Source organism: Hyperolius riggenbachi, chromosome 2 (assembly GCF_040937935.1).
Source record: "Hyperolius riggenbachi isolate aHypRig1 chromosome 2, aHypRig1.pri, whole genome shotgun sequence".
In the NCBI taxonomy this organism is placed as follows: Eukaryota; Metazoa; Chordata; class Amphibia; order Anura; family Hyperoliidae; genus Hyperolius; species Hyperolius riggenbachi.
In genome coordinates, this window is record NC_090647.1 from 293,220,244 (window position 1) to 293,360,781 (window position 140,538).

The 140,538-nt window shown below is 45.5% G+C and overlaps 1 protein-coding gene, 1 long non-coding RNA gene and 5 other non-coding genes across 9 annotated transcripts; all 7 read right to left on the reverse strand.

Moving 5' to 3' along the window:
• Positions 1-22,400: 22,400 nt before the first annotated feature.
• Positions 22,401-33,804, reverse strand: LOC137546455 (uncharacterized). Of its 2 annotated transcripts, none has more exons than XR_011026260.1 (6): positions 33,686-33,804; positions 32,714-32,757; positions 27,131-27,235; positions 25,883-25,904; positions 22,782-22,812; positions 22,401-22,599 (listed from the first exon to the last, which is right to left on the reverse strand). It is a non-coding gene; the product is annotated as an uncharacterized lncRNA (long non-coding RNA). The 2 variants fall into 2 exon arrangements; XR_011026259.1 differs by having other exon boundaries at positions 27,131-27,250; positions 33,686-33,802.
• LOC137555132 (small nucleolar RNA SNORD99) lies at positions 22,668-22,740 on the reverse strand. Its single transcript, XR_011027831.1, has one exon. It is a non-coding gene; the product is annotated as a small nucleolar RNA SNORD99 (small nucleolar RNA).
• LOC137555102 (small nucleolar RNA SNORD49) lies at positions 25,751-25,823 on the reverse strand. Its single transcript, XR_011027801.1, has one exon. It is a non-coding gene; the product is annotated as a small nucleolar RNA SNORD49 (small nucleolar RNA).
• Positions 25,986-26,057, reverse strand: LOC137555131 (small nucleolar RNA SNORD65). Its single transcript, XR_011027830.1, has one exon. It is a non-coding gene; the product is annotated as a small nucleolar RNA SNORD65 (small nucleolar RNA).
• LOC137555112 (small nucleolar RNA SNORA44) lies at positions 27,290-27,424 on the reverse strand. The gene has a single exon (XR_011027811.1). It is a non-coding gene; the product is annotated as a small nucleolar RNA SNORA44 (small nucleolar RNA).
• Positions 33,504-33,643, reverse strand: LOC137555098 (small nucleolar RNA SNORA16B/SNORA16A family). The gene has a single exon (XR_011027797.1). It is a non-coding gene; the product is annotated as a small nucleolar RNA SNORA16B/SNORA16A family (small nucleolar RNA).
• A 20,839-nt stretch (positions 33,805-54,643) lies between the features above and the next one.
• Positions 54,644-111,559, reverse strand: KDM1A (lysine demethylase 1A). Of its 2 annotated transcripts, none has more exons than XM_068268949.1 (19): positions 111,049-111,559; positions 94,975-95,140; positions 92,157-92,290; positions 91,971-92,049; positions 91,771-91,863; positions 87,362-87,468; positions 85,844-85,925; positions 81,015-81,109; positions 76,168-76,310; positions 75,068-75,158; positions 74,071-74,205; positions 73,913-73,986; positions 69,843-69,954; positions 69,608-69,740; positions 66,188-66,375; positions 65,570-65,684; positions 61,982-62,109; positions 60,049-60,195; positions 54,644-55,410 (listed from the first exon to the last, which is right to left on the reverse strand). In XM_068268949.1, exons 1-19 carry the CDS (start codon positions 111,343-111,345, stop codon positions 55,234-55,236), a joined length of 2,496 nt encoding a protein of 831 aa, XP_068125050.1. In that variant the 5' UTR covers positions 111,346-111,559; the 3' UTR covers positions 54,644-55,233. The 2 variants fall into 2 exon arrangements, with proteins under 2 accessions (XP_068125050.1, XP_068125048.1); XM_068268947.1 differs by having other exon boundaries at positions 80,994-81,109; positions 111,049-111,558.
• Between the last annotated feature and the right edge of the window lie 28,979 nt (positions 111,560-140,538).

The following is a 140,538-nucleotide window of genomic DNA, read 5'->3' on the forward strand; positions in this document are numbered from 1 at the left end:
TTTTGCAATGACATTCGACCACACCATCGAAACCCGATCGGACATTTTGGATTTAATCGATCAATTGAATTCAATCTGATCGATTCGCAAAAAAAAAAAAAATCATGTAGATGGGGCAAAATGTAAAATCTAACAGAAAATGGTATGTTGAGTACCTAGCATTACCCTCTTTCCCTGAAATAAAGACATCCCCTGAAAGTAAGCCCTAGCAGGAGTTTCGAGCATGCTTAAAGCGGAATATAACCCAGCATTTCAACTTTGCTCTAAAACATTATTTACAGCATATTATATGCAACCAGCATTTTTTTTTTACTAGACCAGCATTCGAAGGGTTACACACAGAGTTTTAAAGTTCCATGGAGAGATATGCAGACGCATCCGAAGTTCAGATAGATACATTTTACTAAACAGAATGTATCAAGTGGTGAATGTTACACTCTTTGGCTGTCCTCCAGCTCCTGCACAATCAGAGAGAGTGAGTCACATTCCACACTTAGATACATTTAAGTAAACAAAATGTATATGTTACGGCCAGAACCCAAAGTGTGGCCACTTCGCGCTCCTGCCAGCCACTTCGGGTTCTGGCCGGCCAATGTGCGAAGTGGCTGCAGCGCAGCGGCCAATGTTAGAAATGTAATGTTTACACAGTCTCGCTGTGGCCAAATTGATGACAACTTGCTTAAAGTGAAACTCCAGACTAAAAATTGACTCAGCAGCACTGGAAAGGCCTGGTGTTTCTTTAACTGTTGTACAGCATCAGAACTTTTTTTTCTCTTATACAAGCCTCATTTTTAGCTGCACAGAAAAAACTGCCCGGGCATTTTTCCCCTAATGCTGTGCAAAGCATGATGGGATTTCTGATGTTGTTGTTCTCGTTCTGCTGTTTTGGTGCAATTTTTTTTTTTTTTACATTTTGAATTTGACATTTGAAGCCTAGCGTGTGCAGCTGGGAGGGGTTATCAGGACACAGGACAGTTGGAACTGTGTCTTCTGCTCCTTGTCACCTCCTTTCAACCAAAAAGATGGCTGCCCCCATGAATCACAAACATTTGCCTGTTCTTTTAAAACGGGGTGGGTAAGAGATTATATTACCTATCTATTCTAATTAACATAACTAATGTAACTTAACCACTTTACCCCCACGCGTACGGATTTCTCCGCCCCTTTTTCCATCCTTTCACCCCCAGGGACGGAGAAATCCGTACTTTGCGCACTCCCGCCGCTGTCCGCGCCGCCGCTAGTAAACACGCCGCCCGCCACTAGTAAACATGCCGCCGCCCGCTCACCCAGAGATCAACGAATGGGAAAATCCATTCCCGTTCGTTGATCTAAGCCCCGCAATGATCTGCTGCCGCTCGGCTGAACAGCGCGATCATTGTGAAAAAATAACAAAGTCCCAGCCTCTTTCTACTTCCTGCAAGCGTCCGGAAGGACGCTTGCAGGTCGCATGAAACAAATTGGTAATGTTGCCATCTTGTGGCCAAATAGTAAAACTACACCCTAACCATTTTTTTTTTTTTTTTTTTTTTTTTTTTTTTTTTTTTTTTACACACAAATAAACTTGTTTTACACAAAAAATTAACTCCTTACCTCCCACACTCCCCAATTTTTTTTTTTTTGTAATTAAAAAATAAATAAAAAATTTACAATAAAAAAAAAACATAAATAGTTACCTTAGGGACTGAACTTTTTAAATATTTATGTCAAGAGGGTATAACACTGTTACTTTATAAACTATGGGCTTGTAATTAGGGATGGACGCAAAACTGAAAAAAATGCACCTTTATTTCCAACTAAAATATTGGCGGCAAACATTGTGATAGGGACATAATTTAAACGGTTTTATAACCGGGATAAATAGGCATATACATTTAATGTGTTTTAATTACAGTAGCATGCATTATTTAAAAACTATAAAGGCAGAAAACTGAAAAATAATTTTTTTCCCACATTTTTTCCTATTTTCCCATTAAAACACATTTAGAATAAAATTATTCTTGGCATAATGTCCCACCTAAAGAAAGCCTAATTGGTGGCGAAAAAAACAAGATATAGTTCATTTCATTGTGATAAGTAATGATAAAATTATAGACGAATGAATGGAAGGAGCGCTGAAAGGTGAAAATTGCTCTGGTGGTCAGGGGGTAAAACCCCTCAGTGGTGAAGTGGTTAATGACAGTAAGTTTGTTTAGGCTGAAGTTCCCCTTTAATTTAATGAAATATAGCCGGCGGCGATGCAATAGATGAAGCCGCCGGCTTTCGCACTGCCTCTCTCCTCTCCCCCCTCCCTCTCTCTCTCCTCTCCCCGCCTCCCATACAATATACGTAGCAGCCGGGGACATGCAGCCGGAGAGTCGTTCGTCGCAGCAGGGCAGCAGAGTGGGGAGGCTGCAGACATTGCTTCTGCCAGCACCCGCTCTGCAGGAACGGCAGGATTCCCCTGTCGCGACGAACGACTCTCGGGACAGGCGTGTCCCCGCCGGCTGCTACTTATTGTATGAGAGGCGGGGGGGGGGGAAGAGTAGAGAGGCAGTGCAAAAGCCGGCGGCTTCATCCATTACATTGCCGCCGGCTATATTTCATTACATTAAGCAAGTTGTCATCAATTTGGCCGCAGCGAGACGGCGTAAACATTACATTTCTAACATTGGCCGCTGCGCTGCGGCCACTTCGCACATTGGCCAACCAGAACCCGAAGTGGCCGGCCAGAACTAGAAGTGGCCACACTTCGGGTTCTGGCCGTAACATATATATCTGAACTTCGGATGCATAGTTACAGTTATTTTGGTTGAAAAAAGACACCATGTCCATCGAGTACAACCAGCACAAAGCACAACACCAGCCTGCTCCCTCACATATCCCTGTTGATCCAGAGGAAGGCGAAAAAACCCTTACAAGGCATGGTCCAATTAGCCCCTAAAGGGAAAAATTCCTTCCCGACTCCAGATGGCAATCAGATAAAATCCCTGGATCAACATCATTAGGCATTACCTAGTAATTGTAGCCATCGATGTCTTTCAATGCAAGGAAAGCATCTAAGCCCCCTTTAAATGCAGGTATAAAGTTTGCCATAACGATTTCCTGTGGCAATGCATTCCACATCTTAAAGGGACTCCGAGCAGTGTAGTAACTATGGAAAGATGCATATCATTTTAAAGCTCTCTTTCTCCTCTTTCCAATGATATATAAACCATCACCCTGCGCCTTTTAGTTTTCGCTATTTTCACGATTGAAATTGCCGCGGCTGCGATTTCGATCGCGAAAATAGAGAAAACTAAAAGGCGTAGGGCGACGATTTAGGGGTCGTCAGAAAGAGGAGAAAGAGAGCTTTAAAATGATATCCATCTTTCCATAGTTACTTGTATTACACAGGACGACACTTTCCCCAGTGTCAGCAGCTCCATTCAGCAGAATGCAGCTGCTACCTTTGAGAAAAAGTCGCCCTGTGTAATACAATGTAACTATGGAAAGATGGATATCATTTTAAAGCTCTCTTTCTCCTCTTTATGACGACCCCTAAATCGTCGCCCTACGCCTTTTAGTTTTCTAAAACTATCGCGAAAATAGCGAAAACTAAAAGGCGTAGGGCGGTGGTTTATATATCATTGGAAAGAGGAGAAAGAGATCTTTAAAATGATATGCATCTTTCCATAGTTTCTGCACTGCTCGGAGTCCCTTTAATCACTCTTTCTGTAAAGAACCCTTTCCTAAATAAATGGCTAAAACGTTTTTCCTCCATGCGCAGATCATGTCCTCTAGTCCTTTGAGAAGGCCTAGGGACAAAAAGCTCATCCGCCAAGCTATTATATTGCCCTCTGATGTATTTATACATGTTAATTAGATCCCCTCTAAGGCGTCTTCTCTAGACTAAATAAACCCAGTTTAACTAACCTTTGTTGATAAGTGAGACCTTCCATCCCACGTATCAATTTTGTTGCTCATCTCTGCACCCGCTTTAAAACTGCAATATCTTTTTTGTAATGTGGTGCCCAGAACTGAATTCCATATTCCAGATGTGGCCTTACTAGAGAGTTAACCAGGGGCAATATTATGCTAGCATATCGAGTTTTTATTTCCCTTTTAATGCATCCCAAAATTTTGTTAGCTTTAGCTGCAGCTGCTTGGCATTGAGTACGATTATTTAACTTGTTGTCGATGAGTATTCCTAAGTCCTTCTCCAAGTTTGATGTCCCCAACTGTATCCCATTTATTTTGTATGGTGCTAGACCATTAGTACGTCTAAAATGCATGACTTTACATTTGTCAACATTGAATTTCATCTGCCATGTGCCCATATAGCCATCCTATCCAGATCCTGTTGCAATATGACACTATCTTCCTGAGAGTTGATGATTCTGCACAATTTTGGATCATCTGCAAAAATAGCAACATTGCTCACTACTGCATCTACTAGGTCATTAATAAATAAATTGAAGAGCACTGGACCCAGAACAGACCCCTGTGGGACCCCACTGCTAAGTCTCCCATTTTGAGTACGATCTATTGACCACAACTCTTTGTTTTCTGTCCATTAGCCAGTTCCCTATCCATGCACACAGACTCTTCCCCAGTCCTTGCATCCTCAACTTTTGCACCAGACTTTTGTGGGGAACAGTGTCAAAGGCCTTTGCAAAGTCCAAGTATATCACATCTACAGCATTCCCAATATCCATATTAGCATTCACTACCTCATAAAAGCTGAGCATGTTAATCAAACAGGACCTGTCTTTAGTAAACCCATGTTGATGCTGAGAAATAAGATTATTTTCTACTATGAAGTCATGTATAGTATCTCTTAGTAACCCCTCAAATAGTTTGCATACAACTGATGTTAAGCTTACAGGTCTATAATTTCCTGGATCAGATTTTTTGCCCTTCTTAAATAATGGGAAACCGTGGGCTGTACGCCAATCCACTGGGACTCTGCCAGTTGAAAGAGAGTCACAAAAGATAAGATAAAGGGGTTTATCTATAACTGAACTTAATTCCCTTAGGACCCAAGGATGCATGCCATCCAGGCCAGGTGCCTTGTCTATTTTTAATTTATTTAGTCTTGCCTTCACTTCTTCCTGCGTTAAGTATTTAATATTACAGTTAGAAGATTGAGACTCTTCCACCTCTGTAATTTGCAACAGTGCTGTTTCTTTTGTGAAGACAGAAGCAAAGAAAGCATTTAATAACTCTGCCTTACCTTGGTCATCCACCATTGAGTTCCCACCCTCATCCTTTAGGAGTCCTATACAGTCAACCTTTTTTTTTTAGAGTTAATGTACTTGTAAAACTTTTTTGGGTTAGATTTGATATCCCTAGCGATTTGTTTTTCAGCTTCAATCTTTGCCTGCCTAATTTATTTTTTACAATTTTATTGCACTCCTTATAATTGCTTAGTGCAGCCTCGGTCCCCTCCTGTTTTAAGACCTTATAGGCATTCTTTTTCCTCTTCATTTTATCTTTAACCTTTCTATTCATCCATAGAGGCATTTTTTTATTCCTAGATATTTTGCTTCCATATGGGATATACATACTACAGTATTGATTGAGTATAAGTTTAAAAGCTTGCCATTTCCCTTCAGTGTCTTCCCCTTCCCCCAGTTCACCAAACTTAGTGCCTGCCTAATTTGATTGAACTTTACTTTTCTAAAATTCATAGTTTTAGTGGTCCCGCTACCCCATGGCCTATCAGTCACCAGATCAAACATTATCATGTTGTGATCACTATTTCCCAAATGTTTTTGAACCTGCACATTTGATACATTATCTGGTCTATTAGAAATGATCAGATCCAGTAACACATTCCCCCTAGTTGGTTCAGTTACCATTTGAGTCAAGTAATTGTCCTGTAGTGCTGCCAGAAATATGCAGGAACTTTAAAGCTTTGTGTGTAACCCTTCGAATGCTGGTCTAGTAAAAAAAAAAAAAAAAGCTGGTTGCATATAATATACTGTAAATAATGTTTTAGAGCAAAGTTGAAATGCAGGGTTATATTCCGCTTTAAAATATAAGCCCTACCCCAAAAGTAAGCCCTAGCTGTAGTAAGGAGGAAAAGTATGACAGCATGTGTATTTACTGGAGCCAATGGTCTTGCCAGCAGGACCAAGGCTCTGTCATTGGGCAAATCACTGCACTCACTGCCACTCAGCAAGTGCAGCGATCAGCCCAATAACAGAGCCATGGTCCTGCCTACAAGATCATAAGCTCCAGTAGAAACACAAGTTGCCATACTTCTTCCCCATAGGCTGAAGCTTGGAGACACAGCAGCAATGGAGATGAGGGGGGGGGGGGGAGAAGAGGGGTTAGGGGGACATCACAGGACAGCATGACATGAAGTTAGGGGTAAGAGAAGGATTCAGAGGACAGAGGGGACACCAGGATGACATAGGGTTACATGGGACACAGGCGTTTAGGGGACACGTGTACAGTGGGAGACACTAAAGGTCCAAGCAGGACACTGCTACACAAAAGGTGGATCCAGCAGAGGAAAAAGAAGATGGGAGGACACACCACAGGAATGTTTGTGTTCATAGAAATATAAGACATCCACTGAAAATAAGCCCTAGCACAACATTTGGAGCAAAAAAAAAAAAAAAAAATATATAAGACTTATTTTCAGGGAAACAATAGAAGTACCTACCTATACAATTGAATCTAATCAGGGACAGATCTATTGCCTGCCCACACACTGCAGACAAATCTACTGGAAATTGTCAAAGCACCACTGCCTCCCTCAATCTCCTGGCCTGTGGTGAGTGTTGAAAGCTCATGTCACGCCAGCACAAATCGCCTCCTCTGCTGCCTTTTTCAAAGGTCACAAGCGCCTGTCCACCTGACTAAGGCGCTTATAGTAGCCACACGAGGAGTCTGTTGGCCATTGGGAGAGCAACAAATGTTACCACCACTCTCCCTATCCAGCCGTTATGGAAATTTCCAACATGCACAACTGATCCTTTTGATTGATATTAGACAGCAAGCGATCAAAAAGATGCCCATTTTGTCATTGACATCAGCCATATTTGAGCATTGTGATTGAATTGGACAGACAAAAATGCTGAAAATCATTTATGAGCACCCTAAGAATTCGATAAAGTTTGATTTTCCTGTTAACTCAACCAAAATAATGGAATCAAATGAAAGTAGATTTTTCAGTCAACACATATAAAATAACTTGCTATGTTGGAAAAAAAAAATCTTTATATTTAACAAAATGGGGGGGGGGGGAAAAATATATATAAATTTGTACCATGTATGGGCACTTTTAGGGCCCTTTTCCACTGGCTGCAATTCAATAAGCAGATTGCAGCCATTTTTCTTATCGCTAGAGCACTGCGATAACATGTTAAATAAGGATGCTCATTTTCCACTATGGCACTTCGATCGCAGTTTTTTATGCGATCACAATTCTCATTGCAATCAAGTTAATTCCTGACAGCAATACAGCAGAACGGGGACAGTGGGAAAAGAAGCTTGCATGATTGCAAGTGCAGGTGATTTGCACTTGCTAGTGGAAAAGGGCCCTAAGTAACGACTCATTCACACTTGCATTTGCAAAACTCAACCATTACAGCCAGCGTTTTGCAGGAGTGATTTCTCAGGGGCAAGAAAAAAAAAAATGAACATTGCGGCAATTTTTCCACCATCATGTTTAGCGCTTCTATAGCACTGAAATGCGATCGCTGGGAAATCACCTAAAAATGCTGCAGGTGACATTTGCAGGCTATTTACGCAAATCGCCCACGTAAGAACATGCTCATAGGGTTATTACACTAGCGCTTTTAAAAAGTGCTAATGCTTGAGTGTTTTGCCAAAATCGCAGCAAAACGCTCTAGCGTGAATGGGCCCTAAGATCAAATGACAAGTCTTTCTCCCCCTTCATACCATCACTGGGTGGTGACTCTTCATTAGCTTCTGTATCAGGACTAGATGAAGAGAATGGTCAGGAGGAAGGGAGGAGTGATAACGGAGTAGTTTTACTGTCACTGCTACAGTCATCTTCCTGCATATTTTACACATCAATTTTTACCATGGAAATGGGTCACACACATACACTTTAAAGAGGAACTCTAGTGGGGAAAAAAAGTGCTTAATTTTTACAATAATTATGTATAATGATTTAGTCAGTGTTTGCCCATTGTAAAATCTTTTAAATCCCCGATCTATATTCTATACCGCTGTTGTGGGAAGAGGAGATTAGATCCACTGATGCCTGTGCCCGGAGCCCACAAGCGTCGTGCGGGGGGTGCGACCCGCACCAGGTGGGGTGACCCCAGCCGCCCTAGAACAGGTGCGCTGCATGGAGGGGAGAGCAGTGTGTGCATCAGCGTATGCAGAGAGCAGAGGACCAGCGGCGATGGGAACACAGGGAGGTGATTCGTTTAGTACAGGCTCTCCTGCGCATTGCTATATGTCAAGTCTGGTGGGGGGGGGAGCACGGAGGGCAGCCCTGGGAGAGGGAGGGAGAGGTCAGGCTGCCCTCCCCGCAGCTCTACCCTCCATTAGGGGGGGGGGACACCTACCTATCTAACCTATACTGGGGGGCCAGAGGCGTAGCTAGGGTTTTCAGCGCCCGGGGACAAAGACTATTAATGCGCCCCCCAAAGTCAAGGTTGCGCGCCGCGCCACAAAGGGGCGTGGTCACATAATAAATGTGGGCGTGGTTATGGGTGGAGCCAAATGTATATGGAGGTTAGCAGGCTCACGCTCACCCACCCTCCCTCAGTATGTACCTTCCAGCATGTTCCAAGACAAATTCAGCAATCATGAGCCCCCCCCCCCCCCATCAAGACAAATTCAGCAATCATGAGACCCCCAACATAACCAACTCAGCAATCATGAGGCCCCCAACAAGACAAATTTAGCAATCATGAGGCCCCCAACAAGACAAATTCAGCAATCATGAGGCCCCCAACAAGACAAATTCAGCGATCTTGAGGCCCCCAACAAATCATGAGGCCCCCAACAAGACAAATTCAGTAACCATGAGGCCCCCAACAAGACAAATTCAGCAGTCATGAGTCACATAAATAGACAGCATTTCACATAAATAGGTAGAATGCCCCCTTAATATGGTAGACACCTCTCACCTGGCAGCAGTTCTCCAAAATACACTCAATCTGACGTGGTTCCCCAAAAATAGGTAGCCCCAGGTCTATAGTTGTTCCCAGAATAGGTGGCCAGCAGTATAGATGTCCCCAGAATAGGTGGCCAGCGGTATAGATGTCCCCAGAATAGGTGGCCAGCGGTATAGATGTCCCCAGAACAGGTAGCCAGGGGTAGAGATGTCCACAGAACAGGTAGCCAGGGGTATATGTGCCCAGTATATGTAGGCAGGGATATGTGTGCCCAGTATATGTAGCCAGAGGTATATGTGCCCAGTATATGTAGCCAGGGGTATATATGCCCAGTATATGTAGCCAGGAGAATAATATGTGCCCAGTATATATAGTCAGGCGTATATGTGCCCAGTATATGTAGCCAGGGGTATATATGCCCAGTCCATGTAGCCAGGGGGTATATATGCCCAGTATATGTAGCCAGGGGGTATATATGCCCAGTATATGTAGCCAGGGGGTATATATGCCCAGTATATGTAGCCAGGGGGTATATATGCCCAGAGTAGGTAGCCAGGGGTATATATGCCCAGTATATGTAGCCAGGGGGTATATATGCCCAGTCCATGTAGCCAGGGGGTATATATGCCCAGTCCATGTAGCCAGGGGTATATATGCCCAGTATATGTAGCCAGGGGGTATATATGCCCAGTATATGTAGCCAGGGGGTATATATGCCCAGTATATGTAGCCAGGGGTATATATGCCCAGTATATGTAGCCAGGGGGTATATATGCCCAGTCCATGTAGCCAGGGGGTATATATGCCCAGTCCATGTAGCCAGGGGGTATATATGCCCAGTATATGTAGCCAGGGGGTATATATGCCCAGTATATGTAGCCAGGGGGTATATATGCCCAGTATATGTAGCCAGGGGTATATATGCCCAGTATATGTAGCCAGGGGGTATATATGCCCAGTCCATGTAGCCAGGGGGTATATATGCCCAGTCCATGTAGCCAGGGGGTATATATGCCCAGTCCATGTAGCCAGGGGGTATATATGCCCAGTCCATGTAGCCAGGGGGTATATATGCCCAGTCCATGTAGCCAGGGGGTATATATGCCCAGTCCATGTAGCCAGGGGATATATATGCCCAGTCCATGTAGCCAGGGGGTATATATGCCCAGTCCATGTAGCCAGGGGGTATATATGCCCAGTCCATGTAGCCAGGGGGTATATATGCCCAGTCCATGTAGCCAGGGGTAAATATGCCCAGAGTAGGTAGCCAGGGGTATATATGCCCAGTCGATGTAGCCAGGGGGTATATATGCCCAGTCGATGTAGCCAGGGGGTATATATGCCCAGTCGATGTAGCCAGGGGGTATATATGCCCAGTCGATGTAGCCAGGGGGTATATATGCCCAGTCGATGTAGCCAGGGGGTATATATGCCCAGTCGATGTAGCCAGGGGGTATATATGCCCAGTCGATGTAGCCAGGGGGTATATATGCCCAGTCGATGTAGCCAGGGGGTATATATGCCCAGTCGATGTAGCCAGGGGGTATATATGCCCAGTCGATGTAGCCAGGGGGTATATATGCCCAGTCGATGTAGCCAGGGGTATATATGCCCAGTAGATGTAGCCAAGGGGTATATGTGCCCAGTAGATGTAGCCAGGGGTATATGTGCCCAGTAGATGTAGCCAAGGGGTATATATGCCCAGTAGATGTAGCCAAGGGGTATATATGCCCAGTAGATGTAGCCAAGGGGTATATATGCCCAGTAGATGTAGCCAAGGGGTATATATGCCCAGTAGATGTAGCCAAGGGGTATATATGCCCAGTAGATGTAGCCAGGGGTATATGTGCCCAGTAGATGTAGCCAGGGGTATATGTGCCCAGTAGATGTAGCCAGGGGTATATGTGCCCAGTAGATGTAGCCAGGGGGTATATATGCCCAGTAGATGTAGCCAGGGGGTATATATGCCCAGTAGATGTAGCCAGGGGGTATATATGCCCAGTAGATGTAGCCAGGGGGTATATATGCCCAGTAGATGTAGCCAGGGGTATATATGCCCAGTAGATGTAGCCAGGGGTATATATGCCCAGTAGATGTAGCCAGGGGTATATATGCCCAGTAGATGTAGCCAGGGGGTATATATGCCCAGTAGATGTAGCCAGGGGGTATATATGCCCAGTAGATGTAGCCAGGGGGTATATATGCCCAGTAGATGTAGCCAGGGGGTATATATGCCCAGAGTAGGTAGCCAGGTGTCCCCCTCCCTGCCTCCCCAGCAGGAGGGGTGCAGCGCAGAGAAGAGGGAGAGCTGCTCTCTCTCCCTCGGCCTCGCTGTCCCCTCCATTAATGTCCGGGTGCTGGCAGCGGCGGGCGGAACTTACCTCCGTCTCGTCGCAGCGCGGATGGATCTGCCGCTACTCTGGTCTAGTCCAGAACAGAGCAGCGGCTGCGGGATCCGAACTTCCGGCCGGCGCTGGAGCGAGACGGAGGTGAGTCCCGCCCGCTGCGCCAGCACCTGGACAATAACGGAGGGGACAGCGATGGAGGGAGGGAGAGCCCTAAGGTGAGAGAAGGGGGGGGGGGGGGGGGAGATGTTCTCCACCGTCCGCATAGCTCTCCCTCTTCTCTGCGCTGCTCCCCTCCGCAGAAAAAAAAAAATCAGCTCAGCTGGGCGCCCTTAGGGACCCGGCGCCCGGGGGCACTTGACCTACCCCGACCCCCCCTAGCTCCGCGCCTGTGGGGGGCACCTACCTAATTAACCTATACTGGGGGGCACCTACCTATCTACCTAGCTAGCCTATACTGGTGGCAACTATACTGGCTACCTATATTGGAGGCACCTACCTAACTAACCTATACTGGGGGCAACTATTCTGGCTACCTATATTAGCCCACTGCCTTACAGTTACCCCACCCATGTCATGTCCACACCCATTTCTTTGCCGCTGCGTGCATCACTTTTTTTTGGGGGGGGGGGGGGGGGGGGTTGGTGAATTATCCGCACCGGGTGTCAAACACCCTAGCTATGCCACTGCCAGAGCCCTCATCACCACCGCCACCCGGATCCCCTATCACCGCCGCTGCCTGCAGAGGAAGCCCACCGAAGAGGGCACCTGCAACGCCGCTGCCGTCCGGATCGCCTGTCACCGCCGCTGCCTGCAGAGGAAGCCCATCGCCGCTTCTGCCCGGATCGAGAAGAGGATCGCCGCTTCCGTCAGGAGAGGTAAATCTACCATCTTGGCCCCTGCCTCTCTCTGCACTCTTCCTACACCTGCTGGAGCTGCAGCAGCATAATGGGGGGACCACACTTATCCTGGGGAGGGGGAACAATGCACTGGAAACTGGCTACACTTATCCCAGGGGGGGGGGGGGGGGGGGGAGAAGCAGGAGTGCATGCTGTGCTATGGAGAGGGGAGGGAGAAGCAGGAATGCGTGCTGTGCTATGGAGAGGGGAGGGAGAAGCAGCGGGTGCTGTGTTACGGAGAGGGGAGGGAGAAGCAGCAGGGCGTGCTGTGCTATGGAGAGGGGAGGGAGACGCAGCAGGGCATGCTGTGCTATGGAGAGGGGAGGGAGAAGCAGCACGGCGTGCTGTGCTATGGAGAGGGGAGGGAGACGCAGCAGGGCATGCTGTGCTATGGAGAGGGGAGGGAGAAGCAGGAGTGTGTGCTGTGCTATGGAGAAGGGAGGGAGAAGCAGCAGCGCGTGCTGTGCTATGGAGAGGAGAGGGAGAAGCAGCAGCGCGTGCTGTGCTATGGAGAGGGGAGGGAGAAGCAGCAGCGCGTGCTGTGCTATGGAGAGGGGAGGGAGAAGCAGCAGCGCGTGCTATGGAGAGGGGAGGGAGAAGCAGGAGTGTGTGCTGTGCTATGGAGAGGGTAGGAAGACGCAGCAGCCTGTGCTGTGCTATGGAGAGGGGAGGAAGACGCAGCAGCCTGTGCTGTGCTATGGAGAGGGGAGGGAGAAGCAGGAGTTTTTTTTTTTATAAGCAGCACTGAAGATGAGCTCCTGATTCTATACAACTTATACCTTGTAATGAGCAAATTGAAGGACATCACAAAAGCAAGGAACAGACATACAGACAGAATGGAAAACTAAAGACATGGACTAAACAATTTTAAACAAGGACATCCAGACAAAATAAAAGAAACAAGCTTATGGAATAACAACAAGCAGACTGCTGAAGAGACCCCTGCCCTGCCCTCAGAGAGATAACAGAGATCCAGAGGAACAGAACACAAGCCCTCTCCAAGGTAAGGGCTTTCTGCCATACAGCTGCATAAACTTGTCAATACATTATAATAGAAAGACAAAGATATAAAATAAGAAAAGTACTGTGATAATGGAAAGGCAAAGCAGCATAGACAAGACTGAAGCCTCAGAGACAGAAGGCAGAGCCAGCAGGAGGTCAGGAATCCTAAGGATAACATATCCACAAGGAACAAACAAAGATCAAAGGAAGGCAATTAAGAGGTCCATACTGAAAGCCAATACAGAAACTCTATGTGCAGATTATAACAAACTAGGGAGCATAACTAATTTAATATTATATACAGAACATATCCTCGCATGGCACAAGGCAATATGTGAACACTACAAAGATATTACAATTGTGGACATCAACCAGGATGGGGACACAGGCAGGCAAATCAGAACTCAGGATGAGGACTCCCCCCAGCAGACAGCATTAACCATCAGTTTTTATAACAGTGGAACCATCTTGATCCAAGGTGCTAAATGCAGACTGGAGGAATTTGAGGAGCTATTTCCCCATATCAGAGAGAAAGCAGAAAACTATAAAACCATAAATAACCCTGCTACACAAAAATGTGAGGATCAAACTACAAAACAGGGAGAAAAACTGCCCCCCAGAGACTCTCAATCACACCCCTCCCTGGAGACCCTCAGAGATTGTTTGTCTAATCTAGAGATAGACTTCACCCTCTTCAGAGAACAATATCAAAGAAGCCAAGGTGTGAAAAATGCAAATGACCAAGTGAGAGAAGAACTAGCCAGGCTGAAATCTGAGCACACTGCAGCCCTGTGTGAAATCAAAGCATCTCTTCAACAACTGCAGGAGGAGAACTCACAGCTTAAGGAGGAGATCCGGAAAATACAGATATTAAATCAGTCAAAAGAAGAGGTGACAACAAAATGTACAAGGGTTCCCACAAGTCCTGCGCTGATTGAGGACTGCACTGTACACCACACACAAGAAACAGTAAACACCAAAGACCACCACAGCCAGCTGGACCCCTCCCCAAATGCTACCAACACATGCCCACCCAACACCCCAGAGCCCAGCCACTGCCAGCCAGACCCCTCCCCAAATGCTGCCAAGACTGCCCCACCCAACACTCCAGAGCTTAAGCCTAAACACCAAGCAAATGGCTCCTATAGACCTCGCAGCCCTGACATTGTGCTGATTATAGACTCTAATGGGACATACCTGGACATAAAGAGACTCTTTCCAGGGAAGAATGTCATTAAAATCACCTGCTCAACTATTGAACAAGTAGCAGGGGTCATTAATGAGCCTCATTTCACTGACCCAAAACATCTCATCCTGCACACTGGGACCAATGACATTAAACAAAACACCATAGACCAAGAAAACACTACAGACAAACTGTCACAAATTGCAAAAAGGGCACAGCTGAAATTCCCCAATACAAAGATTATCCTCTCTTCCCTGCTCCCAAGAAAAGATATCTCTCACCAGACAATCCAACAAATCAATGCAAAGCTGGCCTCCAATCTCAGATCCTCACCAGGCATACAACTGGCACAGCACCCTACAATCTCAGCTCACCATCTGTACAACAACAAGCACCTTAGCAAACAAGGAGTCAGCCTCCTTGCAAAGGAGTTTAAGGATATGGTACTTAATAGACCTCGGACACCCCAAGAAAGACCTAATCCAACACACAGATGGCAAACTCCAATAAAGCGTTACCAAAGAGAGCCCCCACAAACACAACAAATGCGGAGGAAACCGCCTGACCCACAATGGCAACACGGAGGAAGGGAGGACAGAAACACGGCGGAAATCAGGACTTTGTGTAGCACCTTATATAGTATACTGATGCGACACCCCGAAAATATTGAGTCCTATGACAATCCGTGCTCATTACAAGGTATACAGACCCAAAATGACATCACTCATTATCAGTAGCTGGAACATTCAAGGGCTGAATGCCTCAGCTTTTGGATGCAAAACAAATGATCCAGACTTTAAAAAGAGACTTGAAAACATTGATATTCAAATCCTCCTGGAGACATGGACCCGGGCAGAGGATGAATCTCTTGCACCCATGGGATACAGGGAATTCTCTGTATCTTCACAGAAAAACAAGAACATTAAACAGGGTCGTCGTTCAGGAGGCATACTAATCTGGTACAAGGAGGAGCTTACAGAGCATATTAAAGCTATCAAACGAGGAGACAGCCACATCTGGATCAAAATAAACAGCTCCATCCTCACCTCTCAGTCTGACATGTACCTCTGTGCAGCATACATCCCCCCAACAGAGTCCCCCTACTACAAACCTGATATTTATGAGGTCCTACAAAGAGAAGCCAGCCACTTCCAGTCTCAGGGCAGAGTACTCATCTATGGAGACCTTAATGCGAGAACAGGCACAGAGAAGGACTATCTGACCTCTGAGGGAAACACATACATACTTGGAGGAGAGAGCTACTACCAGGAACCAATGCAGACAGTAAGAAACAGCTATGACAAGACAGTAAACAAAAGCGGGAAAGCCCTGTTGAACCTGTGTCGGAGCCTCGGTCTATACATAATGAATGGGCGAACCAGGGGTGACTCTCTTGGGAGATTCACTATGAACTCACACGTAGGCAGCAGTGTGGTAGATTATGCTGTCACAGACACAGATCCCATAAACATCAATGCCCTCATAGTCACCCCTGAAACACACCTGTCAGACCACAGCCAAATCCTACTGTACCTGAAATCCACCGACAAACCAACCACACAGCAGCCTCATCAGACCGGTCTCTACAAGCTGCCACCACCCCTCAAATGGCCCAAACAGTCTGCCACCGAATACACCAACATGACCAAAACTGCCAAAATCCAAGAACTGCTGACAAACTTTTATAACAACCCATATGAACCAAACCAACAAGGTGTCAGCCATGCAGTGAAGGACTTCAGTAACATCCTACATACCATGGCAGTACAAGCAGGCCTCAAGCAGACCAACTTCAAGAGATCCACAAATAAACAGTCCCAAAAATGGTTTGACAGTGAATGCAAGGCTCTACGTAATTCGCTAAGGGCAGCCTCTAACCAAAAACACAGAGACCCCAACAACCGAGACCTAAGGGAAACCCATGACCACCTACAGAGACAATACAAAGACACCCTCAGGCAGAAAAAACAGAGCCACATCTCCCACAAACTCCAACAGCTGGAGGACTCCCTCCAAGACAACTCATTCTGGGAGACCTGGAACCATATCGGTGCAAAGCCTAAAAAAAGCCCTCTTCATATCCAAAATGGCCACATCTGGCTCCACTACTTCAGGAACCTCTACAAAGACATCCCAGAAAATGCCCAAACCCTGGAGCAGAAACAAATAGCCGCAAAACTGAAGGACATGGAGGAGACAATCAAGGACTTTCAAAACCCTCTGGATACATTAATCACGGTGCTGGAAATAAGAGAAAGAACAAAGCTGATAAAATGTAAGAAGGCTAGCGGTACCGATGGCATCCTGCCAGAGATGATCAAATACAGCCCCCAGGAAATACATGAGGCACTCGCAAGACTATTCAACCTTATCCTGAGGGCGGGCTACTTTCCTCAGGCCTGGAGTGAAGGCCTCATAACACCCATCTACAAGAATGGAGACAGATATGATCCAGCAAACTACAGAGGAATATGTGTCAGCAGTACACTGGGGAAACTGTTTAACAGCATCATCAATAAGAGGATCCTCTCCTTCCTCACACAGCAGGACGTACTCAGCAAAAGCCAAGCTGGGTTCATGCCAAACCACCGCACAACCGACCACATCTACACACTGCACAGCCTCATCAAGACCCATGTCCACAGCTCACGTGGCAAAATACACGCTTGCTTTGTTGATTTTAAGAAGGCGTTTGACTCAGTGTGGCACCCAGGCCTTTTCCTAAAACTCCTAGAGAGTGGAATAGGAGGAAAAACCTATGATGTCATCAAGAGTTCATATACTGGGAACCAATGCAGTGTGAAAGTAGATGGGAAGAGAAGTGCGTTCTTCAAGCAGGGTCGAGGAGTCAGGCAGGGCTGCAGTCTGAGCCCAACACTCTTTAACATATACATTAACCAACTGGCTGTAGCCCTGGAATCCTCCCCAGCTCCAGGCCTCCTCCTGCATGACCGTGAGGTGAAGTTCCTGCTGTATGCAGATGACCTTGTGCTGCTCTCCCCAACAGAGAAAGGACTACAGGACAGCCTGTCAGTATTGGAGAGTTTCTGTACCACATGGGCACTGCCCATCAACCCAAAGAAGACAAAAGTGATGGTGTTCCAGAGGAAGAATGGAAATAAAATCCCCACCTCCTCATTTATATTAAATGGCTCCCCACTGGTGTCCACTAACAGCTACACCTACCTGGGGCTGGAGATCAACCAATCAGGAAGCTTTAAACCAGCAGTACAGGCCCTGAAAGACAAAGCCTGCAGAACATTTTATGCCATCAGAAGACAGCTTTACCACCTAAAACCACCGGTGAGAGTGTGGGCAAAGATATTCGACAGCATCATCACCCCAATCCTGCTCTATAGCAGTGAGGTATGGGGCCCGGTCACCTACCCTGACCAATCAAAATGGGACTCCAGCCCAACAGAAATCTTCCATCTAGAGTTCTGCAAGTATCTCCTCCATGTCCATCGAAGCACTTCAAACTCAGCTTGCCGGGCAGAGCTAGGCAGGTTCCCACTATGGCTTACTATCCAGCAGAGGGCACTCTCATACTGGGCGCATATACAGAGCAGCAAACCCAGCACTTACCACCATAAAGCCTCACTGAGCCAGGGGGGCGAGGCCATACCACATGCTCTCAAGCAAAGCATCAGCAGCCAGCCCAGGCCACGGCCACCAACACAGGCTGACAAAAGCCCAAATAAACAGACTATAGAAAGCTGCAAGGAACGATACATAGAGGAATGGAGAAGTGATATAAAGAATTCCAAGAAACTCGCTGTCTATCAATCACTACAGAGGGAGTACACAATGGCTCAATATCTGGGGAGGCTACATCACCACAAAGACAGACAGGTCTTGAGTTTGTACCGTCTGAGTGCCCACAGCTTGGAGATAGAGACAGGGCGGCACAGACAGACATGGAAGCCCCGGGAGGAGAGACTGTGCAGACAATGCGACCAGGAGGTCTTGGAGGATGAGGCCCACTTCCTGCTACACTGCAGCAAATATGCACCTGTGAGGACCGCCCACTTCCAGAGACTCTCCGCCCACATCCAGGATTTTACCTCCACAGATGAGGAGAGGAAACTCTACATCCTACTGGGGGAGGAGGAAACAACCGTGCAAATGGCTGCCCGATATGTCACAGCCTGCCACCAACTGAGGGGAACATGATACCACATGGACTGTATTCCCCCCCCCCCCCCCCCCAATACCCCCCTATGGACTGTATATCCCAGTCCCCCATGCTGTCCCTTACATCCTCCACACACCTATGGACTATATACCCTAACCCCCTTTATCCTTTCCTTATTCCCACAATTCCCCCCCATGTTAATGTTTTGCTTTGGCAATGCTAAATGTATTTGGTCCTGCCAATAAAGCTTTTTTGGATTTGGTGTGTGCTATGGAGAGGGGAGGGAGACGCAGCAGAGCATACTGTGCTATGGAGAGGGGAGGGAGACGCAGGAGGCTGTGCTATGCAGAGGGGAGGGAGAAGCACTGACACACTCGCTCTCACACACACCTACACTCACACCCTCTTAGGCAGCTTTCACATTAAGACATTACAGGCGCACGCTAGTGCGGCCTGTAACACAGCCTAACTCACAGCAATGAAAACTAAATGGGATGTTCACAGTGCCCATGTTGCGTTACATTGTAACGCAGTACGAAGGTGCTGCATGCTATATGTTATACGCGGTTAAGCCACGTTAGACTGTTTGCACATGCGCAGTAATGTTGGAGGAGGTCTCCCCTTTGATGGGTTAATCACAAAAACAATGTACAATACCACTGAGCTTGTACCATGTGTGGCGTGAACAAAGATTCAATAAGATTTTAGTTCTGTTCTCAAAACGCCATCAAGATTACCATTCTTTCATTAGCATTGTTTCCAGGAGTAGAGAGCACACACATACTTCCTGAAGGGACAGCTAAAATCTAATATCTGAAGTGTGCTCTGAAATCACCCTGCTTTTGTGATGTAAACACAGCTGTACTGAGTCGCACAATGATGACATAAGCCAGTTCACTTCCTAGTATACACCTCAGTGGGAGTGTCTAAAGACTCTGGGAGGAGGGCAGGTAATGAATATACAATGAGCAAGAGAAGGGAGGGAGGAAAACAGTCAGGGAGGATATTATGTCAGCTTGGCAAAATGGCCACTGCCTGGAATAGGATTTTCTGCTCCTCATTTATAAAATTCTCAGGAATCATAACGTGGACAGTGCAATACATCTGATATATAAGTTGAACTAGTATTTATCTACTTAAATATGTGTTTTTTATTTTTAGGTTAGCATGGGTGTCACTTCCTCTTTAAAAAGAACCCGAGGTGTGTTTAAAGAATGTTATCTGCATACAGAGGCTGGATCTGCCTATACAACCCAGCCTCTGTGTCTATCCCAAACCCCCCTAAGGTCCCCCTTCACTCTGCAATCCCTCATAAATCACAGCCGTGCTGTGAGGCTGTTTACATCTGTAGTGTCAGTCTAAGCTGCTCCCCACCTCCTGCATAGCTCCGGTCCCTGCCCCCGTCCCTTCCCTCCAATCAGCAGGGAGGGAAGGGATGCAGGGAGGGAAGGGATGCAGGTGGGGACTGAGGTTCTGCAGGAGGCAGGGAGAGCAGCTGACTGACACTATAGAGATAAACACAACCAGCTCTGACAAGCTGTTTGTCAGCAGTGTGGCTGAGATTTATGAGGGATTGCAGAGTGCAGAGGGACCTTGGGATAGCAACAGAGGCTGGCCTGTATAGGCAGATCCAGCCTCTGTATGCAGATAATATTCTTCAAACCCACCTCGGGTTCTCTTTAAAGTGGATCCGAGGTGAACTTTTACTCATTGCATAATTGTGTTCCTTTCCTATTGTTTATAGGGCATTCCTCAAGCCAAATACTTTGTTTTAACACTCCAATTACCTATAAAAACTAAACAAGCCCTGCCCAGTTTTTCAGAGAGCCTTGGCCGTAGCAAGGGCTCATGGGAGCTGTCTAGGCAGGAGGCATTTCTAGCCAGAGATTCCAGAGGCAGAGGGGAGGAGGGATGATTAGGTTTCAGTCTGAGTGCTGATGGTGCAGATAAGCCTGCCTGTGTAATGTTTATAAACATGGCTGCTATCACTGTATCACAGGAATAATCATTCTCTGTTTGCAGCTAGATTTGCTGCTTAATCTAAATTTTACTAAAGATATATAGACAAGTTACTTGTTATAGTTTTTTATCTTGGATCCGCTTTAACCATTCTTTACAGAACTGTTCAACCTTAGTCAAATTGGATCGTGAATGTTCCTGGACTGCACTCAAGTCATTCCACAGGGTTTAAAGTGATGCACAAACACCTGCCAATTTTACTGTTTAATGTTGGAAGAGCATCACCCATTAAACCAATGGCACCCATGATGTGCATTCTGCCATGTCACCATACAATGCACACATTAACTGGGTAATGCACCTGCCTCTATTAGGTGGCACTCCATTAGGAAAAGTGGAATTGCTGTACATGGCAATCTTACAGCTAGCTGGCATGCCAGCAGGTACAGTGCTGGCCAAAAGTTGACTGACAAAAATATTAATTTTCACAGAGTTTGCTGCTTAACTGCTTTTAGATCTTTGTGATGTACTGAATTATAAGCACTTCACACATTTCAAAGGCTTTTATTGACCATTACATGAGATTTATGCAGAGTCAGTATTTACAGTGTTGGCCCTTTTTCAGAACCTCTGCAATTTGATTGGGCATGCTCTCAACTTCTGGGCCAAATCCTGACTGATAGCAACCCATTCTTTCATAATCACTTGAGTTTCTCAGAATTAGTTGGTTTTTGTTTGTCCACCCACCTCTTGAAGAATGACTACAAGTTCTCAATGGGATTAAGATCTGGGGAGTTTCCAGGCCATGGTCCCAAAATTTCAATGTTTTGGTCCCTGAGCCACTTAGTTATCACTTTTGCCTTATGACAGTGCTCCATCATGCTGGAAAATGCATTGTTCTTCAAACTGTTGGAAGAAGTTGCTGTTGGAGGGTGTTTTGGTACTATTTATTCATGGCTGTGTTTTTTTGGCAAAATTGGACTCCGGGGTAAAATGTAATTTTGCTGCCAGCTACTGCTGGCAGCCAAGTTATACTTGTTCATAGTAATTTGGTCTTTTGACAACACCCAAAATTACTGTCTGAGCGCTGCTATAGCAATAATTCACATCACAGCATATGGCGGCGCACCCAAATCCGAGCCCTTTTTGGCCATCCCAGGAGATGACCCTACACCACTTTAGGGATAGTCAATGGGAGGGGGGAGCACAAAATTCCAAGTTTATGCAAATGTCTATTCTAGGCAACATTTGCGCTGACTGAAGATAGATGCAGCTTTGATTGGTTAATATCCAAGCTGCATACATCTCATTGACCACATCTACTGACCTAAGAAATAGTGGAAACCTTATGAGCTTGCAGCTTGACAAAGCAGCATTTAAAACAGCAGGCTATAACTGTCCAAGCCAAGTGTTCTCCCCAGGCTCTTTTAGCCGGGTGCTCCACCCGGCTAGATTTGGCGACGACCCGGCTGTCATCAGCTCACCTCCTATGCTGAGTTACCCTGCATTTTCATCTCGACCCACCCGGCTACTTTTTCATGCCGCCCGGCTACTATTCCATGCCACCCGGCTGGAAAAAAAATTCTGGGGAGAACACTGAAGCCCATTTTTGGCATGTGATTTTAATGTGTCTGAATAAAGAGATATTTCTTTGAGAGTGGTGCTACTGATCTTGGTTTCTTTCATAGTGGAAACCTCCAAATATATTTTTGCTACAAGGTCACTTTAATGCTGCAGCGCATAAAACACATTTAACTAAGCTTTGAGACAATAGTTTTGACATGTGCAAAAATGATACTATGCACTAGCTGGGATATACATTTTATTCATTTACATACAAAAAGTATACATGACTTGTCCAACTGCTCTGATAGACAGACCACAAGATGGCATACCTAAATAAAGCCATCATCTACTATTAGATATGCATTCTATAAGAAAAAAATTTTCATGTTCTTTTAAATTGTACACAAGTGCATTGAGCCTGTCGACATACATCTTGTCCTTCCTGCAAGAGAAGAGAAAAGGTTCTGATGTCATAGCAATCAAAAAAGCATTTTCCAGAGTATGGATTCAAACTGGCCTCAGTCCCATATCCGCAACTTTCATCCTAACTGTCCACAGATTTATGAACTCATCACAGACCATCAGCAGGCTATGCTGTATAAATACAAGCTCATCACAACTCACCTCACTGAGCCAAACTGGAGCACCCACATATCTGCAACAAAAAAAAAAACAAACATTGCATTACAAAGAAAGCTCCAGAAATTCTAGCATGTGCCATTTCTATGCCAAACACTAACACAAATTCTCAATTATCGCATGCAAAATGTTCAACAAATATTCACAGATTCACTCATCCAGGCACCACTGTTATCCCTACAGCCAAGTTTAAAGGGAATGTCCAAGCAAAATAAAAAAAAAAAATGAGTTTCACTTACCTGGGGCTTCTACCAGCCCCATGCAGCCATCCTGTGCCCTCGTAGTCACTCACTGCTGCTCCAGTCCCCCACTGGCAGCTTACCGACCTCGGAGGTCGGCGGGCTGCATTGCATACATTTTTATGCATTCCCGCTAGTGCAGGAACATTTAACACACATAAAACTTTACGCATTAAACCAGTAACGCGTAAAAATGTGTTGATGTTCCTGCACTAGCGGGAATGCGTAAAAATGTACGCAATGCGTCCCGCCGACCTCCGAGGTCGGCAAGCTGCCAGCGGGGGACTGGAGCAGCAGTGAGTGACTACGAGGGCACAGGATGGCTGCATGGGGCTGGGAGAAGCCCCAGGTAAGTGAAACTCATTTTTTTATTTTGCTTGGACATTCCCTTTAACCTGCTGGGCGGTCTGGACGAGCTCAGCTCGTCCAGTACCGCCGATGGCTGCCGCTCAGGCCCTGCTGGGCCGATTTGGCTGAAATAAAAAGCAGCACACGCAGCCGGCACTTTGCCAGCCGCGTGTGCTGCCTGATCGCCGCCGCTCTGCGGCGATCCGCCGTGAGCAGCGGCGAAAGAGGGTCCCCCCCAGCCGCCTGAGCCCAGCGTAGCCGGAACAAAAAGTTCCGGCCAGCGCTAAGGGCTGGATCGGAGGCGGCTGACGTCAGGACGTTGGCTGACGTCGATGACGTCACTCCGCTCGTCGCTATGGCGACGATGTAAGCAAAACAAGGAAGGCCGCTCATTGCGGCCTTCCTTGTTTATTCTGGGCGCCGGAGGCGATCGGAAGAACGCCTCCGGAGCGCCCTCTAGTGGGCTTTCATGCAGCCAACTTTCAGTTGGCTGCATGAAATAGTTTTTTTATTAAAAAACCCTCCCGCAGCCTGCCTGGCGATCTTAATAGAACGCCAGGCAGGTTAAAGATGGGGTCTTAGTTCAACAAAGGAATGCATTATTTTGCTTAGTCACCTACACTGCACAGAAGTACCCAGGTAAATGTAGGTGTCCTAACTGTGGCCCTGTAACATGCATTGTGCAGACATTGTCTCAAACCTATCTAGGGATTAGGAGCACACATCCTGATGGCCTCTCATGGGACAGAGTGCATACCAATCGCACAAGGGAACTAATGTAATGTATCCATGTGCACAATGCCATTACACCAGCATAAGCTGTGTGCATGCTGACAAAAAACAAACAGGGGAAGGAGGGAGTGCACTAGATTAAGACCCTGGATTTTAACTTCGCTGTAGAGATAACAGTGGTGCCTGGATGAGTGAATCTGTGAATGCATTGGTTTGAACATTTGCATGCGAGAGTGCGAAGGGTTACTGATTTTGCAATTTTTCTGGCCACACCCCCTTTAGCACCACCCTTTCCTTAAATTACTTATTTAAATGTCCTAACTAGAAGCGATTTGCCTGGATTTATATGGTTTCCAAATTCTCAATTAGGTCTTGCATCAAGTTAATTATTACACAAAACTCGACAGATTTAGAATTTGTGTTGCATTCAGAGGATTTCTGTAAATGCCCATTCTCACTTACAAACGCAAACCTATAGCAATCATGGCATTGAGATCACTGACATTAGCGAATATCACACTATTGTTTTAAAAAGCACTGGTAATTGCCCCAGTGTGAATGGGCTTTAAGAGTACAGTACTAACAGCTAGAGCTCAGTGTGTATGCTAAACCTACATGAAGGACACTACAGAAAGTCAATGAGAGGCAAGTTGCAGAAGCATTTCATTGGTCTGTTTGAGTCAGTGAATTTATGCAGCATGAAGGATTTGCAACTCACTGAGCACCTCTATCCCACACACACACACACACCTATCAGTGCTGAAGAGTCACCACACATGTGCAGTACAGATGTTGAACAGCAAGACCTAGGCATACAGAACAATGCTTCATTGCCACTTTGAGCCCATGTTGCCCAGCAAGAGTGTAAACTACAGGGGAGCAGCCACTGAAATAGCAGGGGGCCTAGAGCTGCAAAGGGCTCCAACTACTAATCTTCATGTCCTCTGATAAAGGGGTCAATCCTTCAGATCAAATGTTTGTGGCTACTGTTATGGGTGTGAAGATTGTGTCCACACTTTTGACCCTTGCAAGATGGCCCCCCAGGCTTCGAGACAAGGGTAGGAACATTCTCTCTTGTCTCCTGGTCAACTCTGCCCATATTCGTTCTAGTGTATGGGCACGAACTATACAGTTCTAGTGCTTCAGGCTGACAATTCCAAGCAAAAACTCCAGGCACACATTGGGCATTTGTTAATAATCCGAACATTTGTATAGCGCTTTTCTCCTGTCGGACTCAAAGCGCTCAAGAGCTGCAGCCACTGGGACGCGCTCAAGAGCTGCAGCCACTGGGACGCGCTCAAGAGCTGCAGCCACTGGGACGCGCTCAAGAGGCCACCCTGCAGTGTTAGGGTGTCTTGCCTTGAACTCCTGGTTTCGAACCCTGGTCTCCCATGTCAAAGGCAGAGCCCTTAACCAGCAGGGGGCCTAGAGCTGCGAGGGGCTCCAACTACTAATCTTCATGCCCTCTGATAAAGGGGTCAATGCTGGGCAACATGGGCTCTGAAAGTGGCAATGAAGCATTGTTCTGTATGCCTAGGTCTTGCTGTACAACATCTGTACTGCACATGTGTGGTGACTCATCAGCACTGATTGTACTGTGACAGGAGCCTAATTGTTAAACAATGAAAGACTGCAGATCAGAGTGGAATGTTGTATCATCAGTTATCGCATCTGACGGCACTTCCTATTCCAGAATCTCATCATAACAGTCTTACTGGAAAAGCAGTCAATACTGGACAATGTAACTGGTAAAGTGTAGATACTTACATCAAAAGCATGGACGTTTCTCCTGCAAGAGATGAAGGTTAAGGATCATTAAAATTGCCAAGCACGCCAGTACAATTTATTTACAAATGTATTGCTGTGATGTTGTCAGAAAACACTTCTCAACAAGAAACTTCTGCCGGTAATTCCAGCTATTTTAAGTTTGTTTTCATCATGAACATCACTAGTGCTTTAGGTAAAAAAAAAAAAAAAAAATTTAAGATTTCAGAGGTCAAAGTAGTCCCTCAATACCATTTGGTTATAGGATTGAGCACAAGAGGTCCAAAGATTGCAACTGCATAAAATCACATTGTGACAATGTAAACATGTGAGCAATTTCTGTTCTCCAGAGTGACTGTCTCCGGCTATTCAGTTTATGAGAAGGTGGGACCAAAGAATGGGTTTGGAGCAGACTCCAGAGATCCAGTCTGAAAAGGAGCGGACTAATGGTCCACTCCAAGTATAAGGGAGCCCTGAATTTGGAGGCACCTTGTAGGGGAGAAGGGGTGAAGCATTAGGTGCAGACAGTTGTGCACATATATACAGACATTCAGAACAGTTCCATGTGGAAGAAGTGTCTCAAAATAAGACCATCTTGATGTGACAGATCACCATAATAAAAAAGGGACATAAAGTACTTAGATAGTGAGTTAGCCAGCCTTTCAATCACACTGAATTAGAATGTTCAGGAGGGCAGGACTGAAATCTAGACAGAGAAGCCTCTGAACAGCCCAGAAGCTTCTAGTGTGTACTCCAACACCTGTTGCTGTTCATGGACACTAAACATACCTGACAAGAGCTTGTTGGATATGTTCTTGTGGCTAAGCTCCTTGTCATGTAGGAGCAAAGACATACAACGTTAGAATGGCCACAACTGTGTAAAATGTTGAAGTCACTTGTCAACAACCAGCTCCATGTTACTGCACTGGTGCAGTATGGCCATGTTCACACATGAAGGGATGCAAGTCCCAGCCAGTGGTGACGTTAAGGAAGATTTGGGAAACCTTTGAAAGATCGAGGCTTCCCTGTTAGGCAAGTATCTTTTTAGACACCTCAGGTTTGCATTAATGTGCAATTCAGACTAGATAGTCGTGGGTTGAATTATTTGTGCTCATGAAAATTATACCTATCCTACCAGATAAAAACTTCAGAATTAAAAAAAAAAAAAATTAAAAGTCTATACAAAATTGAAGCATTTCATTTTTCCGTAAAAAATGGCTCATGTCTTATCAGACTAGGCACCTCCCATACCTCATGCTTAATCTTGCAACAAGATGCCACTGCCTCCTTTCTGGAGAAGAGTCTAGAATGGAGCTTCAGTCTACCATTAACCGTGTGTTAGCCATCATCTGTATGCTGTGGAACAAACAGCTGTTAGAAGAAGAAAAAACAAAAACTGATGAAGACAAGGGCTGTGAGAGGGTTGAGTGACAGCTTATGGAACCATTTGAAAGACCCAAGTTGTCAAAGCCCCTCAGTTATTTTTGCATGCTGTTGGAGATCCTGCTGCTACAGAACAAGCTGCAGCCCTCGGTTTACATGCTGGATCACCTAGTTCATGTCAGGAGTATAGACCGGTTGTTCCCAACCTTATTGAAGGTGACATCATGCCAAACACTCAGATCTCTGACATCACATGTCTAGTTAGTATAGCTGCCCCAGCGTAGGTTAGGGTGGTCAGCCTGCTCGCTTCACTCCCCCCCCCCCCCTCATTCCCACAGAGGCTGCTATTGCATCCTGAGCTGGTGGCCTCTGCCTGTTCCCACCTCCTCTCCTGCATCACAGGCATCTTCTCTGCTTCTCCCCACCTCCTCTCCCTCTGTAGTTAGCTACAAGAAAATGGTCACATTTGTGGACATTGGCAGCCATTTTCTTGTACCGCTGCTTTACAGACGGAGCCGGAAGAGTGGGGCGGTGACGCATACCTGATGCTGACATGGGAAAAAGACCATTGTCATCCATTACTATCACATGATCAGTAGAGAAATAGTCTAACACGGTGTGAATAGCATTCTTAAAGTTAAGACTTTGCCGTTTTAACTTGTACTTTGAGACCCCCCCCCCCCCCCCCCCCCCCCCTGTGAAGCGACTTGCCCCACCTCCTTGCAACCAGTGCTGTGGCACTGAATCTCCAATAGTGTCACTGCATGTGGCTACAAGGGGTAAGGGCTAAGCATCAGGAGTTGCCCCACAGGGGATCTGAGGAAGTTCTATTAAAAATACCAGTCATAATTTTAGGTGAATGCCATGCACACTATGTGCATTTTAGACTTCATAGTCCCTTTTAACCACTTCCGGATTCTCGGTACGTATATACACGCCCCTGAATCCAGAAGTGTATACCATGGAAACGGCCGCTCGTATGAGCGGCCGTTCCATGTCAGCTCACGGAGGGTGTCTCCGTGAACACCCTGCGAGCCGATCGGCGGCTCGCAGGGTAAATGTAAACACACGGGGAAGATCTTCCCCGGTGTTTACATGTATACGGCGCTGCTGCGCAGCAGCGCCGTAGAGGAGATCGGCGATCCCCGGCCTCTGATTGGCCGGGGATCACCAGCATCTGATAGGCTAAAGCCTATCCCATCAGGCGCAGGACGGATTTCCGTCCTGCGCCGCTCACAGGGGGAGGGAGAGGGAGGGAAGGGGAAGGAGGCCAGGAAGCGCTGCGGAGGGGGGCTTTGAAGAGCCCCCCCCCGCAAGCGCAAGCAGCCGGCGGCGATCAGACCCCCCCAGCAGGACATCCCCCTAGTGGGGAAAAAAGGGGGGGGGGGGGGGAAGTCTGATCGCCCTGGCTGCTAGCTGATCTGTCCTGTGGGCTGGAGAGCCCACGCAGCACAGATCAGCATAAAATGTCATGGTGTGGAAGTGGTTAAATCATGGAAATTGTAGCATGAACTCACACCCATTGCCTAATACCAAGCTATAGTGCAAACATAACCAAACAATAAAATGTACGTACAAGCTGTAGTCACAAAGATGCCAATCCTGATTTGCCCTAGCCTCTTGGCTATGGAATAGTTTAATGGTCAGACGACACCATAAACCCTTAGGCTGGATTCAGCGTGGTCAGTTGCATGAAACATTAAAATGTTTGAACAGCTTAGACATTATGTAGTTCAAAACCTGCATGCAGAGTTATAATGCAGTCTATTACATTGCTATATTGTGAACAGGCCAATACAATTGTATGGGCAGAGTTTATGTGCAGAATTATTCTGCAACGCTACTGAGCACTGAACTAGACCTTAGGCTAAAGCTTGTACACACTTTCAATTATGATTGGCCAACCACTGACCAATATTTCCATGTAGTGTAATGAGTCAAATGACAGGCCTGTAGGTTGCACCCTCAAACTCAGGCAGTTAACTTGTCTTTTGTACTAAGGATATCCTTTGTACAAAACATTCAGTAAATCTGGACTGCATTTGACCTGGGTCACATTGGCCAACAAGGGCTGCTGAACAGGCAGAGTACACAGGATAGAGACAGACAGCCATTAACCATTTTACCCCCGCGGTACGGATTTCTCCGTCCCTTTTTCCACCCTGTCACCACCAAGGGACGGAGAAATCCGTACCAGACACCGCTCCCGCCGCTGTCCATGCGCCCACGCCCTCCGGGAGATCAATGAACGGAAAAACCTTTCCCGTTCGTTGATCTTTGCCCCCCCGCAATGATCAGCTGCTTCTACGAGAAGGAGTGCGATCATTGTGAATAAAAAGTTGCCCAGCCTCCCTGAACTTCCTGCAAGCGCACTTCCTGTAAGCTTGCAGGGTCACAAACAAACACTCACTCAAATTAGTCAAACTACACCCTAAAGCATTTTTCATATACAAATACCTTAGTTAAACATTAAAAATTAACCCATTAGCTCTCACACTCCAATTTTTTTGTAATTAAAAAAACATACAATTAAAAAAAAAAATGCATAAATAGGGACTGAACTTTTTAAATATTTATGTCAAAAGGGTATAACTTACTTTATAAACTATGGGCTTGTAATTAGGGATGGACGCAAAACTGAAAAAAATGCACCTTTATTTCCAAATGGCGCCAAACATTGTGATAGGGACATAATTTAAACGGTTTTATAACCAGGACAAAAGGGCAAATACATTATGGGTTTTAATTACAGTAGCCTGCATTATTTAAAAACTATAAAGGCCAAAAACTGAAAAATAATTTTCCCACATTTTCCCATTAAAACACATGTAGAATAAAATTCTTGGCATAATGTCCCACCTAAAGAAAGCCTAATTGGTGGCAAAACAAAAGATAGTTCATTTCATTGTGAAAAGTAATGATCAAGTTATAGACCAATGAATGGAAGGAGCGCTGAAAGGTGAAAATTGCTCTGGTGCTCAAGGGGTAAAACCCCTCAGTGGTGAAGTGGTTAAAAGGACGTCCGAGTTTAAAGAGACTGAAAGAAGCGCTCATAGTTAGCAGGGGCATGTGTGCCCCTGCTAAAACGCTGCTATCCCACGGCTAAACAGGGGTCCCTTCACCCCCAAACCCACCCCCGCAAAAGTTGGTCGTATATTTTTCCTTCCTGGAGGCAGGGCTAACTGCTGCAGCCCTGCCTCCAGTCATGTCTATCAGACGCACATCGCCGCCTCTCCCCCGCCCCTCAGTGAAGGAAGACTGAGAGGGGCGGGGGAGAGGCGGAGATATGTGCTGACAGATGCGCGTGGGGCAGGGCTGCGGTGGTTAGCCCTGCCCCAACCAGGAAGAGATCCCGGGCTGCTCAGAGGGGATTTGTGAGGTGGGTACCCCCGTTTAGTGGCGCAATAGCGGCGGTTTAGCAGGGGCACACATGCCCCTGCTATCTATGAGGTCTGAAGCGAGATTTATTCTCGCTTCAGACTCTTTAAGGGGGAAGTTAAGGTTGATTTACCCAAGGCTTATGGCCCATACTCACGAGGGACTTTTGTCGCCTCAACACGCGGTGCGCGCGTGTTGCGGCGACAGGTCGCCCGTGAGTATGGGCCGTCGCACACGCGCGCACCCCGAACTGTCGCCCGTCGCTCTTGTCGCCATGCGATTGAAAGTTTCAATCGCATGGCAACAGTCGCCGCCGCACCTCCGCCGCTAGTCCGCGCGAGTACGCGGACTAGCGACAGCAACCTCCATAGAGGTGAATGAAGCTTCCGGCGGGGGAGGGGGGGGGGGGGGGGGGTTTAGGGGGGGGGGGGGTGAGTAGGAACGTCGGCGACAGCTTCCGTCTCGCCGCTGGTCCCTCTTCCGCGTGTGTACGCGGAGGGACCTGGAGAGAAGCTGTCGCCGGCCTGTCGCTAGCACGCTCACGTGTGCTGGCGACAGGCCACTTCTGCAGCCCGTGAGTACGGACCATTATATCAGCTCCTAGCAGTCTCTGGTCCCTCACTGCAATTAAATTGCCAGCCCCTCCCAAAGAAATTCCCAACTACAGCCAAGTTTATGGGCTTCTGCACATCCTTTTGATTGCACTCCCATGGCCTGGAGCATTCTGTACAATCAGTGTACAGTAGTACTGTGCAGGGATAAAAAAACGCAAGACTATGGAAACAGCAGGCCCAACTCCACGACTGGCCAGATTTGCAAGGGCTATTGCAAGTGAATGTAGGAGTCAGTGAGGGACCCCCTGCAGATCGTGGGGCTAGAGGAAACCTTAGGCAAGTATAAATATGCCATTTGACTCCATCTCAGGTACCCTTTAACTGCTAAAGATACAGAACGCCCTGAGCCATGGGAATGGCATGGAGGTACGTGACCCAGGCCACATGTGCAGTAGTCAAACTACCAGGACTGAAAGCCAGAGAACACCAAATGAACCCAAAGTGTGCTGACAGACTACAGATGGCTGGAAGAAGCCCTAAGTATAAACACCAAGTTTTATTTTAAAGATTAGGTCTGACGGAGGGCGAATAAATCTACTTAACTGGGGCTTCCTCCATCCCCTGGCAGCAGTCTGGTGCCCTCACTGCAGCTCCACTGAGCCAGTGGACCTCCTCCATTACAGATGCCAACCAGCATCTACTACACGAGCAATCAATGCCAACATTGTCTGGAGGGTTCTGCACCTGAACAGAACATGTGAGCATGATCGGCACTGACACATCTGTAAAGGAGGGGACCCCAGGCCACTGGCTAGAAGTGCAACTACATTAAGGGACATCAGTTGCCAGGAGCTGGAGGAAGCCTCGGGTAAGTAGAGTTTTTTTTAAACTTCAAATCTGTCCTTTAAAGAGAACCCGAGGTGGTTTCTAATCCTAATAGCACTCGGAGGCTGGGTCTGCATATAATGCCAAGCCTCTGTTGCTATACTGCTCCCCCTGCGCACTGCTGTGACCCCATAAGTCACAGCTGCGCATCACAGCCAGCTGTTTACCTTTGCCAGTGTCACTCTCGCTGCTCCCCTGCCACCTCTTTAGCGCCACTCCATGCCTCCAATCAGCAGGGAGGGAAGGGACACAGGCAAAGGTAAACAGCCGCCGACTGCAACACTGCATGTAGTGTGGCTTTGTGGTTTATGGGTTTACAGCAGTGCGCAAGGGGGGGGAGCAGTATAGCAACAGAGGCTGGGCATTATATGCAGACCTAGCCTCTGTGTGCTGTTCAGATTATTAGAAACCACCTTGGATTCTCTTTAAAGACCCTGTTAGCCGAGAATATAGAAGGCATATTGGACACCAGATTACAGGCTACAAAGACTTCCTACAGAGCAGAGACAAGAGAACATTGTAGCTAAACTTAACACAAAATCCCTGCACTGGTAGTTCTATATGCAATACTTTGATTATCTTTTGGAAACAAAAGCAAAAGGTTTTTGTAATTGCTGCATTTAGGAACAGTTACCTCAGGTGGAGCCATCATTAGCAGCCAGCTTTGGAGCCAAGCACCTACAAAGAAAACATTGATAAAGGTTTGTAAGCAGGGTCTTTAAATATTTCAACCAGTAAACAGCACATGTACATGGTATAAAATGCAAGATAAATGCATTAACACCACATTCACAATATCACTCTAAAGGTGGCCAATATCAATATAACTATCAAATGATCAAAGATCCAGTCAGCGCATGCACAGTCCAGCCAGGTACACTCCCATTCTGCACAACAGTAATGCAGAGGCACTGCAGTCAGAGAACTCACCAGGAATGGCAGGCTAAAGTAGGAGCAGGACACAGGGAGGAACCAAGGGTTACAAAGGCAGCAGGACTTACCAGGAATGGCAGGCAGCAGAGACATGGTATGGTACACTAGTGGCAGCTATGCAGGCAAAGCACATATAATGCAGGACACAGCGACAGAGCATAGGGGACAGAGCCACAGCTGATCAGTCTAATCAGCAGTGGCGATCAGTCTCCAGAGGCGAATGTTCTAACTACCCAAGAGGTCAATCCAGCAGAAAGGGGAAAAGTTCAGAACACTGGAGACACAGCTGCAGGGCACAATAAATCCAAACACGTTGCCTCCAGAAGCCATTCTCAGCAGGAAGCAGAAAGGTAGCTATTAACCCTCCCCCTCCATTGAAGAGCTGATGGATGTGCCCACGCCCAGTGCATAAAGAAGCTTTTGCAGACGGGTAGTCTGATGCGACAGGACACCGGATCTCTGATTTATACTCCGCTACAACTCTGCACTATAGATGTATTTCCAGTTAATGTTGCTGATCTCCAACACAGTGCAGTCAGAGCAGCGACCGTCATAGGAAAGCATCACTATTGGCCTCTGTTTGACCGCGTTAGGTACACCAGCCACTAACCCGGCTTCGATCAGGGCCTCTACAGAAGAAATACCACAACAAAACCACTGCAGTGTTAATCACCTGTAATAGCGGCTTGCCCATCTGCATGCATGAAGCTTCAGGGCGAAGGATGGAGACAGATTCCACCACACAGCAAACACCACCATGGCTGAAGAACGAGAGAAAGAGGAAGCGATGTGCAGCAAGTTATATAGTGGGGCACGCCTCTTGCTGCCTGCACTACTTCCGCTCTGATTGGCTATGAGTCTGTAGTGCACAAGAGCAGCTTGGGAAATGTAGTAGGCAGCTCCTGATCTAGAGATGGGAAGTCCAGATCTTTTCAAGGATTCGGATGATTCGAATCGGATCGTTGAAAAGATCCGGATCTTTGAACCGAATCATTTGAATCATTTTACTGGGGAAGCAGACTGAGGGTGAAATGAGCAGGACAAGACTTTCCCTGCACTGTACATTCTGTTCATGCCTGGTTGCTAGTATAGCAAGCTATGTGTCAACTTCACTGATATATTTTACTTTTAGTTCTGTTTTAAGACATGATATGTAGACTCGTGCAGGATAAGATAACCTTTCCCCACCTAAAGAGAGGTTTAGCAAGCAAGTGGCCTTATCCCCTTCTTAAAGGAGTTATCAGGGCAAATCTATAAAAAAAGAGTGGTACTTACCAGGGGCTTCCTCCAGCCCTAAGCTCCCAGGACCTCCCTTGCCGCAGCTCTGAAGTCAACCGTTCGCCGGAGCTCCGACCCGGTCCCCGGCGATGACGTCAGAGCGACCTCCAGGTCGCTCTGTACTGCTCCTGCGCGATCGGCGCTGTCAAACACCACCACGTGGGCCTGAGCGGACTGCGCAGGCGCAATAGCTCTGTGCCAACAGTCCTGTGCCATAGTTCTGCGCAATAGTTCTGCGCAATAGTTCTGCGCCAATAGTCCTGCTGGCCATGTGTCCTCACACAGCCACTATCACTGCTGGCAAGGTATTTGGAGGCTGCCATATTTATTTGCTTTTATAATTTGATCCGGATCTTTTTTGTGAGTCGAATCAGCCGAATCATCACAATGAAGTTAATGAACGATTCGGTTCACAGTGGATGTCTGCTGGAAGAAACAGGAACTGCAGCTTCTGCTGAGCTGTGAAGAGTTAGGGACTCGGGAGTGAGAGAAGCAACTCCTCCCAGCTCACTTAAGGTGGCCACTAACGGTCCAATTTCTAGCGAAAAATCGTTCGAGCGATCAAAAATTCTGATAGGACGAAAAATCGTTCACTACGCCATCAACTAACCAATCATTGCTTCCTATCTATCACGACCAACAAGAAAATCCAAATTTTGGTTCAACGAAAATTCAATCGGACGATTGTTTTTATAATCGTTCATTATCGATTGTGCCCATCAACTGAGATTATTTACAACCAATCCGATCAGAATTTCTGATCGCTCGAACGATTTTTCGCTAGAAATTGGACCGTTAGTGGCCAGCTTTAGGCCTCCTTTCCAAGAACTGTTGATAGGCAGTGAAATGCCTCTCAAACTCTCTCAACTGCTCACTGCTGCCTGGTAACTGCTTCTTGCTGCATGATAACTGCTTACTTCTGCCTGGTAACTGCTTGCTGAGCACACAGCTCAACAGTTCAACAGTTCGTGGAAAGGAGGCCTGAGGGTGAGGGATCACATTACAGCAGGGCAGTTTCTAGGCTAAAATGCACCCAGGTTGAGGGTGTTAAAATTGCACCCAACGATTGCACTCCATAAAATAACAATGTAAGGCCTCTTTTCCACTAACTGTTTACAGGCAGTGAAATACCTTTCAAACTCTCACAACTGCTTGCTGCTGCCTGGTAACTGCTCGCTGCTGCCTGGCAACTGCTTGCTGAGCACACAGCTCAACAGTTCGTGGAAAAGAGGCCTAAAAGTACAAAAATGCAAAAACTGTTTTTTCTTCAACGTGAACATACTATTCTATAAAGGGAACCTAAACTGAGAAGGATATGGATTTCTCCTTTTAAAATTACGGAAAATTGATACTTACCTGACGGTCATTTTCCTTTCCCGTTGCTTACATATCGTCACACCTGGGTAATGTCCCGCCCACTTTACCCCATTAGGACCTTTGATATTATAAATTTACCTGCCTGTCCAGCCCCCCTCAGTCTATGTAACCTCGGTTCACCGAAGCCCACAGAAGGGAGGGTCCGGTGTGACGATATGTAAGCAACGGGAAAGGAAAATGACCGTCAGGTAAGTATCAATTTTCGGTATTCCCTTTGCTTACATCTCGTCACACCTGGGAATTAACTAGGAAAACAGAAGGGTGGGAGACATAATGCTGTGCAATGAACCAAACTTTACTTGATTAAGATACATGTGCTGACAAAACCGTTTTTCCAAACAAGAGAGCAGATTGTGCAGTCATATCTACTTTATAATGTTTCATAAACGTATGAATAGTAGTCCAATTGGCGGCCTGGCATATCTTTTCTGCCGGAACCTTGTTGCAGGCCGCCCAAGAGGTGGATATACTTCTAGTGGAGTGTGCCCGGATCTGCTCCGGTGGTACTAAGCCAAGTGTTCTATAGGCTAACTGAATAGACTTGACTAGCCAGGTGGCTAAAGTTCGCTTTGAGGCATGCTGCCCCTTTCTGTAGCCACTAGGAATCACCCATAATCTGTCCGTTTTCCTAAACTGTTCTGTAGAGGCTAAATAGTCTCTTAGTGATTTCACCACATCTAAAGGATGCTTTAATTGTGTATGTTCTTGATAGAAGGCCGGTAGGGTCCAGTCTTGATTTAGATGGTAGTCCGAGTTTACTTTTGGTAGAAACTGTTCTACTGGTCTAAGTACCACTCTGTCCGTAAACATTGTTGGGTAGGGCTCCTTGCAGCCCAGGGCCTGCAGTTCAGAGATCCTTCTGGCTGAGGCTATGGCCACCAGGAATAACGTCTTTAACGTCTTATTCCATATGGAACAGGATTGTATTGGATGAAAAGGCTCTTTAGAGAACACAACTAGAACAAGCGGTAGATCCCACTTTGGAAACATGTTCTTTTTAGGTGGGTTGACATTGAATGCTCCCCTCATGAATTTTTTCAACAGAGCGTGATGTGCCCAAGCCGTTCCTGTTAACGCTGAGAGTGCAGAAATCTGAACTTTCAAAGTATGAAAAGCTAAACCCATCGTTAGACCATTCTGTAGAAAATCCAGAATATGCTGAGGTCCCGGCTCCATATAATTAAAGTTGTTTACTGTTGCAAACTCTGTAAATCTGTTCCAAATCCTTTGGTAGGTGGCGTTGGTCGTAGGTTTCCTCGATTTTAGCATGGTGTCAATGACTTCCTCCGAACATCCAATCTTTCTCAGCCTTTTCCCTTCAACTTCCATGCATTCAAACGTAACCTCTGAGGATTTGGATGATGTAAAGCCCCCTGGTGTAGCAGATCCAGACTGTCCAGTAAGGGAAGTGGAGATCTCAACCTCATTTCCCACAACAGGGGGAACTAGGGTCTCCTGGGCCAGAAAGGAATGATCGCTAGGATAGTCACCGACTCCCTGAGTAATCTTAACAACACCTGGTGTATCATCGCTGTTGGCGGGAATACATAACCTATGTGAAAATTCCATGGTGCAGAAATCGCGTCTGTCACCACTGCCCCCTTGCAATGGAATCTGGACATGAACTTCTCGCACTTGGTGTTGTCCGGAGTGGCCATGAGGTCGATCTCCGGAGTACCCAGTTGGTCGCATATCTACCTGAATACCTCCGTCGACAGACTCCATTCTTTGTGGTCGATCGTATGTCTGCTCAGGTAGTCCGCTGTCGTATTGAGACGACCCGGAATGTAGATCGCTTTGAGATCCCATAGATTCTCTTCCGCGAAGTGGAATATTGCTGCTGTTTCCTGCAATAGTTGTAAACTCCGAGTGCCCCCTTGCCGTCTGAGATAAGCTACCGCAGTTTGGTTGTCCATGCGCATTAGCACTGTTCTTCCTCGGATTAGGTGATGGAAATAAGTAAGGGCTTTGTAGGCTGCTCTTATCTCCAGGACATTCGCAGGGATGTGTTTCAGATCTTCCTCCCATCGCCCCTGCGCTGTGTATCGATTGCAATGTGCCCCCCATCCAGTTAGATTGGCATCCGATGTAATCATGATCGGTAACATGTGTTGGATTAAATGATATTTGGACCGGTGCACTCTGTTCTCCCACCATTGCAGACTGTTCGACATTAACGGCGTTATCCTGATCTGTTGGGATAGGTTCTTTTTGTCCCACTGTTGTAGGAAGCACCATTGAAATGGCCGGCTATGCCAGAGTGCCCAACGAATCATGGGTATTGACGATGTCAATGTGCCTATTAGACTTAGACATTGGGATGCTGAGATTGTTGATAGTGACCGGGTCAGTCTGACTTTCGCGATCAATTGTTCCATCTTTTCTGGCGGAAGACTGAGAGAATTCTCTCTGGTATTGAATAACGCTCCCAGGAATATCATAGTCTGTGTAGGTTCCAGTCTGCTCTTGTTGTAATTTATTTTCCAACCAAATCGTACCAATGAGTCTATGAGTATCTGTGTTGAAGTATCTCGTTGCGGTCTTGAGACAGTAGCAACAGATCGTCTAAGTACTGGAAGATTCTCAGGCCCTGAATCCGAAGCAGAGCTATCACTGACAGAAGCACTTTGGTGAAGGTGCGGGGGGCTGTACAAATGCCGAATGGTAGGCATGTAAACTAATAATGACTTTCTGCAATTGCAAATCTGATGTACTTCTGGAAGTTTTGGTGAATAGGTATATGTAGGTACGCGTCTTCTAAGTCTAGTTAAAGCATCCAATCGGATACTCTGACTGATTGCGCGATGGTTTGCAGAGATTCCATCTTTAACCTTCCCAACTCTATATGTCTGTTCAGATAGCGTAGATCCATCAGAGGTCTCAGATCTCCCGTTTTCTTTGTTACAAAGAAGAGAGAAGAATAAAGTCCTTCTCCCTTCTGGTGTTCTGTAATTGCTTTCTTTAGAAGTAGCGTTTGCACATATTCCTCCAGAATCTGTAATTTGTCTCCTGATGCAGGAACCCGTGTCGGCACGAATTTGCTGTGCGGTGGTTTCTTGGAAAACTTCCAACGGTGGCCCTGACTTATGGTTTTTATCACCCACTGATTGTCTATTTCTTCCGCCCAGATCTGCTGGAACTGAGAAAGTCTGCCTCCGACCGCGCAGATCTGAGCGGGTAGAGCGTCAGAAAGACTTCTGCTGCAACGACGTGGATGGTGTGGCCTTCTGTCTAGTCATCCTTTGCTGGCTAGTCAGAGAACCCTCCAATTTCTTCGAAATTCTCTCCCTGGTCTGTAATTCTTTGCTGACCTAAACCTCTATGGTCTGTTCACAGCTCCGAGAATACCAGAAAGGACAGGTGCTGAATAGGTGGAGCTAAAGATCTTTCTTTAACCCTAAAAAGGCCCCAAGAAGAGATAAGCCTCTGGATCCTGTAGATGTACAGGATCCAGAGGCTTCCTTTCTGGTATTCTCGGAGCTGTGAACAGACCATAGAGGAGACGTTCGCCAAGCTTCGGGATGCCCTCCAAGCCTTAGCCAGGAAGCGCCACTGCTGCCTTCACTGCCATTGGGACGGAGCCACTGTTGGAGCGCAAGGAAGCCAGTAACAGGAAGTTCGGGCATCAGCTGATCAGGGGATCACATGGTCAGTTCTCATCCACGCTGAGCGGAGCATTATCGCGCTCCTGGATATCGGGATTACAGCAAGATTGTATTTTGCACAGAGAGAGGTACTAACCACACGCACGGCTGGAAGAGGTACTGTATTGCTCCTTATTCTCATTACATCGGCTGGCCTGGTCTGTTGAGGTGGCAGCACAGTTGCAGGAAAAGCCATTTCACATTTACTGTCACCGGTGCGCTGAGGTATTACTGTTTTTTATCACCACGTTTTGGGGCTTGGGACTCGCCCCCACCTCTTAGCAGCACACAATTCTCATATTTTTGCGCTGTGTCTTATTGTCACGATGATGCCTGTGTGATGAACTTCTCCTTCTAGACCGGGATCTTGACCTCGACCTTGAACTTTTTTTAGCGTGTTTCCTAGGACTAAAAAGAAAAAAAGGTCGTAATAAATGCGCTCTGTAGTTGTGGGCAAGAACCTACCTGGACCACCCCTACCTGTCGGCCCGATGCTGGTCTGGTTTAGGCGCGGCCGCAGTGTCCATAGGAACAGCCAAATCAGCTGTAAGAAAGAAAAGAAGAAACTAAGAACAGTTCCCTAACCAAGTTATAAGAAGATCTGAAGTAAACTGATTACTTACAGCCCGCAGGCTGAATATCTGCACCAGCAGCGCTCCCCTCCTCCATCCTGCACTTCTGACAGTCAGCAAGATCTGGAGGGAGCGCTGGACATTTAAGCTGGGCGGTCTTCACAGACCACCCCCTGATTATGCCTGTTTCCTCCGCCCAGACCTGCTGGCCGGATCCTTACGCTGAGAGCGGCAGCGCTGCACCGCCCATTACTCTGCCTCCAACTAGTGGTGACGTCACTTCCCGGAAACTCCTCGATCCGGAAGTTCGGGTGGAACGCACACCAACTCCCCACGTGCACGCGAGCAAGGAAAGGAAGGACACTGCGGCGCAACAGCTCCACACTGTAAGTAATGCATTTAGCATATGGATACTTGTGCGTACTGCGGCCATCGAGGCAATTTATACATATCGGCCTGAGCAGACAGCAGCCCCCTACAGACCAGCAGAAAGGGGGTCCCCTTTTGGCCAATTTATAGCCTAATCGGGCATCACTGGCAGAGGCACCCAGTGGAAGCGCTGCAGGAAACAGCGGTAGGGGTGTAAAAAGAAAAAGCTCTATACCTTAAAAGGCAGCCAGAGTACGTAGGTCCCAGGGGCAACGTGAAGCGAGGACAAAAGACTGGGGGGGGGGGGGGGGGGGGGGGCGGGACAGGCAGGTAAATTTATAATATCAAAGGTCCTAATGGGGTAAAGTGGGCGGGACATTACCCAGGTGTGACGAGATGTAAGCAAAGGGAAAATACCAGTTGCCTGACTCTCCTGCTGCGCCTGTGTCTCTAATGCTGGGCATACACGGGTCGACACTGCCTTATCAATCGAGCCGCTGATGGCTCGATTGATAATATCCGACAGATCCGATCACCGCGAGGATCGATTCCCCGCTTGATACCCGCGGGCGGACAATAGCGGAAATTGAGCAGAAGATAAGGAAGCGCCCGCGGGGACGGGCGGGAATCGATCCGGGCGCCCGCGGGGACGCGGCGGGAGTCGATCCGGCAGCTAATCGAGCCGCCGGGTTGACTCGTGTATTCCCAGCATTGGGCTACATACACACTTGAGATAAAAGTCTTTGGAAAAGGCAAGACCACAGACCAATTTTACCCCATTCCATGAATTATGAGAACCATACTCTACACAGTCTATTCTATTGTGCTGAACTCCCCATCAGATAAAAATCTTTGCAAGATGCTGGACACAAAGATGCTGTACACATTCAACAGATCAGTGTCTGCAAAAGATCCGTTCCTGCAAAATGCATCCATAGGGCCTGATTCACAAAGCGGTGATAACTCAGTTATCACGCCTAAAATACTTTAGGCGTGATAAGCTTTGCACCGCTGAGTTAGCACCGCTTTGTGCACTTTATCGCGTGGAAAGTTTTGCGCCCGCAAACGCGCAATTCCGCGTGCAGCGCCAATAGGGTTTAATGGGCGCATCGCGCGCACTGCACCGCACGCCGCGCAATTGCGCGCACAAAACTTTGCGCGCAGGATTTCGCGCGAGTTTCATTTTATCACGCCTAAACTGAGATTAGGCGTGATAAAGGGCTTTTCACAGGCGTGCAAACACTTTGCACCGCTTTGTGAATCAGGCCCATAGTCTATGATATCTGCAGATCCTCATACACACCTTGTTTAACAGACGTTCATCTGCAGATCAGATCCACCAGGATGGATCTTCAGATCTGCAGATGATTGTCAGATATGCAGATGAATGTCTGTTAAACAAGGTGTGTGGCCTGGTGCACACCGAGCAGTTTCTGTAGCGCTTTCCAAACCGCTTCTGCCTGTGAAAACGCTTGGCTAATGTATTTTAATGGGATGGTGGACACCAGCGGTTTGAGGTTTTTAGCAAACCGCAAACGTGGATCCTGCAGCACTTTTGCGGTTTGCAGAAGCGTTTCTGCCTCAATGTAAAGTATATATATCAAGAGGTGACGCTCAGCCCAATTAGTTAAAATAGGGCCCTCATATATACAGAACCAAAATAGCACATGTAAATAAGCAGCTCAGACTGATGTAAAATTATAGCATAAAAGTCATAAGACCCATAAAAATCCTCTAAAAGTCCTAGTATCAATCCGGTTGATAGTCCATGTACATGTGTCCTAATTCCTCAGATTGTTGCTACTAAGTTGTTATTTTTCCAGGAGGTCATAGATTACTCAAAACGCTGGATTTCCTAGCTGGACAGTGTATCAGACCTCCACCAACACCCTTTGTGATCCACTCACCGCTATCCTAGACCAACCAATGGTCTATATACGCCTTGGGACCGTTCCCGGGTCGTCCCCCACCTCTCCAGCACTGTGGTTCCACAGATCACACCAGACCTCTTCATATATGCTCAAAACTTCTTTGTTTCACAACCTCATTAAGAGAAAACCCCACATAGCGTAATACTGCTCAAATGTATTTATTGATAAAAAGCAATTGCACTCACATGTGTCCTCATAAAATCATCGCATAGAGTGATTTCTTAAACGGGCTCTCCCCCGTTCAGGTGGCCAGGCTGGCAGGCTCGTCTAGACGTGTTTCCCCCGCTCTTCCGCTGCGCACACAGAGATCAGAGACGCCACACGTGTCCTCCTGTCGCCGCTCACCCTAGGCGTATACAATTCCGCTTCCGCATCAGACTCCGCCCGATCGATTTCGTCACTCAGTGATTCATCAGGGGCATGGAGTCCGATGCGTATAGCGGACATTTTTATACTATGACGCGCCTTCTGCGCACGCTCCCTCAAGCCTCCTTGGAGCCTGCAAGTCTGCCGCCATCTAGAGTATTGTTACAGAAATGCAGGTATCAGCCATAATTCCCCATGGTCTGTGCAAACCATTCCTGATACATTGAAAATTTCAAATATTATAAAATTCTTACATATACATGCCAAACAATTTTAAAAAAGCTGCATCAAGAAAACAAATCTACAGGCCATATGTCCATTTAACATATAATACATTTTGGAAACCATCTCAGATGTCCGTATCTTATATATGTATTATGTAGTCCCACTCATCATACCTTCGTAATAAGTGAAAACCCCATTCCTAACATACCCCCCCCCTTCCCCCCCCCTTAGGGACATCAATACACATACCCCATCCCCAGCTATATTAATGTACCAGAGCCAGACTACATGCCACACATTTACAATTGAATAGTGGTTAGGGGAATTGTAAATGTGTGGCATGTAGTCTGGCTCTGGTACATTAATATAGCTGGGGATGGGGTATGTGTATTGATGTCCCTAAGGAGGGGGAAGGGGGGGGGGGTATGTTAGGAATGGGGTTTTCACTTATTACGAAGGTATGATGAGTGGGACTACATGATACATATATAAGAATACGGACATCTGAGATTGGAACTAGGGAGGGAGGTGAGTTGCGCTAATGCGCTCTGTACACAGCGCTTCCTGTGCAGTCAGACTCGGAAGGGGGAGCACGGAGGGCGCCCGGAGAGGAGAGGGAGGGAGAGGTCTTGCTGCCCTCCCCGCGGCTGCGGCTCCCCCCTCCGTTACTGCGCCCACAGTCCTTCGGCGCCCAGGGCGCCCGCACGGGCCGCACTGCCCTGGAAACGGGCCTGTGCACACCAAAAACCCCTAGCAGATCTGCAAAACGGTAGAGGTTTTTGAAGCAGATTTCACAGCGATTCTAGGCATGTTTTCTACACATGCCTAGCGTTTTCTGGAGCGTTTTTGTGTAGCAGATTACAAATATTGTACAGTAAGGGCCCGTTCACACCTATAATCGCGAAACGCCTTGCAGGAGTGATTTTCCCCTCGATTAACGCGGAAAAAAATCACTGGACACTGCAGCGTTTTGGGAGCAATCACGATTAGCTTGCTTTGCATGCTAATCACGATCGCTAAACGCTAACCGCAAAACACTCCATGCAATGCTTTTGCAGTTAACGCTAACTGCAAATGCAGCAGTGAGAACACTGCCATTTGTTACATGTAGCAGCGGTTATTTACAAAACCGCTAGCGTTTTGACTAAAGCGGGTATCGCGCGATTCCTGCTCAAGTGTGAATGGGCCCTAAAGCTGTTACTGAACAGCTTCTGTAACAAAAACGACTTGAAAACCGCTCTGATCTAGCGTTTTTCAGAGCTGTTTTCCACTTTCCTATACTTTAACATTGAGGCAGAAACGCCTCAGAAATCTAAAAAATGCTGCAGCCCCCGAGTTTGCGTTTGTGGAAAAAACGAACTGCTCTGGTGTGCACCATCCCATTCACTTTCATTAGCCAAGCAGTTTTCCCCCTGCAAGCGTTTTAAAAAACGCTCCAGAACCGCTCTAGTGTGCACCAGCCCAAAGAGTAGGTTGAGGGCTGAGCTCGTCATTACCGCCAAGGAAGTTAAAGGGCTGGTGCACACCAGAGCGGTTCTGGAGCGTTTTTTAAAACGCTTGCAGGGGGAAACCGCTTGGCTTTTGAAAGTGAATGGGATAATGCACACCAGAGCAGGTCGTTTTTTCCACAAACGCAAACTCGTTAAAGTATAGCAAAGTGGAAAACAGCTCTGAAAAATGCTACATCAGAGCGGTTTTGCAGGCGTTTTTGTTACAGTAGCTGTTCAGTAACAGCTTTACTGTAACAATATATGACATCTGCTACACAAAAACGCTCTAGAAAACGCTAGGCATATTTAGAAAACGTCTCTAAACATGCCTAGAATTGCTCTGAAATCTGCTTCAAAAACCTCTAGCTTTTTGCGGATCTGCTAGAGGTTTGTGGTGTGCACTGGGCCTCATGCTTTGTTCACACTACAAATCGCTAAACGCAAAAGCAAACTCTGAGCGTTTTCTGGCGTTTTTCTCAATAGTATTTTGAGCGTTTTTTCACTGTATGGGATAGCGTTTTTTAGCGTTTTACAGGAGATGGCCGCTAGCCAGGAGATGGCCACTAGCCAGGAAACAGAGGTGTTTTATGAGTAATCTGCTCTGTTTTGTGGCTAATCTGCTATATTTACGGAGTAAAAGCGCTGGAAAAACGCTGATTATTGTGAACAGCCCAGCGCTTTTGGGCGATTTTGAAGTGCTCCTATCTAACATTGAAGCGCTAATTGCTCAAAATCGCTCAGAAATGGTGCAGGTTACGAGTTTGCGTTTCAGCTAATCGCTGAAAAACACAACACACAGAACAGCCACATACACTTAACATTGACCAAGCGCTTTTCATAACGCTAGTGATTTCCAGCGATGCTGAAATCAACTAAAAAGCGCTCTAGTGTGAATGGGGCCTTAGATCGATTCCTAGGCGTGTTTAGAGAGGTTTTCTAAACATGCCTAGCATTTTTGGAGAGTTTTTGTGTAGCAGATTTCATATATTGTTACAGTAAAGCTGTTACTGAACAGCTCCTGTAACAAAAACGCCTGGAAAACCGCTCTGATCTAGCGTTTTTCAGAGCCGTTTTCCACTTTCCTATACTTTAACATTGAGGCAGAAACGCCTCAGAAATCTAAAAAATGCTGCAGCCCCCGAGTTTGGTTTTGAGGGAAAAACTAACCGCTCTGGTGTGCACCATCCCATTCACTTTCATTAGCCAAGCGGTTTCCCCCCTGCAAGCATTTTAAAAAATGCTCCAGAACCGCTCTAGTGTGCACCAGCCCTGACTATTAGCTTTTCATCCAGAATCATCCCCAGGTTTCGTACAGAGTCTTTATACTGCATGGTATTCCCTCCAATTTCTAGTGTGAAGAGGGGAGTTCAGCTTTAACCAGCTATTGTTCATCCAGTTTTGTAATTCCATTAGACAGACACTGATGGATGCTAATGGGTCTTGTGTGCTGGGCTTGAAGGACTGATACAGTTGTTTGTTGCCTGCATAAGGCCTCTTTTCCACAGGCATTTGAACTGTGTGCTCAGCAAGCAGTTGACAGGCAGCAGTGAGCAGTTGACAGGCAGCAGCAAGCAGTTGTGAGAGTTTGAGAGACATTTCACTGCCTATCAACTTCCAGTGGAAAAGAGGCCTGACAAAGGTATCCTAGGCAATAGCTTTAGGCCTCTTTTCCACAGACAGTTGAACTGTGTGCTCCGCAAGCAGTTACTAGACAGCAGTGAGCAGTTGCCAGGCAGCAGCAAGCAGTTGTGAGAGTTTGAGAAGCATTTCACTGCCTATCAACAGTCCGTGGAAAAGAGGCCTAAGACTATTTTGGCCACTGGGAGCATGTACACTACAAAGGGTAATGGAGATAAAAAAAAAACTATTAAAGGGGAACTTCAGCCTAAACAAACATACTGTTATTAAGTTACATTAGTTATGTTAATCAGAATAGATAGGTAATATAATCTTTTACCCACCCTGTTTTAAAAGAACAGGCAAATGTTTGTGATTCATGGGGGCTGCCATCTTTGTCATGGGGCAGCCATCTTTTTGGTTGAAAGGAGGTGACAAGGAGCAGGAGACACAGTTCCAACTGTCCTGTGTCCTGATTACCCCTCCAAGCTGCACACGCTAGGCTTCAAATGTCAAATTCAAAATGTAAAAAAAAAAAAAAAAAAAATTGCACCAAAACAGCAGAACGAGAACAACAAAATCAGAAATCCCATCATGCTTTGCACAGCATAAGGGGAAAACTGCCCGGGCAGTTTTCTTCTGTGCAGCTAAAAATGAGGCTTGTATAAGAGAAACAAAGTTCTGATGCTGTGCAACTGTTAAAGAAACACCAAGCCTTTTCAGTGCTGCTGAGTCGATTTTTAGTCCGGAGGTTCACTTTAAGAGGGAAATGGGAGGGGAAGAGGAAAGGGCTGGACAACGAGAAGGTACTACAAAGACATCCTATTGCAGGACCGGGCAGAGGCAGAGAGGTTCCAGCCTCAGGGCGCAGTGTAGGAGGGGGGCACACAACTCACTCAGTTATCATTCCCCAATTGTGTTTGAAGCAGAGAGAAATAAGAAAAGGGGAACATGGCAGTGACTGCAAGCCAGATAACTAGAGATTAAGGTGTCGGAGGGGTTGGGGGCCCTGGGGCACCTCTTAGTCTAATAGCAATCGGCGTGTGGCGGCTGGGGTGGGAGGGATGGAGGGGCGCACTTTGGCGGCTCTGTCCTATTGCATATGAATATAGAAGACCTTTGATTACATAAATAGTCACAAAACATATTTAAAGTGGACCTGAACTCAGAACTTCCTCTCTGCTCTAAAAGATAAGCAACAGCATAATAACCTTTAAAGAAAAAACATTTATTTGTTACAGCCGATACAAATCCTGCAATAAATAGAAGCAGAAATATGGTTAACATTCTGTGTTTACAAATTAGCTGGTCTGCCAAGGCAGCCAGCTGACACAGCTGAGAGATCGAATTACAGTTTTAGTCACAGATGAGGAATTCGAGAGGCTACATCTCTAAATACATCTCTTTCTGTCTTGTGCAAGATTTCAGGTCCACTTTAAAACCAATATTGCATATAGCATACATGTATATATACAGCAACTATAGGGCAGGTATACATGGATAGAGATGTCCCGAACGGTTCGCCCGCCAACGGGTTCCAGGCGAACTTTAGGTGGTTCGCGTTCGCCGTCGAAGGGCGAACTTTTGCGGAAGTGCGATTCGCCCCATAATGCTCTATTGAGCAGAAGTTTGACCCTCTACATCACAGTCAGCAGGCACATTGTCACCAATCAGCAGGCCCGCCATCAGGGGGGTACAACTGTGATTTCCGTCACGGGCCCAGGGCCCGCAGCCTCGGGCCCCCCCAGGCATTAACCTCCTGAGTGTCCTCTTCCCGCCCCCTCTCCCCCAGCGGCCACCGCCGCTGTTAATACCTTAGCAGCGGCCGCTCTCCCCTCTTCGGCGTGTGTACTTATTCTAGCAGCATCTCCCGGCTGCTGTGTGTGATGCGGCAGGAAGCAGGGCTCGGTTCCCATAGTAATGGCGATACACTACAGGAAGCCGAGCCCTGCTTCCTGCTGCATCACACACAGCAGCCGGGAGATGCTGCTGGAATAAGTACACGCGCCGGAGAGGGGAGAGCGGCCGCTGTCAAGGTAACAACAGCAGCGGGGACAAGCGGGGGGCACCACCTACCCATACTGGGGCACTATACTGGCTATACTGGGGCACTATACTGGCGCGCTATACTGGCTATACTGGGGCACTATAATGTCTATACTGAGGCACTGTACTGGCTATACTGGGGCACTATACTGGCTATACTGGTGCACTGTACTGGCTATACTGGGGTGGCTAGAGGGCGTGCACAGCAGTCTGTAGGGGGGCCCAGGCTTGATGTTGTGTGAGAAGCCCCAAAATTTCTGATGGCGGCCCTGCCAATCAGACTGCACTCACTCCTGGGTCCCCCCCTCCCCTCCCCTCCCCTCCCCTCCTTTATAAAAGGCAAGGTTCTCCTGTCGTTTTACTCACTCATCTGCCTACAGTAATTAGTTAAGGGACAGCTGCTGACAGACTCTGCTAGGGAGAGTTTAGTTAGGCTCTTGTAGGCTTGTTCCTAGCTGATTGTTATTCCTTATATTACCCTCTCTCCCTCCTCCCGGAGGGAAGAGGGTCTCATCTTCCGGGGAATTGTAGTATTTCAAAAGCCAGCTTACATACCGTGGCTGGGAATTGAACCCAGGTTGCAGTGTGTGGTAGATAACTCACTTAACCACTATACCACCAACAACACTACATGCTGAAGCCAGCCTAGCATGTACCATTATGATCAATCCAAGAGAAAAAATAGCTTGCTTAACGATTTGTAGCATGTCAAAAGCCAACTTACATTGGCTGGGAATAGAACCCAGGCCTACCACTCTGTAGGCTGCTATCCTAACCATTATACCACCAACACTACATGCTGAAACTTCTTGGAGCAGACTTACTTCCTCCCTCCAAAAGACACACATACATCCCCATAAAATCATTCAACAGCAACTGCATGCACAGTCTTTGTGGTACAGAGTCTGTGTGGCACAATTGGTTAGTGCGTTTGGCTGTTAACTGCAAGGTTGGTGGTTCAAGCCCACCCAGGCATGGCCTGGCCTGGCCTTTTGTGTTCAACAGTTGTCCGAAGAAAACCCCACATAGCCAGGTAGATTCATCTCTCTCTCTCTCTAGTAGGGATGGTCACCGCTTTTCGCGGAATTGTATTTTCTGCAATTTTAGGCGGAAATTGGTCATTCCGTTCCGTTTGGTCGGAATGGAATTGCTTTTTCAATCTGGCGGAATTCCGAAATTGCCTGTGAAATTCTGCCGGTATCCGTTGATGGTTTTAAGCTGAAAATTCACTTCAATGGCATCAAGTCCTAGAGAGAGAGAGAGCTCATTTTTCTCTTGGGTATATCACAATGGTACATGCTAGGCTGGCTTCAGCATGTAGTGTTGTTGGTGGTATGGTGGTTAAGTCAGTTACCAACCACACATTAAGTCCTGGGTTCAATTCCCAGCCAATGTGAGTTGGCTTTTGACATGCTACAAATCGTTAAGCAAGCTAATTTTTCTCTTGGATTGATCATAATGGTACACGCTAGGCTGGCTTCAGCATGTAGTGTTGTTGGTGGTTAAGTGAGTAACCTACCACACACTGTGACCTGGGTTCAATTCTAAGCCATGGTATGTAAGCTGGCTTTTGAAATACTACAATTCCCTGGAAGATGAGACTCTCCGGGAGGAGGGAGAGAGGGATTCCTGATGTCATAAAGCAGTGTAGACCTGCAATTAAACATTCAATGAGATTTCTGACCTTAAAACACTGCTTTGTAGTAAATACAGAATTTTTTCTGGGACTTTTGATGTGTATTTTATTCAACCATGTCTTCCTCCAGGTATTAGACCCCTTGAAACATCTTTTCTATCATTTTTCCAGTCAGCAGAAATTTTTCAAAATTTTTATTGAAGTGAATTGCAGTTCGCGGAAGTTCGCGAACCGAAAATCGGAGGTTCGCGATATGTCTATACATGGATTGCACTACTCCAACAGCCACCTGTTCATGATATGTTCCTTTGCCATAACAACCCCTAGAGGTATAAGACACCGTCCTTATGCAGTTCACAGGTCATAGGAACAGATGACCAGATCAACAGCCCCATATAGCAAGCAGCATGTGAACAGCATGGCCTAGTTTGCAAGCTCTTGTAAGCAAGTGCCAGTCAGAGACCACAGAGCATTAAGTCATATGGTCAAATGAACGTAGCAGCACACAGTCAGGACCACAGAGCCACAAAGTTTTTGAAGCAGCATGCATACGCAGTAGGAAAATAGCCAGTCATGTGTTTGGTAGAGAAGCATACTTGCATTTGTGCGGTCTGAAGGCTTGCTGATTTTGCAGCACCTGGTCAACATAACTAATAAACATAAGCAGGATAGCTGGATACTGGAGGAGGCACAGCTAGAAGACAGGCATGCTGTATTGTAGTTGCAAGGACTGTGGAGGGTTTACGTTTCATTGTGATACACCCAGCGTTTCAGGGAGCCACGAAGAAGCATGTATCAAAACTGGCATGGCATACAGAGCTCATGATGGCAGCAGCCACACCCCCAAAGAGGAGAAACCACCCAGCAAGCCTCACTGATTGTAGATTATGCTGCCCTCGATATACAGTATATGGGGGCCTGGCATTTGATTGTTTCTATGATCTGTAAACTGCATAAGGATGGTGCCTTATACCTTTAAGGGTTGTGGCAAAGGAACATATCATGCACAGGTGGCTGATGGAGTTGCACAATCTATGTACAGTATGGCTGCCCTGTAGTGGCTGTATGCTATATGCAATATTGGTTTTAAATATATTTTGAGACTTTATGGTTTGGATCTGCCGTCTCGATAACTTTTCACAGAAATGGTAAGTTCACCACAGGTCTGTAATTGGCCACAGAATGATTGCTTTCTTTAGTGCCTCTGGGTATAATCCACTTTGCAAGGAGCACTTGCAGGAGTTATTTTGTGTAGTGCTGGTCTGATTAGCTCTGGGCACTGCATTAAGGGCCCGTTCTCACCTGAGCGGGAATCACGCGATTCCCGCTCATGGCAAACCGCTAGCAGTTTTACAAAAACCGCTACACATAGTAGCAAGTGGCAGTGTTCTGACTGCCGCGTTTGCGGTTAGCGATAACTGCAAACGCGATGCATGCAGCAGTTTGGCGGCGATTTGCGATTCGCAATCGTGATAGCACGCTAATCACGATCGCTCTAAAACCGCCACAGTGTCCAGTGATTTTTCCGCGTTAATCGCAGGAAAATCACTCCCGCAAAACTTGCGGATTATAGGTGTGAACGGGCCTTCAGGGATCAGTTGGGCCAGGGTCCAGGAACTCACAGTGTCCAAGACTTGCTATGGTCGTACGGCGATAGGCACATGCAAAGTCCTAGAATCCATTGGGGTTGTTGGTATAATGCTGGCACAGGCTGCAGACACGTTGTTAGTAAAGAAGGTAGAGAATTCTTCACATCTCTTCCTGGAGAGTGTGGTTCATGGTTTGGTGCTAGGTACACACCATACAATTGTCTGTTAGATTTACCTGCCAGATCGTTTTGCCAACATGTTGGAAAAAATCTGTCTGGCAGGTAAATCTAACAGAAAATTGTATGGTGTATACCTAGCATTAGACATGAAGGATTGCCAAGAGTTGAGCTGCTCTGTTCTTGGCTGTCAATATGTTGTGCGTGATGACCTCTTGTCCTGGTTAATGCTTCTTGGTATTATTTGAGGTGATGGACTAGGCTGAATTTGTGCTCCTCAGACCCCAATTTATGCCACTGTCCTTTGTTTTGTCTACATCCTTTATTTATTTTTTTAAATCCTTGATGGTTTTATCTAGTTATTTGCCGCTGATTTGAACCACAGTGGGTCGATTTTGTTGAAGGTTTCACATACCATGTTGTTGTACTGGGTTACTATGATATTGAGGTCCATTGGACTATGGAGCATATTTGTAAAATCCTGGTTGGTAGTTATCCTCTCCGGTGTTTTATTTTGGGGGCAATATCTCGTTTCCTTAGGGTGCTGTTCAATAGTAAACTGTATTATGTGATGGTCTGACAATACCACTGGAGTTACTGTTATGTTGCTAATGTCCATCCCCAGATGGAACAGCAAGTCTATTATTATTAAGTATTTATATAGTACCAACATCTTCTGCAGCCCCTAAAGGTACGTATACACGCCTGATTCCTTGAAACGTCGGGTCGTCAGACGGCCGTTCTGACGACAGCCCTTGTGTACAGTCTCTCGGCAGGCTGATTAAGAACCAGCCTTATCAGCCTGCCGACAGACTGTACACACAGGCAAACTGTCGTCAGAATGGCCGTCCTGCAGGAGAGTCTGACGACCCGTCGTCTGAAGGAATCAGGCGTGTGTACGCACCTTTACAGAGTATATATAGTCTTGTCACTAACTGTCCCTCAGAGGAACTCACAATCTAATCCCTACCATAGTCATATGTTTATTGTAGTCTAATGCTGGGAATACACGTTTCGTTTTTGCCTTCGTTTTAGCCTTCGTTTCGATTGTGCTTTTTGTCCTTTTCGATCCCGAAATAATCGATCGTACGGTTAATATCACCACCCACGGTTTCGTTTTTTTTTTCGATTCTGATGGTTTCGTTTTTCCAATGATCGAAGGCTGCAAAGAAACGAAACGTAGTACAGGGACGGACGGCATAAACGAACATATAATCGATCTGAACAGCCATCAAGCCTACCAATGGTTCGATTAGATGGATAAAGAGAGATAATATCAAACATGTTCGATCACTAGTCGTTCGTTTTTGGGGTCTATTAATCGAAACTATAATGAGATTATGACTATTTTCACATACGTTTTCAACACTCGATTCGTTTACCAAATGAATCGAAGGCAAAAACGAAACGTGTATTCCCAGCATTAGGCCAATTTTAGGCAGTAAGCCAATTAACTTAATCTGTATGTTTCTGGGATGTGGGAAGAAACAGGAGTGCCTGGAGGAGGGCAGGGGGAGATAAAATATGTGAACTGTTGACCTTTTTCTAACTTAGGGGACACTTAATAGGCTGCCACCGATTAGAGACAGTGAAACATTTAGCGTACTTTGTAAATGTTCAACGTGGACCTGAATTCTTGTGCAGGGCAGAAGGAAAGCATAGAGAAATGTACCCTGCATGCATTTAGAGAATTTAGCACATCGAATTCCCCCATCTGTGACCAAGCACAAGTTGTAATTCGATCCCTCAGCTAACTGCCATGGCAGAGATGGAATAGTTAAACAGACGTTAACAATATGTGTGGTTCAGTAAAAGCAGGAAGTAGCCATACTGCAGATTTATTGCAGGATTTGTATCAGCTGTAACAAAAGTGTTTCTTTAAAAGGTGGTTATGCTGTCACTTATCCTTTATGGCAGAGAGGAAGTTCTGAGTTCATATCCATTTAAAATATAAAAGAAAACCCTGGGATACTTTAAAAATAATTTTTTTTTAGGAGTAGGGCAATAAATACAGTTGTTTATTAATATAAAACACTTGTTTTGGGGAAACATGGGTAGGTGTGTGTTTTCACTAAAAACATTAGGCTACGGTGTTTCAATTACAAAAGGGTCTTGAATTTAATACAGTATCTTGTTATAATAAACTCTGATATAGCAAAACATTCAGGTATAGTTAACTAAATGTCCAAGTCCCAACCAAGCACCATTGTAAGTATTTGGGAGTACCACCTGGTATAGTAAACCCGGATATAATAGAACTGTTATAATAAACCTGTTTTTTGGCCCCTACTTTATTCTGTATCCGGTTATAGTGGAAAGTGGGCGGGCACATGTCAGTTGAAGACCCATGAACCGTGGTCGGTGGGCAGGCTGTCACCAAATTGTCTTCTCGCTATATGCACACTACTCTGGGCCTGTGTAGATTACCTCAAAAGCACCAGCCGGTGAGACCTATACTTTCTGTGTAAGCGGCTGCCTGATTACTGAAGGGATTAGCCTGTCATCTGTGACTTGCTTGTGCATGGCTGCAACACTACAATAACATCCAGGCTGCACAGGAATGTGGACAGAGGAGTACAGTATAAGTACTGTACCTGCATTAACTGGTGAGATCTATGCTGCCTGTGCAAGCCGTTATGTGATTATTGCATGCAAATTGCCGCATACTGAGCACTGTGCATTCTAATCTAGACAGTTCTCCCTTGCTGAAGCATTGAAAAAATAATGACCAATTATTGACTGAATTAAGATACAGTACTACGGTATACTTTCTGTGCTCCAATATGACAATTTCTGATATAGTATACCACTTTGCCGGTTCCTTGGAGTTTACTATACAGGGATTCTACTGTAATGAATTTGCAGCCATTTCCTTCTTCCATTTCTGGAGTATGGTTTATGGCAGTTCTAAAGCTATTAGCACGCTGTATCTTGCAGGACAGGTCTGAGGCACTTTCCAACACTAGCAGCTGTGGTAAACATGTCACAGACTTGGCTATCCACCCTGGATATTAAACTATAGAGGGAAAAAAAAAAAAAGTCTACTTCAATGCTTCTCAGTAACACATCAAAACCGCTTTGCAGAGTAAACACTACTATATCACTATAACTGCTTTCCCACAAGTCAAGCACACCTGCTGCCCTTAGACTAAAGCTACGTACACACATACGTCAACTATTGTTCGTTGTGAACGACGAACTTTTAATTGACGAAAGAATGACCTAAGTATTTTTTTACGCATTCCAAAACCACCTGTTGGAAACTGAACAATTTATTTTATTTACATATAAATGGTGAAAGAGAAAATAAAAGCAGACTTTTTTATAAACAACTTTAATATAAAAATACTTGATCAGACAGTTACTACACAAGTTAAACAAACAAACTGAGGTGGTAAACAAGGAGAGAGAGAAAACAAAAAACAAACAAAAAAAAAAACAAAAACAAATTTGCCAAAGTAACTTTTTTTTTTTTTTTAAACATTATGGCAAAATGTTGGGTGCAACATGTAGCTACAGAGCTAGATAGTAGCAGTCATGAGCTATGGGACAAGAGTAAAGGGCAGAGATACACTGCAGTGCGCTTTTTGATATATTTTTTTTTTAAACATGCCTCCATTCACTTGCATTAAAATTGTGGCAAAATTGCCACAATTGCAGTTTTTGGGGAAAATTGTGATTTTAATGCAAGTCAATAGGAGCATGTTTTTAAAAACAAAAAGTGATCAAAAAGCGCTCTGCAGGGTGGTCTCTGCTCTAATACCAGGATTTGATGTCTGTACAAAATAGCTGGAAGTAACAAATCCATTAATACTTCAGTGAACAGCCTGGTTTGCAATCCTTCAGCAGCCATAAATATGTGTTTACAGAGAGAGATACAGTCCAGCAAGTCTTTCCACAGTGATTTACATGGGTGGTGCAGGCCCCCCCGGGGTTGCCTGACGAGGTATATTATACATAACGCCTAGGAACTGATCAGCAATGCGGCCAGCTTCTCTCAAACCACTCAAAAGGGCTCCATGAACAGTAGCAGGATAATTTCGAATAGTATGTTCACCAGCAAAGAACAAACGAGGAATGGGCTAGAATTTAGAAATAGAAAGAAAAAAAAAATGTAATCAGGCCACTCTGATGGTAGTTTATCAACAATAAGAAAGTCAATGTCACAAATATAAGTACAGAAAATCTTCACATACATTGTCCATTACAAACCACCTTTAAAATTGTACCTGAGGCAAACCTCGCATATGAAAAAACACATACGGTACTTCCCTATAGGTGCTTCCTCTGCCACCAAGCGCCACTAACCATTTCAGCCGCCCAGATGTGATCCTCACGTCCAGGCGGCTGCTCTGCTGCAGTGCCGCGCTTCGGCGCGTGATCGCGCCCCTGTGCTGTTCCCCGGTAGCCCTGTGATCAGTAAACAGGAACATGGTTCCCGATCACCGATCAAAATCCCCGGCAGAAAAACCAATGGTCTCTTACCAGAGGCCGCAGTCTTTCTGCAAAAAAATAAGAAAAAAAAAAAGTTTCTCTGTTGTCCTTGCGCTTCCGGTAAGGCCCCGTTTCCACTATCGCGAATCCGCATGCGTCTTGCGTATGCGGATTTGCATAGACAATATAAGTGAATGGGCCTGTTTCCACTTATGAGTCTGCGGGAGCGTTTTATTGTGCAGAGAAAATCTGCACGGAACACCCTGCAGAATTCGCCTGCGTGTGGAATGCAGGCGAATCGCACACAATGTATTTAATAAGGAAATCTCATGCGTTTTCCCCATGCGTTTTTTGCCGCGAATTCGCATAGGTACCAATAGTAAATTCACACAGGCAATGACATGGTTAAAATCGCATATACCCTCACCTATGCGAATTCGCATGCGAATTCGCGGCAAAAACCGCATGCGGAATCGCATCCGCATGCGATTTCATCAGCGGTGGAATCCAGGCGATTCCACACCGCAATAGTGGAAACGAGCCCTTAGCGAGAAGCACAAGATAAAAAAAAACTCAAGGTGGCCATCTTGTGGCCAAATAGTAAAAGCTACAGCTACAAACATTTTTAAAGGGAATTCACACATTTTAACATTTAAAAATTAACTGCTTATTTCCCACACCAAAAAATTGCCCAAATAAAATTTTTAATGGAAAAAAAAAGTTACAATAAAAAAACAGTTACCTAAGGGTCAACTTTTTAAATATGCATTTAACCTCTTGAGGACTGCAGGGCTAAACCCCCCTAGTGACCAGGCAATTTTTAGTTTAAAAGGCCACTGCAGCTTTAAGGCCAAGCTGCAGGGCCGCACAAAATAGCACACGAGTGATTCCCCCCCCCCCTTTTCTCCCCACCAACAGAGCTCTCTGTTGGTGGGGTCTGATCGCTCCCCCCATGTTTATTTTTGTTTTAATAAATATTATTGTTGCCTTTTTTTTTAAAAAAAACCCTCTTCCTTTAAACCCCTTCCCTCCCTCGCTCCCTCCCTCCCTCCCCACAGCCGGCCAATTACGGCGATCGGCTGTCATAGGCTTCTGCCTATGAGAGCCGATCGCTCTCTTGTCCCCCAGGGGGACAGCCGTGTCACACGGCTGTCCCCAGTGCAGCGCTGCTGCTGATCACAGCGCTGCACAAAGTAAATAGACGGCGATCACGCCGTCTACCGGTCTCCCGAGCGGCAAGAGCCGCTCGGAGACTGAAGGCGGGGCGGAGCTCCGCCCCCAAGCAGGAGATGCGCACGCAGCCTGCGCGCGATCTCCTGCAAAACAGAGCCCCAGGACTTTACGCCAATTGGCGTTAGGCGGTCCTGGGGCTGCCGCCGCGGCCACGCCTACTGGCGTGACGCGGTCGGCAAGAGGTTAAAGGGGGTACACTACGAACATTTTTTACATTATAAGCTTGTAAATAGTAATGGACGCAAAATGGAAAAAATGCACCTTTATTTCCAAATAAAATATTGGCGCCATACATTGTGATAGGTACAAAATTTAAATGGTGTATTAACCCGAGACAAATGGGCTAATAAAATATAGGAAATTTAAATGGTGTATTAACCGAGACAAATGGGCAAATAAAATATAGGTTTTAATTATGGTAACATGGATTATTTTAAAGCTATAATGGACGAAAACTGAGAAATGATTTTTTTTCCATTTTTTTCTTTTTAATCCTGTTAAAATGCATTTATAAAAAAAATAATTCTTAGCAAAATGTACCACCCAAAGAAAGCCTAATTAGTGGCGGAAAAACAAGATCTAGATCAATAACTTGTGATAAGTAGTGATGAAGTTATTAGCAAATGAATGGGAGGTGAAAATTGCTCTGATGCATAAGGTGAAAAATCCCTGCGGGCTGAAATGTTTAAAGGGAACCTTAACTGTGAGGGATATGAATGTTTCCTTTTAAACAATACCAGTTGCTTGGCAGTCCTGCTGATCTCTGTGGCTGCAGTGGTGGCTGAATCACACCTGAAACAAGCATGCAGCCAATCCAGTCTGACTTCAGTCAGAGCACCTGATCTGCATGCTTGTCGCAGGACTGTGGCTTAAAGTATTAGAGACACAGGATCAGCAGGAGAGTCAGGCAACTGGTATTATTTTAAAAGGAAAAATCCATATCCTCAGTTTAGGTTCCCTTTAAAGCCTCTACAACATCCAGAGGCTTTTCTCTTCTTAGTAAGTTTATTTTACCTATCCAAACAGCGAGGCTTCGTTAACATTATAAATCGCCAGCGCTATCGCAAGCGCTGAGCGATTTATAGAGTGCTTTTCAAAGCGATTTTCCTTGCACTTTGCACTTAGAAAAGTGCTTTTCTAAACACTTTTGCTGAGCTATTAATTCAGACACTTCCTGACGTCAGTCAGGAAGTGAACTCTGACTAGGAAATTAATAAATACAATGCATTTATTCATTAACCACTTGAGGACCCAGCCTTTACCCCCCCCCCCCCCTTAAGGACCAGCGCTGTATTTTCAGATCTGTGCTGGGTGGGCTCTACAGCCCCCAGCACAGATCAGCTGGCATGCAGAGCGATCAGATCGCCCCCCTTTTTTCCCCCCTATGGGGATGATGTACTGGGGGGGTCTGATCGCTTCTGCATGCTGTGGGTGGCACCTCAAAGCCCCCCTCCGCGGCGACATTCTCCCCCTCCCTCTTCTCCCTCCCTGCCCGAGAGATCGGAGGCTGCACAGGAACGGATCTGTCCTGTGCAGCCTCTAATAGGCTCCCCGCTGTCATGTGACAGCGATCCCCGGCCGCTGATTGGCCGGGGATCGTTGATCTACCACAACGCAGCTACAGTAGCAGCGTTGTAAATATGTAAACAAAGCGGATTATTTCCGCTTGTGTTTACATTTAGCCTGCGAGCCGCGATTGGCGGACCGCAGGCTATTCACGGAGCCCCCCCGCCGTGAATTGACAGGAAGCAGCCGCTCGCGCGAGCGGCTGCTTCCTGATTAATTAGCCTGCAGCAACTGCGTCGCTGGTCCTGCAGCTGTCACTTTGCCGACGCGCGGTATGAGTGCGCGGTCGGCAAGTGGTTAAAGTGCTCTGGAAATCGCTATACAAAGCACTTCAAGCGCTTTGCAATTTCCCTATACCTTCCATTGAGTCAAAACGCTCAGAAAATGGTACATGTAGCACGTTTGTGATTTAAAAAAAATAAAAAAATACAAAAAAAAAAAAAAAATACAAAAAAAAAAATCGAAATGCTCAGATGTGAAGAGTCTCATAGGAAATTACTACATCAGCGCTTTTAGAGCTATTTCTAAAATCGCCAGCGCTAAAAAAAAAAAAAAAAAAAAAAAATCGAAAATGCTCATAGTGTGAACAAGCCCTTATACAATATTTTCTCCTGTATGTGAAAAAAAGGCTGGCTTCCAGGGTCATTTTCTAAACACTGGATGCACGGTCCCACGCCTCCTCCAACACATTCCCGTAGCGCCCTGTGCATTAAGCAAAAATTGCTACTGCATACATGCAGAACGCTTCCAGCCACAGGAGGAGGCAAGCTTCCAGCGCCGTGCATCCAGAGTTACGAAGGGGGGCAGCAGAGGGCCAGCGGAGCGTGGAATCATGGCGAGGGAGCAGGAGGACTTCAGGTTTCTTCTCTCTCTCTCTCTCTCCCTCCCCCTCCCCCCCTCTCTCTCTCTCTCTCCCTCCCCCTCCCTCCCTCCCTCCCTCCCTATATATAGATATATAGATATATAGATACATACACACACACACACACATACAATCACTCTACTCAACTCCCTATGCTTGTGCTTTGCAGACACAGACACCCATGTACTGAACACAGCCATTTCACTTAGGCCAAGTTCACAGTGGTGCGTTACGGTGTAAACGGCCGCTTTGTAACGCGGCTTACCGCACTGCAATACCCAGGCAGCGTTTGCAGTGCAGGAGGCATAATGGATTTCAGCATCACAATGCTACCGCTAAACTCTTGCGTTAACAGTATAAGTGAAGCATAATTTTCAATGACTGTATGCTTCAGTATACCTGACAACACAAGCATAACGTGCAGTGCCACTGTCCCCATCTGTTGCGTTCCTGCTGTCACAGGGAAAGCAACAGGCACCGGGAGCTTAGCCTTTGCCTTTCCTAGAAGCCCTCTAATTTTTATGGGTCAAAGAGCTTTCATATTATAAAAAAGCAAAGACAGAGAGTGAACAATATAGCAAAAGGTCATATGAAAAAAGAAGCAAAAGCAGTTATGATAACACACCTGGGGTGCTCCAGGAATGGCAGGACCAGGAGTTATTGGCTGAGCCATTAGGTCATAGTCGTTCCCAGAAGAACCAGCAGCAACATACGAGTAGGATCCACGGGCCCATGGGTCAGCCCGCCAACGGCTCACAACTGTTTCTTTTGGCTGAAGGAAAATAAAGAGAAACCATGACCAAGGGTTGAACTTCATCCCATTCAGTAGCTGAAACCCCTCCCACAGTGTGATGTCAGGACCATGGTGCTGACATCACACTGTCGGAGCCTTGTTCCATTGTGGGAAATGACAGCTGTTTCCAACTGCCAGAAAAGCAAGCAACATCTCCCTCCACTGGCATCACCTGCCAGCAGTAAAAACGTCACCATGTAAATCAGGGAGCAGAAAGATTTTACAATGGGCAAACACTGACTAAATCAATTATACATAATTATAGTAACAATTAAGTACTTTTGTTCATTATGTTATTTTCACTGGAGTTCCTCTTTAGGCGGGGGGATGTGTTTAAACCATATCTCCAATTAAAGCAGAGGGGATAAAAATGGCTACATGTAGCCTTGTACAGTGAACACCTATATATTTAAATGTTTCAGGTTTCTGCAAAAGTGAAAAGTACAGATGAACTTAAATTTGACGTCCGGTTAAGTTTTCCTCTACACAGTGATAAGAATTACAACAGGCAGAACCAGAGATCTTTGCACGTGGCTAAATGGATTCTGAAACGAAAGATTACCTGACAGCTGATTAATCAGTCAAACACACAGATCTCATTCAATAGCCTTCTGATCAGTCTCGTGTAAAGATCGGCTTCTGCTCACAAAAGTTCCATTCGTGGAGGGGAAAAAAAAATAAAAAAACTGGAGAATATCCCTTCAAATCTCTATACATATTCTGCATGACCTAAATTCCTGCTTGCACAGAAGTGGACAACTCGTAAGCAGGGATGGTCAATGAGATGTAAATTTCAAGTTGATGCATGGCTGTGCAAATAATTGATCAAATTATACCTCGGCGAAATTTGATTTTCAAGCTGCATAAATTATTAATTTGCAGCTCATTGACAATTCCTACTCATAAAAACCCCTCTAGATCTCCCTACGATTGCTCTGTCCTTTCTACATAATTGTCTCTGCGTCTCATCTCCTGGGCTTGTGGAAAGTCTTCTAAACGAGTTTACCCAATAGTTGCATTTTACCCATTTTCCTTATTCAAGTTAATGGGCCCAGTAGTGGGCTGCTGTCTCCCTATATGACAGTAAGCTGTGTAACTCAGTCTTACTACCTCACCAACATTGGCTGGCTGCTTTGCCAAACAGGCTCTGCTGAGTCACTATAAATGCCAGAAATGTGCCTGGCAGACAAGTACAGAATCCAAGGCACACACCTCAGGCATGCAATCACTTGGCCTCTGTACAAATATGAGGGAGGAAAGGGGAAGAGAGGATTGCTAGCCAATAGGGATGGTCAGATGCAAATAAGTCCAGGTTCATGCAGAAGTTGAAATATTGATGAATAGAATTCCATCGTGGCTTCATCTCAGTCTACTGTTAAGCCGTTTAAATTATAATTCTGTATTAAGTCAGAATTATTTGCATCTCATGGACATCAGACCTATTGGAAATAGTCGATCTGGCAGTATATCTGCCAGGAAAATTGTATGGTGTATACCTAGCATTAGCCGTACTACAAATACAATTCTTTACCTCATAAGTTTATTTTCGCTTCAGGTCTGCTTGAAGTGAGCAGCAGCTGTACACTGTCCCAAAGTGCAACGAGAACAACAGTGTTCCAGTACTGCACAATAGTACTAACACCACCCTTAATTGAAATTAATGTTAGCTGCATTACACAACACAGCCAAAAGCATGGTAACGAGTTTGTGGTGAACTAGTCCTGACATGAGCTGCAAAGGTATTCTTGTATTGTGAAAGACCTACCTGTGGGACAGCTGTGCTTCCAAATATCCCTTTCAGAATGGCTAAACAGCGACCAACTATAACATCATCACTGATATTTTCCATAATCCCGGCTGCTTCTCCTGCTACAAGGGCCAGGAGTATTGGTGCTGTGAAACAAAACAGATTACCATCATATGGCTGAGGGTAACACACAGATTTGCTTGTTTATTTGTGTTATTGACAAGTAATGCAGAACTCTGGATGAACATTTTACTTGTCAAAATCTTACACCACAAAACAAATTTTATAATTAAAGTAAAAAAATAAAATAAATGCCTCTAAGAGAACTGCATACAGCTCCATTTCCCAAAAAATTAGGATGCTGAATAAAATGTAAATGAAAATGTTATGCTTTGCAAAGTGATGTAAACCCTATATTTAAATCAAATGTGAAGGGAGAGTAAAATAAAAAAGTCAAATACTTACCTATGGAGAGGGAAGGCTCAGGATCTAATGGGGCCTCTCCATTCCTCTCACAGTCCCCTCATTCCAGCGTGGTCACCCCCGTTCAAATCTGGCAGAAACAAAGGTTATCAGCACACCAATTTGCAATTTATAGTTTGCTTTTTTATTGTGCCAGAATCCACAGTTTAGGTCACAATGGATATGGGAGCCATGCAGGGCCTCCCTTTATCAAGGCGTTTGTCAAATACCACAGGACTGCATAAAGGGAGACCCTGCATGGCTCCTGAAACAATTGTTAGGACTAAACTGTGGATTCCGGCACAATAAAAAAAAGCAAACTATAAACTGCAAATTGGTGTGCTGAAAACCTTTGTTTCTGCACTGACCAGTGATATTGCGTACATCAACATATCAAGCACTCAGCAACATCGATGGTGTGCCTACTCTACCTATTATTAACTATACCCCGTTCAAATCTGCCGCCATGGGAGGCTTTGGAAGCCCGAGTGCTCCCAAAGATGGGCGGCTTCATACTGAATGCACTCCACAGCGAGCTCACGCATGCATAGTTTTAAGCGGTCTGTCTTTGGGAGCACTCAGGCTCCCAAAGCCTTCAAAGGATACTCAGAGCTGTATTAAACCAATTGGTAAAAAAAGCTCTTGCAAAGGTGTGAACGGTGCAACGAGGAGATCGTGAGAGGAACAGGAAGGTTCTATATGACCCACAGACTCACCTCTGTATAGGTTTTTTTAAATCTTAAAGCAGAACTGAAGATTTTATAAAAAAAAAAAAAAAAAAAAAAAACAGTTTCACTTACCTGGGACTTCTCCAAGCCCCCTGCAGCCATCCTGTCTCAGTCCTCTGTTCTCCCGCCGCTGTGCAGTCGACAGCAACTTCGTCTGTGCAACCCAGACCAGGCGCGTGGGTCGTGCAGGCGCAGTTGCTGTTAACTTACAAGTCGGCGGTAGCGAAACTGCACTGCATCGGGAAAATGGAGAATAAGAGTACCAGCGTGGGACAGGGCAGCTGCAGGGGGCTTGGGGAAGCCCCAGGTAAGTGAACCTTTTTATAGAATCTTCAGTTACGCTTTAATTTCACATTAACTTTAATTTAAAAATAATACAATTATGCTCAATACTAATTTGATGCCAGGACCATGGTTCAAAAAAAAAAAAAGACGGAGAGCGGGCGTGCGTGCCACTGTATAAGTGGTAAGACTGGGGAACCAGTCGCTGTAGTTCTGAAAAGGGAACATTGTGCCCATTATAAGATTTCCCCTGTTGCCTTGCTGAAATGAGCAATGCTTTACCTGGAAGGTGTCATCTAGATTGCAGGATATTGTTGCACCACAACCTGTATATCATTCAGTATAAATGAAGTTTCCCAGATGTGCAAGTGGCCCAAGTCATGCGCACTAATGCCTGGTACACATTATGCAACTTCCCTTCAGGATTTTGGGTAAAATAGTTCATTTCCGACAGGTTCGATCTGATTTCCGATCAGTTTTGTACAGCTGTGATTGGAATATCGTTCAGAAATCAGGTCGTATATTCTTGATTGGACCCAAAATATGATGGGAAATTGCATGGTGTATACCAGGCATAGTGCGCTCTCTCTCCTTATCCTATCACAAACACTATGGGCAACAGCCCGCTTTCCTCTGCGGGTGCACAATGCATGGAATAGCAGCGCCGACATGCAGAGGGAGAGATGAATGGCCGGGACGCTGTCACTCAGTGCACCCCTGTAAAGAGGGTGCCAGATATTACAGCAGCAGCACTCTCCCCCTGCATCTCCAGCCTGGCAATAACAGAAAGCTCTGGACACCGCCAACCCAGAAGCTGCCCCCCCCCCCCCCAGACAGAATTACATAACCCCCCCACCCCCGAACAACCAATTTCCTCCCAAACTAGACAGCCACATCCACCATGCAGCCTTCAGCCCCGTGAATACGGTAGTCTTACAGAGAAGGGCAGCCGCAGTGGGGGAAAATGACGGCACCAGATGACTCGCATTCACCTATTGCGATCCCAGCAATAGAGGTCCCATCATCCGGAGCCCATCTGTCTCCACTAGAGTGTCGCTCCTCTGTTACTACTACCATTACTACTTCCTACTTCCTGTCTGATCTGAGACTCAGGAAGTTCAGAGCAAACGGCAGCACCGTAGAGGAGACAGATGGGTTTCGGATGATGGGACCTCTATCGCTTGTATCACGGATAGGTGAGTGGGCGTTTGTCATCTGCTGCTATCATTCCTGCCCGCTGCAGCTGTGGTTCTCTGTGGGAAGGGAGGGAGGAGCGGGCAGCGGCAGAGCACACAGTAGCATGAGGGAGACCCAGGAGGAGAGCCCGGCTCTGAAGACAGTCAGCAGCGGGCGGTGTCCTTTGACAGGATGGCGAGGGAAGAATTATGTGCTGATGGGGCCCCCTTGACTCTGAATGGGGGCCCCAAGCGACTGCTTCTGTTGCCTGGTCGGTAATCCGACCCTGGGCTTATTGAATCACCTGTGCGTGGATAGCAAGCTGGACGGTCCTTTTCCACTATAGCACAGCGTCCAAGGTTTACAAAAATAATTTTAATTGTTTTTGTCAGACCACAAGACTATTCATTAATAACTTGATTGTGAGATGAAACCTCATATTCTTTAGCAGTCCACAACTCTTTTCAGTCTTTTGTTGCCTGTCCCAAATACAGGATGTTCTTGCATAAAAAATGTAATGCAAAGTGAATGCAACTTGAATTGGACTAGTTAAATTTTGAGCTGTATTTGATTTGGCCCAATTCTAGGGTGCATACAATTTGTATGCAAGCCGCCTGTATTAGAAAGTTATTGGTCATCTTATGCCTGGTACACACGTAGCAATTTCACAGTTTTCTGACATGTCCTATTTGCTGTAGACCGAAATAGTGACGGAAATTATCGAGTCGAGCGGGAAATTGATTCATGCGTACCAGACATTAAACTTGCTGCTGACTTCAAATAAAAAAATGTGCAAGAACAAAGTTTCTCAGTTTTAACATTTACTATATTTACGTATTCTATTTTTGGTTAATACAGGTTTTAAATGACTTGCAAATCATCACATTCTATATCTATAGTATCGATATCACAACTAATATCTACATTGCAGTAGTAACAGAGAAAATAATAAAATCACCTTTATACAGGTTCCAAAACAGAAAAAGTTCCCCTCTGCTGGCAGTGGTACTGCCTACGTGACCAAATAAATTCACAGTTTGGTCCCAAAATACCCTGTCGAAACAGAGTACCACCTGAAAATAAAACAATATTAAATTAAATAATAACAATCAACAGTAAATTCAACACGTTAAATAAGTGAATTCCCACAGTTCACCACAGGAAGTGCTGGCTGGTCTGTGGTTCATGTTATCATGCGAATTAACATACCATGCAAGCTCACCAACGATTCACCAAAGAGATTCCTTATCTGCCGAATCCTACTCTACCTGGAAATATGCTTAGGTACCTGTAAAAAGTATCATGCTCACAGAGAGCAGCAATGGAGTATGGCAAACTGTTGGTGTGGACTTGAGGGGTTGGTGAGCTTATGCAGTTTCTGCAGTAAATGTAACTAAAAATGCCTGTTTTGGAAATAGGTTGACATGGTGCTTGTTTTATGCAAAGGCAGCTATATAGCCAACACTACCAATGTGTTTTCGGGATGTGGGGGAAAACCCACATAAATACAGGGAAAACATTCAATACACGTGAATTCCATGAGGCTATTATTGCTACCAACTTTCTTGGGACATACCTTGTTTAGATTTCCAAAGCCCATTCTTTGAACAGCAGAAGTCTTCCACTCTGGAAGGGGAGGAACAAACTGCACAGCAGGAGGCTGCTGCTTCAATACACCAAGAGGTAGGGTACAAAGGACAGCATCACACTTATAAATGAAGGTCTGACTGGTAGAGCGAGTGTTCACAGCTATCACTTCACATCCTACAATGCAAAAGAGTAAGAAAAGCTTATGAGCCATCTCCCTTCATGCTCATCACAATACATGCTTCATAGAAATATTTAGAAACAAAATTATTAAAGGAGGCAAAAATAAACGAATGAAAATGACTGTATCCATTTTCCTTCTCCTAAAAATGACTTTTTAAGTTATCCCCCAGTTTTATTTTATGTTTAAATCTACTTTTTAAGTTTCAACGGTTATTGTTTATGCTCAATGACACATTCATTGAAGTATGCCAGAGCTAAAATTTATTAACTATTGACCCTTTTTATCTATTTCCTGTTCTCAGAAGCCATTTTCTGCTATGACAGTGTTTTATAGTTGGAATTTCTTATCAGTGAGGGTCACACTGTAGTCACTTCCTGTCAAGTCAGGACTGAGTCAGCCACTTACATACCTAATATTTAACTCTCAGGCAGAGAAAGAAAAAATATAAATAAAAGGAAGACAGCATAGTTATTTGTGTGCTAGGCACTGTACATACCCATTTCTATCTTATGTCACATGTCACCTTGGGTATCCTTTAAAGGGACTCTGACCTCTAAAAAGAAACAAAATTGGTACTCACCTGGGGCTTTCTGCAGCCCACCGTAGGTCAGGTCCCCCCGGCGTGGTCCTGGCTCCTTTCCCGGTCCCTCAGCCGCATACCGCACCGGGGACACCCACGCTGGGTGTCAGGCTGCCACTTTCTGCACTGGGACGCTTTTCATCATTACGCCGGCCGCTGCATTTCATGACAGCGGCTGACTTGACAGTACTGTGCATGCACGATTTAACCGCGCATGCGCAGTACTGTCACGCCGGCCGCCACGATGACACGCAGCGGCCGGCGTAATGACGAAGAGTGTCCATTCAGGAAGTGGGAGCCCAAAACCTGGCCCGGGTGTCGGCGGTGTGATATGCGGCGGAGGGACCAGGAGAGGAGCCAGGACAACGCCGGGGGACCTCCCGACCTACGGTGGGCTGCAGAAAGCCGCAGGTGAGTACCAATTTTGTTTCTTTTTAGACCTCGGAGTCCCTTTAAGGCCCAGTGTGAATGAATCACACAAAAATGGGGACTAGAAATTTGGCATGATCGTTAAAGAAAAGCTAAAGGGGAAAAAAATGCCCAATTTGGGTACTTACCTCAGGAGAGAGAAGCGTCTGGATCCTCCAGAGGCTTCCCCCGTCTTCCACCAGGTGTTCCAGTGATGTACCCACATGAAAACTGTGGACAAGGGCTTGTCAACGTCTCAAACGCGCAGTAGCACGAACCCGCTTTGCCTTCGGGGGAAAAAGCCAGATCGGGGCCATTCTACTGCCCATGTGCGGTAGTGATAATCAGAAAATTCCCCTAAAAAGTGAACCATTTTGTATTTGGCAGCTGGAGACCGATGTTGCAACAGGATTGAATTTAGGTGGGAGGTCAGTTTCTTTTATAATTTCATGTGATGATTGGATCTTGTTTTTTTTCTCCCCCGCCTCCCATCACAGTAGAATCTCGTTATAGTAAACCTCTGGATATAGTACACTCGGTCCTCAGGTCCTAGCAAATGTATCTGTATAAATATACAATCTATGACCAGTCCTCTATAATAATACCCTAATGTCTCTGCGTCCCGTGTCCCTGTGTGTGTTTTTGTTGTGCGCATGTGCAGGGAGGGATGCTGGGGAAATGATGCTGCAGGGGGCCAGGAGGGGCGGGCGTCTGCGGGCACGAGATACTGGTGATTGACCTAGCCAGTTTTTAAATGGGCTAAGGTCACTAGTTCTGAAATAAACTGCTGATATAATAAACTACTTTTCCTGGTCCCTTGGAGTTTACTATAATTATTCTACATATACCACTCTCTTATTCTATATATTCTACTGTATTTTAATTTACTGCACTTTGCAATTTTTTCATAGATTGCCAAACTTGTTCACTTTTCAGGTCAATCACTTTTTGTATTTTCTGTGCACAGTTTTGTACTCTGCATCTTTAAATGGTTTGCAAACTTTTAGGCGTTGACATGTGCCTTTAAATTGTGGCTCCTGAGAAAGCACTTTTAGCTATGACTAAAGGTGGGTACACACGTCAGATAAAAGTCTTTGGAAAATGAAAGATCACAGACCAATTTTACCCCATTCCATGTAGCATGAGAGCCATACCTACACAGTCTATTCTATGGAGCTGAACTCCCCATCAGGTAAAAATCTTTGCAAGATGCTGCACACAAAGATGCTGTACACATGCAACAGATCAATATCTGCAAAAGATCAATCCCTGCAAAAGATCCATTCCTGCAAAATGCATTCATAGGCTATGACATCTGCAGATCCTCATACACATCTTGTTTAATGGACATTCATCTGCAGATCAGACAATTATCTGCCGATCTGAAGATCCAACCTGGTGGATCTGATCTACAGATAATTGTCCGTAAAACAAGGTGTGTATGAGATCTGCAGATATCCTAGACTATGAATGCATTTTGCAGGAATGGATCTTTTGCAGGAACAGATCTTTTGCAGATACTGATCTGTTGCATGTGTACAGCATCTGTGTGTGCAGCATCTTGCAAAGATTTTTATCTGATGGGGAGTTCAGCTCCATAGAATAGACTGTGTAGAGTATGGCTCTCATACTACATGAAAGGGGGTAAAATTGGTCTGTGATCTTTCATTTTCCAAAGACTTTTATCTAACGTGTGTACCCACCTTAAGGAGCGATTGCAGCTCTGATACGTGTGAGCTTACGGTCTCTGTCGATAACCACGTTGAATGAAAGTTTGGACCTTCTTAACCTTGCAGTTGGATCAGATTTTTGTACAAGTTCTTATCTGGCCTGGCTGAGCTTCTATCCTGCTCCTGGTTGGTTCTAGCAGAGTGATGCCATCCTTCTTATCTAAGCGAGCTGCATGCACCTGCGCAGCAGCATGGACACAAACTGGCATCAGCTTTTTCAACCAAAGCCCAAGCAGGTCTGTGCTATTGCGTAGGCGCAGTGCTGCCATACTTTGTGGGTCTCAGTGCTGAAATGAGCTGGTGGAGGATGTCGGGGGTAGCCTCAAGGACCCAGAGGATTCCCTTTCCCGAAGGAACTTACTTTGTGCATCTCAAACCTCGCAGGTTTATTTTAAATATAGGTTACTGAAATGGCAATAAAAATTGCTTCTGATCAAAATGAAGTCTGATCAGTTTATACGCACATTATTTCTAGTTTCATACACAGCAAAAAGCCAAGAGACATACCAGATGCAGTGTATCGTACTTGTCGGACTGCTGTGTTCAGTTTAATATCCAGCCCTTCAGCTAGTGCCACAGGAACACAGGAATAACCATTCCTAACTGTTAAATGGCTGCCAGTGAATTCAAAGTCATCATCCTGGTTAAAAAAAGAAAGTAGTTAAATCAGATGTTCAGGTGAGATTATTATTATTATTATTTTTAAAATAAAAGTATAGAATAAAGACTCCTGATGAATTACCTGGTCCCAATGCTTCAAGGAAAGTGTAGACAAAGGTGTTGCGTTAGCAAACTCTAAATTTGCAAAGTGCCAATCAAGTATCTGTCTGTCCCGTGAAGAAAGGTAAACATCACTGAAAGATACAAATAAATAAATGCAATAAAACAGTACCAACACTAGTGACTGAGAAAAGAGGATAAGATGAAATCTTACTGTAGGTACCCTACACCACACAGAGCACTTTTTTGTGGTATACATGTTACAGCATGTGAGGTTTATAATTGCTTTCTGTATCCCTGTTAAAAAGAACCGCCTCACTTTATGGCCAGTAATATGATTGTCAAGAAAAGCCAATGAAGAGAAATCTTTTAAAGAGAACCCGAGGCTCATGTATTAAATCTTAATAGAACACAGAGGCATGTTCTGTGCACAATGACATGCCTCTTTGTCCTTGTATTGCCGCTGTCAGATTTTTGCCAGAAACATCTGACCTGCATGCTCGTCAATGGCTATTGTTTAAAAGGAAACAAATATGGCAGCCTCCATATATATCTTGCTTCAGGTTCCCTTTATGATTTTCAGTCAGCCAGGATGTGGCTGAAAAGTCAGCACAAAAATGCTAAGCAGATAAACTAAAAGTCATGAGTGGGGTTATCTTATGACTTCTAAAACCTCAGGACGCTACAAGCAATCCTTTGAATCCAGATGGATAAATGCAACATAACTGTCCATTGTGCTGCTTCCTGGAACCTGGACACATGCACATTTGCTGGATTGGATACAATGTTTACTGTACGGCCAATTTTGCCCACTTTAGTAGCCAACTGTAATAGACTAAGCATAAACATTTCAACACATCCCTACTTTGTAACAGCACACCTGACATAGCAGTTCATGACCACTGCAGGCCACTTACAGGTATCCCCCGATATTATGTAAATACATGCCTCCAGACTTCCCATAACTATTGCCACTGTCAGAAATATTGCACTATTTTTTATGATTTTTGTTTCAGCTTGGCTGCGCTCGTCTCCCCTCACTCCTCATCTCCCTCCCTCCGATAAATGTGTCATGTGATGCCGGGAGGTCCGGGTTACTGTCACTCACCCCCGCAGTCCATGTCCGTGGAGCGGCTGTACACATTATGCACCAGCAGATGTTCTTTTGTAGTGTAGCTTTAAGGGTCCCTCCCTTGATGACCTCATCAAGCAAGGGACTCAAAGCTACACTAACAAAAGAACATCTGCCGGTGCATAATGCATACTGATAGAAGCCCCAGGTAAGTGTCAGATTTTATTTTCAAAACCCCCTGGAGAACCCCTTTAAAGATTCTGGTGTTTTATTTCAATGAGGGGTAACTGTAACAAATATACAGGATCTTCTCAAAAAATTAGCATATTGTGATAAAGTTCGTTATTTTCTGTAATGTACTGATAAACATTAGACTTTCATATATTTTAGATTCATTACACACAACTGAAGTAGTTCCAAGCCTTTTATTGTTTTAATATTGATGATTTTGGCATACAGCTCATGAAAACCCAAAATTCCTATCTCAAAAAATTTGCATATTTCATCTGACCAATAAAAGAAAAGTGTTTTTAAAACAAAAAAAGTCAACCTTCAAATAATTATGTTCAGTTATGCGCTCAATACTTGGTCGGGAATCCTTTTGCAGAAACGACTGCTTCAATGCGGCGTGGCATGGAGGCAATCAGCATGTGGCACTGCTCAGGTGTTATGGAGGCCCAGGATGCTTCGATAGCGGCCTTAAGCTCATCCAGAGTGTTGGGTCTTGCGTCTCTCAACTTTCTCTTCACAATATCCCACAGATTCTCTACGGGGTTCAGGTCAGGAGAGTTGGCAGGCCAATTGAGCACAGTAATACCATGGTCAGTAAACCATTTACCAGTGGTTTTGGCACTGTGAGCAGGTGCCAGGTCGTGCTGAAAAATTAAATCTTCATCTCCATAAAGCTTTTCAGCAGATGGAAGCATGAAGTGCTCCAAAATCTCCTGATGGCTAGCTGCATTGACCCTGCCCTTGATAAAACACAGTGGACCAACACCAGCAGCTGACATGGCATCCCAGACCATCACTGACTGTGGGTACTTGACACTGGACTTCAGGCATTTTGGCATTTCCCTCTCCCCAGCCTTCCTCCAGACTCTGGCACCTTGATTTCTGAATGACATGTAAAAGTTGCTTTCATCCAAAAAAAAGTACTTTAGACCACTGAGCAACAGTCCAGTGCTGCTTCTCTGTAGCCCAGGTCAGGGGCCTCTGCCACTGTTTCTGGTTCAAAAGTGGGTTCATGCTTCCATCTGCTGAAAAGCTGTATGGAGGTGAAGATTTCCTTTTTCAGCATGACCTGGCACCTGCTCACAGTGCCAAAACCACTGGTAAATGGTTTACTGACCATGGTATTACTGTGCTCAATTGGCCTGCCAACTCTCCTGACCTGAACCCCATAGAGAATCTGTGGGATATTGTGAAGAGAAAGTTGAGAGACAAGACCCAACACTCTGGATGAGCTTAAAGAGAGACTGAAGCGAGAATAAATCTCGCTTCAGACCTCGGAGTTAGCAGGGGCATGTGTGCCCCTGCTAAAACGCTGCTATAGCGCGGCTTAACGGGGGTCCCTTCACCCCCAAATCCCCCTCCGTAATGCGGGGGAGCGCTTCCTGGTTGGGGCAGGGCTAACCGCTGCAGCCCTGCCCCACGCGCGTCTGCCAGTGCGCATCTCCGCCTCTCCCCCGCCCCTCTCAGTCTTCCTTCACTAAGAGGGGCGGGGGAGAGGCGGCAATGCGCCGCTGACAGACGCGACTGGAGGCAGGGCTGCAGCCGTTAGCCCTGCCTCCAGGAGCGACCAAATGCACGACCAAGTCGTGCTGGGGCGGGTTTGGGGGTGAAGGGACCCCCTTTGTGCGGCACGATAGCGGCCACATGCCCCTGCTAACTTCGAGCTCTGAAGCGAGATTTATTCTCGCTTCAGAGTCTCTTTAAGGCCGCTATCGAAGCATCCTGGGCCTCCATAACACCTGAGCAGTGCCACAGGCTGATTGCCTCCATGCCACGCCGCATTGAAGCAGTCATTTCTGCAAAAGGATTCCCGACCAAGTATTGAGCGCATAACTGAACATAATTATTTGAAGATTGACTTTTTTTGTTTTAAAAACACTTTTCTTTTATTGGTCGGATAAAATATGCTAATTTTTTGAGATAGGAATTTTGGGTTTTCATGAGCTGTATGCCAAAATCATCAATATTAAAACAATAAAAGGCTTGGAACTACTTCAGTTGTGTGTAATGAATCTAAAATATATGAACGTCTAATGTTTATCAGTACATTACAGAAAATAATGAACTTTATCACAATATGCTAATTTTTTGAGAAGATCCTGTATATTGCAGCTAACAGTGGTCTTGTAACCCAAATGACTGGCAGAAGTAATGCTTTATTGATTTAAAGGAATACTGTAGGGGGTGGGGGGAAAGTTGAACTTACCTGGGACTTCTAATGGTCCCCCGCAGATGTCCTGTGCCCGCGCAGCCACTCACCGATGCTCCGGCCCCGCCTCCGGTTCACTTCTAGAATTTCAGACTTTGAAGTCTGAAAACCACTGCGCCTGCATTGCCGTGCCCTCATTCCCGCTGAGGTCACCAGGAGCGTACTGTGCAGGCCCAGTATCAGCTCCCGCTGATGTCACCAGGAGCGTAGTGCGCAGGCACAGACCATACTGGGCCTGCACAGTACGCTCCTGGTGACCTCAGCGGGAATGAGGGCACGGCAACGCAGGCGCAGTGGTTTTCAGACTTCAAAGTCTGAAATTCCAGAAGTGAACCAGAGGCGGGGCCGGAGCATCGGTGAGTGGCTGCGCGGGCACAGGACATCTGCGGGGGGCCATTAGAAGTCCCAGGTAAGTTCAACTCATTTTCCCCTGACCCCCTACAGTATTCCTTTAAGCTCCCTAAATAAGTTGGTTACCCTATATTGTATAGGAGCCATCACCACGTCCTCCCACAAGTATTGCCACGCCCCCTCAGTAGGTTATGAAAATGCAGCATTCCATACACACACCCGGCCATACCTTGGAGGATTGGCTTCAAGTTCTTGTAGTTTTTCTTCAAGCTTTGCCTGTGCCTCTGCTAACTGATCATAGTCCTAGTGTGAAGAGACAGTCCTAAGTTATTGAATTCAGCCTGTCAAATGGAAATAAAGCAACACTTGGATAATGTGCAGTCCTACCTTACAGAGGGCTGTCAGATCTCTGTGCTTGCTCTTCACCAAGAACTCTGCGGTGATGTCTCGAGGAGGCTTTACTTCTGATGCCTCCTTGTACTGCTGATGAAGCTCCCTGATTTTCTCTTTTAAATTAACCATCTGTTGAGATGATAAACCATCATGTAACCTGGGTTGTAGTACATGCCAGTCTACAGAGACATAACAGGTGATTTGGTTAAGGGAAAGAACTGGCATGGAAGCAGACTGTTCACAGAGGCGGCTGTTTTGGATGTTTAAAGCCATTCTTGGCTCCTCTCTCTACAGCACATCAGGACAACAGTCAGACGAGCTATGAACTACCAAATAACTACTAATTGAGGGGTTTGGAGTTAGGTGTGTGAAAAGGGACCATACATCGGAAAAAAAGATCACGGGTGAGGCCAACAGTACAGTATCAACACTACTGTCTATATTTTAATATTGCTTTACCTAACCAACCTCTCAAGCGAACCCTCCTATTTGCTCCTAACCACTAACCCTACCTCATAGCTACTTCTCAAACTAACACTCCCCCTTAACCTAAACTACTTATTCCACTGTTGGAAGCTGCAGGATTCATAGAAGACTTTTTAACAGAAGTTATTTCTGCACTTCAAATCCCAAAAGTTCTGACCCCGTTATCCCCCTCAGCCATGCCGGTTAGCTGAGGCTCCAGATAATGGGTACTCCTGTTGTAAACACTGAGCGCCACTATAGCTGAAATTAACATTGCAGTCGGTGGCTGTACCTAAAGGAATAGGGGTCCCAAAAACTACCGTACACTACCATTTGTGGTGGTGGGCGCTGAAGGTGATTGGGAGGAGGAAGGGGGCCTAATGGTTACCTAGTACTAATATCTGAGGGGGAGAAGGCACAAAGGCTACTTTATACTACTATATGAGGGGATGATGGGACACAAAAATTACACAATCTGTGAAAATGCAAAGCTATTGCCACTATCCAAAACAAGCAAAGTGCTTACCTTATTTAACAATTCTTTTAATTCTTCCTGAGTTTTAACAATTTTTTTCCAATGTTCAATCTGTTCATCTTTTACGTGTTTTTCTTGAAGTCTGACAGAAACAAGACAGTGAATTAAACCACGTAGACACACACACTTTCAAGATCAACTTGCTTAAACACACATAGTGAATATCAACCAAAAGCATCAAATCCTCGTTCACACTATATAAACACACACACACACAGATCTCGCGTTTTGCACACCATACGGGTTGCCAAAATGTGCACAGCAACATGTATTGTGTGCAACATGCAAAGAAATCAGGAATGTATAGACTGCACTGTCTGACGTTCAGACTACATGTGGTGTGCAGCAATGCAACATCGCACTGCTACATGCATTTTCAGTCAGCAAAACCCAATGCTGACCCAATGACTGTAATGAGTGGAATCAACAGCGCAACGCATGGCAGTGCCGATAGTGTGCGAATGCATACATTGCAATAAAAGCCATTTGCATTTTCTATTGTGAATGTGTGAGGCCTAAGAAAGGTTTATTCCCACTTAATCAAAAAAGCACAAATAAATGTATGAAAAGCATTGCGCAGCTCAGGCTCCGGTGGAAATAGCTGAGGCCAATCGGTCCACTCTACTGCCCAGGTGACTCAGGCAGTGCAGCATTCGTCTCATCTTTGATTCCAGCAACCGCTGATGTGAGGTCTGACTCTGAGATAACATGCGAGTGGACACTACTGGGGGCAACATGCAGATCATTCTAGTCAGCGTATGTGGGTAGGCAGGCGCATGAATGGACAAGCGGACGGAAAGGTGGGTGAACGGACAGCGAGCGTGAGCTGCCGTCTTAGCCTTTCCAGCGCCCTATGCACCGGTCTTTCCTCAAATCTGGCTACGCATGTGGAAGAAAGCTTTCTCGCCTCTGCAGTTAAAGCGTATGTAAAGCCTTGCTCTTCCGTCCTGGGTGGCAATACTTTTTGGATAGACTGCAAAACTAGATAAGAGCAAACACTGAGTCTCTAGTCTACTACCGTTCTGCTTATTCAAACAGGGGGCATATTATCAGCCTGTCAAAATGAGGTTATAATACATATTTTAACTTACTGTATTACCACTTCCAGAGCTTGTCCTAATGAGACAGGTTTGTTATTAAGAACATTAAAGTCTAGCTGATGGCTAAGGTATGAGGTAGCTTCCAACAAACGGTTAAATTCTTGTTCCACCATCTCATCTTTCTCTTTTGGTACCTGAAAAATTGCAAATGTAAATAAATACATCAGCAAATTGATGTGACCAGCAGGGGCCAGCTGTTAGCTATGAAAGAACCACTACAGCACAAAAATATATGTGTACACATACTTATAAAAAGTACATTTCTGCTAGAGTAAAATGCACAATAAACCACTTTTTTCCTATGGGCAGCACGGTGGCGTAGTGGTTAGCGCTCTCACCTTTCAGCGCTGGGTTCCCAGTTTGTAACCCAGCCAGGGATCTACAAGAAGTTCGTATATTCTCCCAATGTCTGCGTGGGTTTCCTCAAGGCACTGAGGTTTCCTCTCGCATTCCAAAAACATACAGAAAAGTGAATTGCTTCCCCCACCCAAAAAAAATTAAAATAAATGGCCCTAGACTACGATACATACACTTCGCGATACATACATACATATACAGATATATGACTATGGTAGGGACTAGATTGTGAACCCCTCTGAGGGACAGTTAGTGACGAGACAATATACTCTGTACAGCGCTGTGTAATAGGTCGGTGCTATATACCATAATAATGTTGCTTTCGCTTACAATAAATAGTAAAAATCTGATCGATCTGACAGGTTTTGCAGAAGTTCAAATTTTTGAAGCCGATTGTGACGTAGGAAAAAGGGAATTTACAGTGCATCTTACTCTGGAACAAAATGGACATCTTATACATATGCATATATTTTAGTTTTTCACAATAGTGGTCCTTTAAAGTGGACCTGAACTCTTGAACTGAACAGAAAGAAAAACGTAGAGAAATGCACCCTGTATGTATTCAGAGTTTAGCCTGTTTAATTCCTCTCATTACGACTAATCACAACTGTAATTTGACCTCAGCTGTGTCAGCACAGGAATCTTGACAGAGCAACCGATTTGTAAACACAAGATGTTAACCCCATGTCTGCTTCCAGGAAAGCAGGAAGTACACACTTCAGATTTATTGCAGGATTTGCATCCCCTGTAACAAATGTTTGTCTTTAAAGAAACACTGAAGTGTCCGAAAATACAGCTTTCTATTGCAAAAAGCTGTTCAACATGATTGCCCTAACTAAAACTCTGCATCCCCGTGGCTGAAATCTAACTAAATCCCCCCAAACTCCCCTTGCAAAATCCCTGACTTTCTTGATCGTGGATTTCGCTGCCCTGTGCGCTTCCGTGAGAGGCAGAGCTTTCAGCTGCAGCTCTGCCTCTACATGCGTCTATCAGTGCTCATCTCCGCCTCTCCCCCACCCCTCTCAATGAAGGAAGACAGAGGGGCAGCGGAGAGGCGGCGATACGCGCTGATAGACGCGTGTAGAAGGCAGAGCTGCTGCTGAAAGCTCTGCCTCTCACGGAAGCGCACAGGGCAGCAAAATCCATGACCAAAAAAGTTGTGGATTTTGCAAGGGGAGTTTGGGGGGATTTAGTTAGATTTCAGCCGCGAGGATGCAGCGTTTTAGTTAGGGCAATCATGTTGAACAGGTTTTTGCAATAAAAACCAGAATTTTCGGAGATTTTAGAGTCTCTTTAAAGATTGTTATGCTGTTGCTTATCTTTTAGAGCAGAGAGGAAGTTCTGAGTTCAGGTCCACTTTAAGGTAGCTATATATTCACAGAGTTCAAATATATCGATAGAACGACCAATATTTTTGTTTGATAGAAAAAAGTTACGTCAATTGAGAAGACATCGATCAAATTGGATCACTGGGATAAAAAAAAAAATCACTAAAGCTGCAAAGAAGAGATGTTATTAGCACCAGCCCAAAATTCTGCGCAAGTACTCCCCATCCTCCATTTTTGCGGATTGTCCACACAGAAGTGGAAGTTTGCACCACAATTCTGGTGATACAACAGCACTGTGGGACATGTCTGAAACTTGCACTGCCTTCTGCTCTGAGAACGCAGTGGCCTATGCAAAAAAATAAAAGGCACATTTATTTTTGGGGGTCTGTCAACTGTTCAGGAAACTATGCAAACCTCTTCTCCCAACAACCAAGTGCAGTTTGGGTGGTGATGCAAATGGTCAGAAACCGTAAACTGTTCTACAGTTGATCGAAAGTGATCTAAAATTACAGCAGATGCCTGTGCAAGCGACTGAAAATTTTCCATCCTGCTCGATTGAGAGGATTTTTATTTTTTAGCTTGATAATCACTGTTCATCAAACAGCCAAAAGGGTATTTAATTCACGCTCTATTTGATATAAAGATCAAATATATAGGTCAAACACAAAAATCAATTAGGTGTATGGCTAGCTTTATACTACGACAGATTAAAGTGGAACTTAAAATATGTTCAATGGTCTGCAACGTCAAGAATACACGATCAATGACAAGATGTTCATTTTAACAACTTCATGCAAACTTATTGCAGTTTGCATGGATCAATCCAATTTGCTGCCAATTTAGATTAGTCCAGTACCAATCTGCATTCAAACTGCAAAAAGTGAGAACAATTTACGATTAAAGGGAACCTAAACTGAGAAGGATATGGATTTTTCCTTTTAAAATAATACCAGTTGTCTGATTCTCCTGCTGATCATGTGTCTAAGGGTACGTACAGACATACGATAACGATCGTTCGTTCTGAACGACGAACGATGTTAAAGGAGGTATCGGCCGATGATCGTTTGAAGAAAGGCTACTTTGAACATCGTTCGTGTACGAACGATCTTGGAACGAGCGTTGCGTGCGCAACATGATGTATAAACTGATTTCAAACACAAGTGTCAAAAAGAACCGTTTGAGCATGTGCAAAGCTTTGAGAACGAACGATCAACGACCGATCGTTGTACAGACATTACTTTTTGAACGATGGTCGTTGGAAAAGATCTGGCAGAATGGATCGTTCTTTACCAACGACATATCTCGTTGGTCGGTCGTTTTAATGATCGTTTGTGCACTTTTTACGAACGATCGTCGGGCAATGCCGTCAGTAACGATCGTTTCAAACGACTATAGTCGCATGTCTGTACGCACCCTAATACTTTTAGCCACAGCCCCTCAACAAGCATGCAGATCAGGTGCTCTGACTGAAGTCAGACTGGATTAGCTGCATGCTTGTTTCAGGTGTGTGATTCAGCCACTACTGCAGTCAATGAGATCAGCAGGACTGCCAGGCAACTGGTATTGTTTAAAAGGAAACATCCATATCCCTCTCAGTTTAGGTTCCTTTTAAACACCATCTCTGTCTTCTGGATAACACCTCTACCACATATTTATCCTCTTAAAGCATAACTGAAGTCAGTTTTAATAAATAAAATTAGCAATACAGGTTTGTGCCTTTATGTCACACATACCTCTGTAGCCAGTCCTTTAACCTTTGCTGTCGTCCCCAGTAACCGAAATCGACCACACAAAAAAAAGTGTGTCAAAATTGTTTAATATTTTAGGGATAGGAAGAAGCTGACCTCCTCTGTGTGTCCCTCCCTAACCGCCCTCTTGCCAGCCACATCCCTGCTCAGAGTGCCGTGAACGAGCTGGGACGCATGTAAAACATCCACAGTGAGTTAATCCTGAATCTAAACCTGGGGTCGGCACTATAATTAAAATGCTCTAAACTACAAGCAACTAAGACCAGGGAGAGCGGCGATTTTAAAAAGGTAAAGACTAGGGAGGGGCAAGTAATTGAATTATAGGTGTTATTTCAAGAGGGGCACCTGACCTCAGGTTTGCTGTCAGGAGGTGGAATGAGTGCCTCCCCTACCCCACACTCACACCCCATCACCAAGGGCAGGAGGGAGAATGAGTGGCTGTAATACCCAAGCCCCCCCAAAAGAGAACAAAAATATAAAGGAAGGGCAAGCTCCAGAAAAAAGGAAATCAAAAAAGTATATCAAAGATGTAAAAAACATTTTATTCGGTGTGTGCAAAACCATTGCAATGCAAGCGAAAAGCCGTGTCACAAGTTGGGTGTACGGTGTAACAAGTGCAGTGTGCCTGCAGAAAATAAAAATTCCAATCATCCCTTTTAAAAAGAACAGCTTTCATAAGGAAAATAAGCAGGCTACAACTACGGACCTCCATTGATTAAAATGCCAAAGGCTGTAATGATGACCATCTGGCTATAAGCTCTAAACCAGGGGTCATTAAACTTTTTCGGTCAAGGGCCGGGTCAGAATACTTCATACTGCTGGGGGGCCGGAGAGTACATAAAATGATGTAGAAAAACATTACATTGAACCTAGGTATTGCAGACAGCGCCAACTAACAAGTGCAGCCTCATGTCTCAGCATGTCAGCATGTTGAGATAGTATCCCCAATGGATTTGTAAAAGGACATTTGATCACTTTTTTTTTTGCTGGGGGGAGGTGTGTGTGTTGGGGGAGAGGGGGGGGGGGGAATTTACATTTTTCTGTACAACTTTGTACTATAATGAGTGGCAATCTTCACTGTCAGACAAATCACATTATCAGGAAGAGCTCAAAGTTTATTTCAAGACTGGCAAACAGGGATGGTGAATGATACGCAAAATGATGCCAATTTATGCATCTTGAAAATGACCAATGAAATGAAGCCGAGTTGGAATTAGATTGGTCTATTTTTAAGCTACATACATTTGCATTTAATAATGAAAAGATAAAATAAAAAGGCTCATAACGTAAGGAGCTATAAAAGCTTATATCAGTATAAATAAAATTACTGCATGGAGGGGAAACAATACTAATATATGGAATAGAATTAAATAGTCAAACTTACAGTATAGCAATGTGAACTTACAGCTTGTCCATTTGCTTCATAAAGTGGACATTTTTGCTTTATTTTTGCCAGCTCCATATTTACTTGCTTGCTTATCACAGCCATTGGATTTCCACCTATACCAAACATACATAAAGTAGGTAAGGTGACATCTCATAGACACATAGACCAATAATAAAACATTATAGCTGCATCCATGTGCATCAATTTGCATTCAAATTATAGATTAGGACTAGTACATGATTTGCATTCAAGGCATGTATTTAGCCCTGTGGGGCTCTGCATGCCTCTGTTGGTCTACAATTCAGTTGCAGCCTATGAGCGCTGTCATTTGTTTGATGTCAATAATAAAACATTACCGTTAATTCATTGCACTAATCAAATACAAAACTTGAAGTGGGCTGGAACTGCAAATGTAAAAGTCTTGTATCTAACCTAATTGCTAGGTACAAATAGTGTAAGCTAGTTTTTCCAAACAATTATCTTTTTAAATGGATAAATTCATCCTTTACTTGTCCCCCTGCGCTGCCTGTATTATAGAGCAGTGCCAAACCATTCAAGTTCACTCCCCCGCTGCCCTCCTTGCAGACGCATCCTGAATGTGCAGCTTTTCGCTGGCCTGATACTGCTGATGTCACTGTGACCAACAGCGGCATCAGGCCAGTGGAAAGCCTTAGCCTTTCACTGCGTTACCAGTTTTTAACGCAGGGTAACACTAAAGTAATGAAAGTCAGTGGAACATTTCATAACTGATGCGGTGCAATGCACCATATCGCATCTGACGCAAAAGCATCAGCGCATTATGGGTCAACTTCCACGCCAAAGTGTGTTGATCAATGGCACCATAACTATTTAAAAAAGGTTTGCGTTGCAGTGCACATGCCAGTAGCAAGTATTGTCAATACACAAGCTTACAATGCTTGTTATTTCCACCACAGGAAGTGAGCGCTAGAGAGCCTCACCTCAGATGCGAATCGCCACCAGGAATTAAATGAAGGCTCATTACCATAGGTGATGAGACACTCCAAGGGTGAGTTGAATTTCATACACCACCAAAGTCAGTATAACTTTGTAGTAGAACCGCATACATAACACCTTTAGTTTTGACATCATAGCCTAAGTAAATCTCGGCAGGCAGCAGAGACTCATTTCACAAACAGTTGAAGGGCTAAGCCATGCTGGCATTGCCAACCTCTTCCCATGACAATACTAGCACAATATAATGGCTTGTTGCAAAGCAACTCACATAACCCATCTGCTACAACAACAGAATTTATACAGACAAAAGAGGGCGCAAACAAAGCCAAAAACAGACTAGTTAATTATTTACAGAAAAATGTTTGAATCAGGATGATAACATTTACAATAAATTGAAAATTGGTTGATCTAATTTTTCGCCACCAATTAGGCTTTCTTTGGGTGGTACACTTTGCCAACAATTATTTTGGTTTAAAGATTAACTGTCGGGCATAAAATAAAAAATCAATTCCTTATTTTTATCTGGTAAACAAGTAATAAGGATGCTAACCAGGCAATCCAAAAGTTAAGACCACCATTACTTTTCTTGTTGATAAATTAACATTCCGCAGTTTACATGACTTATTTGGTACACAGAAAATTTGGTACACAAAAGAGAAGTTGCAGGGCATGCTGGGTTGTCTTTTTTGCTTCCCTACTTCCCCTCAAAGAGACTTAACTAATGCAGCCTGATTGGCTGAAGCCTCTTTCCCTCCTGTTTTCGCCTTCCACACCTCTGTTCCTCTCTGATTGGCCAAAATTTCTATAGTGAAGGGCAGGCAAATCAGGCAGAGGAGACTAAAGGCAGATATTACATCACGACTGTCTTCAAAATAGCCACAGTAAATATGGAAACTGTCTAGAATAGGATTCTCTACTTTTCCCTAATAAAATTCACAGGAATCATAATGTGGACAGTGCAATACATATGTTATGTAAGTAGAGCACGTATTTATCTGCTTATATATTTGTTTTTTTTTTCCCTGAGATAGTATGGCTGACAGCTCCTCAAATGCATTTTAATCGGAAAAATAAGAAAAAAAATGGAAAAAATTATTTCTTCTCAGTTTTCGGTCATTAAAGTTTTATAATACATGCTACCGTAATTAAAACCCACATATTTTATTAGCCTATTTGTCCTGGTTATTAAAACATTAAAAATATTTCCCTAGTACAATGTATGCCGCCAAAATTTTATTTGGAAATGAAAGGCCATCATTCCATAAATCACATTAACATAACCTTTTGACATGCATATTGAAAAAGTTCAGTCCCAAAGTTAACTATTTATGTATGTCATTTTTTTATATGCATATTATTTATTTTTTAGGCAACTATGGGAGAGGGTGGGAGGTAAGGGGTTTATTTTAAATGTAAAGGTAGCCATACACTGGTCGATGTGCCATTAGATCGACCAGCTGACAGATCCCTATCTGATCGAATCTGATCAGAGAGGGATCGTATGGCTGCCTTTACTGCAAACAGATTGTGAATCGATTTCAGCCTGAAACCGATTCACCATCTGCTGAGCTGCTCCTGCCGCCTGTCCCCCCCCGTATACATTACCTGATGCTGGCTCCGGGTCCTCTTCTCCGCATTGCACGGCTCTGTTCCGGATCCATTACGGCGCTTCCTGTGTTACTCCGTGACCAGGAAGTTCAAATAGAGCTCCCTCTATTAAAACTTCCTGGTCACTGCAGTGACACAGGAAGCGCCGGGATGGATGGAGCCGGAACAGAGCCGTGCAGCACGGAGAAGACGCCCGGGAGCCAGCCTCAGGTAATGTATACCTGATCGGATCGCCCGCCGCTAGCGACGCGCACTTTACCGGCGGGCGATCGAGGGTAATTTCCCGCACGGCGCGACCGACGGACCGATCCGATTCCGGGAGGGAATCGGATCGGCGGCTGCGTTTACCGCGAACGATTGGCAGCAGATTCGATCCCAGGATCGAATCTGCTGTCGAAACGGCCGGGAATCGAGCCAGTGTATGGCTACCTTAATAGTTGGTCTTTTTAACCTAAAATGACCACAAATTAACATTTGATGACTATGATCTATAGCATGTGTAAGACTCTGCAATGTGCTGCCACATGCAGTCAATAGTGGACCTCAACAATGTATTAGTATAAGCTTATAACTCACTGATCATACAGCTATAACCCAAAAGGTCTGAAACCTGCCTAAACACCAATAACAATTTCCACTGTGCTGTTAGGGAGTAATCTGAAGGGACAAGCAGCAAAAGCCAAGGCTCCTGGACTGGCTTTGTGAAAGGAAAATAATAGGCCATTATCAGTAACTGTTACAGCTACTCCAGTGTCCGGTATTCACATGTAAAGGCCAATATATCACCATCAGCTGCTTTCAATACATACTGTGAAGCATGTAAAAAGTACTGCTATATTTTTTGTGTTTCCCTACAAACAAGTCAAACAGTGTATATGTTACGGCCAGAACCCGAAGTGTGGCCACTTCGCGTTCTGGACAGCCACTTCGTGTTCTGGTTGGCCAATGTGCGAAGTGGCCGCAGCGCAGCGGCCAATGTTAGAAATGTTATGTTTATGCCGTCTCGCTGCGGCCAAATTGATGACAACTTGCTTAATTGAATTAAATATAGCCGGCGGCAATGTGAAGCCGCCGGCTTTCGCACTGCCTCTCTCCTCTCCCCCCCAGCCTCCCATACAATAAGTAGCAGCCGGCGGGGACAGTCGTTCGTCGCGACAGGGGAATCCTGCCGTTCCTGCAGAGCGGGTGCTGGCAGAAGCAATGTCTGCAGCCTCCCCACTCTGCTGCTGCCCCTGCCGCGACGAACGACTCTCCGGCTGCATGTCCCCGCCGGCTGCTACTTATTGTATGGGAGGCGAGGAGAGAGGTGGGGGGGGTGAGAGGAGAGGCAGTGCGAAAGCCGGCGGCTTCATCTATTACATTGCTTAATTTAATGAAATATAGCCGGCGGCAAAGTTGTCATAAATTTGGCCGCAGCGAGACGGCGTAAACATTACATTTCTAACATTGGCCGCTGCGCTGCGGCCACTTCGCACATTGGCCGGCCAGAACGCGAAGTGGCCACACTACGGGTTCTGGCCGTAACATTCAAATAATATACATTTTGGGGGGGGACACGACATACACTGGCGGGACAGGTGAGAGCTGCCAACACTCCGCTAGTCATCCCCAGATCAAACATTGCTAGCAACGCACTCCTGACTCATGTCCAATCTAGCAAAATTTTGTGTCCTGCGCAAATGACAGAGCAGATTGGGCATCAATTTCTATCAGTTTTGAGCACAGTGCTTTTGCCAGATAGACAGGTAAAATGGTCTAGTGTATGAGCAACTTTAAAGGGAACCTGGAGTAAGAGTATTTAAGATAAACACATGACGTAGCTGCAAATTAATATTACATACTAACCTCACTGTTAATTGCTCTCAGAAGCTCAACATTTTCTTCTTACAGTGATCCCTTCCAGTTCTGACAAGATTTTGTCGGAACTGAAATATACCAGTTGCTGTCAGTTATGTGTCAGCAACTGTCAGTTACAACTGGATGTGCAAGGTAATGTCCATGTTTCCCTATGGCTCAGGTGGGTGATATTACAGTTTAAAAGTCTGATGACCAGGAGGCTGTTCGGGGGTAATGATCATCTTTAAAATGGAAGATGGAGAATTCCATTGATCACAGTATACAAATGGGACACGGGAGAGGAGAAAGACTAAAGAGGAGGTAAGTATGACCTGTGTATAGTTATTTTGACCTTTTATTTTCAGTTCAGGTTCTCTTTAAGTGGCCATTCATACGCACAATGATAGACAATGTAAATGCAAACTTACCAAGTCCTGTGACCACCATTGCACCTAAATCTGCAACATAGTTTCCCTTACGGAATGTGGCAACTCTTCCTCCTACCCGGTCCTGTGTAATGCAATGTTACAGTTTTACTTCATGCAATGCTACATTCTAACTATCACATGACATTTGGTAACAGCTAAAGTAGCAAATATCTAGTTGTGCCACAAACCATTTAGGCTGGCCAATGTTAATACAATCTGATTGTATAAAAGTTGCAAAACAACTACATAATATGGAGACCAACATACTGAATGGAATTTAGATGCATTTTTAAAGGACTTACGAGCCCAAAATGTCTAAAAAAGCAAAGTACCTGTAAGCTGTTTAAATGCACGGAGGACGCCGTCCGCGCCCTCCGTGCAGTTCCGCCGGGTCCCCTTCCTGAGATCGCCCCCCGCGCCGACCCCGACCCCCCAGGCCGGGTCGGGCTCTCGTGCCGCTCTCAATATGGCCGCTTCCATTGGCCGCGGCTGCGCAGTCCGCCTGGCCGCGAGTGCGGCTGCGCAGCTCTACGGCCAACCCCCCGAACCACGCACTGTAGCGTGGATCGGAGGGGTTGGCCGTAGAGCTGCGCAGCCGCACTCGCGGCCAGGCGGACTGCGCAGCCGCGGCCAATGGAAGCGGCCATATTGAGAGCGGCACGAGAGCCCGACCCGGCCTGGGGGGTCGGGGTCGGCGCGGGGGGCGATCTCAGGAAGGGGACCCGGCGGAACTGCACGGAGGGCGCGGACGGCGTCCTCCGTGCATTTAAACAGCTTACAGGTACTTTGCTTTTTTAGACATTTTGGGCTCGTAAGTCCTTTAAGCTCAATCACTACAGATGTAAGAATATATAATCACTCTAAAGGGTATAGCCAGCATTAGAATTTACATCACATTTCTGCAATCAAGACTAAGTGAAGTACAGCATGTGCTCAGTTAAGTCAGGGACTGTAGGTTCGTTCTAAGCCTGAATCTGCCCATAAGTCGAAACACTTTTCCATCTATGTCCTCGGTGCCTCTATGCTGCCCAGGGGTTAGTTCATTTAAAAAATAAAAAAAAAATTGAACACACACTTATTTTACACAGACTTTAATTTGCTAGCAGCACTCATGATCGTGGCGGATTTTAGTGCTGGACATAAGCCTCATGTCCAGGAACCTACAGTGTAACAAATTTGGATGCGAGACTTTCGTCTAGGACAGGCATGGGCAAACTCGGCCTTCCAGCTGTTACGGAACTACAAGTCCCACAATGCATTTGACTTTTTGAGTCATGACTGTGGCTGTCAGACTCCTGCAATGCATGGTGGGACTTGTAGTTCCAGCTGGAGGGCCAAGTGGTTCAAAAAACAAAACAAAAACAAAACAAAACACCTTGTTAAGTTTTGGCTTGGTTGCGCTACAGAGAAATCCGCTATGAATAAATTGACCACTTAGTTACTAATTCCTTCTCAAGTAGTTATCAGGTGTAGCCTGTCAAACCTCATATGTATAGGGCAAAAAAAAAAAATACTTACCCGTGCCTCTAAAACAGTAACATCCATTCCAAAGCTTTGCAGTTGACGAGCAGCAGCCAATCCAGATACTCCAGAGCCAATTATTATCACTTTTCCCGTTTTCTTAGCTAAAAATGAAAAAGCAATAGCCACAATTCAGATAAAACAAGCCTTAGCATGAGATCTTCCAAACACCGTGTTCTCCCCAAGGTTATTTACCAAGTGCTTTGCCCAGCTGATTACACATCTCTATGTTGCTTTGGCTTATGGAAGAAATGCTTTTCCTAGTCAAATCTTGAAACACTGGGACTACACACAGTATGTAAAGGCGGCCATAGACCCGAAATGTTGGTCTGCAAATAGACATACCATTTGCAAACCATGGACACTACAAAAGGTATTTCATGCAGCGTATCATGTATACAACATTGGATGACTCACAGGAAAATTGGTCTTGTATTTGATGATATTTCTGTGAGTTTGGTATTTGTATTTGGCTTGTGCACAAGATTTAAGGGCAGGTCTCACACCTTGTGTTGTTGCAGGGTAATGTGCCTGGATGTTCTGGTGTAGATAATGCACTTCTGATAATTATATGTCAGAAATTGGGAGGTTGAAAGCAAGCAGTGGTAAATCAGGAAAAACATCCTTCAGGCATTTGTCTTTGTGGAGTATTGGTTGCAGGGCTTTCGATCGCTTCCTCAGCATCTTTAACCACTTGATGACCCACCCTTTACCCCCCCTTAAAGGGAACCTTAACTGAACGGGGGGTAAAGAGTTTTACTTACCTGGGGCTATTAACAGCCCCCTGCAGCAGTCCTGTGCCCTCGGCGCTGCTCTGGAATCCTCTGGTCCCCCACTGTCACTTAGTTTCGTTTTTGACGACTCACCAGTCGCCGGCCGCCATGCGTATTATTGGACGCATTCTCCAATGCAATTAGCGCTATTGCGGACCGCAACGCGTACAAAAATATGCATTGCCGCATATCTACGTGTGCGGAATGCGGCAACGCGTATTTTTGTACGTGTTGCGGTCCGCAATAGCGCTAATTGCATTGGTGAATGCGTCCAATAATACGCATGGCGGCCGGCGACTGGTGAGTCGTCAAAAACGTAACTAAGTGACAGCGGGGGACCAGAGAATTCCAGAGCGGCGCCGAGGGCACAGGACTGCTGCAGGGGGCTGGTAATAGTCCCAGGTAAGTAAAACTCTTTACCCCCCGTTCAGTTAAGGTTCCCTTTAAGGACCAGCGCTGTGTTGAGTGATCTGTGCTGGGTGGGCTCTGCAGCCCCCAGCACAGATCAGGTTGCAGGCAGAGAGATCAGGTTGCAGGCAGAGAGATCAGATTGCCCCCCTTTTTCCCCCCCCTATGGGGATGATGTGCAGGGGGGGGGGGGGGGGGGGGGGGGGAGTCTGATCTCTCCTGCCTGCCTGGGTGTTGCGGGGGGGGCACCTCAAAGACCCCCTCCGCGGCGAAATCCTCCCCCTCCCACCTGGCCCCCCCGGCGATCGAGGCTGCACAGGACGCTATCCGTCCTGTGCAGCCAGTGACGGGACGTCCCCTGTCACATGGCGGCGATCCCCGGCCGCTGATTGGCCGGGGATCGCCGATCTGCCTTACGGCGCTGCTGCGCAGCAGCGCCGTACAATGTAAACAAAGCGGATTATTTCCGCTTGTGTTTACATTTAGCCTGCGAGCCGCCATCGGCGGCCCGCAGGCTATTCACGGAGCCCCCCGCCGTGATTTGACAGGAAGCAGCCGCTCGCGCGAGCGGCTGCTTCCTGATTAATCAGCCTGCAGCTGGCGACGCAGTACTGCGTCGCTGGTCCTGCAGCTGCCACTTTGCCGACGCACGGTATAAGCGTGCGGTCGGCAAGTGGTTAATCTTGGATTGTAGGTGACCACTATTGGGATTCTGTTTTCAGTCTTTGGGGTGTGCATCAATAGTTCCTCTCTAGATTTTAAAGTTGCTCTGTGTATTTGATCGTCAACAATATGTGGATGATATCCCTGATCTATGAATATATTACATAGCGACATAAGTTGTCTGTCTCTGTTCTCTGAATTTTCCTGCGAGTCATCCAATGTTGTATACATGATACGCATGAAATGCCCCTCAAGAGGAATCTATATAGGAGAAACAGGACTGGGCACAAGAATGAACCATCACCACTTTAAAATTAATGAGGGTAAAATGGACACACCGGTTGGCCAACACTTCTGTGAACCAGGACATAGCATGCAAGATCTCAAAGTACTTATTCTTAAGGGCAACTTCAAACATGAACAGGCAAGAAAGATTTCTGAGTACAAATTTATGAAGATGTTTAAGACATTAACAGAGGGTTTAAAGTGACTCTGTAACAAAAATTACAACGTTTTTTCTACCATCCTACAAGTTCCTAAACCTATTCTAATCTGTTCTGGCTCACTGCAGCACTTTGTACTATCACGGTCTCTGTAATAAATCAATGTATCTTTCCCCTGTCAGACTTGTCGGCCTGTGTCTGGAAGGCTGCCAAACTCTTCCGTGCTGGTCTGTTCCTCTATGCACACTTCAGTGTGTGTTTTATTTACATAAGCCAGCAGCTTCTCTGCTATCTTATCAATGATAGAAGAGAGCTGGATAAAAATCCTCCTCTGTTATGCTGGGAATACACGTTTCGTTTTTGCCTTCGTTTAAACCTTCGTTTCGATTGTGCCTTTTGTCCTTTTCGATCCCGAAATAATCGACCGTACGGTTAATATCACCACCCACGGTTTCGGGTTTTTTTTTCGATTCTGATGGTTTCGTTTTTCCAATGATCGAAGGCTGCAAAGAAACAAAACGTAGTACAGGGACGGACGGCATAAACGAATATATAATCGATCTGAACAGCCATCAAGCCTACCAATGGCTCGATTAGGTGGATAAAGAGAGATAATATCAAACATGTTCGATCACTAGTCGTTCGTTTTTGGGGTCTATTAATCGAAACTATAATGAGATTATGACTATTTTCACATACGTTTTCAACACTCGATCCGTTTACCGAACGAATCGAAGGCTAAAACGAAGGCAAAAACGAAACGTGTATTCCCAGCATTAGGCTGTGAAAGTAGCTGGCTGACACATACTGAGGAATTACAAACACAGGCACAGGCAGAGCTGTCTGCAGGGAGCCTGTAATGTTCAGTGCATGAGAGAAGAAGGGGACAGAAGGTAAACACACAAATGATCTTTTGAGATTCAAAAGGAAAGCTGTATACAGCCTGCTTGTGTATGGATGTATTTTCTATGTGTGGACATATTGTACATCAATCTACTTCCTGTTTTGGTGGCCATTTTGTTTGTTTATAAACAAACTTTTTAAAACTGTTTTTGACTACTTTTAATGCAGCGGGGAGCGGCGAAATTGTGACAGAGGGTAATAGGAGATGTCCCCTAACACACTGGTATGTTTACTTTTGTGCGATTTTAACAATACAGATTCTCTTTAAATTGTGGAATGGGATTCATGACTCCTTATGTAACATGATTTACTTGGCTTCATGATCTTCAGAAACCTGCTAGATTTCATGTGTGCTTGCATGAGCTCACTGGCTCCAGCCTGCTGATCACCTGACATCTAACTGCTAACCAGTAACCAGCACAACTGTCATATTTGTGTTTACTATTTACCTACATCAGTGTTTTACTTCAGCTTACATCTGGAAATATGCCAGAAGAAGGGGGACTAGATCCCAGAAAGCTTGCATTATTTCACTTTATCAGTTAGCCATTAAAAGTTATTACTTTTACAAGACTTTTTTTCTACCTACATAATTTGTTTGGCTAACATGGTACAGAAACATTTTTACTTGAATCTTCTTAAAACTCCTGTAAACCAGTCTCCATTCACATGATATTAAAAATTAGACATTAAATAGTATGCAGGATCAGGAGCAACAGGCAACGTTTCAGACAGGTCCTTTTTCAAGCTCAGGACATACTGTGCAATACAAATAAACCAACCTCCTATTTAAAATCAAATGGTCCACCTCTCGCTCTTCACCAATTAGCAGCCCACAAAACACTGCAAACCTGATGGGGAACTTCAAATACTAAGTATCTGACCATATAGTTGGAGTTAAGCTTGATCCGATTCTCTTCCACCCCCCAAAACACAATGACGTAGCCATCCCCAGACAGGCACATCAGGCCTGATGGAGAAGTGTGTCTGTATTACAGCAGCCAATTACAACGCAAGAGGTGTGCCTCCTATCATTACTCCCATGAGTTCACACTCAATGTGGAACAGCTATTCAATAGTGTGCCCACAACCCAGAAAACACCCCACACACACAAAGAGCAACCAATCAGTGGGTTCCCTCATTTTAAAGTAGTGATTGGATGGACAGAGTATAGGAAATGGATAAAGAATGCGCTTTATAGTTTTCACTACTTACCAGGCAAAGGCTTCAGTCGTTTGTAAATACCAAAGTTGATTAACCCATGCCTTTCCAGATAGCAGTGTATTCTGTGAACCAGCACAGAGTCACCTACAAAATAAAAACAATTAACAGCCTACTGTAGAAATATCAGTATTTTAGCCAACAGCCGCTGCATTTTATTTTTTATAAGAGCATTCAAGTAAACTCCAACTTACTGTTATAGGGAGCTTCCAGCTGCTGAAGAGTTGCCTCAAATGTCAGTTGGATCTTTGGATTGTCTAACCACAACTGCAGCTTTAATGATAGAATAGAAGAAATTTAGTTTAGTTGTGCAACTACTAAAAAGAAAAAAAAAAATGTTATCCATGGACTAATTTCATGAGATCTCCAAGCACACTTACTGTGCGATTCCGAATGTACAGGAAGACCTTCTGAGTTGGCTGTGGGCCGCTGATGATATCTGGAAAGCATGCAGCCTCTTGGGAAGTCATTCTGTCATGCGGAAGTCTGCTCTGGAAGGCTGCCCCCTCCACACCTAGGTATTCACAAGACAGTTTGGAGATTTTGAATCCCATCCATAACAAAAATAATGCTTTGCTAGACCCAAAGAACTTAAAGTGGACCCCCCTCTAGCACCGAATATAATAAAAAGTCTTTACTTCACATATAGTTGCTGAATAAATTCACTGGACAGTGCTTGTTTAGCTAGATCAGAGCATCAATTAGCTCTCATCGGCAGCTGTGAATGTGAGCTGTGCCTTGGCAGCTCTCTGCCCTACAGAAAACACAGGTTTGACCCTTCCAGTACTTCCAGCGAAGTGAATCCAAGTAAAACTTAAGGGTTTGTTTGTTTTTAGCGTTTCCATACACTGTAATTAAGAGGTTTTCCCCTTAAAGCAGGATTCAACTTATTAAAATGTATGTTCGTTTTGGAAATGTGCGAAAACGCTTTCGAACAGCCAATGAAAGTCTCTGGAGAATTGCACTTCTGCTTAAATTTGCATTCATGGGGGGAAAAAAAAACCCCACATACTTCTTGCATCATAAATTGGCACATCACATACGAATTACCAACAACTTCTACTAGCTGTATTGAAGAAAAAAAAAAGTGAAAATTTGCATACAAAAAGGGGAATTAAATGCAAAAAAGAAAGTTTTTCCACAATGGTAATCCTGCCATGGCTAATATTTTAGAGCAGATAAGTTCTGAGTTTAGTTCCACTGGGCACTGCCCCTACTGGGTGGGGTACTTCGGGAGGGGATAAGCCTCTGGATCATGAAGAGGCTTCTCCGTCCATCTGTTCCAGCGCCGGGTCCCCCAAAAGTACGCAGACAAAGGCCGGTGTCTTGTGCAGACGCAGTAGTCATCGGGCTCCACAGCAAAACAATGCTGTGCCTCGCGCAAATGCACTAGTGGATTAACGCTTGAGCTTCGGCGGAAATAGTTGCACCTGATCGGATCTGCTCTACAGCTCAGATGCGAGCCGCTCTACCGCATGGTAGAGCAGACCGATTAGGCCTAGATAGTTCCGCCCGAGTCTAAGCAGTACTCCACTAGTGCGCCCATGAGAGGCGCATCACAGCATTGTTTTGCTTGGAGACAGTTTGGGGGTCTCTGCGCTGGTGGAGGAGGAAGGAGGAAACCTCATTAGGATCCAGGTTCCCCCTCCCAAAGTAAGTACCCACCACAGGCACTCCCCCCCCCCCCCCCCCACAGGCACTCCCCCCAACCCCCCCACACACACACACAGGTTTCCTTTTAGCCAACATTATCGGTAGAGTAAAAGCTAGAGCTATATTTTTTCTAAAATGAAAGTGGAACTAAAGTCGGGAGATAGTCACTGCCAGCTCACAGTACCTCCAGCCAATCATCTGCTAGTTCTATTGCACTGCAATAAAGCAATATTTAGGCTTTTCCTTTACTCAAAAAAAGTGTAAATGCACAAAAGTATTAAAGGGAAACCAGTGATTTATAAAGTTCGACAGAACATGTGGTATGAACTTTAAAAATGGACAGTCTAACTGAACACATATGTGCCTACTAGGGATGATCAATGAGATGCTAATTTTTAAGTTATTTAAAATCTAGCTGGTATGTATGCAGATTGAAAATGGACGTAATCAGCAGCATTTTCAATCTGAGTGCAAACTGCTATGAAATCTCCATCAATTCGGAAAGGGAGCAATTCATTAAACGGCTCTAGCCCTCACACACACCAGATGAAACCCGGCTGGGACAGCTGATAAAGTCCCCCCCCCCCCCCCCCCGTTTGATAATGTCCAATCTGCTACTGATTAAAGAACTGATGGGAGCGAAGCAGTGCTTTTCGGCACTGCTAGATTTGGGCGCAGCCGGCGACACCATAGACTATAAAAGGAATCACAACTGAGCAGCGCTCAGTAACATCAGCGCAGTCAGAAGACGGAGTCGAGGTTGCTTAAAAAACACAATAATTCGCAATCGCTGGAAGCAGAATTATATCATTCCCCCACTATCCATGGCGGCCTGGAGGGGGGGGGGATTAGTAAATAAAAACGGCTCGGACTTGTGCAGAAGCAGGATCAGCCATATACCGGCTGTATCCTGCACCCAAGTCTACCGCCGCCAATTTATGTACCAGCTCTTATGCTAGGTACACCCCATGCAATTTCATGTCAAATTGACGGGTTGAACTACTAATTTCCAGCATAGCCGATCTGCTCCCGATCGATAACAGGATCTCAAAATCAATTCTGTTAACGATCAGGAGCAGATCAGATGTGTCGAAAAAGGATTGGTTCGACCCATCGCTCTGACAGGAAATTGAATGGGGTGTACGTAGCATTAGGCTGGGCTAGGCCAAGATTAAACAATGTTTATCAGATCTTACCCCAAATCTATGTAGCACACAAGGCTGTGGTGTCGGTACTAAAATCATCCAACTCAGTTTATGAATCCTCTGACTCAGAATACCCAAATATTGTTCCGACTCCACAGCCCTTGAAACACAATGGTCTTCCTGAACTATATATCCAAATTCCAACCTTTACATTCATATTTAGATCGATATTAGTAAGATTGTATGGTGTATAGTTACGGTTTCAATTCTAAAATCTGTATTTGTAACGAGAGTGAAAATTCCATTTTTGGACAACTTTTCCTTTAAACACATTAATCATAAAACCCAACATTCATCAGTGTGTGTTAGGAAACAGCAGTAAAATGCAGCTACACCCAACCTGAGGGCTCTTCAGGTTCGCTGTCATTTTCTTCCTCTGGAGGGGCCTGAGGGGGAGGTGGGGGAACCTTCTTCTCCCTCTCAGCTTTTGCATTCCTCTCCTCTTCTGAATAATACTCGTCTTCAGAGAGATTGGCAAGGCTTTCATCCATCTCTCTGTACTCCACCTGCAGAAAGAAAGGCAATTATAGTTCTATTGGCCTTCTCCAGTTCTTGCTTTCACCTAGAGCCATGAGCATCTGTGGTATGTACAGCAGATTGAGAGTTCCTTATGAGTTGAGGACAGAGATTATTCTCCTTATGTACTCTGTTACGCCTGGCACACACCATTCATTTACTGGCACACAGGTCAAATTGATTATTTCCAACAGGTTTATTTTATTTACGATCGTTTTTCCTAAAGGATTTTCCATTTGTTTCTGTACAAAAATCAATCAGAAAAATGATCAGGAATCAAATTGGACCTGGAGGAAATCATTAATTCAAACTACAATCTGAAAGGAAATTGCAGGGTTTGTACCAGGCATTAGGCGTTAATTTTATGCCATTTTTAAAGTGTAAAAGATCAAAGATTAGCCTGTATTTATATTTATCTGGGGCTTCCTCCAGACCCCTGAGGTGCCTCGCCGTCCTCTCTGGTGGCTCCTTTCAGCCAATATCTGGCCCGTCTTGCCCTTCAAGACATGTGCAACTCGGGCATGCGTGTGCCCCCGTCACGCTCTGGGAGCTTTCTGCACCTGCGCTCCCAGCAGCAGGAGTCCAACTGGAGGCGCACGTATGGCTGAGCATGCGCTGAAGAGCTTTCCCGGTCCAATTATGGCAGAATGGAGCCACTAGATGATGGCGAGGGACTCCACAGACCTTATAGGTCTGGAGGAAACCCCAGGTAAGTGTAAATACAGGCTAATCTTCAATCACAGGTTCCCTTTAATGCTTCAGACTATAGATAAAAAGGAAAACTTCCTACACTGCCATCTAGTGGTCAATACATTTTACTACACTAACATATTTACTGTATTCTTCCTATAGGGTACTATACATGGCTCGGGAAAAAAAAATCCTCCAATTGTAATTTGGTGCCTCTGGTGTGAATGCAGGGTGTGCATGTTGTCTGTTAGTAGGCTCTGCACACTCATACAGCTAGTCATTTATATGCAGTTTGCCTTAAAGGGAACCTGAGACGAGAAGAGTCTCAGGAGTTCCATACTTACCTGGAGCTTCCTTAAAGAGAATCTGTATTGTTAAAATCGCACAAAAGTAAACATACCAGTGCGTTAGGGGACATCTATTACCCTCTGACACAATTTTGCCGCTCCTCGCCGCATTAAAAGTGGTTAAAAACAGTTTTTAAAAGTTTGTTTATAAACAAACAAAATGGCCACCAAAACAGGAAGTAGGTTGATGTACAGTATGTCCACACATAGAAAATACATCCATACACAAGCAGGCTGTATACAGCCTTCCTTTTGAATCTCAAGAGATCATTTGTGTGTTTCTTTCCCCCTGTTCTCATGCACTGAAGTTTCAGGCTGCTTGTTTCTTCCTGCAAACAGCTTTGCCCTTGTCTGTAATTCTTCAGTATGTGAAAGCCCAGCCAACTCAGAGGATGATTTATCCAGCTTGTAAATGTGGTGGTAAAAATACAAAGTGCATGGTAACCAATGCTCGGAGCCTTGCAAATAAAATAGACGAACTAGAGTTCATTCTGAATGACAAAGGCTATGACATTGTGGGAATAACCGAGACATGGATGGATGAAAGCCATGACTGGATAGCTAATTTAAAAGGATACAATGTGTTTAGGAGGGATAGAACAGGGAAAAAAGGTGGAGGGGTTTGTCTCTTTGTTAAGAATTCTCTTACAGCTGTCCTCAACGATGAGATGGAGGAAGATTGCGAAGATGTGGAGTCCGTTTGGGTAAATATTCATGGTGGAAATAAAAGTTGCCAATTGCTTATTGGGGTATGCTACAGGCCACCTCTTATTAATGAAGCTGCAGAACTGCGATTACTACAGCAGATTGAAAAAGCTGCAGGTAAAAATGAGGTCATAATTATGGGCGACTTCAACTTTCCAGACATTGGCCTCAATTCACTAAACTTTCTCAAACACTTTATCAAACGTTTGATAATTTACCTCATGGGTAAAATCTAATTTTGAATTCACTGAGGTGTTATATATTTATCGAATGTTTTATCGATAAAACGTTCAATAAATCTAGAACACCATAGTGAATTCAAAATTAGATTTTACCCATCAGGTAAATTATCAAACATTTGATAAAGTGTTTGATAAAGCTTAGTGAATTGAGGCCATTGACTGGAGAATTGAGGCTACCCATTCTGGTAAAAGCAGAAGATTTCTGGCAGCACTACAGGACAATTACTTGACTCAAATGGTAACTGAACCAACTAGGGGGAATGCGTTACTGGATCTGATCATTTCTAATAGACCAGATAATGTATCAAATGTGCAGGTTCAAGAACATTTGGGAAATAGTGATCACAACATGATAACGTTTGAGCTGGTGACTGATAGGCCACGGGGCAGCGGGACCACTAAAACTATGAACTTTAGAAAAGCAAAGTTCACTCAAATTAGGCAGGCACTAAGTTTGGTGAACTGGGATAATGTATTACAAGGGGAAGACACTGAAGGGAAATGGCAAGCTTTTAAACTTATACTCAATCAATACTGTAGTATGTATATCCCATATGGAAACAAAATGTCTAGGAATAAAAAAAGGCCTCTATGGATGAATAGAAAGGTTAAAGATAAAATGAAGAGGAAAAAGAATGCCTTTAAGGTCTTAAAACAGGAGGGGACAGAGGCTGCACTAAGCAATTATAAGGAGTGCAATAAAAATTGTAAAAAAGAAATTAGGCAGGCAAAGATTGAAGCTGAAAAACAAATCGCTAAGGATATCAAATCTAACCCAAAAAAGTTTTACAAGTACATTAACTCTAAAAAAAGAAAGGTTGACTGTATAGGACTCCTAAAGGATGAGGATGGGAACTCAATGGTGGATGACTAAGGTAAGGCAGAGTTATTAAATGCTTTCTTTGCTTCTGTCTTCACAAAAGAAACAGCACTGTTGCAAACTACAGAGGCGGAAGAGTCTCAATCTTCTAACTGTAATATTAAATACTTAACGCAGGAAGAAGTGAAGGCAAGACTAAATAAATTAAAAATAGACAAGGCACCTGGCCCGGATGGCATGCATCCTCGGGTCCTAAGGGAATTAAGTTCAGTTATAGATAAACCCTTTTATCTTATCTTTTGTGACTCTCTTGCAACTGGCAGAGTCCCAGTGGATTGGCGTACAGCCCACGTTTTCCCATTATTTAAGAAGGGCAAAAAATCTGATCCAGGAAATTATAGACCTGTAAGTTTAACATCAGTTGTATGCAAACTATTTGAGGGGTTACTAAGATACTATACATGACTTCATAGTAGAAAATAATCTTATTTCTCAGCATCAACATGGGTTTACTAAAGACAGGTCCTGTTTGACTAACATGCTCAGCTTTTATGAGGTAGTGAATGCTAATATGGATATTGGGAATGCTGTAGATGTGATATACTTGGACTTTGCAAAGGCCTTCGACACTGTTCCCCACAAAAGTCTGGTGCAAAAGTTGAGGATGCAAGGACTGGGGAAGAGTCTGTGTTCATGGATAGGGAACTGGCTAATGGACAGAAAACAAAGAGTTGTGGTCAATGGATCATACTCAAAATGGGAGACTGTTAGCAGTGAGGTCCCACAGGGGTCTGTTCTGGGTCCAGTGCTCTTCAATTTATTTATTAATGACCTAGTAGATGCAGTAGTGAGCAATGTTGCTATTTTTGCAGATGATACAAAATTGTGCAGAATCATTAACTCTCAGGAAGATAGTGTCATATTGCAACAGGATCTGGATAGGATGGCTATATGGGCACATACATGGCAGATGAAATTCAATGTTGACAAATGTAAGGTCATGCATTTTGGACGTACTAATGGTCTAGCACCATACAAAATAAATGGGATACAGTTGGGGACATCAAACTTGGAGAAGGACTTAGGAGTACTCATTGACAACAAGTTAAATAATCGTACTCAATGCCAAGCAGCTGCAGCTAAAGCTAACAAAATTTTGGGATGCATTAAAAGGGAAATAAAAACTCGAGATGCTAGCATAATATTGCCCCTGTTTAACTCTCTAGTAAGGCCACATCTGGAATATGGAATTCAGTTCTGGGCACCACATTACAAAAAAGATATTGCAGTTTTAGAGCAGGTGCAGAGACGAGCAACAAAATTGATGCGTGGGATGGAAGGTCTCACTTATCGAGAAAGGTTAGATAAACTGGGTTTATTTAGTCTAGAGAAAAGACGCCTTAGAGGGGATCTAATTAACATGTATAAATACATCAGAGGGCAATATAATACCTTGGCGGATGAGCTTTTTGTCCCTAGGCCTTCTCAAAGGACTAGAGGACATGATCTGCGCATGGAGGAAAAATGTTTTAGCCATTTATTTAGGAAAGGGTTCTTTACAGTAAGAGTGATTAAGATGTGGAATGCATTGCCACAGGAAGTCGTTATGGCAAACTCTATACCTGCATTTAAAGGGGGCTTAGATGCTTTCCTTGCGTTGAAAGACATCCATGGCTACAATTACTAGGTAATGCCTAATGATGTTGATCCAGGGATTTTATCTGATTGCCATCTGGAGTCGGGAAGGAATTTTTCCCTTTAGGGGCTAATTGGACCATGCCTTGTAAGGGTTTTTTCGCCTTCCTCTGGATCAACAGGGATATGTGAGGGAGCAGGCTGGTGTTGTACTTTATACTGGTTTAACTCGATGGACGTATGTCTTTTTTCAACCAAAATAACTATGTAACTATGTAAAAGATAAGAGAGAAGAGAGAAGCTGCTCTAATCCTAAATAACACACAGGCAGTGTGCATAGAGGGGCCTGGAAGGGGGAGTTCATAGCAAAACCACAACACTGAAGAACTTGGCAGCCTTCCAGACACAGGCTGACAAGTCTGACAGGGGAAAGATACATTGATTTATTACAGAGACAGTGATAGTATAAAGTGCTGCAGTAAGTCAGAACACATTAGAATAGCTTTTTGAACTTGTAGGATGATAAAAAACAGGATGCAATTTTTGTTACGGAGTCTCTTTAAAGCGGAATATAACCCTGCATTTCAACTTTGCTCTAAAACATTATTTACAGTATATTATATGCAACCAGCATTTTTTTTTTTACTAGACCAGCATTGGAAGGGTTACACAGGGCTTTAAAGTTCCTTTAGATTTCTGCAGACGCATCCGAAGCTGAAAAGAGATACATTTTGTTTACAGAAATGTATCTAAGTGTTTAATGTGACTCATCTCTCTGACTGAGAAGGAGCTTGGAGGACTGCCAAAGAGTGTGTAACTGTTTATCAATAGATACATAGAATGTAACAATCTGAACTTCTGCACATCTCTCCACGGAACTTGAAACGTCTGTGTTTAACCCTTCCAATGCTGGTCTAGTAAAAAAAAAAAAAAATGCTTTTTGCATATAATATGCTGTAAATAATATTTTAGAGCAAAGTTAAAATGCAGGGTTATATTCCGCTTTTTAAGCTCTCTTGAGGCCTCTCGTCTGTCACCAGCTACCCCGGGTGGCTGCTGTCACCCACAATAGTGACTGAAAGCCTGGCCGAGTTGAGCTTCATAGAGCCTGCATTGCCTGGCGCGCTTCTGTCCCTGGGAGCGTTCTGCACAGAAGTATTATGCAAGCACCGAAAGATCCCAGCTGCAAGAGCAAGACGGAGGAGCGCGTCTGGCCACGTGAGAAATCGCAACTCGGCAAGGCTTTCAGGCTAAATTGCAAGTGACAGGAGCCACCTGGGGATACAGCTTAAGGAAGCTCCAGGTATGTATAGTACCTGAGCTACACCAAGTAGCACTTTCCTTTTTCCGCTTGTACAAAAATTATATATATATATATATATATATATATATATATATATATATATATATATATATATATATATATATATATATATATATATATATATATATATATATATATATATATATATATATATATATATTTTATCTAGAGCCTAAGAACTTCACTGTGTGATATCGCAGACAGTTGTCATACCAAATTTGTTTGCATGTGCAATTTTCTGTGCGATTTTATTGCACCAAACTACAATAGAATTAGCAGTGCATGTGGATTGCAGGTCAGGAAGCAGAAAGGGGTCAGCTTGTTTTTCTATGTACAGGAAGCGCAAAAATGAAATGTTCAGTAAAACATTTCAAAATGGCAAGTGGCCTATCGACTTTCATTACAAGTGCATTGGGGCGCGGTTTCCTGCTAGAGGCGGTGTGTGTGGTCCAATTTTTTTTACATCACATATCTGGCATTTTAATTGTGAGCTGTACATTTTTTTTTATATCCTATATTGCATGCATACGCCAACTAAACTAATAATAAAAAAAAAAAAATACCCCAAGGAAACTGCCTCAAGTGTGCACGCGATCACAATTATATAAAACCTGCTTTTTTTTAAAAGGGACTTCAATAACACACAACGTAGGAATAACCCACCAATATGTGTTGATAACATCCCTACATACGCTCCCTGTACTGTGCTCCTCCAGGCCAGTTTATATTGTATCGCAGAGTATGCTCAGTGTAAGCAGCTCTTCTCTCACCTGCTCTGGGCACCTCCAGCGATGAGCGACCCCCTCTTTCCCTCACTCACTACCAGACTGACATTTTCTCCTGTAATGTAATTATGCGACGCAGAAGAAGCCATCACCAGAGAGAGTTCAGGGTAGGAAGTCACTCATTGCTTGAGGTGCCGAGCAGGTGAGAAATGAGCAGTTTCCACAGCAGATACTCTGCACTACTGTATAAACTGGCCAGTACTACAGTAATACTGCACAGAACACACCTGGCAACAGGAGTGCCAAAGCGCATAAATACTCCAATCCACCCAGGTTGGCGATCATTGCGAGCCTGACTGTGGAAGACTGGAGGATGACAGAACTGTGGTTAAGGACCAGAGAGTCTTCTAGAGGCTGGAAGAAGCCGCAGGTAAGTAAATCTGCATATGTTATCTTTACTTCACAAATCCTTTAAGTTTTCTTGAAATAGCTAAGGTTTTCATACCTTATACAAGGCATTTGACTATTTCCTGCTTTTCGGGAACAGAAGAGAGCTCCTGTTTCTTCCCCATATTGCTTAAAAATAGTGGTCTGGTTAAAGTGGACCAAAATTAAAAATACAAGATTTCAGAAATAAAATCTATTTTCTAAATTATAATAATAAATAGCAGCCTTTTTTTCAGCTGCATGATGACAAATATAAAATATTTTACATTTATTGGAGGAACCCCTCCCTTCCTTTCATATTGCCGGGACAGAATCCGGCAAACTGGTGGAGTAGGTGGTGTCCAGTAAAGGAGGAATTGCTAATGGCTGCCACCTGTATAACCCTAGTTATGAAAAAAAGAAGGGGGAAAAGCATGCACTGAAATGCTCATAGGCTTGAAGGAGTGTTTATTTATCTTTGTATGTGTCAGAGTAGTGCAACTAAATATTTTGATTTAAAAAAAAATGTTTGGTTTGGGTCCGCTTTAATAAAGTGGAACACCCTTCTTTAGTAGTTTTTCCTTTAGGCTTCTTTTCCACGGGCAGTTGAACTGTATGCTCAGCAATCAGTTGCCGAGCAGCAGTGAGCAGTTACTGGGCAGCAGTGAGCAGTTGTGATAGTTTAAGAGACATTCCACTGCCTATCAACTGCCCATGGAAAATTGGGCTCAACTGGCAAACTAATGATCACAGATTTCAGATTGATTTCAGTGATCAAAAGAGCCCTGAGACAATACCATCCATGAGTCTAATGGAAAAAACTAACATTTAATCGTTGACACTAATACAATTTGCATAATCATTTGAAATGCAGTGTACTACATTATGCACCAACATGCATCAACAGAAAAGAGAGACATAAAAATGTGAACTCCCAAGTGTCAGGGGCTGCTGCGCATTTATCATAAAATCGCCAAGGCACTTTGCCCTGGTCCAAACAGATGTAGGAAATAAAAAAAAAAAAAGCAAAAAAAAAAAAAAAAAAAAAAAAAAAGCATATATTTCATATAAATCTAGCCAATGAAGGAAGTGTTGGAATATAGGATCGAGTGAACTAAGCCATTAGCAATGGGAATAATAGCGATGCACAGATATTAATCCATACAGGTGACAGGTCTCTGTCTAAGCTACATACAGTAGATTTTAGTTGCTAAAAAAAGATCCATGGTCATCGCAGGCAACAATGCAACTACAACTGTCCCTCAACATCAGTTATCTGCTTATTTGGATCACCACCAACAGCCAATGCAATTATTATACCTTTTGGTCTCCATGCTGCCTAACTGTACTTCCACTACCAAAATAATGTTATTTTCCTTCTACTGCATTTGTATTGTTACTTTAAAAGGCCTTGAGCTCTCTTTCGTGTTAAATAGTGCGACTAAAGCTAGGTACACACACACACTGCAGTGTTCTCCCCAGGCTCTTTTAGCCGGGTGCTCCACCCAGCTGGATTTCGTGACCACCCGGCTGTCATCGGCTCACCTCCTCAACTCCTCCTATGCTGTAAGCACAGTTGCCCTGCATTTTCAACTCGCCCCACCCGGCTACTTTTTCCTGCCACCCGGCTACTATTTCATGCCACCCGGCTGGAAAAAAATTCTGGGGAGAACACTGCACTGTATGATGAGGTGGCTGTTAAAAGGAACCAGAGGTGTGAGACCTATGAAAGTTGCCATATTTATTTCCCTTTAAAGTGGATCAGAGATAAACTTTTACTCATTGCATAATTGTGTTCCTTTCCTTAGTTTATAGGGCATTCTCCAAGCCAAATAATTTTGTATTAATACTCTAATTTCCTATAAACTAAACAAGCCTCGCCCACAGCTTTTTAGAGTGCCTTGCCACTGTAGCAAGGGCTTATGGGGGCTCAGTCTGGGCAGGAGGAGGTTACTAGCCAGAGATTTCAGAGGCAGAGGGGAGGAGGAGAGGGGACTGAATTTACACACATGCAAGCTGATAGGATCTCCAGCCCTCAGCCTGTGACAATGTGACAAACAAAACATGGCTGCTGTCGTATCACAAGAATAAATATTCATGAACTGTTGAAGCTGTTTGCAGCTAGATTTGCTGTGTAAACTATCTTAACTTTAAATAGATATATAGACAAGTTACTTGTTATAGTTAGTTTTTCATCTTGGATCCGCTTTAAACAATACCAGTTGCCTTGCAGTCCTGCTGATCTTTCCACTTGAGCGGCCCGCATCTGCGAGACGCGCGCCAGCTCTTCCGGGTATGCGGGGAAAGCAGGCGAATCCCATCAGCCGTGCCATGCACGGCTATGGGATCCGCAGCCTCCCGTGCCGATTTCGATGGAAAAGCCGGCCGAATCGCCAGCGGTAGCGATCCGGCCGGCGTTACCATTGCACCCTATGGCAGAGTTTCCCCGCACTATTCGCCTGCGGGGAAACTCTGCGGATTCGCGGCGGTTTCCGCTCAAGTGGAAACGCGCCATCAATCACCTGAAACAAGAATGCAGCTAATCTCGGCAGATTTGTCATAGAAATCTGATAAAGCAGGACAGCCAGGCAATATACATAATTTAAAAGGGAATAAACATGTCGGCCTCCATATCCTTTTCACCTCAGGTTTCCTCTAAAGCAAATGTAAGACAGCGCAAAAAAAAAAAAACTCACCTATGTAGAGGGGAAGTTCTGGATTCCATAGAGCAGCCTTTCTACCCTGGAGGAGCCCTGCAAATAACTTTTGGATCTCACGGAACCCCTGCATTTATTTTGCGAGAGGCATGGTCTTTAAAAGTAGGCGAGGCTGCTTATTTCACTACCCTTTATTAAAGTGCCACTCCTTGTACAGTCTCCTTATCCCAGTGCTTTTTATGAATGTGCTCATTATTCTGACCCCAATTTAGTGCTTTTTGTTTCAGTACCCCCCTATTATAATGTGCTCTATTATACTTCCTCCACGATGGGGGGAAATGCCAAGGAACCCCTGCAGGATACTCAGGGAACCCTGGTTGAGAAAGCCTGCCATAGAGCCTTCCTGGTCCTCTCTCCATGCCACCGGCCCACCACTGTAATTTGCAATTTGTATGCGGGGTGATTGCCACATTGTATACGGGAGCGATTATTGCATTTGCTATGGTAGTAGATTGGTGCAATGTATATGTGCAACATTGTTTGTACATGATATTAGTGGTAACAGAATGCTAATTAGTACACGTTTTAAGATTGCAATCAAAATAGCAATGTTTCTCAGCATTTTCACGCAGGGGTTCCCTGAGATGTAAAAACATTTTTAAGGGTACCTCGGCACAGAAAAGGTTGAGAAAGGCTGCTCTATGGGATCCAGAGCCTTTCCTCTCCATAGGCGTCTGATGTTCTGCTTTACATCTCTTTAGTGACCGTTTTGTCTGAGAATCAAGTCTGTGCACAGGTACAATGGATCTTTAGTGACAATGACGCCCGACCAACTCCCTGAGTGTTGTCCTGTCCTCTTTACCCCACCTGCCTGGAAGCGGCAGTTTTGTTCCCCATGTATCATCCATTCTTCCCTACTCCATAGCAACAGACGCACCAGTAGCCTCTAGGCTAGCGATGCGTCTGTGCAGAACATCCCCAAACTGTCGCTCAAGGAAATTGAGCTTAGAGCCCTGCAGACAACAGTAAGGCCCGGTTCACTATGGACGGATCAAAAACTGATCTGAGTAATTGGCATCAGTTTTTGATCCATTCCGATAGCGCGCAGTCAATGCAACGCGCCCCTCATACCGAAATTATCCCAACTTGAAGGGATCCGTTCTAATGGAGCAATGTGAATGGATACTATTAATAAAGGATCCGTTCCGCTCCGCTTTGGCCACTCCACTACACGAAACAGATCAGAACAACCATTTGCTTTTTGGTACAGGTGACAGTTTTGGTATGAAAGCTGTACAGACAGACTGCTTATCTCCTAGCCAAGCAGAATGAACTATTTTATAGAAGAGAGGGGGTGGAAAAGGGACCAGCACTCCATTGCAGGAACTTGGAAAGGAAGTCCCAACAGCAGCAATTCGGCGAGGGTAGTCCACGCCACTTGATAAATGGAAGGGAGGCCAATGATGTTGAATTGGGCTTTAAAGGATACCAGAACTGACATGTGACATGAGGAGATAGACGTCTATGTACAGTGCCTAGCACACAAATAACTATGCTGTTTCTTTTTTTTCTTCTTTCTCTGCCTGAAAGAGTTAAATATCAGGTATGTAAGTGGCTGACTCAGTCCTGACTCAGACAGGAAGTGACTACAGTGTGACCCTCACTGATAAGAAAATTCCCCTTTTTACCTTTCTTGCTCTCAGAAGCCATTTTCTGCTAGGAAAGTGTTTTATAGTTGGAATTTCTTATCAGTAAGGGTCACACTGTAGTCACTTCCTGTCTGAGTCAGGACTGAGTCAGCCACTTACATACCTGATATTTAACTCTTTCAGGCAGAGAAAGAAAAAAAGGAACAGCATAGTTATTTGTGTGCTAGACACTGTACATACACATGTCTATCTCATGTCACATGTCAGTTCAGATATCCTTTAATGGGGCCACAAACTTTATACCACTAGCCAGACCTTGCTCCAAAACAAAAACAAAAAAAACACCTCCTTGTTCAAATTATAGATAGGAAGAAGCACCAGATTACCATTACAGACTATACCTCCTGGTGTGTTTATGCACCATTTAGTGCAATACAAAACCAAAGGGTCGGAAATCACACTCTGCAGATGATTTTCACTGCTCCTGATTGCTTGTCCAGTTTTAAAGGCAGATTTCATCAAAATAATCAAGTCAGCAGATATTAGCAGGTACTCCCATAACAATTTCAGACAACCAACCCAGGAAAACACCAGCGATATGAATACTTGTTATTTTGTGGGCCACCATTAGCAGTCAACAAGTCAGCAACTAAAGCTCAGTTACCTCACAGAGGCAAAAGCTTGCATAACAAGGCAGGCGATCTGTGATACTGAGGCAATACTGTATGCATCAGGAGCAAGGCATGGGGGAGCCCAGCATGAGTCCAGGCCACACAGATAACAAAAACAAGTTTAGTATTTGCCTTGGTAAAGCTATAAATGTTCACTAGATAAGAAATCCCTAAACAATATATTCTCCTGAAAAGCATAAGGTTAAAGCAAACCTGAACTAAAAATTAAAAGTCAAAATAAAAACACATCATACACACGGTATCTACCGTGTAGTCTTATCAATCAATCTCTTTCTCCTCTACCACGTCCCGTTTTTTCAATTGAGATTGATGGACTTCTCCGTCCTCCATTTTAAAAATGGTGATGACCCTGTAACAGCTTCTGGGTCAGCACACTGTTAAACTGTAATATGGCCAACATGATCCATAGGGAAAACATGGACATTACCTTACACATCAGTTGTCCTTTCAGTTGTAACTGACAGCAACTGATATTTCAGTTCTGACAAAATCATGTCAGAACTGGAAGGAACCATTGGAAGGAACAGCCCTTGATCCTCCTCGATGCATTGGCAAGCGATCTGGCAGATTATTTCACCCTAGTGCAGTTCCAAGGCATTGTTCTACCTTCTACTTTCCCCGCCCGCTCCATCAGGCTCCCCCTCCTTCATATTAACACAATGCTTCACTAGCCTAGAGGGTAGTCTGTACAGCATTGCACTGGCGAACTCAGGGGGCTATTCCGGGTGTCTGGAACCTCCCCCCTGCACTGAGCTGTGTATTCAGCCAGGGAAGCCCGCATAATATAAACAGCCTCATTCTCCCTCCCTTCTTACTTCTGGTGCCTCCCTCCAGCTAATAGAATGAGAGAGGCAGCCGAGCTTCCCTCACAACCCTCACAAGAAGATGCAGCCTGCAGTGAGAGAATGTTGATTATGGAGTCCTGGACTCTCCACAGCACAGAAGTGTCAGACATGATGAAATTAGAGTGCAGGCAAGCTGGTAAATATGCACAGCATGATGCAGAGCTTGCCTGGACTCAGGGTCTGTGGGCAAACATCTGTCTGGTCTCTCCCCATTGTTATAATGACTGCATTGTGTGGATAAGGTGTGGATAACAAGCTGAAAAGTTTTTGACAGTCCCTAGACTCCAGGAGGGCTTCTTTCTGACTTGTGTGAGAGACTGACAGGGACAGGAGTCCGATTACAGGCAAGTAGCCTGTGTGATGTGGGACTGCAATACAGATAAGTTCTCTGCTCCATCTCAGGCTATTCTCAATTTCTCCACTCCTCTCTCTGGGCTAGTGCACGCCAAAATGACAATAGCAATCGCTAGCAATTTGTGAGTGTGATTTTGTGAAGTGATTTTCAGAGCGATTTTTGAATGAATTGCTCAAAAACATGCTACATGCAGTATACCTGCGATTTTGAAAAAATCACAACGCTGCTGTGGGAACACTGTCATAGGGTAACATTAGCCAAGCGCTTTTCAAATCACTGTTGATTTGAAAAACGCTCAGAAGCCCTCTTGGTGTGCACCAGCCTCCCTCATTCACCTTTGTTTCCCTCTACCCCTAGTGCTGGCTGGCTGTGTCTTCTTGTCATACAGGAAAGCTAAATAAAAGTGCAATCCTGGTGAGGCAAAATATTATTATTTAGTATTTATATAGCGCCGCCATCTTCCGCAGATGCATATATCCCTGCATCATATGGGTATCGCTTGCGCTATGTGAAACTATGTAGCATATTCCACTGAATTGTCCAAACTAAGTCTATCTCCTGTTCCTCTCTTGGGGAGTTGTTCCAGCGCTGTCCCCTGTTCAAATTTGCTGCTACCAGAAGTCCTCAGAAACACTCGTGTCCTTGAGTACTTCCAAAGATAGGCAGCTCCGTAATACGCCAGCGCACTTTTGTGCATGGGCAGTATGGAGCCACCTGTATTCGGAAGCACTCGGGGACATACGTGCTTCTGGACCTTTCAGGAACCGCCCCCTTAAAAATCCTGTGTTTGCCCCTGCATTGGGCCCCAATCCCTGCGGGTGAAATACATGTAACCTGTCAGACTCCGCAAGTGATTATTCCAACTATACGTGTATTTTTCAAGCACCTGTAAAATTGCCCAGATATGCCATTTGCCATAAAAAGCCTATTGTACAATTCCTACTATGCTGTGCCTTGCATTTTTAAATGAACTGCACACAAGTTGAAACGTAAAAAAAAAACCAAAAGATGCAATCTGATCGTGCTTCTATTGTACACTACTGTGATTCCACCACGATTCTTCAGTTGTACGGTGCGACTGTGGTGGGTAGCCAGTCGCACGAAAAATGCAGCAATTGTGGTTGAGAAAAATTGCATCACAAATGTAGCGCATCAATGGAAATATCCCTGAGCAGTTTTCATTAGTTACCGTCCACTTAGCATTTTGCAACCCTCAGCGATTGTTATTGGATTGCATAACACTGATAGCTTTTCTTTGTAATAAATACGATAAACCTAGAGAAATTTGTGGAGTAATAATTTTGTAAAGAAGAAAGATGCGAGATACTGCTAGGCCATGGCCTTTGTTACAGCAGCACAGCTCCTATGGGCCCATTGTTCAGTGCAGCAGATGGTGTACTATCAGCTCAGCTTGTTCCCTTCTGCACAAAGCCAGGAAGTGCAATGCAGAGTCCCAGGCAACAAGGGTGCTCTCAGCCTTTATCACACAAGCAAAGTATAAAAAAAAAAAAAAAAAAAAAAAAAAAAAAAAAAAACACTGGATAAGAAAATGCTTACCTATTTTGACAACCCAGCATTACGAACAAAGGAGATTTCCCCCAAACTTCAATGCTGTTTTCATAGGATAAGTAAAATAAAAAGTAATGATGCTTTGGATTATTTTGCAGCAAAAAATATCAGCAGAATGACACCATTTTGTAGCTACAGGACAGTACACAAAAACTGTTGGTTCCCAGAAGCAGCCTATTCAAATTCTGCTTTGTTGCCATGGGCAACAGCTTTTCAATGTATTATTTCGCAATATAGCTCTGCCATTCCCCATTTTGCAAAGCTTACTGAATAATTCACATTAGGAACTGTATCTCAGAAGAACTCAACAATTGAATGTACCAATCAATTTCCTCGCCAGTCTAGGGCCGACTTGGAGGGACATCCAAGAAAAACAAAACAGTATGTTTTTGGTATTGCGTGAGAAAAGAGTTTCCAGGGGACACCTATGAGAACATACAAACTCCATGCAGATAGTCTCCTGCCCAGAAACCTAAACTGGGTCTCTAGCACAGAGCAATAATAATCACTGTGTTGACTTTACTAAAGCCATCTTAGATGACAGATTAAAAAAAAAATTTTTTTTTAAAGGAACTAAGGCAGTTGATTGCATTAAAAATGAACAATCAGATTCAATCAGCAATTTTAAAGGCTCTCCCTTTCAATAAAATAATCACACTTGAGTGAAATAATTGTGACTAGACCTTCTGAAGCTTATAGTTGGCTTTCCGTAGATTTAATCGAATTAATCGATTTGTCAAAAAACTCAATCTGAACATGTATGGCAAGCATATGAAGATATCCTACTATCGAAATAATCACAAGCTGTTCCACTGCAGCTTTAAAACACTGGCTCAGTTGGAAAAGTGATATATTTTATGGGACACAAACAGTGAAAAGATTATTTTAATTGCAGACTATTCAAAAATCTAAATAGTACAGAATATTCAGCATACTAGAACATTTCCACGCATGAAGCCAATGCTACTCGGTAGCACGTGAAACACCACATTACGGCCGACGGCATTTACTAATTAGTGGCACCGACGGTCGGCCGATGTATGGCCCTCAAGCCTGCTGCTACCATGGTAGCCCATAAATGAGAGCCTGGAGTAACATGGCACTGTAGTGAGAGCTGAGACATCGCATCTCACATCACAAATCCGCCACCACTGCAGACTGCACTCGAGATCGGAAGTGATCGGCCGATTGCGCATCGTATGTATGGAAGGTCTCACCTTCGCCCTTTTCCTACGGCTTGTTCTGCGCCCCTCTGGGGTCTCCGGTAGCCCCCCGTCCGCCCCCGCCATGATGCCGACAGCGGAGGATGGTCCATGCTCGGCCCCGGGGGAAGCCCTCTCCTTCTTCCTGGGGGTCCTCTCTAGGGACGCCCCGGCGTCCGGCGAGGCCATCATCCCGGAGGAGGAGGACGACGAGGAAGACGATGACGAGGCCGAAGACATGACGGGGGGCTGCGACTCGGCACCGATCTCCCCGCCGCCCCCGCTGGACTCGGACTTCTTTGCGGCTAGCATTGGGCTAGATGGCGGCTGTGCTGGTGGGGGAGGGCCCGGGGGGCGCAGGGGGAGGGCGCTAGCTGCGGATGATGGGTGGAGTAGTAGACACCGCGCCGCACACACCAGCGGATCGAGCTTTGTGTCTCTGCTGCTGCACGACTCGACGACGACGAGCACTCAGCACAGACACGACTGTCTATGGCGAGAGCGCGCAGACCGCGACCAAGTCCCGCCCCCTCCCCGGGCATACCCCGCCCCACCCTGTATCCTCTGCTGCTGAGCGCAGCAAACACCTGCCGCCTCCACTATGGCTGCCCCGGGGGCCCCGTGCAGGGAGTGACTTCCTCCTTCCAAACTCACCTCCTCATCATCAGCAGCAGCAGCACGCCCATCATCCAGCGCGCCCTGCGGGATGCCGCATAGGCTACAATAATATGCCTATACAAGCTCTGTTTCTGCAGCACAGTGGCCACACAGGGCACCAGCAGTTCCTGAGCCAGGAGCAAGCCCCATTCCTGTCATCCAGTTAGCAACTTGCTAACCCTAGTCATCCAGTTAGCCAGCTCACCATAAGTATATAGACAACCCCTTCTAGTCAATAGGCTTAGCAATTTCCACAATATTAAATATAACCATACAGCTGAACAATACCAGCAGACAAACATCTGCAAATGAATGGGTTGTAATGGGATTTGCAAACTTGGCTCTCCAGCTGTTAAGCAACTATAAGTCCCACAATGCATTGCAGGAGTCTGACAGCCATAGTCATGATTCATAAAGCATTCATAAAGCATTCATAAAGGCAAATGCATTGTGGGACTTGTAGTTCCTTAAAGGGGGCCTAAACTGAGAAGGATATGGATTTTTCCTTTTAAAATAATACCAGTTGCCTGACTCTCCTGCTGATCCTGTGTCTCTAATACTAGTAGCCACAGCCCCTGATCGAGCATACAGATCAGGTGCTCCGACTGAAGTCAGACTGGATAAGCTGCATGCATGTTGCAGGTGTGAGATCCAAATACTACTGCAGCAAATAGATAAGCAGGACTACCAAGCAACTGGTATTGTTTAAAAGGAAACATCCATATCCTTTTCAGTTTAGGTTCCCTTTAACAGCTGAAAAGCCAATGACCTTCAGTTTGGCAGTTATATGGGACTGAATGCTGGCTGTGTCCTTGAAATAAAGAAGCAAGTCCAGATGCATGCTCAATAAATGTCACCCAAAACAATCATTCATGATTGTGTCACATAGCAGCTTTAGGATTTAAAGGATAACTGAAGTGATAACAATATGGAGGCTGCCATATTTATTTCCTTTGAAATAATTCTGTTTGCCTGCCAGCCCTGCTGATCTATTTGGCTGCAGTACTGTCTGAGTCACATCAGAAACAAGCATGCAGACTTCCGGTTCCGGCGCCTGTATGGAAGGTTAGGAGGAGAAGAGCTCCGGCTAAACCCTCCCGCAGCAGCTCATCTAACAACCAACAGCAGACTGCAAGGGGCCTGAAATCGATCCCCACGCGCGCCAGCACCGCAAGGAGCAAAGCGGAGCCCGCATGGATAAATTCCTGAAGGGGAAAAACAGCAAAACACCGCGCGGGGCGGCGGCCGCGAAGCCCAAGATGGCGGGCGGTACTGCAGACAAGCCAAACAAGCAGCGACCAAACAAGGGAGCAGAGACCACGAGCAGGCCAGTGTCACCTGATCAGGAATCAGCAGAGGAGTCGCAGCCAGAGCATCTAGAGCAAGGTACTGTGCAAATTGACTATAAACAAATGGCGCAGGAGATGAGGAAAGTGCTTGTCCCAGAAATACGTCAGCTCATAGATGCGGCCATTACAAAGTCTATTCAGCAGCTCAAACAGGAGCAACGCAAGCAAGGGGAAAGATTGACAGAGATGGAAAAAAGACTGAGCACATGTGAGGACGACCTTAGTGAAGCCCAAACCACCATAGAGTCTCTGCTGCAGGAGAATGCCACGGCTCATGAGAGAATTGAAGATCTGGAGAACAGATCACGCCGCAATAATGTGCGATTTGTAGGAATCCCAGAGAGCATTCCACCTGAGCAGCTTATGACACTATGCTCGACAGAGATCCCGCAGCTTTTGGGTATATCTGGAGAGCTCAAAGTGGAACGTGCACACAGAGTGGGCCCACCAACAGCAAAATGCAAGGACAAAAGACCCAGAATGATAATGGCGAGATACCTAGACTTTGCGGACAAAGTGAAGCTCATGACAGCCTACAGGGCCCTCACCTCTGATCTCACATATGAAAACGCAGAAGTGCGCCTTTTCCAGGACTACTCGGCAGAAGTATCAAGAAAGAGGCAAGCCTTTGGCAAAATTTGCAATACCTTGTTCAGCCGTAAGATAAAGTTTGCCTTAGTTTACCCGGCAACGCTGCGTATAACTGAAGAAGATGGTAAGATCTATCTATGTCACACACCAGAGGAGGCACGAGATTATCTGCAAGGGGCCCCAGCGGCAAGGCGCTCGAGATCAACATCGCCTGCAGACTGAGCTAAGAGAAGGAAGTCCTTGCGGACATAAAATCTCAAGTGATTAAGTAGATTGCTGATTATCTGCGTATACTTAACTTTGCAGAGTGCTGTTTAACGGTTTCTTAAAAATCTCATCTACTTTTAACAGGAAGGGTGGAAGGAAGGTGGGCTGCTGAAGGACGCTAAAATGGTTAATTAATGTTGAGCTCCAATGCTTCATAGTTTATTTTAGTTATAAGTGGTCATAAGTGTTTAAGCTGTGGGGGGGTTGACAGAGCAAGATGGAGAAGATCGTACAGGGAAGAGGAGAAGTTCTGATGTATGTATGCATAATCAATGTTTTCTGCAGCTATTTTCGCATTTGTGGGGGGAAGGGAAGGGCTAAGGGGGAGGGGAGGGGAGGGTGGATTCTGCATGTTTCTCTACAATTTGAAAGAAATGATAATGCCTTGAAAGTCTGTACTGTTAAGAGGGGATTTGGATGATGAAAGTGGTATCTTGGAATGTTAAGGGTTTACAGTCGCCACAAAAACGTTCAAAGGTCTTGGCCCATCTGAAAAAGATGCGCCCGGACATTTGTATGCTCCAAGAGACACACCTGGGGGCCGAACAGATCTCTTACTTAAAAAAAGGGTGGGTAGGTGCGGTTTATGGCTCTCCAGCAATACATAAAAAAGCAGGGGTGGTTATACTAATCAACAAACATCTTAAACACCAATGTATACAACAAGACCAGGACAAAAATGGGAGATGGGTACAACTTCATTTGCAACTAGCCACAGAGCAGGTAACGCTATTAAATGTTTACGCGCCTAACGGTGAAAATAAACAGTTCTTTGACGCCCTGATAAATCAGATCAGTTCCATCACTCAGACATCACTGATAATTGGGGGAGATATGAACTCAGTGGTGGACCATAAGATAGATAGGAGCCGCCCGAGCGTGCTACCACGTGGAACGGACACTAGACTGGCCTTAATGTTAGAGACGTCTAAATTAGTGGACGCCTGGAGGTATCTTAATCCTTTCGAAAAAGAATACACTTTTTTTTCCCCAAAACATGCCTCATGGTCAAGAATCGATATGTTCTTGGTGCGTGATAGAATGGTGAACAAAATTAAGATTTGCTCAATTGGAGAAATACTTATTTCAGATCACGCACCAATAGCAATCGAAATATATGAGGCAAAACAGAGAACCTCTGAATTCATCTGGAGATTCCCTACGAGTTTATATGGAGATGAAGCGTTTGAACAACTTCTACACAGCTGGTGGGTTGAGTACGAGTACGATAACAAACAACATAAAAAAAACCCAGTACTGTTTTGGGAGAATGCTAAATCGGTGCTTAGAGGCCGTATTATTTCCTATGTTTCAGCAAGGAAGAAGCAACTTACAAAACAGTACTCAGAAACGATAGGTAAGGCAAGAGAGGCACAAAAGGAATTTATAGCTAACCCCTCCCAACAAAACAGAGAAACCTGGATGAGAAACAAGGCAAAAGCAGATCTTTGGTTCACAATGAGGGAGGCTCTCCATAGGGCTCACTCAGACCTGTTTTTTCACAGATATGGGGATAAAGCGGGAAGGTTGGTGGCAAATTTGGCATCCAATCAGACTAAAAAACAGGACGCTCCAATTGCACTTCAAACAGAGACTGGTACCACCACCCGTGACCCAAAAGCAATAAACGATATCTTTGCCAAGTTTTATTCTGAGCTCTATACGAGGGCCTCCACCGGTGTCCAAAATCTTGACAATATACTCAAACGGATTAGGCTCCCCACTATTACAAGTGATGACTCTGACATGTTGAACGCACAAGTGACTAAAGCAGAAGTACTACAAACTATTAAACTGTTAGCCAACGCAAGATCTCCAGGGCCAGATGGGCTTCCAGCGGAATTTTTTAAAATATTGAAGCAAGATGTGGCAGACTCACTGGTTCGGGTGTATAATTCCATTTTAAATACAGGCCAATATCCCAGCACAGGCCAGCTAGCCTACATTAAACTCATTCCAAAAGAGGGGAGAGATCCCACAAAACCGGGTTCATATCGCCCCATCTCCCTGTTAAATCAGGACATGAAAATTTTTTCAAAAATCATGGCCGACAGGCTTGCACAGATAGTTCCAAAGTTGGTACACCCAAACCAGTCGGGTTTTGTAAGAAACAGATCTGCGGTGAGTAATGTAAGGAAAATTCTAGCGGTACTCGAACATACCAAAGCGTACCCCCACACCTACAAAGACACGGCGGTCCTTGTGCTTGACGCAGAAAAAGCCTTTGATAATGTGGAGTGGAATTGGTTGCAGGCGGTGCTGCGGAGGCAGGGAATCTCAGGAGCTTTCGCAAAAGCGGTCCAAGCTATGTACTCTAACCCATCAGCAAGAATAGTTACCCAGGGCAATATTTCTAATTCCATACAATTAACCAAGGGTACGAGACAAGGGTGCCCACTATCCCCTTTGCTCTTTAATCTAGCGCTGGAACCACTGATGACTGTATTGAGAACACGAATTGCAGGAATTAAGATTGGGCAGGTAGATATTCAGCAGGCATTGTTTGCGGATGATGCTCTCCTATTTGTGCAGGACCCCATTAGACAATTGCCAGAAATATTCCAGATACTAGAAGAGTTAGGTACCTTAACGGGGTATAAAGTAAATAGAGACAAAAGCCTACTTTTCCCATTATCCAAGCAAGCACCAATAGGAGCATGGAGATTATTGGGAGTGGCAATTGGTACCACGAAATTTAAATATTTAGGGATAACCATCCCTAGAGATCCAGCAGAACTATATGTATGTAACTATACTCCCTTGCTTAAAAGCATTATAGAACAATTGAACAGATGGCACAACCTGCCAATAGGGCTAGCAGGTAGGGCTGCACTAATAAAGATGGTCTCCATGGGCCGGCTTTTGTACCCCCTGCAAACAATCCCACTCCTACTCAGGCACAAGGATCTGCAGTCGTTAAATACAGCTTTTGTCAGATTCCTGTGGAAGGGCAAAAAACCAAGAATTGCGTTGGCTAAACTACAATGCCCAAAAGAATTAGGAGGTTTTAACCTTCCAAATGTAAGAGCCTATAACTTGGCAGCCATTATGAGACATGTCAGGGACTGGCTTAACCAAACAAGTAAGCATTCCAATTATAATCTAGAAGCTGAAATGGCACTACCTTGGTCGCTGGTGGGTCTTTTACATGCCAGAGTTAAACACTTACCCCTCAGACTAAAAGTAAATGCAATGTTCCGAGACACAATAGCGGCCTGGCAGGCGGTGAGGCGAATGTTTCGCCTTCCCGGGCGGATTTCTAAGTATCTGCCAATTTGGGGTAATCCAAACTACCCCCCAAGCACAGAACAGTCTGGGTTCTCTGCCTGGGAACAGAAAGGAATAAGAACATTAGGACACATGTTCAACATTAGAAGAGGGAACTGGATCCCCTTTATGGAACTAAGACAAGCCTATCACTTGCAAAGTAGTGACATTCTCCCCTATTTACAGATAAAGTCCATGGTCAGCTCTTTGGTGCGAGATGTGAAACCAATAGCGGAAGCTACCAGTTTTGACCGATACATACTGCCGGGGGGAGGAGATAAATCCTTATCTGACCTATATAAGGGGCTCCAGACATTAGAGGTAAATAAGACAAAAGGACAGATATTTAAGGCATGGAGCAATACCCTCCAAGATGAAACTGCAGTCGACAAGATAGCAGCAGGATGGAGTGCGATCCGTAGTTGTATTATCAGTGAAGTTTGGAGAACGTCTCATCTTCTTTTAATCCACAAAGCGAAATTCGCATTCAATATCAAATATAGACAACCGCCAGAACACTACAGCCCATATTGCCCAAAATGTAAACTTAAAGAGGCAGACTTACTTCACTGCATATGGTCTTGCACTGCCATTGAGAAATTCTGGGAGAGGGTATTGCTCTATGCCAACCGTCTATGTAAAAAAAAACTAGTGAAAGATCAATATTTGTGCTTATTTAATTATTTCCCCAAAGAAATCAATGACATCAACCAAAAATCAACGCCCTTATTACATATATTGCTAATGGTAGCCCGAAAAACGATTTTCATGAAATGGTTAGACAAAGATCCGCCCACAGTGACCATGGTACAGCAAGAACTACACCGCCTCTTCATTTTAGATAAATTAAATACTTTGCATGCTAAAGATAAAAGAACCAAGGCCTTCTTTAGAGTCTGGAAAAAGTATATAGTCATACAATTATCATTGGAGGAAAGAATTGCCTTAATGGGGAACTTTAAGTTGACCAAATGGTATCTAACGGAGCATATGCATGGTACACTGGGCCCGCTCGAGGTAGGATGACCCACTACCCAAACTTATAGATGGACATGGTCCTATACCCATCAGAGTCTGAACAAGAATGGTACAAGGAAACTAACAGTTGAGACATGCAGGGAGGGGGGGGGGGGGAGGGAGGACGAACAAGGGGGAGGCGGGGGGACCCATGAGGGAGGGGGGAGGGAGAAAACTAAAATGGAGTTCTGGGACACATGACGTATTGTTATTGACAATTTGGCTGTTATATTATACATGGTTTGACAACTGTGCTATAACCTGGTACTATACATGTCATATAAGTTGAATGTAATGTCAGTGCTGTCTCGGAATTTGATCAATAAAAATATTTGAAAAAAAAAAAGAAACAAGCATGCAGCTAATCTTGTCAGATCTGACAGTCAGAAACGCCTGATATTCATATGCTTGTTCAAGGTCTATGGCTTAAATTATTAGAGGCACAGGATCAGCAGGATAGCCAGGTAACTGGCATTGTTTAACTGCTTGCCGACCGCGTCACGCCAATGGGCGTGGCCGCGGCAGCAGCCCCAGGACCAGCTAACGCCAATTGGCGTAAAGTCCTTGGGGCTCGCAGTGCAGGAGATCGCGCGCACGCTGCGCGCGCATCTCCTGTTAGTGGGCGGAGCTGAGCTCCGCCTTCAGTCTCGCCGCTCGGGAGACTGTTAGACGGCGGAATCGCCGTCTAATTACATTGTGCAGCGCTGCGATCTGCAGCAGCTCTGTACTGGGGACACTAGAGAGCGATCGGCTCTCATAGGCAGAAGCCTATGACAGCCGATTGCCGTTATTGGCTGGCTGTGGGGTGGGAGGGAGGGGAAACAAAGAGGGAAAAAACATGCAGATTTATTTAAAAAAACAAAACAATATTTGCACCAAACAAACAAACATTGGGGGGGGGGCGATCAGACCCCACCAACAGAGAGCTCTGTTGGTGGGGAGAAAAGGGGGGAGGAATCACTGGTGTACTGTGTTTTGCGGCCCTGCAGCTTGGCCTTAAAGCTGCAGTGGCCTTTTTTGACAAAAATAGCCTGGTCTTTAGGGGGGGTAAAGCCCATGGTCCTCAAGAGGTTAAAGGAAATACATATGGCAGCCTCCATAGCCTTCTTGCTACAGTTGTCCTTTAAAGGATACCACAACCGAATGGTTGTGGTAAAATTGATTGCTGCACTGTGTAGGGGATGATGAGTGCATACCTGCATTTCCTCCCGCCCCCTCCGTCTGCCGCCGTTCATGCTCTATACACTCCGGTGTGCGGCGACTTGCTTGACCTCTGCCCCGGACATACTGCGCCCTGTGTGCGCAGTATGTCCTTCCCCCTTCGCTTCTGGCCGGCGCATAGTGCCAGGCTCAGAAGCACGCTGTCCCCTTTTTGCTGCGTGTGCGCTCCATTACACCGAGCGTCACATGCTAATCATGTGACGCTCGGTGTAATGGAGCGCACATGCAGCAAAAAGGGGACAGCGTGCTTCTGAGCCTGGCACTATGCGCCGGCCAGAAGCGAAGGGGGAAGGACATACTGCGCACACAGGGCGCAGTATGTCCGGGGCAGAGGTCAAGCAAGTCGCCGCACACCGGAGTGTATAGAGCATGAACGGCGGCAGACGGAGGGGGCGGGAGGAAATGCAGGTATGCACTCATCACCCCCTACACAGTGCAGCAATCAATTTTACCACAACCATTCGGTTGTGGTATCCTTTAAAGAGAAACTGTAGTGAAAATGACATAATGAAATAGCTTTTTTTTTTACAATATTCATTTATAGATTATTTAGTCAGTGTTTGCCCATTGTAAAATCTTTCCACGTCATGTTTTACCGGTACATTCTGAAATCTATAACTGATGGTGACATCTTTAGTTCTGCCAGATGATCTGTGCGGAATGTTACAGAGAGTTCTATGCACAGAGGGAGATACTACTTGCTTGGTAGATGCAAAAAAAAGTTATTTACTTCAATGTAACAAGGTTCACAGACAGCAAACTGTCAAGACCATCATCCTAGACGTTTGCTATCTGTGAACCTTGTTGCATTGTGGGATATAACATCTGTTTTCAACTGCCAAGCAAGCAGTATCTCCCTCTGTGCATAGAACTCTCAGTAACAAACATTCCGCACAGATTATTTGGCAGAACTAAAGATGTCACCACCAGTGATACATTTCAGAATTTAAATCAGAGAGAGGAAAGATTTTGCAATGGGCAAACACTGACAACAGTAAACAATCTATAAATGAATATAGTAAACAATAAGCAATTTTATTTATTATGTTATTTTCACTACAGTTCCTCTTTACTGAATTAAATTACTTATATCTTACAATATTCATCTATAATTGATTTAGTCACTATTTGCCTATAGAGATGGCTCGAACCTCAGATTTTGGGTCCGCGGAGCGCGGACGCGAACTTCCGAAAAAGTTCTAGTTCGCGCAAACCGGGGGACCGCCCTAGACTTCAAGGGGTAGGCGAATTTTAAAATCTACAAAGACTGTTTCTGGCCACAAAAGTGATGGAAAGTTGTTTTAAGGGGTCTAACACCTGGAGGGGGGCATGGCGGAGTGTGATACATGCCAAAAGTCCCGGGGAAAATTACGTATTTGATGCAGAGTAGGGTTATAATTCCTATAGGGCAGAAATCACATTGCATTGCTAAATTGGAGGCATAAAGTGCTTGAAAACATCTTGCGTATGTATACATGGATCAGGTAGTGTAAGTAGTGTACTGCTTCACACTGACAGACCAAACTCACTGTTTAACGCAACGCCACAAAGGGTTGTCATTAGTTGACATTCCCAGGACATACACTGTCAGTCCTCTTGGCGGCAATGTTTGTGTAGTGATGGCCGTGCGCACGTTGGCGAGAGTGCAGGGCATGATGATGAAAATTGAAAAATACATTTTTTTTTTTATTTTTTTTTGATTAATTGATAATTTAAGTTACTGATAAAATTCTACATTTTTTTTCTTGATATGTTACTTTGATAACTGTGGTAATTCCAGAGCTGATACCTGCCGAGCGCCAACAAGCGCTGACCTGTACGGTGCCATAAAGAACTTGTGCATTATGGCAAAAGTAACACCTATGCCATCTCAAGTTTTAGTATCAGTTTTTATACGTTTCAGGGAAAGGTAGGCTATTGAAAAAAAAACACGTAAAAGTTATTTATATGTATAGATTTGTTAGTAAGAAAAACAACTGTATTTATAAAACAATTCAAGGTAATAATTTCAATGATCATTTCAATTATGATACACAGTGTGCTTGCTTGCTTGCAATAGTTAGGTTACTTAACCACTTGCCGACCGCACGCTTATACCGTGCGTCGGCAAAGTGGCAGCTGCAGGACCAGCGACGCAGTACTGCGTCGCCAGCTGCAGGCTGATTAATTAGGAAGCAGCATTAATTAGGAAGCAGCCGCTCGCGCGAGCGGCTGCTTCCTGTCAAATCACGGCGGGGGGCTCCGTGAATAGCCTGCGGGCCGCCGATGGAGGGGGAGGGTTTCGCCGCGGAGGGGGGCTTTGAGGTGCCCCCCCCCCCCGCAACACCCGGCAGGCAGGAGCGATCAGACCCCCCCAGCACATCATCCCCCTAGTGTGGAAAAAAGGGGGGCGATCTGGTCGCTCTGCCTGCACGCTGATCTGTGCTGGGGGCTGCAGAGCCCACCCAGCACAGATCAGCTAAAACAGCGCTGGTCCTTAAGGGGGGGTAAAGGGTGGGTCCTCAAGTGGTTAAGTTACTTTTAAAATTCTACAATTTTTTTTCTTGATAGTAGAACTAAAGGCCCAGCATCTGACTGTGTGGCCTGGATGCAGTGTGTAACCCACACAGACAGATATCAATAACAGATACAGTTGGAAGCTAAGCACAGCTTGTGATGATAGACAGTGTGCTGCCGGCTTGTAATAGATAGAAGAGGATGGTACAACTGCAAGGCCCAGCAATGACTGTGGCCTGACGCACGCACGCACGCACGCACGCACGCACGCACACACACACACACACACACACACCCTGCTGGTGGGGTCTGATCGCTTCTCCAATTTTTTGGGGGGGTCAATATTTATTTCTTTATTTTTATAATAAAAGTGTCTTTTTTTAAAAAAATTTACTCCTTCCTCTCTTCCCCCCGCAAGTCAATCCCCGTGATCAGCTGTCATAGGCTTCAGCCTATGAGAAGCGATCACCCCTGAGCCACTGGAGGCGACAGCCGTGTCACGCAGCTGTCCCCAGTACAGTGCTGCCGTGGATCGCAGCGCTGTACTAACTAAATAGACGGCGGTTTCGCTGTCCAACAGTCTCCTAGCGGCGATTGCCGCTGGGAGGCTGAAGGTGGAGCGGAGCTCCGACCTACCAAGCAGAGATGCGCGCGCACCAGCGTGCGAGATCTCCTGCAAAACAGGCTCCAAGGACCTTACGCCAATTGGCGTTAGGCGGTCCTGGGACTGTTGCCGCGTCCACGCCCATTGGCGTGACGCGGTCGGCAAGAGGTTAAATCATTAAATGCACTGATCTAATACAGCGTGTCAGCAAGCAAGTGCACAGTTGCGGCAGGGCTATATCTATGCTGTGTCGCACGCACGCGCACACACACACACACACACACACACACACGAAGAACATTAGCCATCAAAAGAGCTGTTTTAGGCTCCCTGCACACTGTAAATCCGTTTTCCGTTTCTGATTCCGTTTCCGATTTTCAATTCCGATTTTCCCTGAATACATTCAACAGAAAAAGCAGCATGCAGTAAAGATTAAAAATCTGAATCGGAGGTAAAAAACGATTAAAAAGCGGAATCTGAATCGGAAATGCATGCAGTGTGCAAGAACCCTTAGGGTGCTTTCAGCAACAAATTTCAACGAGGAACAAACTAACAAGAGCCTAACTAACGCTTTCCCTAGCTCTCCAGCAACCTCTCCCTTCCTCTCACTATAGCAAGTAGTGTTGTCCGGATCATGAACGATTCAGATCTTTGATCCGAATCCCTTTTGTGAGTCGAATCATCCAAATCATTAAAATGAGTGATTCGGATCGCAAAGGGGGTGGGGCCAGGAACGACACGCCCCCTCTCAGCGGGCAGCGGGGTCCTGGAAGCAGAGCAGAGATGGATCGCTCAGTTGGAGGGGAGCCAGCCTTGCAGGGACAGGTAGATGAGAGAGAGGGGACATGGGTGCCACTGCCAGATATGTATAGAGCACACATACTGGCTATAATGTGCTGCTCATTTTAGGCTGTCTGTGCCAGAGTTGAATTCCAGCGAGTTGGCATATCAATAATCAGGCGGTGTGGCTTGCCATATTGCCGCTGTAAGGTGGACAAGAGTGCATAGGCAGTGGCTGAGCAGCGGAAAAACCGTACCACCTCCCGGGCATCTTGCAGCAGGTCGCTTATCCCCTGGTAGGTGCGCAGGAAGCACTGCACCACAATATTCAGCACGTGGGCCAAACAGGGGATGTGCTGGAGGTTTCCCTGCTGCACTGCGGCCACCAGGTTGTTCCCATTATCGGCCACCACATACCCTACTTTCAGGCCTCTGGGGTTCAGCTACCTCCACTCCTGCTTCCTGAGGGTGGCCAGGACTTGGCGGCAGTAAGTTTTTCCTTCCCCAGGGTCACTAATTTCATCAGCGCTTGGCAGTGCCGAGGCTTGGCGCTGCTGCTGCCGAGGCGGGCTTGCTTTCCGGGTGTGGAGGGAGTGGGATGAGAGGAGCCTGCTGCATCCCCCCTGATCCCGCGTGGTGGCACCACCAACTGGGCTGCTGTGCTCTTGTCCTCCCTCCCTTCCACCAGTGTCACCCAGTGCACTGTAAAGGACAGGTAGCGACCTGTCCCAAATCGGCCACTCCACGAGTCCATGGTGATGTGGACCTGCTCGCCCACAGAGTAGTCGAGCTAACGGGCCTTGTTTTCCACCACAAACTTGTTGAGTGCTGGGATGACGTTCCTGGAGAAATAGTGGCGGCTGGGGATCTGTCACTCGGGGATGCCAAACTGCAGCAGCGTCATCATATCGCTCCCCTCCTTCACCAGGGAGTAGGGAAGGAGCTGTGATGCCATGGCCCGGGCCAGCTAGCCATTTTATTTCCGGATGCGCCTGTGGCTTGGAGGCAGAGGCTTGGTCAGACCCTGAAAGGTGTCGCTCAGCAGGGTCTGACGACGATGTGATGCAGGGAAAACAGAGGAGAATGACGTCTGGCTGCCATCCTCAATGTCTGTGTCCTGCGTAGCCGAGGGAGCGCTTGAGGTGGAATAGCGCTTGCGTGCTACTGCTGCTGCGGCGGGGTATTCACGACCCTGAGGGTGGGATGATGCTGCTGTGGTGGTGGGCCTTGTGCTCTGAGAACCCCCTGCTTGCAGTGCCTGCCTTCTCTTTAACTCCTCACACTCATGGCAGTGGCAGCTCTTTAGATGGCCCTGGAGGTCAGGTACCCATCTTGGACACATTTTTCCCACGGCTCAATTTTTTGCTGCATAAATTACAGACCGCATACTTTTTGTTCTGGCTTGACACCTCTAAAAAGTTCCATACTGGGGACGTCAATGTCCTGTGGCCATGGACGCTACCGCTAGCTGAGGGTGCAGTGGAAAAATCTGTGCTTGGGGGTTGCATGGTGGTGGTCCCGGCTGAAGCAGTGTCCTGTCTTCTTCCACGCCCACTGCTGCCCCTGCCTGACATGTGGCGATATCCTTGGCTAGGCCTGGGTGACTAATCATCCTGCTCCGAGCATTCTTCCGTGGACTCAAGCTGCACATATGTACGGTCCACAACGTCATCATCGTCATCATCAGGATGAAGCTCTTCCTCTGACTCCCCCACCTCCTCATCCGCCCCTACATCCCCGGACACAGACCCCTCTTCATCAACATCGTCCAATGACAGTTGTGATTCTGGCCCAAGCTCAATCTTCTCCATATCAGTCAGTATGTCCTGAGCTTCATCCACCAGTATGTTCCCAGATGCCGGACTGAGGGACAGAACGCTGTCGTCCTGGGAGGTCTGTTGATCACTGGCTGCTGGGGTGGATGTCACAGCAAGCGTGGGGCGTTGGCTGCTGCTTGGAGTGCTGCTCACAGCAGAGGTCTTGGATGCAGTCATGATGTCCATCAAAACATCAGGTTCCATCTGCTCAACCACCACACGGGGACCAGAAAGTTTAAAATATTGGGATAACGGCGTCGGCTGACTCGGCCCAGGCTGTGCTGCCCTTTTTGCTGCACCATGACCCCGTACAGCTGGGCATCCTCTCCCTGGCCGTGGAGCAGTCCCAGAAGTGGCTGAGGCAATGGAACTCCCTTTCCTGACACCCTCACGAACCCTGCCAGACATGTTGCTAATAAATCACTGGCTAATGAGCTGAATAATACCAGTGAGCACAGTACAACGTAACTGAAGGGAATCACTGGCTAATGAGCTGAATAATACCAGTGAGCAGTGAGCAGTACAATGTAACTGAAGGGAATCACTGCCAAATGAGCTGAATAATACCAGTGAGCAGTGAGCACAGTACAACGTAACTGAAGGGAATCACTGGCTAATTAGCTGAATAATACCAGTGAGCAGTGAGCACAGTACAACATAACTGAAGGGTATCACTGCCAAATGAACTGAATAATACCAGTGAACAGTACAACATAACTGAAGGGAATCACTGGCTAATGAGCTGAATAATACCAGCGAGCAGTGAGCAGTACAATGTAACTGAAGGGAATCACTGGCTAATGAGCTGAATAATACCAGTGAGCAGTGAGCACAGTACAACGTAACTGAAGGGAATCACTGGCTAATGAGCTGAATAATACCAATGAGCAGTGAGCAGTGCAACATAACTGAAGGGCATCACTGGCTATAGAGCTGAATAATACCAGTGAGCAGTGAGCACAGTACAGCGTAACTGAAGGGTATCACTGCCAAATGAACTGAATAATACCAGTGAGCAGTACAACGTAACTGAGGGGAATCACTGGCAAATGAGTTGAATAATACCAGTGAGCACAGTACAAGGTAACTGAAGGGAATCACTGGCTAATGAGCTGAATAATACCAGTGAGCAGTGAGCACAGTACAACATAGCTGAAGGGTATCACTGCCAAATGAACTGAATAGTACCAGTGAGCAGTACAACCTAACTGAAGGGAATCACTGGCTAATGAGCTGAATAATACCAGGGAGCAGTACAACGCAACTGAAGGGAATCACTGGCTAAAGAGCTGAATAATACCAGTGAGCAGTGAGCACAGTACAACGTAACTGAAGGGTATCACTGCCAAATGAGCTGAATAATACCAGTGAGCAGTGCAATGTAACTGAAGGGAATCACTGGCTAATGAGCTGAATAATACCACTGAGCAGTGAGCACCGTACAACGTAACTGTGAGAAAACGCGGAAAAGCCGCCGCCAATACCCAGAGTGAGGTGGCTGATTCCGCGTTTGACATGACAGTTGGGGCGCAGTCGGAGCACGGAGGAACCGCCGCATGCTCTAACTATAGGGCGGCAGATTCCGCGTCCAATGCGGCAAGTTACTCGCATAGGCCTGCTTTTCTTAGTAAGGCGGAATGCAGAGGAAACGCCGCACGCTCAGACAGCGTGGCGGCGGATTGCGCTCTAATACAGCAGCAACATTACAACACATGACTGGTGTGGCTGGGACTGATAGTCCACACTGGTTTAGGAGGACGCGCGCGCAGAGAAGCAGGGCTTTTATGACAGCCAGAGGAGGGTCAGCGGACCAGGCCGGTCAGCTGACAATTCTTTCAGTTATCATTGGTCCAGCACTTAGGGGAGGCGCCGGAGAGCGCTTGTGTATATATACCGGGTGCTGGCCAATTCTCTGGTGTCTGGCGTTGCGATCACTACGTGGTAGCACTCAGACCTTTGTCAGTATCTGTGTTATTAGACAGTTTCGTAGGTGTTGATGATCACAGAGCTCACACCTTAGCCTAGGAATTCTGTTACTATTTGTATTTGTATCTAGACCAGTTTCCAAGGTGTTGACGGCCACGGACCTCACACCTTAGTCTAGGATTTCTGTACCATCTGTATTATTTGTATTATTTAGTTAGTTCCTGGAGTGTGAGAATCTTGGAGCTCACACTTTAGCTTAGGCATTGTTGATTATCTGTTATGACCTTCTGCTTTCCTGACCATTCTCCTGAACTCTGATTTTGTACCTTGTCCTTCTGATTCTCTGTTGCCAATACTCGACTTGTCTCTGGATTCTGAGTCTGCCTACTGTCTCTGTACTTTATCTGTCCGTGTGTAACGACCTGGCCTGTCCGACCTCGAGAACTATCTCTCCTGTTAGGAGATAGTTCACAGATCTGTCAGTGACACTCCACCATTGGTGTCACTCACGTTCTGTCCTTCCCCCTGTCTCAGCCTGGCTCCGCCCCTTGGGGAGCATCAGGCCTGTGGAAGGAAGCTAATCCTTAACCGTAGCTCGCTGTCTAGCACCCATCCCTCGGGTGCTTTCCTCAAAGTATTACTGTTGCACCAGACACTCTCATCTCTCAGGTGTCCAGAGGTTAGAAGATATATCTGATTATCGGTGATACTGCAGATCATCTATAATCGGGTATATTCTGTATTCTCGGTGATACTGCAGATCACCGGTAATCAGACCCTCTCTGTGTTACACTGATCGTTACAGAACGCCAGACCCAAAAAATGCAAATGGACGCACACACTGACCGTCTGGGCGCACTTACCACTTCGGTGGACTCCATCAATCAAGTGCTGGGTAATCACAAATCTATGATCGATGCTTTGTCCGGTTCTCTACGCACCCTTCAGACGGCAGTGGATGAGGTGCGATCCCCTCCTAGCACAGACATACGTATGCCTGTACCTGAAAAATTTTCTGGTCACAGATCTGACTTTCGAAAGTGTTGTCATATTTTGAGTTAATACACTGCCATTCACTCTATTGCTGTTCAGAGTTCTCCTGCTGGTGGACTACGAACATAAACATTCACCAATGTCAGGCAGGCCTTCATTTGCTTATTAGTTACTCCGACTTTCTATGTAACCTTTCAGCTTGTTACATGCCTTGCAGTTGGAGTTACTGTATCTTTAGTTGCCTGCTTTTAGTAGGGTAACAATGGTCTTGAATTTCCGACATTTGTATATAACCTGTCTGACTGCTGATTGGTGGAATCCAAACTCCTTAGAGATGGTCCAGCATAAAGAAAGGAACGGCTGGCACCATCTGGACAAGGCTAACATCTGCATGGAAATATATGTACAGGGATGTGCTCACCAGTGAACAGGAGTAGCATAAACGTTACAAGAGAACAGAGACGAGCACATGTAAGCTCTATCTGTGCTGGTAAAGGTGCAGGTTGATGTATTGCACATATGTGGGAAGAGCATGGAGGTAGTTCAGATGGGTTATTCTCCACATAAGGAAGGTATTAGGGAATAGCTACAGAAGAAGCACAATATATACAGTATCTTGGGCAGGAGCATATGGTCATTTGACCTTTCAGGTTGTATACTGTTATCCTTGTTGCTACAGATAAAGTGAACTTCATAATTTCGCTAGATCAGTGCTATTAACCACTTGATGACCCAGCCTTTACCCCCCCTTAAGGACCAGCGCTGTTTTTTGTGATCTGTGCTGGGTGGGCTCTGCAGCCTCCAGCACAGATCAGAGTGCATGCAGAGCAATCAGATCACCCCCCTTTTTTCCCCCCTATGGGGATGATGTGCAGGGGGGGTCTGATCGCTCCTGCCTGCCTGAGGTTTGCGCTGGGGGGGGGGCACCTCAAAGCCCCCCTCCGCTGCGAAATTCCCCCCCCCTCCCTCTCTTACCTGTCCCCCCTGGTGGTCGGGGCTGCACAGGACGCTATCCGTCTTGTGCAGCCTGTGACAGGATGTCCTCTGTCACATGGCGGCGATCCCCGGCCGCTGATTGGCGGGGATCGCCGATCTGCCTTACGGCGCTGCTGCGCAGCAGCGCCGTTCAATGTAAACAAAGGAGACAAATGTCTCCTGCGTTTACATTTAGTCTGCGAGCCGCGATCAGCAGCTCGCAGGCTATTCACGGAAACCCGCTCCGTGATTTAACAGGAAACGGCCACTCGCGCGAGCGGCCTTTCCTGATTAATTAGGGAGGCACCTGGCGACGCAGAACTGCGTCGCTGGTCCTCCAGCTACCACTTTGCCGCCGCACGGTATGAGTGTGCGGTCAGCAAGTGGTTAATGAACATTCTGTGTATTTGAAAAATTAGTAATTGATCTAAATCTGTAATGCATTGTTTTCTTGTAGTATTATCTCTGATTATTTGCTAATCCATCTCTCCATCGCTAAAACGAAAATCAATGACGAAAAGGGGCAATCCTGTCTAGTCCTGTTCGAGAATCGAGATGGTAAACCTCTTGGAAAAAATCCTGAGACCACGGCCGAGGGATTTTGACATAGGGTCATGATCGCTTAACAACAGTTACCAGAGATCCCACATTTCAGTAATACTTCACTTAAAAATCCGCAGTGGGGTCCCTGTCGAAGGCCTTCTCTGTGTCCAGACCGAGACGGGCTCCCACAGGTCCCCAGGTGGTGTAATATATTCAAAATTCTTCTGGTGCTGTCTAGGGCCTGGAGTCCGTTTGCAAACATAAAATATATTGTATTTTAACAGTTAATAGCAAAGTAGAACTCAACTGTAACCATTCCTGAGGTGCAGGACCAAAATTATCGAACAATCAAGGAGTTCCGCACATTCCAAAGTAGAATAAAGCCTTGTTTATTCACAAATCGTGACAACAGTCCATTTTATGAATGGACTGTTGTCATGATTTGTGAATAAACAAGGCTTTATCCTACCTTCGAGTGTGCTGACCTCCTGGATTCTTTGACTGTATTTTAACAGGACTTATTGGTTTTTCATTGTATTTCTGGCCATTGACTAAGATGCAATTCGCCTGTTTGTCTGAAGTTAGAATTGAAATAAAAAGTTGTATATGCTTTATGTGGACCAATGCCTGGTTCTAATCTCTTGAAAACTTTACAGATGCAACTCTTATACATTATACCAGTATGTTGTATGTGTGTACAGGCTTTGCTGGATCCCCAGTTTTTAAATTAATCAGGGTCTCTCACTCACACCTGATTATCATCCCATTGATTAAAGAGAACCCGAGGTGTGTTTAAAGAATGTTATCTGCATACAGAGGCTGGATCTGCCTATACAGCACAGCCTCTGTTGCTATCCCAAACCCCATTAAGGTCCCCCTGTACTCTGCAATCCCTCATAAATCACAGCCATGCTGTAAGGCTTTGTTTACATCTGTAGTGTCAGTTTCAGCTGCTCACCCGCCTCCTGCATAGCTCCGGTCCCTGCCCCCGTCCCTTCCCTCCAATCAGCAGGGAGGGAAGGGATGCAGGCGGGGACTGGAGTTCTGCAGGAGGCGGGGAGAGCAGCAGACTGACACTATAGAGATAAACACAGCCAGCTCTGACAAGCTGTTTGTCAGCAGCGTGGATGTGATTTATGAGGGATTGCAGAGTGCAGGGGGGCCTTAGGGGGGTTTGGGATAGCAACAGAGGCTGGGCTGTATAGGCAGATCCAGCCTCTGTATGCAGATAATATTCTTCAAACCCACCTCGGGTTCTCTTTAAAAGCAGATTTATTTCACCTTAAAATTATTTGATAATCTTAAAAGGAAACCAGAAATGAATGCTTTGGCACAAAATAAACATATCCCCCGATAGATTTTACAAAATATACTATACCTGGTATTTTCGCCGCCCTGGTGTGCCATTTTTTGTGTGTGTGTTTTTTTTTTTAACTAAAACTCCATGCAAAACACAGTTAATCAGAAAAGCATACTATTTAGTGGGCTGTGTGCAAAATGAAATCACCATTTCTAAAAACCTCTTATGACTAACAAATATAGATTAAAAAAAAAAAAAGTTTTTCAACATACCCTTACATTAGCAGCTCCTCCCATCTCATCACAACTCTCTGTGATGCTGCAAGTATACAGAAAGGGGAAAGCAGAGCCAGAAGGGGGCAGGCTTGAGCTTGAAAAGATATCAGAGAAGACAGACTCAGCTATAATGATTCCTGAGCAAAGCCAGACTAAGGCCTGAAACACACCAGATGAGTTTTTCTGAGCGTTTTGAGTTTTTAAATCTGCTGCTAAGGTTATCCTATGTGTCTGTGCACACTGGAGCAATGAGGTTTTGTAAAAAAACCCCATAGGATTACATTGGGAAGAGGTTTTAAAACCTCTAAAAGCTCTTCCCAATGTAATGCTATGGGTTTTTTTTACAAAACCTCATTGCTCCAGTGTGCACAGACACATAGGATAACATTAGCAGCAGATTTAAAAACTCAAAACGCTCAGAAAAACTCCTCTGGTGTGTTTCAGGCCTAAATGCTCAGTCGGGGATTTTATCAAGGCTGATAACAAGCAGGCTGAGCAGTGAAGGACTAAACAGAAAGCAGGGTAGGTGTTTTCTCTAATGTTCCCACTGATATATATGGTAAAATACATGAGGGTGCTTCGTCTCTGGTTCACTTTAAAGAGACACTGAAGGCTCAAAAAAAACCATCTTTTTATTTAACAAATGTGTGTAACATATTAACCCTAACCTAACCGCCGCTTTAAACTATCTAAATCCCCCCCCCCCCCAACTCGCCCTCCCTCTCCCCTGCAAAGTCCATGACTTTCTTGGTCGTGGATTTTGCTGCCCTAAGCGCTTCCGTGTGAGGCGGAGCTATGAGCTGCAGCCCTGCCTCAAAGGCATCTCTCAGTGGCGGATCTCCGCCTCTCCCCCACCCTTCTCAGTGAAGGAAGACTGAGAGGGGCGGGGGAGAGGCGGCGATCCGGGCTGACAGACGTGCTGAGAGGCAGAGCTGCTGCTCATAGCTCTGCCTCTCACAGAAGCTCTGCCCGGATTGCCCCCCAGGGAGTTTGGGGGGCTTTAGAAAGTATAAAGCAGGGGTCCCCAAATGTTTTCGATTAAGGGCCAGGTCAACATACTTCAGACTGCTGGGGGGCCGGGGTATACATAAAATGATGTAGAAAAACATAACATTGAGCCTAGGTATTGTAGACAGCTTCTATTAAAATGTGCAGCCCTAATGTCTTTCATTTAACCAGACCAGTTTAACATGTGCAGATAGTATGACCCCCCCCCCCCTTCCCTCCCCAACTCAGCAAGTGCAGTTATGTCTCCAACACAGCAAGTGCAGATATTGTGACCCTAACATAGCAAGTCATATGTGAGCCATAAGGTCACCAAATGGCCTGCAAAAGCCTGCAGCACAATCTGAAGGAGTCTTTGGGGGCCAGACAAAGTAGCATACCCAGGTGACATCCTGCTGTCCAATTGGACAACAGTGAATGACTGGAAGCCAGTGAATGGTTTCTTTCTGGCTTCCATGTGAAAGGGTGGTGTCAGCACTGCTATTCTATATGTGGGCTGTCAATATTTAAAAATGCAGTGGTCCGCATCTAGAAGTAATGCAGTTTGTGAGTGGAGGGCCAGTAAAAAAGCCTCAGGGGGCCGCATTCGGCCCGCGGGCCTTAGTTTGAGGACCACTGGTTTACAGCGTCGGGAATGCGGCGGTTTAGTTAGGGCTAACATATTAAACATATTTGTTAAATAAAAAGACTTTTTTTTGAGACTTCAGAGTCTCTTTAAAAAAAAACAAAAAACATCCCCTGGGGGGTACTCACCTCGGCAGGGGGAAGCCTCAGGGTCCCAATGAGGCTTCCCCCTCCGCTGTAGCTGCAGGCAGTCCAGTGCTGGCTCCCCCGAAGTGTCCGGCAATCCTCCCTCGACAAGCGCTGATTTATTTACCTTTCCTGGCTCCAGCGGGGGCTTACGGAGATAGGCGGAAATACCCGATCTCTGTCGGGTACGCACTAATGCGCAGGCGCAGGAGACTTGCGCCTGCGCAGTATAGCGGCCTGACAGTGATCGGGTATTTCCGCCTATCTCCGAGCGGAGAGCAGATACTGCGCCTGCGCTGGAGCCGGGAAGGTAAATATTTACATGCCCGCTGTTCGGAGGGGCACAGCGAGACCGCCGCGGGACACAGGAGGACAGGGGAAGCCTCAATCGGATTCGGAGGCTTCCCCCTACCGATGTGAGTAACCCGCAGGGGAACTTTTTGTAGTTACAGGTTTTCTTTAAGACAGCAAAAACAACCCCCCCCCAAAAACAAAACAAATGTAATACTGCTGCTCAGAAAAAAGTAACTTAGGTTATTGAGCACTAGAGGGCGCACACTGCGCATAAGTGTTTAGCAACTTGATATTGAAAATGCTACTTTCTGAGGGAAATAGTGAAGGCTTAGAATTCCCTTTAGCAACAACCACTTCAAAAACCTTAAGGAAAAGGGGTTTATTTATTTATGTATTATTAAGTGATAGTGTGCTAACCAAAGCTGAGGAGTCTGAGCAGGTTTGGGGTACCTGGAGTCGGGAAACAATACTCCGACTCATAATACATTTAAACAGTAATTAAAAGAGAATATTTGATAAAACATTTTATTTCTAAGATAAAAGTCATCATAAATAATAAATATATACAGTAATAGCAGTGCTGAGTCCACAAAATTGAAACAAAAAACAATGAAAAAACAAGTTACTTGTGCTGCAATAAAGCAGTCACTGTATTAAAGTCATATATACTGTACATATCTGATTGTGACTGTATATCTGATGTGTACACAGGAATCATACATATACTAAACTAGCCTTAGCCCGTTTAATAATGGGCTCTAGGTCTGTCACCGCCACAATCTGTTAGCGCACATACCCGTCCATCTGGCCGCCCCCTTGCTGTCCTGCTCCCGTCCCAACAACGGCTGTCCCTGCGGCACATGCACTGTAGCGCAAAGCAGGGACACACAGGGACATGGGACGCAGAGACACAGGGGTTTTATTAGGTAGGATAACGTCTCTGCTGTAAGAATGAGGCTAGGTTCAAAGTGGGACGTTGTATTGTGATGCAATGTTAAAGTTGCAACGCAGCATTACAACACAACAAAAAAGTGGTAACACAGATTAACATTGCGTTACCGTGCATGTAGGTACAGTAAAAGCATACAGCAAATGAAAAATATGCTTTACTGCACCTGTGAATATCGCAGAGAGTTTGAATTGCATTGCGGTAAGCTGCAGTATAAGACTTTATAAAGCAGCTCCGCAATGTCCTACTGTGAACATAGCCTAAGGCCTGATGTGTAGTTACTGTATGTTACTAGTAGGGATGGTCAATGAGATACAAATAGTTCAGCGTTGATGCAGGTTTATGCAAATGATGTGTGCAAATATATGCCCACTCTTTGCTCATGAAATCAATTAATCTGGAAGGTTGTTAAATTTGGGGTTGGTGACTACAAATTAAGTTACACAGTAGTATTATACTCTACATATGCACTTCCTGCAGAGCTGTTGTGCACATTGAAAGCAGAGATGTTGTCTATAACCCGTAAACCTGGTTCAGATCAGGCATGAAGAATGTGTAAGGGCCCATTCACACTAGGGCGATTAGTGGGCGATTCCCGCCAATTGCCAAAACGCTAGCGCTTTGTAAAGCGATAGGGCTATTCTAACCTATGGCAGAGATCTCCCTGCCGCAATTGGCGCCAAACGCAAAATGCATTACCTGCAGGGTTGCTCATCACGACCTCGTGATCACGGTATAGCATTTCTTCACTATCCGACCTCGTGATCCGAATTTGTGATTGCCTCTCAATCACGAATTCAGACCTGAATGCACTCGTGATCGTGGTCCAAATCCGGGTCGTGATCACGGCCATTATTAAACCGCCAAAACCCGCCGACTAACAGTTAATAGCAAAGCCCCCTTAAATGCTAGAATAACCAAATTTGCAGGTTATGTTAAGAAGAAAAGTGGGAGCAAAGGGGAACATTTTTCTTTCAAAAAGACAAACTTTTCATTGTAGTTCATTGTGGCATCTGGGAGACCCCTTTAACCACTTGATGACCCACCCTTTACCCCCCCTTAAGGACCAGCGCTGTTTTGAGTGATCTGTGCTGGGTGGGCTGTGCAGCCCCCAGCACAGATCAGGTTGCAGGCAGAGAGATCAGATTGCCCCCCTTTTTTCCCACCTATGGGGATGATGTGCAGGGGGGGGTCTGATCTCTCCTGCCTGCCTGGGTGTTGCGGGGGGGGCACCTCAAAGCCCCCCTCCGCGGCGAAATCCTCCCCCTCCCTCTCCTACCTGGCCCCCCCGGCGATCGAGGCTGCACAGGACGCTATCCGTCCTGTGCAGCCAGTGACGGGACGTCCCCTGTCACATGGCAGCGATCCCCGGCCGCTGATTGGCCGGGGAACGCCGATCTGCCTTACGGCGCTGCTGCGCAGCAGCGCCGTACAATGTAAACAAAGCGGATTATTTCCGCTTGTGTTTACATTTAGCCTGCGAGCCGCCATCGGCGGCCCGCAGGCTATTCACGGAGCCCCCCCGCCGTGATTTGACAGGAAGCAGCCGCGCTTCCTAATTAATCAGCCTGCAGCTGGCCAAAATCCTGCAGCTGCCACTTTGCCGACGCACGGTATAAGCGTGCGGTCGGCAAGTGGTTAAAGGACTTCCGAGGCCAAAATCTGCCCCCAAAACGTAAAAAAAAGTTAACTACCTGCATGACTTTGTAAGGCACGGAGGACGCCGTCCGCGCCCTCCGTGCCGTTCCGCCTGGTCCCCTCTGCTCAATAGCCCCCCCGAAAGGCTGCGACCCCACGGTCCGAGTCGGTATCTGCAGCCTGCATAAAGATGGCCGCCGGAGCTGGCCACGGCTGCGCAGTCCGCATAGCCGCTACTGCGGTTGCGCAGCTCTAGGGCCAACCCTCCGATCCACGCTGCCTGTTACATTGGCCCTAGAGCTGCGCAGCCGCAGTAGCGGCTATGTGGACTGCGCAGCCGTGGCCAGCTCTGGCGGCCATCTTTATGCAGGCTGCAGATACCGACCCGGACCGTGGGGTCGCAGCCTTTCGGGCTGCTATTGAGCAGAGGGGACCAGGCGGAACGGCACGGAGGGAGCGGACGGCGTCCTCCGTGCCTTACAAAGTCATGCAGGTAGTTAACTTTTTTTACGTTTTGGGGGCAGATTTTGGCCTCGGAAGTCCTTTAAGAAGGGGATCCCCAGATGCTAACCCCGCTCCCAGGAGACATGAGTATAGGGGTACAAAGTACCCCTTACCCATTTCCATAAAGGGTTAAATAAAATAAAAACACAACAACAAATAAAGTCCTTTATTAAACTTAACCAGAAATATTTACCTGTACCTTCAAGAAAATGTCCCCACGCCAATATCCTTTATCTTGCAACCTTGTTTGAAGATCTCCGACGAGTCGCGGAACCGCCACCACACACCGCCAGTCCCCGCCCAGCTCTAGCTATAATTAGTATAGCTAGAGCCAAAAGCATCTTTGAATTTTGGCTCCAAGGCTCCCTATAAGTCTATTAACAGACCAATGATGATGTAACGATTGGTGTCAGCAAGAGGCACAAATATCTGATTAAGTGGTGATATACAGAATCACCACCAATGCAGATATGTTAGAGTGAAATAGTCAGTATCTTCCTGATGGTAAATCAGCGGAAGGTTCACTAACACGGTAAGTGTCTGAAATGATCTACTCAGACCAGTGTCACACCCCGAACCTTGATTATTGGGGATCCGCAGTATCGCCAATAATACAAGGATAGACCCGATTATATAGCAATCTGCGGAATTGCTAATAATGCGGGTAGAAGTAAAGCAGTGGACACACGAACAACATGGAAATAAACAAAGCAGTAAATATTCACAAGGTTGTGGAAATATCCACCACACGGCAATTCCTCAGAGGTGTGGTTACCTCTGAATGGGAACCCCGTGTGTGAGATCCCCCAAAGTGGCAGTGGAGGAATCTCGGCCTCTGGCAGTAACGGTCTGCTAGGGCCGGCGTCTCAGGGAGGCAAGCCTCAGATAATAACCCAACAGTGGGAGACGTTCCACTGAAGGGAGCAAGGTCAGACAGAAAGAGGTTCGGCAACAGTACAGGCGGCAACAGTACAGAGACGTGAGACGAGAGAATAGTCAGGAACCAAGCCAATAGTCGTTAACGGTACGGGCTGGCAGAGTACAGAATCAGGAAGCAGAAGAGAAGTCAAGACAGGCACAGAATCATACACAGAGAATCAATAACAATAATAATCTCCTAGTCTAGGTGTGAAGTCCTTGGTTTCAACACCTGGGATCTAGTCTAAGGTCTGAGTGCTGACACAGGGTATCGCAAACACAGACGAAGTGTGACTGAAAAGCACTTCCTTATATACTGCCTGGGAGAGAAGTCTCCACCCCAGGCAGCAACCAATCAGAGCAGGCTAAAATGTCAGCTGACCTCCAGGTCAGCTGACACGCTTTCTAAGAGTATAAAGGCGTGTCTGGCGTGCGGCCGCACCCCCTAGAGGCAAGATGGCAGAACCCTGGTGAACAGCATGTTGGTGAGTTTGGAGCAGAGTGCTCGGACGGGTGTGCGCAGCGGATGCGGACGAATTTCCGCATCCCGCGTTGGAAGGTCCGCTTGCCGGACTGGATGCGACCATATTTCCGCAATCCATCCGGCGTTGCAGATTTTTCGTTACAGTACCCCTCCCTCTAGGCGTGGACTCCGGACACGTCCTACCTGGCCTGTCAGGATGGAGCTCATGGAACCGTCTTCTAAGATTATCAGCATGTAAATCACCTGCTTTGACCCAGGATCTTTCCTCTAGACCGTACCCTCTCCAATGCACCAAATACTGCACTGAACCCTGAACTCGTCTGGAGTCCAAGATCTCCTCAACCTCCCATTCAGGCTCACCATCAACCATGACAGGGTGAGGCGGGAGGGAGTCCACCTGAACAGCTGGTTTCAGGAGTGACACATGAAAGGCTTTCCCCACCTTTAGAGAATGCGGTAACCTGACTCTGTAAGTAACACGATTAACCCTTTCGGAAATTGGATATGGTCCAATATACCTGGGCCCCAGTTTCGCGGATGGCTGCCTCAGAGCTATATGACGAGTTGATACCCAAACCTTGTCTCCTGGTTTAAACTCCCACTCCGCAGACCGTCTCTTATCTGCCTGCCTCTTCTGTATGATGAAAGCCTTTTTTAAATTTTCTCCGACATTAGCCCAAATCCTCTTGAAAGATTCCTGCCACTCCTCCAGGACAGGGAATGGAGAGGTCGACACTGGCAAAGGAGAAAATTTGGGAGATTTCCCATTGACAATTTGAAAAGGCGCATAACCAGAGGACTTATTCCTGAGATTGTTATGTGCGAACTCAGCAAATGGTAGAAACTCCGCCCACTGGTGTTGGGCGTCCGCCACATAACATCTCAGGAACTGTTCCAAAGATTGATTGGTCCTCTCTGTCTGGCCGTTGGTCTGTGGATGGTAACCTGATGAAAAGGACAACGACATACCCATCCCCTTACAGAAGGCCCGCCAGAACCTAGAGACAAACTGGACCCCTCTGTCTGAGACAACATTCTCTGGAATGCCGTGTAATTTAAAGATATTTTGAATGAAAAGATCTGCTAGTTTTTGAGCAGTAGGGAAACCACTCAAAGGCACAAAGTGGGCCATCTTACTGAATCTGTCTGTGACCACCCATATGACAGTCTTTCCATTGGAATCTGGAAGTTCTCCCACAAAGTCCATGGAAATATGTGTCCATGGCTCCTGAGGGAAGGGCAGAGACTGCAAAGTTCCAACTGGAGCCAGTCGGGAGGGTTTGCTCCTGGCACAGACGGTACAGGTCTTAACAAATTCCTTGCAATCTTGTTGTAGAGATGGCCACCAGACAGATCTACACAACATATCTTGGGTTCGGGTAATGCCAGGGTGTCCAGCATTCTTGTGTCCATGAAACAACTGCAGCACTTTGGGACGTAAAGTACAAGGGACATAAAGAACCCCTCTTGGTTTCCCTTCTGGGACTTCTAATTGAAAAGGACTTAAGAGGCTAGGAAGGTCTTCAACTATCTCAGTGGCTGCCAGGATGATCTCTTTCGACAGAATACTTTCTGAGGAAGGGGATGGAGCAGTTTCAGGTTCAAAACAACGAGAAAGGGCGTCCGCTTTAACGTTCTTACTCCCTGGTGTGAATGTAATTATAAAATTAAAACGGCAGAAAAAGAGAGCCCATCTAGCCTGTCTGGGGGTGAGTCTTTTAGCTTTTTCAATGTACTGTAAATTTTTATGATCCGTGTACACAGTAATTACATGCTCCGCCCCCTCTAACCAGTGGCGCCACTCCTCAAAAGCAAGCTTGATGGCTAATAATTCCCTGTTTCCAACATCATAATTTCTCTGGGCAGGGGAGAATTTTCTGGAAAAAAAAGCACAGGGATGAAGCTTGCCCTGAAGTCCTGAACGTTGAGACAATACTGCTCCTACTCCAACCTCTGAGGCATCCACCTCCACTATAAATGGGTAAGCAACATCTACATGACGTAATATGGGAGCAGTACAGAATGCCTCTTTCAGAGAGGAAAATGCTACAACTGCTTCTTCTGACCAATGAGTGGCATCAGCCCCTTTTTTTGTCAAATTAGTAAGCGGAGACACCACCGAAGAGAACCCCTTGATAAATTTTCTATAATAATTTGCGAATCCCAAGAATCTCTGTAGTGCTTTAAGCCCAGATGGTTGTGGCCAATCCCTTACAGCAGAGACCTTCTTGGGATCCATGGACAACCCTGATGTAGAGATAATGTAACCAAAAAAGGCAATCTCCTTTACCTCGAAAACACATTTCTCTAATTTCGCAAACAATTGATTCTCCCTGAGTCTTTGTAACACATACTTCACATGTTGGCGGTGTTCCGTGATATTTTTAGAAAATATCAAGATATCATCTAAGTAGACGATTACAAAGTGACCCAGTACCTCTCTAAAAATCTCATTGACGAACTCCTGAAAAACTGCAGGAGCGTTACACAACCCAAAGGGCATCACCAAGTATTCGTAATGCCCCTTGGGAGTGTTGAATGCCGTCTTCCATTCATCTTCCTCCCTGATACGGATCAAATTGTAAGCCCCCCTTAGATCCAACTTAGTGAAAACAGAAGCCCCGGGAACCTGTGTAAATAAATCGTCGATTAGCGGTAGTGGATACCGATTCTTAATCGTGATCTTATTTAGACCCCTGTAGTCAATACAGGGGCGCAAACCACCATCTTTTTTCTGAACGAAAAAGAATCCCGCTCCTGCAGGAGATCTTGAAGGGCGGATGAAACCCTTCTGCAAATTTTCCTGAATGTACTCGTCCATGGCCAATTTTTCCGGGGACGAGAGGTTGTATAGGTGGCCCCTGGGTGGCATGGTTCCTGGTTTC

Excerpts from the sequence above, each read along its gene's own strand:
- KDM1A (XM_068268947.1), bottom strand. The coding sequence starts at position 111,345 with ATGCTAGCCGCAAAGAAGTCCGAGTCCAGCGGGGGCGGCGGGGAGATC. Across the intron at positions 73,987-74,070 it reads ATCTGACAGCCCTCTGTAAG|GACTATGATCAGTTAGCAGA; the intron begins GTAGGACTGCAC and ends TCTTCACACTAG. Across the intron at positions 66,376-69,607 it reads AGTACGATACACTGCATCTG|GATGTGAAGTGATAGCTGTG; the intron begins GTATGTCTCTTG and ends TTTGCATTGTAG.